At 44.4% G+C, this 121,896-nt stretch overlaps 1 protein-coding gene across 1 annotated transcript; it reads left to right on the forward strand.

Moving 5' to 3' along the window:
• The first annotated feature begins 6,418 nt into the window (after nucleotides 1-6,418).
• SLCO5A1 (solute carrier organic anion transporter family member 5A1) lies at nucleotides 6,419-114,972 on the forward strand. Its single transcript, XM_088471581.1, has 10 exons — nucleotides 6,419-6,619; nucleotides 21,401-22,842; nucleotides 60,612-60,744; nucleotides 63,382-63,608; nucleotides 70,863-71,027; nucleotides 89,219-89,417; nucleotides 92,216-92,375; nucleotides 96,178-96,419; nucleotides 109,061-109,125; nucleotides 113,643-114,972. The coding sequence occupies exons 2-10, from the start codon at nucleotides 21,849-21,851 to the stop codon at nucleotides 114,098-114,100; spliced, it is 2,643 nt and encodes an 880-aa protein (XP_088327707.1). The 5' UTR covers nucleotides 6,419-6,619; nucleotides 21,401-21,848; the 3' UTR covers nucleotides 114,101-114,972.
• The last annotated feature ends 6,924 nt before the right edge of the window (nucleotides 114,973-121,896 follow it).

The following is a 121,896-nucleotide window of genomic DNA, read 5'->3' on the forward strand; positions in this document are numbered from 1 at the left end:
CAGAGTGACTATACCTACTTTAGAGATTGATATAATTCTGGTTGCCAATCGCAACATATGCTGATTACCAACAAGGCTCTATATAGAGTTTAAAACATCTAGCTTTTTTCCTATGATATATTGGAAACAGTATGTGTTTAGATTATTAATGTAACATTTAATTTCCTTTTTCATTCAATGTGCAATGTTTATATATGTTTTTAGAGATGAACTGCAGTTCATTTTTTCATATGTTCAATAAAATAATAATATATTTATAATTTTCACAGCCTATGTTTTTTACATAGTGATTAGCGCAGACACATTATTTGTATTTTTTGTTCCCTTTTGAGGGTGATTTGCAGGTATCCCTCTGGTGTCAGCAGCAAGTCTCTATATTAGACAACACCTGGGTGATTAGCGCACCAGTTTTTCTTTCTCTTCTTAAGTACATTGTGAAGCAGGATACAGAGGATTGCAAATATTTTCAGGAATCCATCCTGTCTCCTTAAGAAAAGACAGTTATGAACAAAGAAACCATAGTAAAATTATTTGGAAGTCTCAGGTGGCCAGGCTTGTTAGCATTTCTGGTGATTAGGAGAGTTGATTTAATTGCATGTTTCAATGATTACGTGGCTGCATTAGACTTAGAATTTGGAATTCTGGAAAATGTAGAAGACCTCATATATGTTCCGCCACACTTACCAAGATCAAGGGGGAGGCTGACTGCATACATACACCACTTAAAAAAATTGGAACACAGGCCCTGATTTAGAGCCTGACGCTCTGACAGAGCGCTCGCTCTGAATCAGGGCCATCCCTCCTTCATTTTGGAGCGGCCTCCTGGCCGCTCGTATAGCTGTGGGTGACCACCCACAGCTATAGCGAGCAGCCAAAATGATGGTCGCGATGGTCAAGACCATCGCGACCATCGGGCTTGCGACGAGACCCTGCGGTAGGGTCTCACTGCCGCAAGCCCTGGAGTGCTTTTGGCTCTATCAGAGCCAAAAGCACTCCCACTGACATCACTAGTGATGTCAGTGAGGCCGGCCCCATGGTAACGCCTCCGTCTGGGCAGCCACGCCCCCAGCACGCCCACCAAAGGGGGCGTGCTGTCAATCACCATCGACAGCACGCCCCCTTTGGTGCGAGACCCATAATGACGGCTTGGCCGTCGTTATTCGGGTCTCGCGCATGCGCACGATGGAGCCGCCTCCGACATGCGCATGTGCACTTGGGCACCATCGACCCGCTTGCGAGCGCTCAGCGCTCGCGAGTGGGTCTAAATCAGGCCCACAGTACAGTGGCTAAAGGAGAATTCACTAAGGGAGAAGTAAATTAAAGAAGGATGCAACAGGTACTGGACAGCGCACTTACAACAGACCCCATCTCTCAAAGATTAAGGTACATTACCATCAGTAGGCACCCTCCGACGTTTATGCAACTAATCAGGGAAGTTAGACATGAAGAGGTGCTGGTGGAAGTAATTTCAATGTGCCTATCCCCATAGTAAGCAACTGTCAAGTCCAAATGAAAGAACTCAGCATGAAGGTAAAAACCTTATGAGAGGAAGTGTGACAACTGGCCTCACAATTAGCGCAGGCAAGGAAAAGAGACTTCCCCAAAAATTCTTCAAGGATCCGGGGTGAAGTTTGAAGAGAAGGAGAACTGAATCTTAGGCAACAAAAATGTTTTCACTGTGGAAAACCAGGGAATAGGTGTAACCCACCTTTGAATGTGGGTTATAATTGGCTGATAATGGCAAATACAACACCATGAGATTTGGTAGAGGTAGGGCATAAGACTGTCGGGAAACACAACCCCACATCGACTCCCTAGAAACCTCTCAAAGATTACTAAGGAGCTCCCGTGTATAAAACTCTGTACTTCATGGATCATGAGACGAGCCTCACTGATACCAGCTTTTGTTAACAACCATCCATATACTGTCTTATTGAATTGTGGATCCCAGGTATCCATCATTTTGAGGAGCAAAACCTGTCCAATGTCCCAATCTTGCCCGTCAGGTTTGATGATATGGGTCCTTAGTGACCAAAGCTATCCCTACGCAGGGTAATACCAACAACCTTAAAGTTCTCCTAAGATATAGGTGGAGAAAATGGTGAAATAACCAGCACGTTTCTCATTTGCCCTGAGTCAGACGAGGAGGATCGTGGGTTGTCAGTTATTATTAGTGCCAAAGCCAATTTGTTGTGACATTGGCACAATGGTGCTGTGTAGTCAGAAGTGGGGGGGGGGTGAAACATTCCTCATCTCCGAAAATTCATTCCAGTTCTTTGAGGTTATACCAGAAAATGTAAAAAGGGAAGTGACCTGAAGCTGCAGTTTGGAGCCCTGGCGGCTTCAAAATCTGTTCAACGGGAGTGACATACCGACTACAGGCAAAGACCAACTGAAGAAATTGGTTTCAAGTGGTCCAGTTTTTTCACAGTGTGAGTGGGACTTGGGGTTAGACACTGAAGTGAAAAGAGGATAGGCAGAAACGAACAGACAGTATAAGATAGACAGACATAGAGGTTCTCACCGCAGGTACTATTGTTCTTCGTCCCGCTTGATCCCACACACAGGTCCCTGTAGGGGAGAGAATAACACGCCGTGCAGGGCTCTAACCTAGTCTAGAAGTGTGTCACTTTTTTTTATCTAACCTTACAAAAGAAACAATGGCCCTAACTCACTGGCCCGACAAAGCTGTATGTGGTGTGACAGATCCTTTTAATTCAATAAGTAGCAACAGTGCTAAATTTACCCTGCACAACACAACACACAGAGCAGTACAAGGACAGTTAAATCATACAAAAGTGACTACAGATTAATAACCTAAGTACTGTCTCTTTAAACCTGCCTATCAAGAGCTGGCCAACTCCTCTCCTAGGTGACTAGGAAACACGTAATTTCCGTGGGAGCCTGACAGCTTTCCACGGGGTATCAATGAGCTGGGCCACGCCTTCACACAACATACACAACCACAGAGTGAGAGCCGCAGAACTTACAACACTCCTCTGACATATATACTTATGCAAGGGCCCACCTATACAACTATAAGTTCAGTGATCTGGGCCTACTGCTCAGCCACTCTCAAGGGCTCAGTGCCCTGGGCCTAATGCCCAGGGTCTTATTGGTGGCTCAGGCTTTTAAGTCTGCCTACTACAGGGCACAAAGGGACTTGGGCCTAACCCCCAGAGTCCCTTTCCATAATGTGGCCTCAGGCCTATGGCCTGCCTAATGGAGGAGCTCAGCTAGTGGCCTGGGCCTAATGCCCAAGGCCACTTTACACAGGGCTCAGGCTCATGGGCCTGCCTAACTGGGGCGCTTACTTAGTGGCCTGGGCCTAATACCCAGGCCACTTTATATATATTTAGAGTGGCCCGCCTATTTGTGGCACTTTTAGTGACCTGGCCTAATGCCGAGGTCACTCACACCTATTTGGGGTGGGCAAATACCTTTTATTGGGCCTAATGTCCCCTATGTAGCCCGGGCCTTATGCCCGCCTATATGCCCACAGGCCTATTGTCTGAATTTACCCCACGGGTCTAGTGCCCGACACTTGGTGGTCTAGGTAGGGTTAATGGTAGGCCTCACAGAAGGCCTACCTGTTATGATGGAAGAGGTTGCAGGCGGAGGAGCTTCGGTAGCTCTTTTACATTCGACCCCCGCAGTCCTCTCCGGTCCTCAGCCGCATTCTTCTGCCGCTGGCCCGTCCTGGCCAGCAGAGCTGCCTCTTCTTTGCTTCTTCCAGCCGGCGCCACCGATCTTCTTTCTTGATCATGGCATCTTCTGGCCTCTTCCGCGGCCGCCAGAACTGTTGCCGCGACACTCCTCTCTTCTTGTTCGGGAGGTCTTCTCAACTCCCCCTCCGGACTGACTTTTCCCACTCAGCAGCATCTAATCTAAGACGCTGCGAGTGGGCGGGGCTATGACGCGGCGAGCCGTGATTGGCTTGTCGCGTGTCTCCTATTGGCTGCTGGACCGCGTGCTATGCTTGACTCGCATCCAGAGCCAAACACCTGCCGTTGCATCAAGGCTACCGGGCGGCGGGCTGTAGTAAGCCCACACCCGGAGACAAATCCTGCCACCGCGTCTGACGCTGGGAACAGATACTCTGTCCCAGCACCGGCTTCCCGCTCTCTGCTCACCTGACGCTGGGAGCAGAAACAGCATCCCAGCGCCGGCCTCCGATGTGTCCAGCAGAGGACACATCTCTGCTTGCTGTGCTGGGATCAGACACTTGATCCCAGCACGGCTTTCCACAAATACACTCAGTATAACACATGCGCCGTGGGGGTTTTCAGAAATATTTGCAAATGCGCAATTACAAAGAATCTCTCAACCATGTAAACATCAGCATTGAGCGCGGATTGCGCGTGACACAGAATCAGGCCCCTAAGCCACATATCCACTAGTCGATAAAATGAACGAATGAACGATAACGTTCGGACGTTGTTGCTCATCGTCCGTACTTGCAGGGCAACCTGACGATATTGTCATGTTCTGCAAGTAAGGGGATGAGGGAGGATGCCAGCACTGAGCGATATATAGTTCAGTATAAGTGCTCAATGTCGTCACACCACCACTCATGGAGCGATATCGTGTAGTGGATATGCGGCTTAAGAGTAATGTGCCGAGCATTTGAAGGTTTGAGGGATGCCCAGTACGGTCCCTAAACTTTATCACTGTCTATCACTGCTTTGTAGCATCTCTCCTGCAAGATACAGCACCATTGTTATTACATTTCAAGCATGAAGTCATGAAGCGAGAAAATAATATGCAGGCATTATCTTAATAACTAAGGGCCTGATTCAGAGATGTACGCAATGCCGATATTTACGCAGACCGAGCGATTGTCTGCTATTGCGCATGCGTATAAGCCTCACTGCGCACGCACTGTGATTGTTTTGTGACTACGCTCGCACAGATGATTTGATCGCAAAGTGAGTGACTGGTAGTCAGCGTTTGGGGAAGGTAACGGGGGTGGCTAGGCAAACGCAGATATGTCTGACCGTTTAAATGACATTTCATGGGCGTCCATAAATTAACCATTACGTTCTCATTCGCAACATGAGAGCTCTCAGCAATGCATCCCTCCACTCATCACTAGCATAACAGCGTTTACTAATGCCGTATATTTGAAGAAAATCACAAAGGACAGCTCTCCCGGTAACAGCAGTCCATTGCAATAGAAGGGCTTCCGGGTCTAGGACCCAGGAGTCCTTCTGCGCATGCGTTGAGTGACGCACGCGCTGCGGGGGCTGCTGGGAGGGATCCGATTGGCTCCGTCTCAGTGGGAAAGGCAACTACAAGCCCATAGGTTTCTCATATCTTTAGATGGCGTTACCCACTGCATCAAAGCTCTGGAAGGTATTGCAGTGCGGTAAGCTGCCAAACCTCTGAAAATTTAATTCCCTGAGTTCTGACCATAAAATATGCTTTGCCGCCTGCTGTTTTTGGGACAAGTCTGACTTGCCGCATATGCTGCATGGCTGCCCGATCTGCATCGATGTTTACATACGTTACGCTGGTGCGCGATGTCAGACAGATATGAGAAGGCAGCAGTGGTTATCTATGCTCAGATAAGCTTTAGAAACATTAGCAGATTTTCACTATTGCGAACTGTGCGAAATGCTTATATGCACGCACCGCAGTTGCTAATATCAGCGGTGCTATGTAAATGTGTGCATTCACATTGCGTACACAGCCTGGCATAAGGACGCCCACTGCCCCTTACTCACATCCGTATACTAGGGCAACATAGCAAAACAATCGTTAACATCGAGTAACATCGGACCCATACGCACAATTAGGGAAGCCCAGACCTCACAAAGAAATTGCTAACTTCTGCGCACACTATGAGACCTCAGGAGGCGTCTGGTATCGCAATGGCTAAATTATGCACGCCCATGCAACGGCGTTGAAACGCACCCAGCATGCCTGCGTTCGCACGGCCACCCCCTGTCACCACCCACAAACGGTACTTCCTTTCAATCACTCTGCCATAAGTCTGCGTAGCCTCTCTGCGTACGCAGTTCTGACCACCGAATCTGGCTCGCGCACACGCACTGAGATGCATATGCATGCGCAGTGCGAATTAAGCGACCGATTGCGTGCATATACGCAACTGCGTTCCTTGCTGAATCAGGCACTAGGTTCTCTACTGCAACTTCAGTTGCCAGGGCTAGTGACTAATCCACAGGCAGAATAAAGCTTAGTGCCCAATTCTATTCGTTCCCAGTAAGGGATACACCCAGGGGACTTCAGTCCCTGTCACTCACTATCCTCAATCAGTCAGTGAGTGTGAGTGTGTAGCAGAGAGAGCAGCACAGAAGGCGAGCGGGAGGCGCTTCCAGCAGGTGGGGAGGGGGAGCGCGACGAGCAGACGGACAATGCAGATGCCGGCCGCTCATTGGGCACCGCCGGTCTTTGCTCTGCCCCTTGTATAGAGCACTGGACTAGGAGACTGGAGAGAGTGGATGCCCGGACAGGGAGATCCCACATGTCTAGTGGGATAACGGGACCAAGTAGAGGGCACAGCCCAGAGCAGCTGCTGCAGCAGGCTTCCTCCTCTATGCCCAGGGAAGCGCGCATGGTGACTGAGGAGGACACACAGGGAGACCTGGCAAACATTGTGAGTGCCCAATCTCTGATTTATACCTGCTATCCCTCATCCTCACTGCACTGTCCTGTTATGTCTGACATCTGCTGTACTGTAATGTTCCTGCCCCTGGCTTTGTATCCTCTGCTACCTCTCAGCACTGCAGGCAATAAGGGGAATGGAACAAAGGCAGAGGATGGGATTACAGACAGCATGGAACAAAGGGGAGCCAGGGAGGAATGCTGCCCTGACACTGGTGGGCTCTGTTGCCATCCATCCACTGACTGGGCACTTTACAATACAGTGCACCCAATGATACAGATATCTGCCGGTAACAAACTATTTACTCCTGATGTCCTGCCCTGAGCAGTGATACTATATATATTTCATGACATCACTTACAATAATGCATAGCAGGTTTCCTTAAAGTAACCTATCTGTGGCTCCCCAGAATTCATTCTGTGCATTGGCACATTATTAAATGACTCTCGCCTCCTTGGTATGTCCTCCTGAACCCTAGCATTAAATCTCATTTTCCAGCACCTGTCATAGCATTTAATATGGTCTCCTTTCATGTTGGAATAAAAATAAAACAGTCTGCTGTCTTTAAATACACAAATAACTTGCTGGTCAAAATGGTATACTGCTACTATTTTGGCTGTTCACAACATAGCAATCGCAAGATATGAGCTGGAAAGGCATTAGCAGGTGCGTAATGTATTGTGTAGGTATAATACTAGTGTCTTGCAAACTTTATGTTTATTTCCCATTTTTGGAATATTGCAGTCATGGTCCTGGTGCATCCACGCTGCTGTTCAGCCTTATATATCGCATATACTGAAGTGCCAGCCGAAGGTCTTAAAGTTGCTGTTGTATATACTGTAACTAAATCTTTTTTCCGTATGATGATTATAGTATGCCTGAAGAACTTTTAATTTCCATTGGATAATACAGAATGCACATACCTCAAAGGGGAATGTTGCATTCAGATTTCATTGCATTATCTTCCTGTCGGTTTTGTTATTATGACCTTTGGATATGACAGTTATAATCTCTGGTCTATATGCCGGATAAAATTGTATGTGCACAGCAGATAGCAGATATGTTATCTTGCTGGCAATGTAAACACGCAAGTCTGGGAAGTATTGCTATCTGAAGACATGATTCCCATATAATAACTACATAACAAATTTACTATATTGTACACTGACATGTAGCTATTATTATTATGACGTGACCATCATACTGTGCTGCCGTGCAGTTGGGAACAACAAAGTCACCAATAAGATGTAATAACTAAGTTGTATGTGTGCTTATGTTTAAGTGGGTTGGGTACGGGATCCCGGGGGTCAGAATGCCGACATGACCATCCCGACAGTCAGAATCCTCACCCAATTAGGTAAGTGTCCTAACCCTCCCCCTAAACCACCTTATCGTAAGGCCTAACCCTAACCCTTCCCGCCCACAGCCTAACTGTAACCCCCCCCTCTCTGCAGCCTATAGAGCCTATAGAGCCTAAACCTAACTCTCCTGCTAACCCTAATACCGTTGGGATGCCGGATTCTAGCGCCAGGATTCCGACTGCTGTCGGGATTCTGGTGCCGGTATTCTGAGTGCCGGCATCCTGACCGCCAGGATGGTAACTACATCCGGTTTAAGTTTCCCTTGTGTCAGTGGTGCATTTGGTAATCAGACCATAAGAAGAGGCTAGCTAGTTCTGGACAGGTGCTTTGACAGGTGGTTATGCATCTCTGTGCCAATCTGCATCTGTTTGCAGTCTCGCAAATATGCCCTTACTGTATTCAATCTATATTAATTTGCCTATTCCTTCCTCTGCCTCTCTAAACGCCTGCAGCATGTGTCAGATTCATGTAGATCTACATGGGTGCATTTTTATCGTATACTCCATGATTACTGCCAGGGGAGCAAATGTGTGCACCATCACAGCAAAGAGAAATGTGGCCAACAGTATTAGCAGGAAATGCTTACGTCGCATTATCCTAATTGTATACAATATAGTAATGTCTAGAAGTATCATATACACAAGGGAGAATATTTCTGGACAATGTTATTAATAAGAAAGTCACATTTATTAATAACATTGTCCAGATGTTAATTCTTCTCTAAAATCTACTTAAACACAAATACAAAGTAAATTTAAGTGAAATTAAACGAAATACAAACATGTTATTTTCCCCTTTTTAAATCATATCAGAATTGTCTTTCTTTCTTGCCGAAGTACAAATGGAAATATTAATTAAGTATTCTATATAGATGGCCAAGGCTTCATATAATATAGCTGCTGTAGGGGGAGATGTATTATACCTTGGATAGAGATAAAGTGGAGAGAGATAAAGTACGAACCAATCAGCTCCTAACTGACACTTTTCAAACACGGGGCCCCCATTCAACATCAAATCTAAATACCAGCGGCATATTTTGTTTAGTATCGCAGTGATGCTAATGAATATGAAAAGGCCACTGGTAATCAGCATTACTTACCTGGCCAGCGAGGTCCAGCGACGACCTCCTTGTCGGCGGGGTCCTCCTCTCACCTGTTGCCAGCGACGGGCTATTCTGCCATGTACATGCGTGATAATCAGTCTGCGCATGCGTATAACTTATTAACCCTGCGGGGACCCGGCAGTGCCTGGGAGGCTTCGCTGAAGCAAGAAAGGCTGCTGCTGGGTCTCCATTGCTGGCAAAGGGGACCGCATCTCTCTTGCCATGGCGTGAGCGATGCAGTGACAAACAGCCGTAATCTTTGAGAACCGCTGTTTGTTAAATAAGATGATATAACCCCTTAAGCGAGCGCTAAAGGGGTTATGCGTTGTTTTTAAACTTTCAATGTAAAGTGACAGGAGCTGATTGGTTGGTACTTTATCTCTCTACTCTTTATCTTTCTCCAAGCTTTGATTCAGCTTCCCCTGAGTTAAGTACTTTCAGCTACAGAGGTCAATCTGCAATCAGCCGACCAGAAGTGGCTAAATAGAGCGGCTGATTGTGTATGCTTATACCAGCCCTCCAGCACCCATGGTAGGTACAGCTCCTGACAGATGTATATGCGTCTACAACCACGTCTACCTCAGTCGCTATTGGCCTGTGCTCGCCCGTCCCTTCTGTCCCTCATTCGTCACTACAGTCAGTAGGAGTGGTAAGTGTACAAAACGAGCGACTGTGCATATGGATGACTGTGTACTTTTATCTCCATATTTCCAATATGGAAATGCGTATTTTCTTACTAGATATTTTTATTTTTAGTTTGAGATAACTGCTAGTTATGCTTATAGTACAATTATGTTATGTTCCATTACATTACAGTAGGATTACCGTAGATATGTATGTTACTTTCTCATATTGGACTAGCTGGTTGTCAGTTCTTCACATGAATTTTCTAAATACATATTTGTAATTACTTTACATTTCTACTCCAAGTGCGTACAATGCCATGGCTTCTTCCAGTAGGACTTAGGGTGTTCTGTTTGTTGGTGGCTTTCAGACAGTCAACATGCAACTTAAGAATCAGGGGTTCCTCAAGTTATCCAGGCCACTTTGGAGGACTACATCTGAGTTTTGTTAATTGTAATGACAAAACACAGCTTGGGGAATTATAAGTGCCCGAATGCAAGCGGGTGGCCGCTGAGTATGTATGTTATGGGTGGGATGTACTAAGCATCGCTTCCGCGATGCGATACATCCCGCCTCTGTTCGGGTACATACTGCAGTTGATTACCACGGTATGTACCTAGAATTGCGATTTACATAGCAAAGGACAGCTCTCCTGATAAGAGCTGTCCTTTGCAATGCCCCTGGACAGAGGGACTTCCTGTTTAACACCCAGAAGTCCCTCTGGCGTCCTTCTGTGCATGCGAAGGACTGCGGCTGCGGGGGGTGATGAGAGGGATCCGATCGGATCCCTCTCAGGGTAGTCGTCCTGGTAAGAAACCCATAGGCCTCTATTGGGTATGCCACCTGTAGGTGGTGTTACTTACCGGGACGAAGGTGCTTAGTACATATGTAAAATGGGATGCAGTCGGCTGCCGGTCACAATCCCGACGACAGAATGCCGGCAAGGGATTATTGATAGGCGTCGAAATACCAACGCCTATCATAATCCTGACGCCGGAATCTAGAACAACGCGGGACCGAACAAGGGGCCTGATTCAGAGCCGGACGCTATTTGCGCTCGCTCGTTCATTAAAAAGGGGTGGCTATTCAAATGAGCCGTTCGCTCTTTGCGGTCTGTTCACGCCTCTATGTTTGAACGAGCGAACAAAACTTGCGGTTGTTTTTTGGGAAACTACGCCCCCTGGCCGCTCGCATCCTACGTCATGTCCGCTATTTATTAGATTAATCGAGTACATCGACCAGCGTATGAACTGCTCGCTATTCTTGTGGTTGGTTTTTCCTACCGCAATCTTGCGAGCAGTTCTGACTATAAAATAACCCAGTGACGTGGTCAATGACGCTGCTGTATTAATTATGCACACCCATAAAACGCCTGTTTTGACCTTTAAGCACGCCTGCGTTCGGATCTCCACTCCCCGTTTTCAAGCACCTTCCCCTGTTACCACCCACATACGCCTCCTCCTGTCACTCAAAATAGCAGGCATTCGCTATTTAGCGAACAAACGATTTTCGGCCGCACTGACTGGTTCGCGCATGCGTATTACGATTAGTACACATGCGCAGTTGTGCAAACATCGCTCGGAACGAACGAACGAGTGCCCGATTACGAGCGGCTCTGAATCAGGCCCAAGGTCAGTACGGTCCACGCGTCCTCATAGCCGCGGGGGGGACAGGGTTAGGTTTAGGGCACCCTGGGCGGATTTAGGGTTATGCACCCCCCCCGGGAGGGTTAGGGTTAGGCTAGGGGAAGGGGGGTTAGGTTTAGGCACCCCAGGGGGGAGGTTAGGGTTAGGCACCAAGGGGGAGGTTAGGGTTAGGCATCCCTAAAGGAGGGTTAGGGTTAGGGGAGGAGGGGAGGGTTAGGTAGTTTACTCACCTCTATCAAGATCTCTGCTGTTCGGGCTACCGGCATTGGGATTTCGACCGCCGTGCTCTCGTCCAGCGGTCATTCATAGCGATCCCATTCAGAGATGTCTGTAACTCTTAACTAATAGGTGGAATGCCACCAAACTTAGTAAGCATTCTATGGGGTGAAGATTCCGTGAAATAAAAAAATGTAGTTCCAGGATCTGCTGACAGGGGAAAATATGGTGCAGTTCAAGGTAAAATGCATGAAAATGTGCAAACAAATAAATCACTAAGAGAAACCTAAAATTTTATTATTGTTATTATTTTTTTTTTTTTTTTCCTCTTTGTAAAAAATTAAGAAGCTGAACTAATGTGCCAGAAGAATTGTCCCTACAGCTTAAAGCTCACCCACAGTTCGCGCACGATGTTCGATGACATTGCTGATGAGGAAGTTATTCTGATTTTCTGCTCTCTTAACTACAGTGCGCACTTTTCTGATTTTGAAATAAAAATTTGTGGTCAGTTCTGTTTCTTTTTTCAGTTTTTACAAAGAGAAAAAAATAAAAATGTGAAATTTGATTTTAGGTTCCTCTTAGTTATTCATTTGTTGGTACGGTTTCATGCATTTTACTTTGTAAGGCACCATATTTTCCCGTTGGCTGAATTTATACATTTTTCTTTTCCCAAACAATTCTTATGCCCATGCTTTGAACAGTATACTTACTAAATATGGTGCCATTCCGCCTATTTGTATGAGCTACAAACAGATCTCAATAGGGAAACTTTAATTATGGGAATATTGTTTAAAGGGACAAAAAGCACCAGAGACATTTGCTGTATATTGTTCTCTGGAACATTAACAATTGCTACAAATGTGACAAAATAAATCCAGGCTCTTGGTTCAACAAATGAGTTCACATGAACAATTACATCCATAACAATTACATGCACTTAATTTCTGTGATTTATATTTGAAAAACTTACTGAGGAATTTCAAAAAACAAAAACAAATATAACAATGTGATTATGTTTAGACTGAATGCAAAGTTTTTTGCTGTTATAGATTTAGGTAATGCTAACAGCTACATATTTTAAGACTGCTAGTAGAATCTTGCTTATAGTTTTTATGTTTATGTTCAATATTAGTGCTGATATTGTATGTTTTCCATTCATCCACAACCAAATAATTAACTATTATTAACATAACTAAAGTCACCTTCTCTTCAACACCACAGTAGGGCCAGACAACCCTTCCACAGCACTTCTGAGCCTTAACCCCAATACCACAATATAATATGAGCAATGTTGATCTGCCCAGCCACTCATTGCAGCCACACATTGGGCCTGATTTCGATGTGCAAGGAAGAGGCTCTGCAATACCGGCCAACAAAAAAGCAAATGCAGCCGGAGGTGTCTGGGGTCACTTCCTGTATGCATGTGCGCTTCGAGTGCTGCCACTGATCACCATAACAACCATTGGTCGCAATGATTGCTGCCCTCGGCCAGGCTGTCTAAGCCGAAGCTTACTCAACCTGGCCATCAGAACCCCTCTACCAGGTCCAGGAAGTCTGCTTTCGACAATGCAAACCCTGGGCTTGGCACACCTACAAAACAAGGGTGACCTGCATTCGTACAAAGGTCCCGGTCACCGTCCCCCTTTAAGCGATAACGCAGGACCACTCTGCACATGCACAGAACATGTCCTGCGCATGCGCAGACTCCCAAACATTGGATATGTGCGTAAACCATCGGGTGTATGAACATATTAGAATCAGGCTCATTGCTGGGAATTGAATTGCTCCCCCCCAGAACGAAACACATTAATGAAACATAAAACACCACCTCACTAAAAATAAGAATATATCTAATTTTATTTGTTTTGTGAATTGAATTTATCCCAGCCTTGCAAAGGAAATGCTGCCAAATATTAACAATATATAAAAAAGGAGGACAATTAACTATGATGATAATGAATGATGGTGATGATAATGTCACAATCGAAACAGAATTAGATATACTGACCCGGAGCAAGTATTCTATCAAAATCTGTTCACATTAGGGGACTATGGAAATATTTTGAATGTCCTCCTTAGTGTAGTCCTGCCAGGTTCATTTACTCTCCACACACTATGCTGTGTATGGTTCATTTTTCCATTATTTTCCTGGTTTCCTGGTTTTATTCTGCTTTCCTGAACTTGTCACAGCCACTGCTATCACATTTACCTAACCTGTAGAGCAGTGCTTTACTGCCAGTAGTCTGTGCTAACATATTGCTGAATGTATTCAGTAATCTCCACTTAAACTAGGAACTATCAACATCACTTATGTACCTCTTGGGTTACTCATAGTGAGACATAGGGCCATATTCAATTAGAGGTGAAAAGGCCGTTATCGGTGATGATTTATTGCCGATGACGTAATTTTGGCCTATTTTAATTATCCCCGTATTCAATTACAAACATTTTTTGTTAAAAAATGGGGATAACTTTTCACCACATAATAGGTGGCGAAATAAAGTGCAGAATTGGGGTTTAGGGGTGCAGGCTTAAAAAAAATAGCCTGCACCCCTGGGAATGTCCCCTAAAATTAATGTGTGTTAAAAAAAGTTTGAAAAAAAATTCGGGACACCCCTAAAAAATATTTTACATTTCTACTTCAGGGTCCATAGGGGGTCCACAGGGTTGACCTTGGGGGTATAGGTTGGGAACCAAATCCGGGCACCACGCAGTTAAAGCTTTTAGCTCCCAGGATGCACTTGGGTCCACTCTCCCTATAACCCCACCCCCAAGCCAGAGGCACCTCAGTTTAAGTTGGTGCCCGGCCGGAGTCGGGTCACCGTTTAGTGCAGTGGGGAGCTGATTAGCAGTCCCTAAGCTTTATTTTTTCTAAAGGACAAAGTTTTTTTATTTTTACTTTGGATTCTTCAGTGCGGCAGCGTCGGACTGTCCATAGGACGTCTAAGCTGCCGCTCCGTCACCCCGCTGGCGCTGAGACGCCAGTACAGATCTGGGGATCTCAGCGGGACCCCAGAGTCTGTACTAGCCGGACTCTGCGGGCGCCCAGGACTGCTGCCGGATCCACGGGGAGCAGGTAAGGCGCGGGTCACCGCTTGCGGTGATCCGTGCATTTGAAATGCAGTCCTGTGCCTCCGGTCTCTGGGGACAGACCGGAGGCATCGGCAGTGGCGGCGGGCCCCCCATACCCCGTGTGTCCACTAGACCACCAGGGACTTAGTGTTCGGTGCAGGGAGCCGGCGTCCCGGGGGTTAATAGCCGGCCAGGGGAGGCAGCCTTCCCTGTTACAGCGGCTCCTCCCCTCAGCTCAGCGCGCCTTTCAGTATCTATAGTCTGGCGTCGCTGAGCTGCTTCCTCAGCGGGCCACGCTTCTTCTGAGGTCTCCAGCGGCCATTTTCTTGTGGTGCAGCAGAAATCTCTGGAGATGGCAGTGAGTCCAGTCCCCCTGCGTACCTCACCATCAGGTCAGTGTACACAGCGCTGTAGCCTTCCCAGACACTGAATCTGGGTAAGTTGCATGCAGTGTAATAGTGCAGTATATTATATGACATTGTTAATGTATATATGTGTATATCTGCATTGTATGTGACTTATGCTAGTGCTGACTGTCTGTACTTTATTCTCTCACCTGTCAGTGTATATCTATCCCTTTTCCTTATCTGCCCTAATACAGCTGTACTTGGGGTGGTTCTGAGACCTCACATTTATATACTTGTTAATATTTGTGAGGTTTGTCACATACGGTTGCGTGCTGCACGTTGCCATATTTTGAGTGGAACTGTGTGTTGCATACGCTGAAAATGGGTCCCTGCAGCTAATTTTTAGTATCAGTCAGGACCAGTATAGTGCTGCTTGATCGCAAGGCTTGGTCAGATATGTCTGACCAGGAGATAGAGCGTTATACTGCACCCATTTTTACTATCCTGCAAGCCATGTGCTGCAGGTGTTAGTGCGGAGGATTTAACTCTTAAAGGGTTCTGTATGTGGCGTCATCGGGTGCCGGTGTTTTCTCGGGATCCTCTTAATTGCGGATCGCCGGGCGGGCCCCATTGTTGTACCTCACTTGGGGTTACTTCACCATACTGCCCTTTTTCATCTCAGGGTATCTCGCAGTTTCTTGCACTCTTCCCCTGTGACACAGACTATCGCTCCCTGCAGGGGTTTTTCGAGTATATGAATTCTCCCTGGTGTCACAATAGTCTGTCATGCCCCTTGCAGGGATTACCACAACAGCCACCCTGGGTGGATGTCGTTTTTCTACGAAACGCAAATTGGCGTGGTTGACGCCCTGTGGTTACTTCCCAGTTGGCTCTGCCGTGAACTGGATGCTGTTTTGGGCTCTTTCCCTCTTACACGGGGGGAAGCCTATTTCAGGTATTATTATCCCTGCTTTAGGGCTGGTGGCAGGTCCATTCTGGTTAAAGTGAATGTTGACCTGCACCTGTATCATACACCCTCAGTATTACGTGCCATCTGGTTCCCTGTTGCTGACTAGTGGGGGGATCGCATGGCGGGACTCTGGCTGTTGCCAGTTATGAGGTATTACAACAGTGTTTGGCCTCCTGTCCCAAATTAGCTGAGGGTCATCACGAGCCCCTCCTGGGGTGGATGGGCGTGTTACTCGTCGGATTACAGACGTTACTACGCATCCCATTCCTGCGTGGTCGGATTCTTCTGATCCGTAGGTGGTAACTCTGCCTGAAATCAGTATACTCGCTTTCAGGGGTGTTACCCATCCTACCATGGCTATAGCATGGTTGGTTAATACTATTGCATACTGAGCTGATGCATTTGTAATGTTTTTTCCCCTCCAACACGTCTGGGGTTTAAATGTATTTGGTCGCTCACGTAATATATGCAGTTGTCATAGGTGGACATGCCTATATTGGATACCAGTCTCCTAACTTTCAGAGTTCCGGCTGCGACGGTATCCTCCGTAATACCCTATGGCTGCGCTCTGGGAATGCAGAGGTGCAGATACCATCTATAGGGTAGATTTTGTTGAGTCCTGACTTTGACAGTGGCAGTACAAATTTCCCGCCTTCAGCTATGCCCACTACAGGGTCTCAGACTAAGTCTATTAAGTCTTTTTGTCCTCTGGGTCAGCCTAAAGGTCTGTTTCTTCAACCGAGCAGGCCTGGACTGCCAGCCGATCCTGCTTCTGAACCTACGGATATATCGTCAGCATGACGAGACAGGCCTACCACTGGGAGATGGCGATTTTCTCAGTTCGCCTGATACTAGTGTCTGGTTGCCGCGGCTACGTGGGTAGGAGGGTACGCCCTCTCTTTGCTCAGGCGGCCTATTTCCATGTGATGGTACGCAGGCACTTATTCGGACCCGAACAGGGCCTTACGAATCCAGAAAGCTATACAGTTGTTGCGGTAAGCGGAGCTAATTGGGCCATCCCCACTTTCTCAGCGAGGGACTGTTTGTTCTGCTTTCTTTCTGGTGTGGTGGCTGAATGGTCCTCTTTGGCCTATTCTCTGTCTCAATTCCCTGAACCAGTTCCTAAAGCTACCTGGGCTCAGGAGGCAATCCCTATGCTCCATCATACTATGTTTGGAACCTGGGAACTTTATGGTATCACTGGATATACAGGACGCGTGCCTACGGGTACTTACAGAGACCTTGCCTCAGCATGGACTGAGGTTTGCTGTATCACAGCACTTATGGTTTTTCGGGCTCTGCCTGTTGGGACTGTTCTCAGCCCCACGGGGGTTTACCAGCGTTTTGGATTTTCTGACAGTTCTTCTGTTCAGTATATCCAAATGCTCCTGTACCTGGATGGCCTCCTGCTCTTAGCAGGATCACCGGGGTACTTTACAGCCGGGTCAGGTTGACTGTGGCTTCTTCAGGGTGCAGACGTTTAATCAATGGGGAAAAAGTCCTCCCTGCATCCCTCTCTGGGTATTCTTCACCTAGGAGCCCTGCTGGATTCTCAGAATCTGAGAATTCTTCTGGCGTAAGACGGAATCTCCACTCTTCCATTAGGAGTACATGGATGTCTGCGCAGTCGACATATGTCTTTACACTCTGGGATGCATGGTCCACTATTCAGTGTCTGCCTTTGGAAGGGTGGAATGGGCTTAGTTCCATTCCAGGCCTTTCCATAATTGGCTTATCTCCAGATGGAACAAGTTTTTTCTGTCTGATCACTGTTCAAACGATGATGCTCTCCCCGGAGGCAAGTCGGTCCCTTTTCGGGTGACTATGACCATCTCGTCCAGGGTATTCTTTGCTAAGGACAGTGTCTGGTTCGCATCCATTTCAGTGCAGTTGGATGTCTGTCGATTCCACCCTGTCAATTAACTTGTTGGAACTTTAGCCTGTCTTGGGCCTTCACTCTGGTATAGCCCTTGTTTCCCGGTGAACCTGAAAAAGTTCAGTCCGACAGGGTCAGAACAGTGGCTTCCTTTTTAGCAATACTGTTCGTTGGGTGGCAATGTCAGGTATGTCATACATTCGGACATTGTCTGAGGGTCTCCTCCCGACCATCTCGACAGTGTTCATTTCAGGTGCTCTCCATTGGGAAGCGGGAGTCCTCAGCCGTAACGACGTGCATCCCGGGGACTAGTCTCTTCCCCAAGAGAGGTTTCATCTCCTGGTGAGCAGGGGGGGGGGGCCCTCCTGAGGTGACACTCATGGCCTTCTGACTCTATCACACTATGGTGTTACAGTCCAACTCTGGGGATTCTGAAGCAACCTTCAGTGACTCTTTGTCGGTGAAGTGGTTCTTCCAATTTGCGTACCTGTGTTCTCCAGTCTCCATTCTTCCTCGAGGGAAGTGTTTCAATCGAGACGGAGATGCTTTCCTGCTGGTGGCTCCTGATTGCCCCAGATGTCAGGGGTACTTGGTTTTTCGGAGTCTCTCCATCGATACTCCATTCCTGATGCTTCACTGCCCAGACCTGTTGTCTCAGGGTCCTGGGGTTTGCCTTGGACCTGGGTCGTTTGTCTTTGACTGCATCCCTACAGTGGTCTTATGGCTTCCCTGGCTTTGTCATCGTTGGAATGATTAGAGCACATGGATCAGCTTTTGCTGGGACCTACCACAAACTGTGGCAGCCATAATTCTTATGGTATTATACCTGTCGATACGATCCTCTGGTGTCCAGGATTTCCAGATATTCTGGCATTCCTTCCGGCTGGCTTGGGTTTCACCCTCGGCCTGGCCTTCCTGACAGTGCAGATCTCTACACTGTCAGTATGATTAAGATATGGAATTGCTCCGCTCTGATATCCAGTTCATCCTTTGGAGTGTTTTCTGGATTATGCCTCCATTTGTCCTCCCTAGGGACTCCTTGGGAGTTAGTAGTAGTTCTTCGTTAACTCCGGGGAAAGTTAATGGAACCGCTGGTTGTGATAGCCATTACATGGTCTATTGCTTTGGCTTTCTCTCTTTCTCTCAGGGAGTTTATATCAACCAGGTGAGTGTCGGAATTGGGAGCGTTCTCATGTGGCTCCCTCTTCTGGAGGGCATCTTGTCAGGGTGTGAGTTGCTCTCACCCTGTGTTTCTTCTTAGTGATTTTTAGGTTCCATATTATTCTGGAACTTATGGTGCGGCCATTCAGTCCCCAGTCCTCTCGGCTGGTGTGGCCTCATTGACTGTGGTCCGGCCTCTGTGGATTTATGTGATCCGTTCAAGTTCCTGACGGAAATCGGACTCCTTATTGGTGGTCTGAGATTTCTGGTTTTAACAGGAAAGGATGGCCGGCCTATGGCCAAATGTTGGCTGGACGGCCTCGTATGTCTTCTTCAGGGGCCTACCCATGAGTAGGCCTTTCTGTTGTTGATGCTTGTTTTTTCTCGGGCCATGTAACCCTCGTGGGTGGCTCGCTGTGGCGCCTTGGCTGTTTTGCCTTGCTAGGTGGCCACGTGGTCTTCTGTCCACACCTTTTTAAGGTTCTAGGCATTGTTTTCCTTTGCCTCTCAGGATGCTTCCTTTTTGGCTGCGGATTCTCCTCTCAGCACAGGAGCGTCCCCTCCCTTGGTTGAACTGCTTTGGGACATCCCCAAGGTCAACCCTGTGGACCCCCTATGGACCCTGAAGTAGAAAACAAGAGATATGGTAAGAACTTACCTTTGTTATCTCTGTTTCTACGAGTCCATAGGGTCCACAGGGCGCCCGCCCTGACGCACCTGGCTTCAAATGGGCTGTGTGACTGGTCACCGGTTTTCCGTCTCCCATTTCTGTGAGTATGGTTATCGAGTGTTCCAGTTTTCTCTCTTTTTTTCTCTCCTCCTCCGGCCTTTGGCTACTTACAAACTGAGGTGCCTCTGGCTTGGGGGTGGGGTTATAGGGAGAGTGCATCCTGGGAGCTAAAAGCTTTAACTGCATGGTGCCCGGATTTGGTTCCCAACCTATACCACCAAGGTCAACCCTGTGGACCCTATGGACTTCGTAGAAACAGAGATAACAAAGGTAAGTTCTTACCATATCTCTTGTTTTTGGGGTTACAAAATAAATAAATAGGGAACACACTTCTAAAATAGCTAAATGAAATCCAGAGGGGTTTCAAAGTATGTGGCAGGTGTTTTCTTCAATGCGGGTGATAGCGGCAGGTGCATTTTTGAAGAATTTAAAAAAATCATTTTAGGGACTTAAAAATATGCTTGCACCCATTTTCAAGTACTCCAAATTTGATGGGCATAGTTATTTTTCCCCGAAAAAATTGCTAAATGCTATTCTTCATCACCTTCTTCAAAGCCGCATATATGCACCTGCCGCTGCTATTTAAAAACCCTGACTCCCTTCAGCAGGCAAAAGGGGGGTACCCATAGTGATCCCCCTTGTCTGGACATCTTTAGGGGGGTCCCAGGAACATGTCCTGAAAATTCCCGAATTTTTTCGATACTTACCTTTCCGCCAGCTTCCTAATTGAATACGGGGATAAAGCGGGCATGCGCCCGATACTTTATCCCCGTCAAAACCTCCGATGTGGAGCGGAAAGTCCAGCACGGACTTTTCGCTTCAAATTGAATACCCCCCCATAGGCTCCTAGCTAACTGATAGCTGAAGGTGGCGTTACCCAATAGAGGCCTATGGGTTTCTTATCGGGACGCTTGCCCTTGAGAGGGATCCGATCGGATCTCTCCCATAACCCCCTGCGACCCACACATACGCAGAAGGATGCCAGAGGGACTTCTGGGTGTTAAACCCAGAAGTCCCTCTGCCCGGAGTCATCGCAATGGCCAGCTCTTAATGAACCGCGGTATGTACCCAAAGACAGACGGGCTGTACCACATTGCGGATGCGTTGCTTAGTACATCCCGCCCTGATAGTTTAAATTACGTTTTTTTAGTCTAAAAACATGCCAGTTTGCATGTTCTCGGACTCTGTTACATTTGCCGAGTTTAAAAAGTGTGAGAGTTTACTGCTAAACTCTCACCCTATTACATTTGGGCCCTAGTTGCATATTTGTAGTTTAAGTGGTTTATTTACTAAGCCGCCGCTTCCAGAAGTGTTTAATTTCCAAATTTAAAATTGCAATGATCTTCTCTTAAAATAATTAGCGTTTTAATATTTGAGGCCTAAACATGCCGAGAATTGGTGACTTGCAAATGTAAAATAAGCCCCCGAATACCTTCATTGTATTGTATTTTGCACAGAATAATGTGAAATAAGTTCAAATAATATTATTTGATTTTGACAGCATACGGAGTAGTATGGATATATTGTGGAACATCAGAAAGGTGTAGGATGAGAGAGAAGAAAGTAGGAGAGTGTGCATAAGTAGCATTTAGGTTTGCCTTAAGCCACTGCCGTGCTCTGCTGACAGAAGCAGCGTGCTGACCTTCTTTTCCCTCTCTGCATTACAGATCAGCATAATTGCTGGTGGAGTCTTTACTGGAGACAATGGGGACGAAAGAACTGCTGTCTGTGGTGGAACCGGGCCTGTGAAAGATGATGGAGATTGCACAATGGCAGTGTACTATATCACATGCTGAGGCCTCTTCTTTCCTAATGCCTCTTCATTGTTGATCAACATCTTATCCGGATGGAACAGTTTACGGGGAATCAGTACAGGAACAGCTGCTCGGCTGTTTTTCTGTTAACACAGAAGACAGTTATTGTAAAGACTTTTACGTTAAGAGTAATACCTTTATGGATAGTAGCAGCTCGTTGTAGAATCTCTGATTTTCTATAGACAGAAAAAACCCTCCCAGCAAAATGGAAAGTAATTTGAAATGGACTCGATTATGACGTATGGTAGATTTTTATATAGTTTGATATTTTATTAATTTTAGCAAGGGATATTTTCTGGCCATGGCTTTAGAAGACCCCGATCTACAGTTGTTCAGTGTCACTTATCACTGTGAGAGCAGCCACCAGGAGGGGCAAAGAGAACTCATGGAGAAAAATGACAGTTTCAAGTCGCTAAGTTTGCCCGTCTTAAATGGCTGCTGTAGAGCTAACGCCCAAGAATTCAAGCCAGAAATGGTGGATACATCTAAAACAGCAGTCGTCGGAGCAAGAAGAAGTTTTTTGCACAGTTATCAAAGAGAATCGGGCTTGAAAATTGGCCATCACCGGAACCTATCTTCTCAAAGCTGTGCACCTTCTAGTAGGACTATCTTTCCTTTTGCAGCGTCCAGCTTTCAAGTTGCAGGAAACGCAGAGAGAGCAGAAAACAACAGCACCGCAGACAGCAAAAAAAGCATTTCTCAATCAGTGACACTTTCTACAATAAAAAGCAATCGATGTCTTGGCATTGCATTAACAGATTCCCGGTGTTTCCTTGTCTGCATGTGCTTTTTGACCTTTATCCAGTCATTAATGGTGTCTGGCTATTTAAGCAGTGTAATTACCACTATTGAAAGGAGGTTTAGTCTAAAGAGTTCAGAGTCTGGTCTTCTGGTGAGCTGTTTTGACATTGGTAGCCTCTTAGTGGTGGTTTTCATCAGTTACTTTGGTGGACGAGGACGTAGACCACGTTGGCTCGCAATAGGCGGTTTGTTTATTGCCGTGGGAGCGGCTCTGTTCTCATTACCTCATTTTATTTCTCCGCCATATCAAATTCAGGAGCTGAACTCTTCTGTTTCAAACGAAGGGTTGTGTATGAACGGAAACTCTACTGCCAAAGATCCCTTAGAGTCATCAATGTGCCCCCGAGACTCAGGTGGGAAAGACCATTCCCTCTATGTAGCTTTGTTCATCTGTGCTCAGATTCTCATTGGCATGGGATCCACACCAATATACACGCTGGGTCCAACTTACTTAGATGACAATGTCAAGAAGGACAATGCTTCCCTCTACTTAGGTAAGTGACTGGCAGTATAATGTTATTTGGTTTTGTGTTGATGTTTTGTGTTTTTCAAGATCAGGGGTCTTTGTACTAAGCCTTGGAAAGAGATAAAGTGGACGCATATAAGGTACCAACCAATCAGCTCCTACCTGTCATTTTTCAAACACAGCCTGTAAACTGACAGTTAGGAGCTGATTGGTTGGTACTTTATCTCCGTCCACTCTATCTCTCTCCAAGGCTTTGTACATAGAACTCTTAGAGTCTTTAACTGTTAGGTGGGCTATAGACCTGGGGAAAATGTATAATATCTGGTAACTCGAAAGGTCAGTCTACATCTAGAAAGTGTTAAACACGCTGGTGGTATCTTCAAATACATGACTAAACAGTGTATATTTTATTATGTGAATTGCAAATTCATGCATTAAATGCACATTATGTAATTATTCAGGTTATAATTTAATGCTCAGTGTTGCCTGGTACCTATTTGATTGTTAATTATCCTGTTTTTATTTCTAAGATGTCTTTTACATGTTACAGCATTTCAGAACGATAATGGTTGAATGATGTCTGTAGCAAATAATTGATGCATAAGTGCAGAGATAAATAAATTCCTACACAATGCACTATATGGGCTCAATCGAATTAACTCGCTCCGGCACGCGAGGGGGTGAGTTGCTGTTGCAACGGCATAGGAGCTTGCTCCCCTCACAGCCCAATCTGGCCTCAGATTTATGGATTTTTGTATGCAGCCCTATGGATTGAGCTCTATAGTTTACATCAGTTGTTTTTAAACATGTCTGCCCCAAAAAATTATATGCTTTCAGATCTGTCCTCAGTTTAGAGCTTATTATAAAAGATTTATATATGCAACAAAACATTTCACCTGTGATTCTGGGAGGAGATCTGGAGAATATATAAGGTGAGATTCAATTAAGTGCTAGATTACATAGGAGTTTTGATGTGATGTGTCTCCGTGAGATACTGGGCCTGATCAGATCCGCGCGCAAATGCCATCGCAGCTGTGATCTGTCACTGATCGCTTTTGCAAAAATATGATAATGACTCCGTCCAGGGCTTACAGACCTCCAATGAAAGTATTTTACATCCGCTGCTCACACACAACACCGGACACATGGAATGCAGACCTGGCTGCCATCAGCCTTCTGAGTAAGTCTACGATACCGCAGCCACAGAGGGTCTCCAGATACGCAGAGGGCTCTCCTGCTGCGAGCAAAGACGCAGCTAATTTATGCATGACTTGAAAACAGTGTTTAAACGGTCTGACGCATCTGCCTTTTTCTAGCCACCCCCCATTACCTCCCCCAAACACTGACTACCTTTGCAAGTGTATCCTCTGTGTTTGCATGATTGCAAAACAATAGATGCGCGTGCGCAGTGCGGCTTTCATGCAGGCGCAATGGCTAACAATCTTTCAAACTGCGTAAAAATCTGCATTGTGTGCAGATCTGATTTTACTTTTTACGAACATTTTATCTGATTTTGCAAGGAAACTTTTCTGCATAATAAAGGATAAAAACCTGAGAGGCTTACGCTTTTAAGGGGAGTGATTATGAAAATGAGAGGCAAAGTGGATTTTTGTATATTCAAGTTACAGTAAAAGGGTTAATATATGCACTGAACATTAACATAGCATATTACACCCTAGAGTATATATATATATATATATATACATATATATATATATATATATATATACTTAGCCCTGTTCAGTATACATTACTGATCAATTTACAGCAGTTACAAATGTTATTTCACTAACATCTATATCTATTATTCCTTATACCTTTTAGATTGTAAACTGGTTTGGGCAGGGTTGTCATACAGATTTGCCCAGCTATAGTGTTGCCGCTGTCACGGCGAATCGCGCCACGCATAGTGCGAGGCGTGTGCCCGCGAGCAGATAGGCGCACTGCGCACGCTGTCATGCCTCCATAGGAATGCATGGTGCGCCATAGTGTAGCTTATGGAGGAGTGGGGAATCGCATGGCGCACGTTTGTGGCATGGTCAGCCACAATGTACATACTCATTTTGCAGCTGTGAGGCTGATCTTTCTCACTAAACGTTCATCGTCTGCTGCTCCCCTCTGTCAGTCCCCTCCATTGGTTACCTATATTATGCCGTATTTAATATAATATACTTTTACTTACACCAGAGGTTCCCAAATACGGTCCTCATAGCTCCCCAACACTTCAGATTTTAGAGATATCCATGGTTGATTACAGGTGGTTAAATCAAATTGACTGAGGTACTAATTACGTTACCTGTAGTCAAGCATGGATATCCTTTAAAACCTGGACAGTTAGGGTGCCTTACGGACCGAGTCTGGGAACCTCTGACTTACACATACAGCTATTAACCAAACTACACCGACATACATCTCTTCACTTATCTCAAAATATCTCCCAACCCGACCTCTCCACTCTGCACAAGATCTGCATCTCTCATCCACACACATCTCTTGCTCCCATGCATGGTTACAGGACTTTGTTCGGGCTGCGACTTTATGGAATTCCTTCCCACGCACAATAAGACTTTCCTCTAGTCTCCAAGCCTTCATGCTTTCCCTGAAAAGTCACCTCTTCATACAAGCTTATCAATTTCCAGAACCACCCACATAACCTCCTACCCAATTACATCCCCTCTATACAGTCCACATATAACGTTTACATATTTTCTCTTTCTTCACCTTCACATTGTGCTAACCCTAGGCCAACATTCCTGTGTGACTGGGTCACACAGCCCATCAAGAACTTCTGCAATCTGGCTGGGCCAATATACAATAGGTAGCATCTATCCTTGTGTATCAATGCCTTTTTCCCTATAGATTGTAAGCTTATATCTTCTTTGTATTATTCTAACTATTTTTATAGTCAAAACTCTGGAGTATAAAGTGTATGGCAGGTGGTGAGGCACTGCCTCCCCTGTCTACCTTTTCCGCACATCCCTGATCAAAACTCACCAAATTTCCAGCACTATATACTGCTGCACCTTTGTATAATGCCCACATGAACCCTCGGGCTCATACAGTATATGTATCTGTAACTCTGTCTCCGATACTATCCAGTGCCTCCCCAGCCATTTACCTTACCGCACCTCACTGATATAGGGGCTGATTCTGAGTTGGACTCAGGCGCAACTACATCTTTTGCCACAGTCACGTCTGCATCATTTGGTCCTTCTTTGGTGTAAATCCGTGCATTTGAATGTGCAAGAACAGAGACGCCCCCTGTCGGCATCCATAGATGCTGAACTAACGCTTGATGCGTCTCCTATTGTAGGCCCTCTGTGTGAGCGTTCCAGTGTCTTTGGATGCAACCACTTTTGGCGACATGCTTGCAACCAGTGGCGTCCCTAAATTTTGATGCACCTGGTGTGGGTAGTTTAGCAGTGTGCACGGCGTGGCCTTGTGACAAGGGGGCGTGATCTCGTGGATGGGGGCGGGACCACGCGCCCGAACCCCGGTTTTAGTCTCTCCGGGGGGCCCGGAGGTGTGGGCTGCCCCCAGGAACCAGTGTACTTGTAGTGCCGGCTCCCTTACTGTGACAGGAGCCGAGTGCTGCACCTAGTTCTACAGTGCAGCACCCGGCTCCTGTCACTTAGGGGGAGTCTGCACTTTGGTGTCACCCCTCAGCGGATGACATCTGGGTGCAGCCCACAACCCCCCCCACCCCCTTGTGACGCCACTGCCTGCAACACTCCCATAAGTAGCAACATCTCTGCGTGCCTATTTAGCTAGCCTCCTTTTACCCTAGTGCATCCAAATCTGTACTGTGACTCTGGCCCTGATTCAGAGCCGGACGCTCTGACAGAGCGCTCGCTCTGAATCAGGGCCGTCCTTCTTAATTTTTAGAGCGGCCAGAAAGACAATCATGACCTTGTGGTAGGGTCTCGTTGCCGCAAGCCCTGGAGTGCTTTTGGCTGTATCAGAGCCAAAAGCACTACCACCGACATCACTTGTGATGTCAGTGGGGCCGGCCCCAGACGGTAGGCGTTCCCATGGGAACACCTCCGTCTCGGCAGCCACGCCCCCGGCACGCCCACCAAAGGGGGTGTGCTGTCACTCACCATCGACAGCACGCCCCCTTTGGTGCGAGACCTGGAGCTGGCTCCGTAGTGCGCATGCGCACTGGGTAAAACATCGACCCGCTTGCGAGCGCTCAGCGCTCGCAAGTGGGTCTGAATCAGGTCCTCTGTACGAACAAAAGCGGAACACATGTGCAGTGCGACTCAGATGTGTGTATACAAAAAACATTGCTCCAGTGCGTCCGACATTGCCGCTGCGCTGACTCAATATCAGCCCTATAGTATACAAAACAACCTTCATTTTCTGGCATACAGTTAATATCACTTCAGAGAGCCTAGTTAGCAAGATAGATATGCCTTATTTAATGGGATAATTTACTCCACCGACTAAGTTATAAGGATAGAACAGATCACCTAAGACTTCTGTCACCTTAGGAGGGAAGGGACAGCACAGTTTTCTGCCATCCACTCAACCCAAGAGGAATTAGCAGATTTATGATGTCATTGCATTACAATTATACAATTTCACATTATGGGAGGGGTGCATCAAAGCTAAAAATGTGTTCAAACCCCTGAAAATGAAATTTTTGGGGATTGACCAGTTTTCCATATGCACCAAGGAGCTTGGACCCGATAATCTATACTCTAGATAGCATTGCCTAATAGAAGACTATGGGCTTCTTATTGGGGAACTTCCCTGAGAGGGATTCAATAGGATCTCGCCGAGGGTCCCTGTGGCTCGTGCATGTGCTGGCCGACGGCCACGCATGCGCAGAGAGACTCCCGGGTCACAATCCTGGAAGTACCGACACCACAAATCTTATCGGATGAGCTGTCCTTTGCTTAAATGATCATGCATACAGCGTTACTAAATGCCAGCATGCATGCCATCAGTGGCACATTTAACAGTGCCATGCCAGAGATTGATATTTATAAATGTGATCGCACGCAGACCCCGCTATGCCTCTGCCTGATTGACATTTAAAGGGCGGTGTGGGGGCAGGGATGGCCGGCGTTTCGGAAACGGGGCGTGTCTGCACGGACGCAGTTTCCTGGCCTCACAAGCCGGCCAGCCTGAGTAAGATGAGGCTTATGTCACAGTGCTTAGGTTGCAGTGCTGTGATCGCAGATGCAGCAGGGGGAGGGGGGGGGGGTCATACACCTCCTGCTGCATTTACATATTAGCAAGGACGTAAGCTGAATCCCTCTCTGTTCTACAAAGGGTTAGGGGGCTGTCCATCCAAAGTCATTTACTATATATATCAAAGTGGTTGTCTAACCCCTAGATACAGCATATTGGAAGGTTTCCAGCACCTGCCCTGGTTAGCTGGATAACATAAAATTTTAGTTTTAAAATGATCACAACAAAGGTTAGTGTTGTCCCTTACAACACCAAAAATATTCTGATAAAGTATTTACATTATGTCAACTTAAATTTGTGATATAATAATAATTATAATAATAATAATAATAATAATAATATTTAGATTTTCTGCTATACATAATACATGACAATATTGAATGTGCAAGCACTCTTTCCAGTGGTATATCATGTACAACTAATATATCCTATGTCTGTTATTTTTATTTTTTGGCACTAGTCTTAGGATGTAAAATATCAGATTTCCTATGCTCTTCCTTGACATTCATTTGTTACAACACATTATCTCTCAATGTATTGATCACAAATTCTTTAGATCTTCGATAAAGGAAAACTGTAGGAAGGTCATGTCTTGAGATTGCAGGGATTATGGGCCCTATTTACAACAAACCGCATTTAAAATGCGGTTGTAGTGTGACATTTCCGAATAAATTCGCATCACGAATTTAGGAAATATCACATGGATGTACTAGCATCCATAAAGCTCTGTCCCTGCAAATCCTGCCCGCACACATCTGTGCATGCTCTGCCGCCGGATATCCCCCTTCACGACCCCCCCCTGCTCAACTTACACTTACCTTGGTGCTTCACTGATGTCGTCTGGGGCTGCAGTCAGCTGGTCTCCCGGCATCTGCACTGTGACCCCTGTCAGCTATTCTATGCTGCAGCTGACCAGGGTCACAGTGCAGGAGCCCGGAGACCAGCTGACCGCAGCCCCAGAGGACATCACTAGAGCACCGATCACCGTTCCTGGATGCAGGTAAGTGTTTTTTGGTTTGTTTTTTTTTTACTTTTTTTTTTTTGCAGTGATCAGCTTGTGGTCTATTTAGACCACACAGCTGATCACTGAGGCCCGACTCACGGCCGTGCTCTGCCTGTTAAAGCAGAGCAGGAGTCAGGGAACCGGGGGAACCCTGGATAACGCCACCTCCAGGTGACGTTATCACAGGGCTTCCCTCTGTATTTTTTCACAATATACTTTTAGTAAATCTGAGCAGATCACATTTCCCATTACAAGTATGGGATAAGCAATCTGCTTGCTAAAAATATGTTATAATTAGGGTTTGGAGTAGAATTTTGTGAGTTCTACTCCAATTGCCCTTTAGTAAATTCATGTGATACTAAAATAACCTATAGATTGTGAGCTTGCGAGCAAGGCCTTCCTACCTATATATCTTGTCTGTTATTACCCAGTTTTGTTCTATTAATGTTTACAATTGTAAAGCGCAACGGAATATGCTGCGCTATATAAGAAACTGTTAATAAATAAAATAAATGTGAAAAGGGTGTAAAAACACCCGGTTTCACATTATTTTAGTAAAAATAATGTCAATAAATAGGCCCCTATATCATAGGTAAAAATAAATACAAAAAAATATATATAATAAAAGTACCACATAAAAGCCCACTGGCAGGAGAAAATAATAATAATAATAATAATAATAATAAAGAAATAGAACAAATCGGAATACTCAAGGCTAGTACCATTGAATGTTTTTTAAACCATTACCAAACTCTGCTTCTACAGTACAGTAATTCATCATTTGTCTACCACACGAAAGAGTCGTGTTATTTATCACCCCACGGATAGTGATGTAGATGTTTATCACCCCAAGGGGTAGTGATACAGTTTTCTCTTTCTCACCCCACAAAGCAGTGATGCATCTTTCTGTTTATCACCCCACGGGGCAGTGATGCCGCTTTCTGTTTCTCACCCCATAAAACAGTGATGCAGCTTTCTGTTTCTCACCCCATAGAACAGCGATGCAGCTTTCTGTTTCTCACCCCATAGAAGAGTGATGCAGCTTTTTGTTTCTCACCCCACAGAGTAATTATGCAGCTTTCTGTTTATCACCCCACGGGACAGTGAAGCAGCTTTCTGTTTATTACCTCACAGAGGCCGGGATGTACTAAAGGAAAAATGCAGTAAAAAAACCCGTTTTCGGGGTTTTTACTACATTTTCATATGTACTAAGCCCCGGCCGCCTCGATGTGGGGTGTAACGGCAGGTTATGGGCTTCTTACCGCATCCCGCTCCCCGCCGATTCGCTGCCCCGCAGTCGCCTCCCCTCACCTCAGCCTCCTGCGTGCTTCTCCTGGGTCCCCCGCCTCCTTCTCCTCTTCAGGGTTCAGGGAGGAGGAGGAGGAGCCCAGGACTTCCTTCAGAGTCACCAGCAGGAAGCTTCCGGGGCTAGGAAGAGGAGACCAGCGGAGACCCGCTCACTTGGCGGTGGCAGCTTCGCAAAGGGCAGCTCTTATCATAAGAACATATGCGATTAGTACATATGCGATTAGTATCGGTGTTGTGATTGGCAGGATGTACACCACACGGTTAGTACATCCCACTCAGAGCAGTGATGCAGCTTTCTGTTTATCACCCCACAGAGCAGTGATGCAGCTTTCTGTTTATCACCCCACAGAGCAGTGATGCAGCTTTCTGTTTCTCACCCCACAGGGCAGTGATGCAGCTTTCTATTTCTCACCCCACAGGGCAGTGATGCAGCTTTCTGTTTCTCACCCCACAGGGCAGTGATGCAGCTTTCTGTTTCTCACCCCACAGGGCAGTGATGCAGCTTTGTGTTTCTCACCCCACAGGGCAGTGATGCAGCTTTCTGTTTCTCACCCCACAGGGCAGTGATGCAGCTTTCTGTTTCCCACCCCACAGGGCAGTGATTCTGCTTTCTGTTTCTCACCTCACAGAGCAGTGATGCAGCTCTCTGTTTCTCACCTCACAGAGCAGTGATGCAGCTTTCTGTTTATCACCCCACAGAGCAGTGATGCAGCTCTCTGTTTATCACCCCACAGAGCAGTGATGCAGCTTTCTGTTTATCACCCCACAGAGCAGTGATGCAGCTTTCTGTTTATAACCCCACAGAGCAGTGATGCAGCTCTCTGTTTATCACCCCACAGAGCAGTGATGCAGCTTTCTGTTTATCACCCCACAGAGCAGTGATGCAGCTTTCTGTTTCTCACCCCACAGAGCAGTGATGCAACTTTCTGTTTCTCACCCCACAGAGCAGTGATTCTGCTTTCTGTTTCTCACCCCACAGAGCAGTGATTCTGCTTTCTGTTTCTCACCTCACAGAGCAGTGATGCAGCTCTCTGTTTATCACCCCACAGAGCAGTGATGCAGCTTTCTGTTTATCACCCCACAGAGCAGTGATGCAGCTCTCTGTTTATCACCCCACAGAGCAGTGATGCAGCTCTCTGTTTCTCACCTCACAGAGCAGTGATGCAGTGTTCACTCTAGGTTCAGGGCCGGACCTATAAAGGGCACTTTAGCGCGCACCTGCTTCCGAAAATGGGGCATGGACATGAGAGAATGGGCTTGTCTTTAAGATGCGCCCCCATTTCATCTCTCTTGGGGGCGTACCCGGCACTTACGGACATGCCAGGCTGCCCCCAAGCCCACCTCTCTCTGTGAATAGATGCCGTGCGCATGCACACGGCATCTATTCAACGGCGGTGATCGCTGCACCGCTATTTTTCCAGCCCGTGGGTGGGGACAGCATCCACCATGTTGTTTTGCGGGGCGCCGCCAAGAGGGCAGGGCGCATTCTGCCCTTTTGAAATCGGGCAGGGCGCAGCGCTATACTAAAACAGCCTAGCGGGAACACTAGTAATGCCACTTGCTGTTTCTCACCACACAATTTACCCAGGGGATAGATCTGTATTATCTGTTTTTATACTGTTTCATCATCAAAAATATAAATCCAACTTTGTTTTTAAGTATATTATTTTTGTCATAGATAAGATAAGCTTACTAACATTATCTGGACATGCTTTAGAGGTACCTCATGCTGTCCTCTGATTACGGCTGACCCCTAACACTTTGTCTGTTGAAATCCCAAGCAGAGAAAGCTGCAGGTGGCAGATGATCCAGCGGTGAGACTAGGTGCATGCAGAGCACAGCTCACTATGCTTGTGATTACCCAACCAGCGAATGTGACACCAGATGGTACGACAGCACGATGTATCGGGTGGTCTGTACACACTTCATGATCCAGTGTCCCACCACCCGATATATCGTTCACTTGCACCATTCGCCCTCCATCTGTCCTGCATGTACAGCCGACAGAACGACCCTGATGTCGCTGCGCGGGAGTGAGCATAGTGCATACAGACTAGATGATTCGGACAATATATCGGTCCAATTCGCCATATCGTTCGAGAATCGTCTAGTGTGTACCCAGCATTAGATGTGATTGAGGAAAGAGCACAGTAAAACAAAAATCAATGTTATGGGAAGACATTTTGCATTTAATTATAGCGTACTCATTAAAAAAAGGTTTCTACAGATGTGTCCTCTACAGATGTGTATTTCTGCCGTTTGTGTGGAAAATTGCGCCACTCTGTGGCGAGAGTTGCGCGCCTGTGACTCCATAGGATTGCATGGTGCGAACGCAGTGTGCAGCGTAGCGTGGTGCACACTGTCACGGCTAATCGCATGACACAATGCATGCGCACGTTTGCAGCGCGATCGCCAAAGATGCAAGAGGACACATCTGTATACTTTCTTTTTTTGTGACTTTTATATATAAAAATTTTCATAATTATAACCACATTCTTCTTCTTATATTGTTATTATTTACACTGTCCTATTCTGGAGGAATTAGGAAACCCTCTTGGATCCTTCCCACTTCTCCAATGGGAGTACTGTCACAAGCTTGGGAGACTTTGTTTTTCTAAATATATAGTAAATGTTAATCTACTGAACTGTGCAGAGTTGCTCAGAGCATAGTATTTCTCCTGAGGTTATATAATGTGTGAGTCTAATGTGGCTTATAGTACTTAGTGATTGGAGCACAGGGTGTGGAAGTAAGGCCCATCTTTCCGGGACTTCTGTCCTCCTCAAAAGCGGGAGTCTTCCGGCAGTCCCGGACAGTGGGCGTGTAGACAGGACCAGTTACAAACATTGATTAAGGAGGGGAGGTCATTTTCACATGGAGATCAAGCGATTTAGTTAATAAGCAACACTTGACAGTATAGCTGAGGCATTTAAAGTGGCATTTTTTTTTTTAATCAATACTCCATGGCTAGAGATAATACTCCATGACTAGAGATAATACTCGTCTATAGATAATACTCCATGTCTAGAGATAATACTCCATGTCTAGAGATAATACTCGTCTATAGATAATACTCCATGTCTAGAGATAATACTCGTCTGTAGATAATACTCCATGGCTAGAGATAATACTCCGTGGCTAGAGATAATACTCCGTGGCTAGAGATAATACATGTCTACTGTATAGATAATACTCCGTGCCTAGCGATAATACTCCATGGCTAGAGATATGCTCCGGCCTAGAGATAATACTCCGTGGCTAGAGAGAATACTCCATGCCTAGCGATAATACTCTGTGGCTAGAGATAATAATCCATGGCTAGAGATAACACTACATGCCTAGAATAATACTCCATGGCTAGAAAAAGGACCTTTCCCCTCTTCATAAGTAGGCCCAGGATCACAAATGCCCCAAGACTGGCTGATGAAACTGTAAGTGTACAGCCAGTATCGCCATTTAGCTGAGTATCATTCTTATTAAATTGTGGTGATATTAGATTTTTGTTCGCTGCGATAAGTGCCAATAGAAAATCTTTGTTAACGCTGAACATTGATAAAGAGGCCCATTAAAGTCTTAAGTTGCGTTCAGCATCAGTATACACGGGCGTAACTCCCAGAGACAATGGAGGCGCCTCAACCGCTCGTCAGCTTAGAGCACAGGCAGGTTGTAAATTCGCCGTCCGATGAGGTATAAGCAGCCGGACTGTGCAGTGGGTAATAAGCTCCCGGCAGACCCACCGGCTTCTCCAGTGATCTAACACTAGGTCCACCGCTCAGAGTTTTCCTCCTGGCAGATTTCAGGTGCAATGGCAGGTGGATCTGTATACGGGGTGCTTAAAAAAGAGCTTGAGCAGATTGTTCTCTCCATCCATGACGCGTTTCTCCGAGTGTGACAACCCTGGATTCCTCAGAAGGTATGGATCTCACTGGACTGGTTGCAGCTTTTTAAAAGGCTGTAATTGCATTCCAATTAGTGCAAATCTCAGTCAGTTGGTCTAACTCGTTTCAGTGAGTTAATCAGCACTACTAGAAATTGTTGTACTTAAACATTACCCCTTTCAAAAAAGAAATCTATTTATACATAAAATTCAAATAGATGGTCTATGTGTTACTCAGATAATTCAACACAGAAAAATTGAATAACTATAATCATACAAAAGCAGTAATACAAATGACAATCTTACATTTGTATTAATCTTTAAAAATGTATGCTTTTTCGTATCAGTGATATTCATGAGGAGTATATTAATTCAGTTGACTTTGTAGAATTTCTTAAAGAGGTGGAACACTTTAAACTAGTAGAATAAAAAATAAAAATAAGAAATGACAAATAAAAGATAAAAATAAATAAAAAGGAGAGACATATCGTAAATATAATTATTGGTATAGATCGTTTTTCTCTGAATGTAGGAGGCTTTCAAAATATATCCATATTGATTCACTATAGGTATAATATATAATCTTTTTCTTTTAGAGTTAGTCTTTAAATGGATAAGGTTTTTCCATACATCCTAAAGTGTTTAAATATAGAATACAACCTCTGATCCATCCAAGAGATATAGGGCCATATTCAATTATTTCCGCACCCGCAATACCTTTTGCATGCCGGACTTTTCGCCGACATCGCCAGCTTTGCATGCAAAAAGTATCGCGCACGGTCCCGCTATTCGCCGTATTCAATTCCAAAGGACACAAAAACGCGTCCCGGCGAAACTCTTAACAGGCGAAAAGTGTTGGCAGAATTGGGGATATCAGCCTGACACTCCCCAAAAGATGCACTAACATTGGGGCTCAATCTAGATTTCCCCGATTAGCCCTACTGAAGCTATTTGGGGTACTTAAGTACTGTCAATTGCTCCAAAATAGCGTCTCTGCACAAGTGGGGAAGAATAGCATTAAGCAGCTTTTTTTGGTGAAAATAAGTAGTCCTGTCAAATTTGGGGTACTTGAAAATGGGTGCAAGCTTAGTTACACATCGCTAAAGTCAAGTGTTAAGTGCCGCAAAAAATGCACCTTTAGCAAACACCTGCAATAAAAAAAAAACCCTCCCCCATACTTGCAGACCCTCCAAATGTCTATTTCGCTAGTTTTTGCGTTTGTACCCCCACTTTTTCGCCCCCATTTTCAAAGTGCTTTTTAGGGTGTTCCTCGATTTTTCTTTGCGTTTTTTTTTTACGCAGGTATCCTTCGGGAGCCTGTCCAAAGGGTGCAGAGTGGATTCTGCACCTTTGCACCCCAAAACCGCAATTCTGCACTTTTTTCCGCCGGGTATTCATAGGCGAAACTTTTTTGCCTATTACATTGCATTGACTTTCTGCGTACGTGAAAAGTCATTGCAATTGAATACGGTGAATAGTTTCCGCCTGGCGAAAAGCCGCAATCGGCGATACTTTTTCGCTGATTGCGGCTTTTCACACCTAATTGAATACGGCCCATAATCTATTGAAAAGTTTTAAATTTACTTAATATAATACACGTATATCATTCATAGTGAACAATCCATATATTCCAGTTTCCAGAGGCTCAAAGAAATATATATTCCATATCGATTCAAAATGTGTGTATATTATAAGAAATGATTCAAGAGCACCAAATAAAATGTTTTTTTGTTGAAAGTGCTTAGATTTGTGCAGAAGAATACAATAGTTAGCAATTGTATTCTATAGATATAAGAGTATGTATACCCATATGTAATATACACACATACATTATATCTCCACATAGCACATTAGTACAAATCCAATATTATACAAAGATACAATTCAAAGACACAGGATAGTGTAATGTTCTGAATTTTAGTTCACAATATAATATGTTATGATACTCAAGGTTACAAAGCAAATTTATAACATTTGCACAATTTAGCTTTATAAATACAGATATACCATGTATTTTGCATTAATTTGTTTCTAGTGATACGATAGAACCTTGGCCCTCATTCAGAGCCGTACGCTCTGAGCAGAGCGCACGCTCTGAATGAGGGCCGGGCTCCATTTTCATGGAGCGTCCTCCTGGACGCTCGTATAGCTGTGGGTCACCACCCACAGGCTATACGAGCGTGCTTTTTGATGGCCGCGATGGTCGAGACCATCGCGACCATCGAATTTGCGAGCCGGAGCCTGCGGTTGAGGTTTTCCGGAGTGATTTTGGCTCTATCAGAGCCAAAATCACTCCCACTGACATCACTAGTGATGTCAGTGGGCCGGCTTCTGACGGGAGGCGTTCCCGTGGGAACGCCCCCGTCAGGGAGGCACGCCCCCGGCACGCCCACCAAAGGGGGCGTGCTGTCAATCAACATTGACAGCACGCCCCCTTTGATCGGACACAACGAGCGAAGGACTTTCCTTCGCTCGTCGCGTCTGGCGCATGCGCACGACGGAGCTCCCTCCGTCGTGCGCATGCTCAGTGCATAACATCGACCCACTTGCGAGCGGACAGCCGCTCGCGAGTGGGTCTGAATCAGGCCCCTTATTTTTAATCATTTAACATATTGCTTTCCTCATGTTCTCGACAAATGAGGAAATGTCATGTACCCAGTAGTGTGGACAAAACAGATGAGAAAAAAGCACCCATTTTTATATATTATTAAGACAACAATTCCTAAATGAACACTGTCTGCACAAATATACACATAAGCGACCTACATCAAAAATTGTTTTTCTATCTATATTAAATCACGATCTCAAACGTTGAGTTTATTGTGCTATGATGGATATTGCCGTAGGATAGTGTTAGTGCATTATCTGCTAGTTCAGTGGGAACACTACTCCTATCAAAAGATAATCCTAAATATACAAACACCAAGGGGTAAATTTACTAAAGGTCAATTTGCTGCTCGATTTGAGGAGAGATTTAGCACTTCTCAAATCGAATGCAGAGAAAACTGTTTTTTCACTGCATTTACTATGATTCAATTTGTATTGCGATTTGCAAAACAAATTCGATTTGAGTAGGTTTTGAAGAGTGATTTGCAGTTCGATTTGACATCTTCATGTCCAAATTAAATGGCAAATCACACTTCAAAACTAACTGCAACTCCCCGACACCATGAACTGCTTCATGCTTTCACTTTCAGCATGAGCAGTTAGTTCTCACACAGATACAGGCAGATATCAGTGAGATGCCTGCATGTATCTGACTGTAAAAAGTGACTAAAGAGTTAAAATAAAAAAAAAACGTGAGGTCCCCCCCAAAACACAACCAGCCCTGGACTGCTGAAACCCAGGTCTGGTTGACTCAGTACAGGGAAAAAATTACGTAGGGTCACCCTGTAATTCACAGAACCAGCCCTGGACCCTTTCTAATGGGGGACTGATGCCACAGCCAGGGGAGCCCTATCACCGGGCCCCCAGCCGCAGCATCAGCCCTGACTGCTAGACAGCCCAGGCCAGGGATCCTTGGGGAGTTGGAGACCCCTTCAAAAAAAGGGGTCTCCCTCTCCAGGGCACCCCTAGCCTGGGCTGATAGCCCGGAGCTATCCCCGCCACCCCTGGGCGGTGGGTGACGGGTTGATTGTGTGAGTGTTGTGTAAAAATAGATAAAAATAAACATTGTCTTTACAGTAGAACTGCAGGTCCCAGCAAGCCTCCCCCACATGCTGGTACTTGCAGAACCACAAGTACCAGCATGCGGGGCATTAAGGGCCCACTGGTACCTGTAGTTCACCTGTGAAGAAATGTTGAAAGAAACACACACACACCTTACAAAGTATAAGTTTAATACATACATACATACACACTCACAGGGCCGTAGCTAGGGTAGTGCGGCCGGTGCCATCGCACAGGGCACCACAGGTCAGGGGGTGCTGTTTGGGCCTGTCAGATTTCTGTCATCATTCTTGCTTGTAGCTTCCTCTTATTTCATCCCCAGCATCTCCTGGCCTCTCCTATCTCTTCCCTGGCCCTTCCCCATGAAGCCATGGCCCTTTTTTGGGTGCATTATGTCCCTTTGAAAAATGAGGGGGGCGCCAATGCTCTTTCTGGCACAGGGCACCAAAAAGTCTAGTTATGGCACTGCACACTCACACATACTCACCTATATTACCTTGAGTGGTCCCCTTGTCCAGTAGGTATCCATGAGTTAAAATATGAAAACAAAATCACTAATTTGCCTCCGTTCAACTGGGTTGAACTTACGCCTCTGTCAGTATACATACACTTAATACAATATTTAATACAGGGTTTCACAAATCCCAAGAGCTGGATGTCTATTATACCTGGAACGTTATTGCTGGCACCTGTATTTGAGAGTCATTTAAATGGACCTTGCCTGGATACTTAAAATCTCTTGCAGGTTCCTAGATTTCACGGAGTGGCTTATTGTTTCTACTTTATTTGGTCCACTCCTGATGTATTAGTCAGATTTTAAAGTGTGTTTTGTCTATTTCCATTGCAAATGTGGCTTTTATATAACTAAAGCTGGGTACACAATATAAAAATTTGTCAAGACTAGACTGATTCAGACCAACGGAAACGATCCCGAAAATGGCCAATATACACCATACATACGACTCAATAGTCGTTTGGTTCCAAACGATCCTTTCTGTATCTTGCTGGTAAAGTGTCTCCATATACTATACACAGGGCTGTAGTGAGCCTTGCTGGGCCCCGGTGATTTTGGGGTGTGTGGCCTAATGTAGGTAGGTGTGGCCACATCTCCTTAGAAATATAAAAAATAAATAGTAACACGCTCCACAGGTGGGCACCCTGAGCCCCTCTGCCGGGGGCAAATCCAAGGGGGGGGGGTCACTCCTCCTGCACAAGCAGGAGGGACTGCTGCTGATCAGCGGCCTCCCTGGTCCCACCGCAGCCCAGCACAGGAGACATAGGCTATTGCCGCTGACGGGTAAGAGGGGGCAGAACTGGCCCCTCCATCAATCCTGGGCCCAGGTAATTGGCGCCTGCTTCCTCCCCCCCTCTCTGCACCCCTGACTATACACTATGCTTCGGGTGAGGTCTGTACACACTACACTTTCTGAATGATACCAAAACGACAGGACCAACATAGCATGTGCCGCACATGCTATATCGGGAGCCGATCCAATGGGTTTGAAATTGACCGTCTGGCCCTGGTACAGTGGGCCTGATTCAGAGCCGCTCGTAAGCGGCCGCTCGTTCACTCCGAGTGATGTTCGCACATCTGCGCATGCGTATGGGTTACTGGTACGCATGCGCGAACCAGTCAGTGCGGTCGAAATTCGTGTGCTCGCAAAATAGCGAATGCCTGCTAATTTGAGTGACAGGATGAGGCGTTTGTGGGTGGTAACAGGGGAAGGTTCTTAAAAACGGGGAGTGGAGATCCAAACGCAGGCGTGCCAAAAGGTCAAAACGGGCGTTTTAAGGGTGTGCATAATTAACAAAGCAGCGTCATCGACCACGTCAGTTGGGTGTCTTTTAGCCAGAACTGCTCGCATGATTGCGGTAGGAAAATGCAACCACAAGAATAGCGAGTAGTTCATTCGCCTTTCAATGTACTCGATTAATCTAATAAATAGCGGAGATGACGTATGATGCGAGCTGCCAGGGGGCGTTTTTTACAAAAAAACGTCCGCATGTTTTGTTCGCTCGTTCAGACATAGAGGCGTCAACAGACCGCAAAGAGCGAACGGTCAATTTAAATAGCCAGCCCCTTTTTCTGGACGAGCGAGCGCAAATAGCGTCCGGCTCTGAATCAGGCCCAGTGTACACACAAAACAATCACCCAATATCTGACAGGTCGGCCCAAGAATTGTATAGTGTGTACCTAGTTTAAGACTATGGATGCTGCAGGTTTCCATTTGGAACTGTCAGAGGCTGGAACCCGACAATGGACACTCTGGAGTTGGACGAAGGGTGCATCGGATGACCATGAACAGACACAGTAGAATAGGGTGTGACACAGAGGGACAAATGTAATAGGGTGAGAGTTTAGAAAATGTGAGAGTTTAGCAGTAAACTCTCACATTGGTCGAGTTTTATTTTCAAAATGAGAAAACATCAGGATGAGAGTTTAAATCCTTAGAGTTTTTGAGTCTAAAAACATGGGAGTTTACATGTTCTCGAACACTATTACATTGGCCGAGTTTAAAAAGTGTGCTAAACTCTCACATTTTCTAAACTCTCACCCTATTACATTTGGCCCAGAATGTTTATTATTACTCCTTCATCCACAGGGGACACTGGAGTCAAGACTGTGGGGTAAAGACTGGTGCAGAGTGGAGCCGGCACTTTAAGAAATTTAGAAGTGTGACTGGCTCCTCCCCCTCTATGCCCCTCACCTCTTCAGTTTTTAGAAAAGTGAAGGGAGTCGGTCCCTGGGCACTCTCCTTAGAATTTTTTTATTTACATTACTACAGCAGTTCGCCTCTGTCTGCCTGCAACAGGGGAGCCGCCGGAAGGACCCGCCACTGCTTATTGAAGCGCACGCTTGGGTCCCTGATCTTTAATTACTCAGTCATACAGGCTGCTGTTATATTAGACAGGGGACCAGCCGCACGCAGCTGCGGTCCCCCATGGTCCACCACTCACCGGCGGCATGGCGGGTAAGTAGTTTCAGCCTTCCCCCGCTAGCAGGCTCTGTACTGCTGGGCGCAGTTTCTACATTTTCACTGGCAATCAGACACAGCGATGCAGCCTTCTGACAGCACAGCAGCTCCCGCAGAATCAGCCCTACCAACGCTGTTATAGGCTATTATCCTGTCCTACAGGAGACAGAAGACCTCACAGGGGACAGTGAGTTATAAAAGGGGACTGTTTTTTGTTTGGGAGCCTTATTGGGGAATTGTGTGACTCTCCTCCATTTATATTGCTGTGCCTCTCTCCTTATAACTTACCTCTCTCCTACACTGTATTTGAGTGTGAGTGGAATATTGCTGTTTTTTCTGTCACTCTGTGTCAGTATGACAAGCAGGGGTATTACCAGAAGCTGTATGCCTGTAAAATGTGTAACACTAAATTCACTCAGGCGAACTCTGAAGGGGCTCTACTTTGTGCATCATGTGACTCGGGGGAACCTGCTCCTGGGGGGACTTCCCAAGTCCAGAACCCCTCTCCCCCTTGGTCTGCACTTGCTGGGATCATGTCAAATCTCTCTGCTGAACTTGCAAAGTCCTGCAAAGAAAGAGAAGCATCTAGAGAATTATCTGAGCCGGACTTAGCTCGCTCTATGGAAAGTTTGGTTCAGGTGGTGGGTTCTGGTTCACAGGTCCAGATGACACAACCACATCCTCCGATCAGAAAGAGAGCCGTACCAGCGATTCTGCATTCGGATGAGTCGGAAGACGTGTCTCTGGTAGATGAGGAGCTTCTTCGGGATTCAGAGGAAGAGATATTACCAGAAGAGGACCCTCAGGAAATGGAGAGTCCTCAAGGACTAGAAGCTCTCATTTTAGCGGTACGCCAGGTACTTAAGGTTTCGGATGAGGAGTCTCCGATTCCGACATCCATTTTCGCTAAACAACAAACATCAGCTGTCACATTTCCTATTTCACAGGAATTTGATGATCAGATGGCGGTGGCATGGAAACATCCGGAAAAGAAGTTCCAGATTTTTAAAAGTTTTCTCTCATCCTATGCTTTTCCTACAGACAATAGGAGTCGATGGGAATCTAAGAAAGCTGATGGCGAATCTAAGAGGGAGGTGGAGGCTTTACCTTTCACCGGGGATATTCTTTTCGGACCCGAGTTGGATAAGTGGATCTCTCAGGCCACAGGAGGCAAATCCACTTTTCTGCCGTCCTCTTCCTCTTCGACTCCGTTACGATGAAGGTCTTATTCTGAGACTTTTTTCCACTCCTTTCGGGTTCCCACTAAGTTCCAAGGCCGTGCAAGAGGCTCCTCTGTGGCCTCACGAGGAACAAGAGGTAGAGGAGGTGCAGCTGCCCCTCCTCACTGTAGGGACACTAAACCTGCCAACAAGCCAGTGGCATGACGGGTTACCAGCCCACCTGGGGGCTCCCATGGTGAGAGCTCGACTTTTTCTGTTCAAAGAAATGTGGCTACAAACTTGTTCTGATGCCTGGGTCCGAAATCTAGTTTCACAGAGGTACCGTATAGATTTCTCGATCCATCCTCATCGTTTCTTCACGACCGGACTTCTGACCTCGGAAACGAAGAGAAGGGTGTTACAGCAGGCTATCACGAGGCTCCTAGAGACGGAGGTAGTGGTTCTGGTTCCAAGACACCAGAGGAATCACGACTTCTATTTAAATCTTTTCGTGGTCCGAAGCCGGATAGCTCGGTTCGACCTATTCTGAATCTGAAGTAATTGAATCCTCACTTAACGTTCTTCAGATTCAAGATGGAATCTCTGTGCTCTGTGATAGCAAGCCTGGAACCAGGGGAATTCCTGGTGTCTTTGGATATCAAAGACGCTTACTTACAAATTCCCATCTGGGAACCACATCAGGCATTTCTCAGATTTGCCAATCAAGATGCCCACTATCAGTTTTGGGCTCTTCCATTCGGACTATCCTCTGTCCCCAGGGTATTCATGAAGGCAATGGCCACCATGATGGCTCTTCTTTGTCTTCAGGGGGTCACGATAATCCTGTATCTGGACGATCTTCTGTTCAAGGCCCCATCACCAGAACGGGTTCTTGTGTATGTATCTATCACTTATCACCTTTTGCTTCAGCATGGCTGGATTATCAACTTTCCAAAGTCACAGTTAGTCCCTTCACAAGCATCTCTTATTACTGGGGATGATTCTGGACACCACTCTACAGAAGGTGTTTCTTCTGGAAGACAAAGCTGCAGCAATCAAGGAATTAGTCAGACGTCCTTCAACCTCGTAGAGTTTCCATGCATCTTTGTATCAGACTTCTTGGAAAGATGGTAACGGCTTTCGAGGCCTTAGAATTCGGTTGTTTTCATTCTTAGACCTTCCAACTGGATCTCTTGTCCCAATGGTCAGGATGTCATGTCCATATGCACCGCTTGGTGCAGCTGTCTCCAGAGACGCGGATTTCCCTTCCCTACAGTCCAACCATCTCCTGGCCGGGAAGCATTTCGGTCTGTGGGACTGGGTTATTCTGACGACGGATGCCAGTATCAGAGGCTGGGGAAAGGTGGTTAAGGATCATCATTACCAGGGCCGGTGGCCGGTCAGGAGGGCCTTCTTTCGATAAATGTTCTGAAACTCAGGGCAGTTTTGAATGCCCTTCGAGACTCTTTTCCTCTCCTGCGGGGGCTGGCCATAGGAGTCCAGTCAGATAATGCAACTGCGGTGGCTTACATAATTCGACAAGGAGGAACTCGAATGCGGGGAGCCATGAGGGAAGCATCCCAGATCCTCTGTTGGGCAGAAAATCACACCATGGCGCTGTCAGTGGTTTTCATTCCAGGTGTCTACAACTGGGTAGAGGACTATTTAAGTTGCCAGGATCTTCATCCAGGCGAATGGGCTCTTCATCCTCAGGTTTTCCAGGACCTATTTCAGCGCTGGGGCAAGCCACAGATCGGTCTCATGGCATCCAGACAAAACCAACTCCCTCTTTATTGCTCCCGCACCTAGGATCCGGAGGCATTGGCGGTGGACGCGTTGACAGCTCTGTGACTGTTCCAGTTTTTTTTATCTGTGTCCACCATTTCCCCTTCTACCTTGAGTGCGCAACGCACCAAGTGGGAGAAGGCCAAGGTCATTCTGTTGGCTCCAAACTGGCCTCACACGGCCTGGTTCTCAGACCTAAAAATGCTTCTAGAGGTGGATCCTTGGCCGCTGCTTCTTCGTCCAGACCTCCTTCAGCAGGGTCCTTTTCTTTACCCCATTTTACACAGACTGCGTTTGATGGGGTGGCTGTTGAAACCGCGATCTTGAAACGGATGGGTATTCCACGAGCGGTTATCCCTACTATGATCCAGGCTCAGAAACCTGTGACCTCGGCCCACTATTACCGAATTTGGAAGGCCTATGTGGCATGGTGTGAAAATCGAGGGTTTCATACCTCGTCTTTTCGTTTGGGTGGTCTTTTGGGTTCCCTTCAGTTAGGGCTGGATGCTGGCCTTCGCTTAGGATCATTGAAGGTTCAAGTTTCGTCTCTCTGCTTTTTTTCCAACACAAATTGGCGTTGTTTCCCGAGGTTCAGTCCTTCGTATTCAACCACCCTTTGTTCCTCCGACGGCACCTTGGGATCTTAACTTTGTTCTTTCTTTCCTTCAGTCTTCCGTATTCGAACCCTTGGAGACTGTTGATTTAAAATATCTTTCTTGGAAGATGGTTCTGTTGCTGGCCTTGGCATCAGCCAGGAGAGTCTCAGAGCTTGGAGTGCTGTCATGCCGCTCTCCTTATCTAATTTTTCATGCGGATCGGGCAGTCCTCCGTACTCGCCCTGCCTTCTTAACTAAGGTGTTTTCTTCTTTTGGATGTGGTGCTTGCCTTGCATATTTATGTTGACCCGGACTGCTTCATTGCGCAAGTCCAATTCCTTTTTGTTCTGTATGAAGCGGCTAAACGGGGTAGCCTGCTTCTAAACAGGTTCTGGCACGTTGGATACATCTGACTATTTGTCAGGCTTATTTAGCAGCATCTCGGTTCCCCTCCGGATACGCGCTCTGTTAGGTCATCTTGGGCGGCTGCCCAAGGAGTTTTTGTTGCTCAGCTCTGCCGAGCGGCTACTTGGTTGGGGATTCATACGTTTTTTAGGTTCTACCGGTTTGACACTTTTCCGGCTTCTGGTGCTCAGTTTGCTGTTCAGTTTTGAAGATGTCGCAGTGCTTTCCCTCCTGTCTGGGTGGCTTTTGGATGTCCCCACAGTCTTGACTCCAGTGTCCCCTGTGGATGAAGGGAAAAACAGGATTTTGGTACTCACCGTTAAATCTGTTTTTCTGATTCCACAGGGGACACTGGACGCCCTCCCTGCGCTGCTGTTATGTTATTTGGTTGTGGTGTGACTGCAGTGTTCTTGCAATTTCTTACTGTTATTACTTTTTATTCTGCTTGTTCACATTTTTCCTCCTTCTCTAGCGGTTCTTCTTCTCTGTCTCCTCTCGGCTCTTTTCTATAACTGAAGAGGTGAGGGGCATAGAGGGGGATGAGCCAGTCACACTTCTAAATTTCTTAAAAGTCCATACTGCACCCGTCTATACCCCACAGTCTTGACTCCAGTGTCCCCTGTGGAATCAGAGAAACAGATTTAACGGTGAGCTCCAAAATAATGTTTTTTGCCTTGTAGATTTTTTTTTCTGAACTTCACAAAACAATATTATATTCTCTCAGCAATGCACAGCATTAAGAGCAGACCGTTTCCTATTAAAGTTGGTGAGAGCCAGTACAAAACTCAACCACTGGTGGTATTTTGAAAATGTAATTGTGACTGATTCAGGGAATGCTAGAGATAATGATAAACCCTTCTGGAACAGATCACATTTCTTTCTCAGATGCCAAATCAAGTAGCTACACAAGTCATCTATAGGTATGGGAACTCTTTGGTTATCGGATCTGTGCATTAGTAAATGTGTCAAAATAGACTCTAAAAGTAAATTAGCTGATCTTAACTCTTATTGATGTGAAAACAGTTTTAATGGTATTCACAAGTATTTGTATGTGACTAAACTTGGATTTAAACTCTCTTCATTTTATCCACCTGGAACGTCATGGGCTTAATTGCCAGATGGTTTATTCCCATTTGGTGTTTTTTTGTACACTCACATTTTGAGATCATATTGGCTTTATGTAAAACAAATCTAACAACCAAGAACATATTGTATATGAAACTGCCCCTTTTGTTCATCAGTATATTTTTAAGCACTAATTTCCCATTGGTAAGTTGTCTACAATTTACCACAATGAGTTGGGGGCCTATTCATCATAACTAAAAAAATCGATGGAGGTAATTAGGTTTAAAACTCGCCTGGAGTTCTACCTAATTACCGGAGAAATGCATAATTCCTCCTCTCCATCAGTATCTATCCGAAAATCTGTAATTTTTGCGATGACAGCTTTTCAGGAAATTGATACTTCTCCCTATCTACTCTACCGCAGCTGTAATCAGTGCTACGCATGCGCCGTTACGTTCACAAAATCGGCGCATGCTCAGCACTGCCTACAGCTGCGGTAATTCTGTGTCCCCCCCAACACCCCTCCGCTCACCTCCCTGTCCCCCCACCTACCTGGCCGCTGCAGCCGCGGACCCCGACCTTCCGTCTGAAGAGGAGAAAACTGTAAAGTTTAAAAAAGAAAATATATATATATTTTTTTAAACTTAACTGTGTTCTGCTGGGAGAACACAGTTGGAGCAGCAGCCGGAGCCAGAGGAGGGACGACGGAGCAAGCCGGAGGAGGACCTGCCAAGCTGAAAGCGTGTAAGTGTAACCCGCTATACGCCACCTGAGAGTGGCGTATAGTAACACCATCAAATTTCCGAAAATACATAATTTTGGAATTTGATTAATAGCCTATTTTCTACATCAGGAAATTAACTCAGGCGGACTTAACCAGGAGATATCAGTGATATCTCCTGTGTTAAGTGTGTTAATGAATACTAAAATAACGGTAATTAAGGAAAATGTCCTTAAAACCGTTATTTTAGTGTTGATGAATAGGCCCCTTGGTTTCAAAGCAGACACACACACTAAAGGGATTATGCATCAGTGATAATTGGGGCCCCCAGTATCGCAACTCTCTTTTTTCTATAGATCTATAGACCTGTGCTCCTTTTGGGCCCGTATGGTTCTGTGCCTCCCTTTATTACTATAATCCTAATTCTGAGAAGCATTTTCCATAGAGCTGTATACATTCCTTACCTCGTAGTGATGACACTATTTTTACAACAAATATCACACATCTTTCCACAATAAAATAAAAGTTTTGTTACGTCAGCGTTTTGGTTCCAGATAAGTTGTCATCTGGATACGTAAAGGTACTAGATGAAAAAAATGTGAAACACCTATATACATTCAGGTCACCACGCCTGAGGGCTGTAAAGTCCTTTAGGTTGGTTCCACACATATACTTGTGCATTTGTTAAGGTTTTTCAAATAAAAATTATATAATAAAAAATGGTTTTAATGGGATATTCCCTTGACCACTTCTCTGAGATGACAAGCAGAACATATTGTCTGTGCTCGGCTCCAGATAGGGGAACCTCAGGCCCGCTGGCTATATAAGGCCTGCGGAATCATTTGGTCTGGCCCTCGGAGCTTTTTTTCTGCTAGCCTCATCTGGCTAGCAGAGTGCCTAGAATGGCACCCTACAGCCAGAATCTATGCAGCAGTGCTTTCATCATATTAAAGATGACTTATATGGTTTAGGACTTTGGGTTTACTGTATTTTATGAAGTTGGAGATTTTGAAATATACTATACTATGAGAATATTTTTTTCCTTTTTAATTATACACTTAACTGAATTCCGAGGGTTGCAAGAAAATCAACTACGAAAGATTGGAGAAAGTAGATCACCAGAACTACAATACAACCATATATATGGATAATATATTTTCTTGTGGTATTGTATACTGTCAGTGGAGCACGTAATTTCATCATTGTTTAAAAACTTCAGCGGACGGCCTCCCATAAGATGGATCATCTCTATGCCTAGAAAAGCCCAGGGCTTTTCCAAGACATTTATGAAACGGTGCTTCTCTATCGCAACAGCGAAATCAAAGTACTTAAAATCCAAGCAATGTCTTTTGCAGTAAATCTTAGTTCTGTCTAGTTCACAATTTTGTTTTGGGCTGCCACAAATTTACCCAACTAGTAATTATCTGGGCCTAGTGATTTCACAGCTCTCTGAGGACGTGATATGTTGACACAGTTTGTTGATGTGCCGCTGTAATAAAATATATTCTTAGAGAATTTTCCATCTGTAGTGTTCATAACATGGATTTCAAACAAGGCTTCATGCTAAGTTTTGTTAATGTCTTTGGCTTGTGAATTTATATCTGAAAGACTATACCATTGGGAAATACAGTATATAAATTCTAAGGAATATATGAGTTGTGGGTCTATATACGTTTAACAATTATTTTTATTTTGGTTTACAAGCAGGTAAAAGTAATGCATATACATTGATTTGACATGGAATTTATATGTTAAAATAAATATTTAAAAATGAAATTGATACCAGTAGGTAACCAAACACCAAGGGCTAGGTATGCCTTGACCAGATATGGAAAAACAGAGCACAAACAGCGCTGATTGACAATAGATAAAAAAGACTTTCATTGACTGAAAAAACTTAGAACACAGATAAATATGAAACCAACAAAGTCAGCATGGATGTTAAACCCTGGAGCACTATTGATATATATTGTCCTGAAGCACTAATGGTGAAAGGCAGTAAATATATTCCTGAAATACTGTATAGTCAAGGCAGTCCAATTCAGCAGCACACCGGTGCTGTATAATTACCCACTAGATGAAAAGGTCCACACTGTCCTGAATTAGCGATGGTCCCACACTGAGGTTGTCCAACGCAGATGACCGGACCAGATTGTTAAAAGTGGGTGATGTTGATAATATAATCCAAAGTCCCAGGTGGCAGCCACCAAGTGAATAGTGCCAATGATGCCAAAAATCCAGGTGATATTGATATCAAATCCATGTGTCCAGGGTCAGCTGATAGTCACCTATGCGTTTCACTGCTCTAGGCAGCTTTTTCAAGGTGTGTTGCCTTGACCAGACAACTGGCCATTTGATGCTCTGTCCCAATGGCAACCATAACCATAGTGCAGAGGTTCCCAAACTCAGCCCTCAAGGCACCCTAACTGTCCAGGTTTTAAGAATAACCATGCTTGGGCACATGTGACTTAATTAGTACCTCAGTCAATTTGCTTTAACCATCTGTGCTCAACCTTGGATATCTTTAAAACCTGGACCGTTAGGGTTCCTTCAGGACCGAGTTTGGGAACCTATCCTGTAGTGTTATAACCCAAACCATGAGTTGATAACCCTTTAGGAGTGCTACCCGGCCAGGTCCCAGAGTTCCTTTTGCAAGGGGCAACCAATAAGAATCCCCCACTTAACTGCAACTCAGAATGTGACATCAATTTGAACACATCACATGGATAGCTAAATTCTTTTATATATTAAATAGATAATTTTTTTTTTCCGAGTTCTATGAGCTATGCTGGGTCCTGCACCAGGCTCCGCTCTGCAGCCGTGACCCAGTGGCCACCTCCTATCGGGTGCTTCTTAGTAGCCTTCTGACATTTCAGTGCTCTGCACAGAACATAGTGGGAAAGACATTTAGGAATTAGGGATCTAGGGGGAGCATTATCAAACCTTCTAAAAAGGAAAAGTGGAGGTGTCGTCCGTAGCAACCAATCAAATTGTAGCTATTATTTTCTAGAATGTATGATAAATGAGAAAAAAGTGTCAAACCTATAAACTGATTTACTATATGAAAATAACCACCACTGGTCTAGATGATTAGTGTCAAAGATGATATCTGGTTAGTAAATTCAGTTATATCGCCCATCTCAAGGGCTGTTTATACCAAGATGAAAGAAAGAAAAACAAGAAGGTGTCGGAACATTGTATCAAACTAAAGGTATTTAAGAAAACCACAAATTGATAATTCGATAGTTGATACAGTGTTTAGAAAATTATTACACCCAATATCATTTCAGCATTTGGTTAAAACTTCACAGTATCCAGAAAAATTAATAATTAATCAGACACACATCCTGCTAAAAAGCGATATAAACCACAGAAAATTATTATTACAATTATGGCGTTTTGATTAAATCTTTATAATATAGTCCAGAAAAAATAATAAATTTTGACCAAAAAAAAGGGGGGGATATACCACAGAGAATTGATGTCACAATTGTGGTGTTTTGATTTAATTATTGTAATATTGTCCAGAAAAAATAGATAAATAATGAGCTCACTGGAACCTCATAGGTCTCCCATCCATTCTTCAGCCACCTTTATGTATGCTTAGCTATTTTGCTCTAACATTGCCCCTGCATATATGCTACTGCAAGAGGTTTCTTGGATGGTTCTATTTCTCTGCATACAAGGGAAGTATATCTGCTCCAATATAGATATTGATGATTCAAGTGTTTAGTTTATGTACATAACTGTTAAAACCGTATCACACAGAAAGGGAGTTTTATGCCCCGTTATTCTGGGAATATCAATTGGTGGAGAGTAGTGTTTTTTTCTCCTTCCACAGCAGCCCAGCCAGTGTTGATTTGAAGTCGCACACCCGCCCGCCCCGCAACCAGCAGTCCTTTCTTGAGAGCAACAAGCGCCCGTCGCCATCATTCTAATGTTCCGTTTGGCTTGCGACTGGCGCCACAAGCGGCCACATTATAATGACGACGGATGGCGGTGTGTCTCTAAAGGCTGCAGGCGGCAGGCTGCAGGGGTGTGGCTTCAAATCTACTCCTGCTTCCACCAGGCCCGCCTCAGCAGCACGTGCACCCCTTTAGAGTCTTTGCCCGGGGCACGTGCCCCCTTAGGGCCCCCCCCAATTGCGGCCCATATTCTGTATAACTATGCCCAAATTAAGCAGTTTAGATGCTGATTATACATAAGCTATTCTCCATAACTGAGCAGTATATTCCCATTGAAAACTGCAGCTTCATATGCAGTTGCTTGTATAGATTTCGTAAGCATAGCATTATATTGCCGCAGGTCCTCTCAACAACTTAAGTCAGCAAATTGCCATGACGACTAGAGCTAGTGTGTGTTCAATCAGTTTTGCATTATTAGTAGGTCAGGCAGCGTACCGAATTCATCTTTTAGTCTAATGGTCCCTGCTGCATTTATTTTCCTTTTGTGTAAAGGGACCTATTCATTATCGGGGACCGATAATTAAGTATTCAACTCGCTGCGAGTAGCAGCAGTGGATAATAAATCACAGTCGCAATTCAACATTGCTTCGGTGTGGGAACAGCTGATCAGGTGTCCCAGCAATCTGTATCACCGCTACTTCTGTAACATTGAAAACTAGCACTGCCGAACCTGACTCACAAAGAACCCGGCATCTGGTGGAAGTAGCCAAACGGGGGTGGAGGGATCCAATCAGATTAGATCAGTGTTGGCTAACCTTGACACTCCAGCTGTTATGGAACTACATAACCCAGCATGCACTGCTACAGTTTTGCTATTAGGGCATGCTAAAACTGTGGCAGGGCATGCTGGGATATATAGTTCCACAACAGCTAGAGTGTCAAGGTTAGCCAACACTGGATTAGATGGAACAATGTCGGACCAAAAGTGCAGTGTGTACACAATTACGACCGTCCTGGCCGACTGTTCTTCCGATGCTCCTCCAGCAGTGTGTAGGGTGTCACAATCTTTTTACTCAATATTTTAGACAGATGGATTGTATAGGTGTGTATGCTCGTATCGGCTCTGTGATGGGGATTTCCGAACACAAGTGAAATCTAAATTAAAATTGCATTGAAAGTGTGATTGTACAATTGTGTGCACAGCTTAATCCAGGATTTGACATTGGATTGTATAATGTGTATGCATGTAAAATTTCCTTTTAGCTCAGATAAATTGGTCTCATCGAATGATTGCATAAGATGAGATAAATCTGGTCATGGTATCGTAAAAAGTTTGCAGTGTGTATGTGCTGACGACCGATGTGCTGACAGGTCTTCGGATAGCTCTGGGCGTGCCTATGTTAATCTGTGGAGTGTGTACAGGGATACAATATTTCCTTCAGACCGGTAGCCGAGATAAATTGAAGGATCTGAAGAAAAAATTGTAGTGTGCATGCTTCACTATCAGGACTATAATTGTAGTGTGCATGCTTCACTATCAGGACTATAATTGTAGTGTGCATGCTTCACTATCAGGACTATAATTGTAGTGTGCATTCTTCACTATCAGGACTATAATTGTAGTGTGCATGCTTCACTATCAGGACTATAATTGTAGTGTGCATGCTTCACTATCAGGACTATAATTGTAGTGTGCATGCTTCACCATCAGGACTATAATTGTATTGTGCATGCTTCACCATCAGGACTATAATTGTAGTGTGCATGCTTCACTATCAGGACTATAATTGTAGTGTGCATGCTTCACCATCAGGACTATAATTGTACTGTGCATGCTTCACCATCAGGACTATAATTGTAGTGTGCATGCTTCACCATCAGGACTATAATTGTAGTGTGCATGCTTCACCATCAGGACTATAATTGTAGTGTGCATGCTTCACTATCAGGACTATAATTGTAGTGTGCATGCTTCACTATCAGGACTATAATTGTAGTGTGCATGCTTCACTATCAGGACTATAATTGTAGTGTGCATGCTTCACTATCAGTACTATAATTGTAGTGTGCATGCTTCACTATCAGGACTATAATTGTAGTGTGCATGCTTCACTCAGGACTATAATTGTAATGTGCATGCTTCACTATCAGGACTATAATTGTAGTGTGCATGCATCTCTATCAGGACTATTCCTCACAAGGACGAATCGAGAGTTTGTTGATCTAAAGAAAAATTTGCACAGTGTGTACCCAGTTTAAGAATAGAGAACCGGGTACAGTCCTCTAGCAGACATTGTACTGGCTGCCTAGTTACAGTTCCTGATCATACGTTATAAGATCACAGGGCCCCATTTAACAACGAAGCTAAACACCAGATGCATTTTTTGTTTAGTATCGCAGTGATACAAATGAAAATGCCACTGGTATACATCATTACTTACCTCTCAGCGTGGTCCTCCTCGTCGGCGAGATCCTCCACTCAGTTGCTGGCAGCCTAGCGCTGGCAGCAACGTGCTTCTGTGTAATGTGTATGTGCAACGGTCGGTCTGTGCATGTGCATGACACGTTCACCCGGCGGGGACCCAGCAGTGCCTGGAAGGCTTCGCTGAAGCCAGAAAGGCAGCACTGGGTCCACATTGCTGGCAAGGGGACAGCATCGCTTGCTAAAGATGGCGAGAGTGATGCAGCGACAAACTGGTAATCTTAGCTTACCGCTGTTTGTTGAATAAAGAAAGGATGGCATATCCCCATTAGTGAGCAATAAAGGGATTATGCATCAGTGATAATTGGGACACCCAGCGGAATTCTCTTTTTTCTATATATCTATAGACCTGTGCTCCTTATCTATAGACAAGCTACCTCTGCTCCTCATCTATAGAACATGCTGTTGTGTTCTTCCTCTGTAGATCAAGCTACATTTGCTACCTTTCTACAGAGAGACTACCTGTGCTCTGCCTCCTTAGCTCAAGCTACCTGTGTTCTGCCAAGGGTTTATCCCCTTAATTATCCTTTGTCATGTCTTCCCACTTGCAGAACTTCTCTGCTGTCCTATCAGACGTAAACCGTCTCCTGAAAACTCACCTATAATCAGATCCCTTAGCAACTGTTATCTGACATTCTTCTCTCACCTGTACACATTACCCAAACTACATTCTTAGTACTAGATTCATAATCTTCTATATATATCCTTCAGGGACATCCCTAAAGCACTTTATTTCTGTGCTCATACTGTTTTTACACCACTATCCTGTTATGTGAATGACGCTTGAAGGGAAAAGCAACATTGATACAAAAGTCACATGATCTTTTTATATATATATATATATATATATATATATATATATATATATATTATAACTTTTGCCTTTTCTATCCTAATTTACGTGGTGCATCCACTGCATGGACCATTATTTAGTGTAGTAGGCACCTACCAGTGTCCGCCCAGGAACACCCATCACTTTGCCACCACCTTTCTAATACCATCTGAATCAGTAGTAACAGCACCTTTGGGCCTGATTCAGAACTGCTGGATGTTTGGCCACTGCGCTGCGTCCGGCGTGCGCATGCGCGAGCCCCGCCAAGCGACTGAACTTCAGTCGCTACGGGGCTCGCTACAAGACGGGGCAGCTGTCGATGGGTGAGTGAAAGCTCGCCCCGTATTGTAGGCAGGTGGGGGAGGTGGCTGCACAAACGCAGGCATTCCGTTAGGAACGCCTGGCGTTGGTGGGAGGACCTACTGACATCACTACTGATGTTAGTAGTGGATTTCCTGCTCTATTAGCGCAGGAAGTCCACTCGGGCTTGCGGCAGCTGAGACCCTACCCCAGGGTCTCGTCGCAAGCCTGATGGTCGAGATAATACTAATAATAATTGGTCAATATTGGCGTTGTAGGCTGTATGCGTTGTATGCAGTAAGGTATTGCAAGAAGGGCCCTCATTCTCTGCTGTCTCGTGTTATGTCTTGTAGTCAGTGTTGTTTGTGTTGTGCCCACAGTGTACAGCGCTATGGAATATTCTGGCTGCTTATAGGTAAAACAAATAATACGGACAACTTACTTTGGCATATGGAGGACTGCCTTTGAGATGACATTATACAGCGTTGCTTCTGTTGGAACATCATAGGTTTCAGGTGCAGATATTTAGAATATGAAGGGACTCATGCTGATGGACACATATTGGACAGAAGGAGCCTGATTCAGAGTTGTATGCAAACCCAATGGTTTACGTACAACTGCGATGTTGTGAAGATCTACACATGTGTAGGATCTGTATTGTGCATGTGCAGATTAGGGGTGTGCACCGGCCACTTTTCGTGTTTTGTGTTTTGGTTTTGGATCTGGATCTTTCTTCGTGTTTTGGATCTGGATTGGTTTTGCCAAACCACCCTTCCGTGTTTTGGGTTCTGGGTTTTGTGTTTTGGATCTGTATTTTTTTGAAAAAAAGCATAAAAACAGCTAAAATCACATAATTTGTAGGTTTTTCTGCTCCTATGCTATTATTAACCTCAATAACCTTAATTTCCACTCATTTCCAGTCTATTCTGAACACCTCACACCTCACAATAGTGTTTTTATGTCCAAAAGGTTGCACCGAGGTAGCTGGATGACTATGCTAAGCGACACGAGTGGGCGGCACAAACACGTGACCCATCTAGGCGTGAAACTGCAGTGGCAGACAGGATGGCAGTTTGAAAAACTAGGCCCCAAACTGTACATAATGCAAAGAAAAAAAAGAGGTGCAAGATGGAATTGTCCTTGGGCCCTCCCACCCACCCTTATGTTGTATAAACAGGACATGCACACTTTAACAAACCAATCATTTCAGCGCCAGGGTCTGCCACACAACTGTGGCTGAAATGATTGGTTCGTTTGGGCCCCCACAAAACAAGCTGGCAATTAATCTGTCCCTGCACAAACTGGCTCTACGGAGGCAAGATGTCATCCTCATCCTCCTCATCCACCGATTCCTCACCCTCTTCAGTGTGTACATCCTCATCCTCACAGAGTATTAATTCGTCCCTGCTGGAACCACAGGTCCCTCTGTACGTTCTGGAGGCTGGTCTCCCTGGAAGAGTTGATAATTCATTTTATGAACATCATCTTCTCCACATTTTGTGGAAGCAACCTCCTACGCCTTTCGCTGACAAGGTTCCCGGCTGCACTAAACACTCTTTCGGAGTACACACTGGAGGGGGGGCAACTCAGGTAAAATAGAGCCAGTTTGTACAGGGACCTCCAAATTGCTTCTTTTTCCTGCCAGTACAGGTACGGACTGTCTGACATGCCTACTTGGATGCTGTCACCGATGTAATCCTTTAACAGACAGACGCACGCTTGTCGCTGCTTCTTTGAGGATGCAAGTGCGGCTACAGCCCACACAATTCACAAAGACAGAAAAAAAAAATAATATTTTTATTGTTTGTGGAGCGCACTTTGAGGGTTACACCACCCTTTAACAGACAAACGCACGCTTGTCGCTGCTGCTTTGAGGATGCAAGTGCAGCTACAGCCCACACAATTCACAAAGACAGAAAAAAGAAGAAGAATATTTTTATTATTTGTGTAGCACACTTTGAGGGTGTCACCACCCTTTAACAGACAGACGCACGCTTGTCGCTGCTGCTTTAAGGATGCAGGTGCGGCTACAGCCCACACATTTCACAAAGACCGAAAAAAAAAGAACAATATTTTAATTGTTTGTGTAGCACACTTTGAGGGTGTCACCACCCTTTAACAGACAGACGCACGCTTGTCACTGCTGCTTTAAGGATGCAGGTGCGGCTACAGCCCACACAATTCACAAAGACAGAAAAAGAAGAATATTTTTATTGTTTGTGTAGCACACTTTGAGGGTGTCACCACCCTTTAACAGACAGACGCACGCTTGTCGCTGCTGCTTTGAGGATGCAAGTGCGGCTACATCGCACACAAGTCACAAACACATAAAAAAAATAGTTTTTTATATTTTGGAGCACTTTGAGAGTTACACCACCCTTTAACAGACAGACGCACGCTTGTCGCTGCTGCTTTAAGGATGCAGGTGCGGCTACAGCCCACACATTTCACAAATACCGAAAAAAAAAGAACAATATTTTAATTGTTTGTGTAGCACACTTTGAGGGTGTCACCACCCTTTAAAAGACAGACGCACGCTTGTCGCTGCTGCTTTAAGGATGCAGGTGCGGCTACAGCCCACACAATTCACAAAGACAGAAAAAAGAAGAAGAATATTTTTATTGTTTGTGTAGCACACTTTGAGGGTGTCACCACCCTTTAACAGACAGACGCACGCTTGTCGCTGCTGCTTTGAGGATGCAAGTGCGGCTACATCGCACACAAGTCACAAACACATTAAAAAAATAGTTTTTTATTTTTTGGAGCACTTTGAGAGTTACACCACCCTTTAACAGACAGACGCACGCTTGTCGCTGCTGCTTTAAGGATGCAGGTGCGGCTACAGCCCACACATTTCACAAAGACCAAAAAAAAAGAACAATATTTTAATTGTTTGTGTAGCACACTTTGAGGGTGTCACCACCCTTTAACAGACAGACGCACGCTTCTTGCTGCTGCTTTAAGGATGCAGGTGCGGCTACAGCCCCCACAATTCACAAAGACAGAAAAAAGAAGAATATTTTTATTGTTTGTGTAGCACACTTTGAGGGTGTCACCACCCTTTAACAGACAGACGCACGCTTGTCGCTGCTGCTTTGAGGATGCTTGTGGAATCTAGACGGGATTTGGAACCGAGGACACACTACCTCCATCAATTGTCTAAATCCCACTGCACTAATGGCGGATACCGGACGCACGTCTAACACCAACATAGCAGTCAAGGCCTCAGTTATACGTTTTGCTTCAGGATGACTGCTGTCGTACTTCATCCTCATCGCTAGGGACTGTTGGAGGGTCAATTGTTTAGTAAAAGTAGTGATGTTCCTACTTCCTCTCTGGGATGATGAACAACTCCCAGCAGCAGCAACAGCACTAGGAGGAAGTGGTTCTTGATCTTTCCCTATTTTATTTTTATCGGAGAAAGTTTGGTCCTCCATTTATGTTATTTTGATATATACGTGCGGCTAAAGCGCACACAAACACAGAAAATATTTTTTTATTTTTGCTGGAGAGTAGTGCACTTTGTGGGTTACACCACCCTTTAAGAAATGAGCCAGCCGGCTCTTTACTTATGGGACACAGGCGCACGCTTGGCGCTGCTCCTTTGTTGATGCACGTGCAGCCACAGTGCACACAATTCACAAACACAGAAAATAATTTTTTTTTTGGTTTGGACTGGAGTGTACTTTCGGGGGTTACAGCACCCTTAACGGTCAAGCCAGCCGGCCCTTTACTTATGACACAGGCGCACGCTTGGCACTACTTTGTTGATGCACGTGCGGCTACTGCGCACACAATTCACAAACACAGAAAATAATTTTTTTTTGGTTTGGACTGGAGTGTACTTTCGGGGGTTACAGCACCCTTTAACGGTCAAGCCAGCCGGCCCTTTACTTATGACACAGGCGCACGCTTGGCACTACTTTGTTGATGCACGTGCGGCTACTGCGCACACAATTCACAAACACAGAAAATAATTTTTTTTTGGTTTGGACTGGAGTGTACTTTCGGGGGTTACAGCACCCTTTAACGGTCAAGCCAGCAGGCCCTTTACTTATAACACAGGCGCACACTTGGCACTACTTTGTTGATGCACGTGCGGCTACTGCGCACACAATTCATAAACACAGAAAATATATTATTTTTTTAGCACTTGGGGGGAGCACCCCTGATGGACAGAGCACCCCCTGGACAACACTACAGCACCCCTTTAGGACTGGGACACTGCACAGGACTTTGGAGTGGACACAGCCCCTATGGAGAACTGACTGCACAACACAGTCCAGCCAGCCCCTATGGACTTTGAAGTAGTGGACACAGCCCCTATTAACAACAGCAGCACAGCACAACACAGCCAGCCCCTATTGACTTTGAAGTAGTGGACAACAGCAGCACTACACTACACTACACTACACAGCCCTAACTCCCACCCTCCCTCTTCACTGTCCACAGCCGAGTGAGAAAATGGCGCCGACGCGGGTACCTTATATAGGATCCAAAACCCGCGAGACTCGGAAGGCGGGATGGATGACGTTTTGCCTCGATTTCAGATCCGAGTCAGGCGGGAAAAGTCGAGCCTGACTCGGATCGGACTCGGATCGGGGGGGCTCGGGGGGGTTCGGATTTCAGAAATCCGAACCCGCTCACCCCTAGTGCAGATCTCCCTCTACCCACTCGCTCACAGTGCCCAGATGCTGCAGCCTGATTGACAGGCTTCATCCGTTTAAGGGGGGGGAGGGGGCACTGGCACGCCGTCAGGCAGCAGAGGGGTCATTGGCATGCCGTCAGGCAGCATCCCAGTAAACGGAGAGTGTCGGCCAAGTTTTCTGGGTGTGCTGAAGTGAAACCGCCGGCCATCCTGAGTAACCTGAAGGTTACTCAGATGACCGATGGTCACGCAGAGTGATACGATGCTGCGTCAGACGCAGATCTGTTTACAAAAGACGTCTCCTGCGGCGTTAGCATATTGTTGCACAGTAGTTGCCTCCAAAGACACAGCTACTGTGCAATAGCGTACAATCTGAATGAGGCTAAATGTATGCTAAAATGGTGAAGGCAAAGAGGACAGCCCTGTTTCTGTCCCATCTGTACTGTCTCTACCTTTAGGGGTTCCTGCTCCCGGCCTCCTCTTCTGTGATGTCATGGCATGACGTGCTCTTAGGGTCAGCCCAGGCTGCAGAAGTGCCCTGGTACTGCACTAGATGTGTGTAAATCTGCATACCTACATGTGTGCAGCTCGCTATATTTGTATTGTACATAACCACAAAGCAATTTACCCTACGCAAACATGCTTACACCCAACTCGGCGTCAGACACTAATTGGCTGAACCTACTGTGTGTAAATGCTTGTACCACTTTAAATTCATCATGATTCATCATTATATTCATACACTGAAAAATATGTTCTTTAATCAGCTCTGACTATTTACTAACAAAATCCTCTGATGCTAATTCATCTAAGCATTTTGAATATGAAATGATTCTGTTTCACATGCACATAAAAGTGTAATTAATTGACTCACAGTTCTTCTAGGCGCGAGCCTGTAACATATTTACAGCTTTGTTCCTAGACTACTCAAAATAATTGTTTATAACAAATCTATTCTGGCATAGTACACAAGCCCCCCTTCTCACTAATAGTATATCCCCAGCTGTAAAGGCTCAGTATATGGTGACTATGCACTGCCAAGTCAGCGAAGGAAACTCAGTCCATCTCCCAGACCTGTATTCCCCCTTAGGTGTAAGAATGCACACCAGGGGCCTGATTCTGAATCACACGTAAAAATGAACGCAGCAGAGTCTATTGGCAGTCGCCCATCTCTTATACAAATGCGCTACAAATTTCTTCCCTATATTTTAGTGGCCGAATGTGCCAGAAGGACTGAGACAATCCACTTTTTTAGCGCTTGTGCAATCTGTAATACCGATTGGTGCTTCCTTACTGTATACGCCACCATCAGTCGCACCATCTAAACGTGCACCAGCCCTATGGCAGGTTGAGTTTCTCCATTTGACCATGACCATTATTTAATGTAGTAGGCCCTCCCAGTCTCCGCCCAGGAACACCCATCACTTTGCCGCCACCTCTCTAATACCATCTCAATCAGTAGTAACAGCGCCTTTGTGCGCGCACCCTGTGTAACGCATGCAAAATATTCACGCTTACATTGTTGCAAATAATTGCTCAATATTGGCCTTGTATGCGGCTAAGAATCAGGTCCAAGCTGTGACCTGACAGGTAAAGGGGGAGATGTACTAAGCTCTGAAAAGTGATAAATTAGAGAGTGATAAACTACCAGCCACTCAACTCCTAACTGTCTTACTACAGGCTGTGTTTGAAAAATGACAGTATGGAGCTGATTGGTTGGTAGTTTATCACTCTCCAATTTATCACTTTTCAAAGCTTAGTACATCTTCCCCAAAGTGACAGCACACTCAGATAGATCACACTTCTCATTGTTTCTTATTGTCTGTGTTGCATCTTCTTACACTGTGTGTATGACTTGCATTCCAACAGCAATCATGTACGTCATGGGAGCCCTGGGTCCAGCCGCAGGATATTTGTTAGGAGGAGTTCTTATTGGATTTTATGTTGATCCCCGAACCATTGTCAACATTGAGCAGAGTGACCCCCGTTTCATCGGCAACTGGTAAGCTCGCACACTGAACAATAAACTGACCACAGCAGCAGTGATGAGAATGTATACTACTTTACTAGTATTATAGTTACTATAACTACACTAGTAGCTAAGTAGCAGCACATACAGTGAATATATTTATTTTTAGATTATTTCTCATTAGTAAAATGCTGCGTGTTTGTATCACTGATATGCTTATAAACATGGCTGTCTGGTCAGATACCAGATTGGGAAATTATAAGTCTCAGAACAGCACCAACATGACAGTTGTTAATATTAGTTGAGAATGTGCACAATGCTTACATATGTTCTGTACTGCTATATTACAGATGTATCACAGTGCATTATCCCAAGCAGGAGATTACACAGACTCTATATAAAGGCTCCTTACACCCAGCCCCACATTATTCACAAGACACACCAGACTGTTATAATGCTCACAGTTGTCAATTTTATAATTTATCCTTCATTTTGCAGCAGGTAAGCAACCCACAATTTTTTTGATTGAGACGAGGAACGGGACGATTTTTTGGAAAATTACCTGCCCTAATATCTGTGCTACACATTATGCAATGTTTCCATAGAAGCTAGCGATATTATACCGCACCACACTGATTTTGCATTTGTCCTCCCACAAGAATGATGATAGTGACAGGAGAACATAGGAAGTATGGGCAGAGAATGGAGAATGTACACACTCGATATCGGGAATTTGAGGCCGAGATTTTAGTTCTTGACCGACAGATCAGATAATGGAAGGAATGCGTTTGTGGATATTTTCTAACAGTTTTATCGCTGAAACGATCTTTCATACACACTATACTATAAATCAGGCCGATTTATGGTAGGTAGCTTAATACATCCCCCCAATATCCAGCATTGCTTACATTTCCTCCCTCCCCATCCCAGATGCTGCCCCTTAGTTTCAGGAATTTAGCCACCTTACGGTACTTGTATTTAATGCTATGGTTACTTCTGGCTACTGGCGTTTACCGATGGAAAAGCAGCTCTAATAAGCAATCAATGTGGACACTGGTTGCTTATTAGTGCTATAATTACTATCACTGCACTGGTGGGTGGTCCTATTCATGTAACTTAAGAGCCGCAAAAGGGATTGGGAATATTTGGGTGAGTTGATATAAGGACTCTTCACAGTTACCTGTTGGAGAGTTCAGGCTCCTCTGGGGTACTGGGCATAGTCAGAAATAAAAATACTGCAACCCCTGCTGCTCTGCCACTAATTACAGTTCATATCGTGTTGCAGTTGAGCATCGTTATATAAATAGTGACGTACTACTGGCAAGTGCACTATTGAATAGCTGTAGCTAAGAATAAATATCAACTACTTAAAACCATCTCCTCTGGAACTTGTCATCTTATATTTGTGTAATGCCAGCATCTCTTCAGGCAAGTAGGAATGGCTTTATTATCTCTTTCGCTTGCAGTGAGTCAGCAACAAGCATCATTGGCAGCAACCAAGAATTTTAGGTCACATTAACCATTTAAATGGAGTCATCAAATGTAATTTGCAGTCCAAATTAATTTCACAGCGAGCCATAAAAAACGGGATATACTAAATAAAAAATACGGCCATAATCCGAAAACTGCATTTTCCTTATGTACCAAGCTCCGGAATGCAATACATTCCGGAGCTTCGACCCGGGGAGCAGCGACATCTTCATATCCAATCGGATCCCCGCGGTGCATACTTCAGTCTGTGCATGCACAGAAGGATGCCAGAGACACTTCTGGGTCATGAACCCGAAAGTCCCTCTAATCGGAAGAGCTGTCCTTTGTGCATTTCTAGGTACATTATAAGTGGTGGGATGTACCGCATCGGCAATGCAATGCTTAGTACATCAAGCTCTTTGTATTTAACAAAAGTTCCATACGTATCCACTGTGATTTTTTTTTAAGCATTTTTTAAATATGTGCAGCACGATTGGCAAAATGGGTAGCATTGCTGCCTCACAGCCATGAGGTCATGAGTTAAATTCCTCATCAAGGTACTATCTGTGAGTAGTTTGTATATTCTCCATGTTTTTGTGTGTGCTTCCAAAAGGTGCTCTGGATCTACACTCCAAAAACATACTACTGTAGTAGGTTAATTGTCTTTTTACAAATATTGAACCCTAATGTTCATATGTAGATTTCAAGCTCCACTGATGTGAATGACTAAACTACTCTCAGTAAAGCATTGGATAATATGTAGGGCTCGGATTAGTTCAGATTTTTCCTACCAAAAATCGGGTCTCAGAAAGAGGTAAAACGTCATCTTTCATGGACAAACATCATCTTTCATGGACTTTTGTTCAGGAATGATGATGTTTGTCCATGAAAGATGACTTATTGCCTCTTTCTGAGACCAGATTTTTGGCGGGAAAAATCAGAATTTGGCAGGAAAATCCGACCTAATCCGAGCCTGCACATCCCTAATAATATGTCTGTGCTATATAAATAACTATCGGCCTATGCTGATTGCCTTTTACTTTTATATGTTATTAATGTGTTATTAGCCTTTATGAAACTGGTCATCTTGTCTATCTCTGTGATGTTATGAGATGTTATGTGATTGGTCAGTGCTTGTATTTTGCGCAGTCTGATCCTTCAGTCTAACAAGCTCAGCTCTGCCCTGTTTCTTGCTTCCAGGTGGAGTGGGTTCCTACTCTGTGCACTGGCGATGCTACTTGTCATTTTCCCAATGTTTACTTTCCCAAAAAAGCTGCCCCCTCGACAGAAGAAGAAAAAGAAGAAAAAAAAGAGTAACTCGTATGACGTTTCCAGTGACGACGATGTGATGAAGGAGAAATCCAGCAACAAAGTAACAGTAGATTCTGGTGTCGGCCCATCTATAGGGTTTGGGAAGAATTTTAGAGGTAAAATAATATGTTCTGCTGTGCTTTGCTTATGACAAATAGCAAAAATGGTCAGGGACGTCTCCTAAACATTTATTATATTATAGTGGACTGCTCACTTAAAGCTGCACTACCACCTATGAAAATGCTCTCTTTAAAGGCCTGATTCAGAGGTGGGCGCAGTTCATGCGCGGCTGCGATTTCTCACGGATTCGCAGGTGAGAAAATATGCAAATGTCATTTTGAGCATTCATCTTGTGTACATCCCTGCACCGCACTGAGCAAACCCTGTGAAGCCCACTTTGCATATCTGAGCAATGCTCGACTGTGCTGGTGGATCCGATGACTCCACCATCGCCGCACCATTGGTCCCAACATCGAATCTTCGAGCAGCCACTGTCTGGCTCAGTGCCTCCCTTGTTACTGACTACAGCCGCATGCCGAAACACGCCCATGACCCTCCCATAACACACCCATGACACTCCCATAACACGCCCATGCCACCTCCTCTTTTTGCAATCACTTTAGATCACCTCCCAGTCCCCAGACTGAAACCCCCATGGATCGCAGATGAGATCTAAAGGCGCAGAGATTTCATATGCAAATGCCTACGCTAGCGCACACATTGGTTCGCGTATGCGCTGTAAGGTGTCTCTGGACTTTTTGCGCATGTGCAGTAGAAATTAATCGCTAAACTGCCTTGTTATTGGTCATTCTGCTCACACAGCCCCTCTGCTGCCACATATCTGTTACAATTTAAATAGGATGGGGTCTATGGACCTTATTCAGAGTCGGTCGCGAGCGCCAATGCGCTCGTAACCGACTCGATGGTAAGGCCTGCGCATGCGCAGCGGGCACACTGCGCGTGCGCAAGCCCCAGGGCTACAGATAAACTCTGTCGCTCCGGAGCTCGCTACCAAAGGGGCGGCTGTCGACATCTCTCCCCGTTTGGTAGGCGGGCCGGGGAGGGGGTGGTTTCCAAAACGCCTACCGTTTTGTGGGCGGCCGCACTGACTTCATCAGTGATGTCAGTGGGGAGCTTCCTGCTCCATCAGAGCAGGAAGCTCCCTGGGGCTTACGAGTGCCCAGACCCAACCTTAGGGTCTGGTCGTAAGCCCCGATGGTCGCGATGGTGATCACCATCGCGACCATCAACCTGGTCGGTCATTAAGCTGGAGCTCTTCCCGCGACATCTACTACCTCCTGACTTCTGCTCAGAGGCGTCTGATGCCTTGGGCGGAGCCATCCATGATGTGGCTCGCCGCGGGTGCTCTTTATTGGCTGCCTGTCCACAAGCCGTAACTGGCTCACGCCCAGCGCAAATTCAAATGGCCGCCGGTCCGCGAGCAGCACCCAGCTCGCAACCGATGCCAAATTTCACCCGCCAGCGCTGCTGGGAACAGTCCGGTGAGATGTGTCCCGCTGGGGACACATCTTACCGGACTGCAGGATTCCCAGCGCTGGACTTTGCAGAAGGGTTACGCCACTGATGGAGATACAGTAACCAAGTAGCTCCTAACTGTCATTTTTCAAACACATCCTGTAAAGTGACAGATAGGAGCTGGTTGGTAGGTACTTTATCTCCGTCCACTTTATCTCCATCCAAGGCTTAGAAAATAGAACCCACAGCCTGCAAAAGTGGCAGTCAGGAGCTGATTGGTTGGTACTTTATCTCCATCCACTTTATCTATCTCCAAGGCTTAGTACATAGACCCTTGTTCCTTTTCTAACGATCTATAACCGGCTCAATATGAAAACCCGTCATCACCTGTCACCTGCTGAATGCGGCAGTTGCGGAGCAGGATGTGGATGCAGTTCGGATGGGTTTGACCAAAGACTTCCTGTAAAAGAAGATGTCGGATATTACTGAGCCTGGACACCAGAGAGGCATTTTACACCTTATCATGGCAGCATTTTCAATTCACTTTTGAAGCTCAAACATATAGTTGAAAATTTTCCCTGTTTCTTCAGTTTATCTACAAGATTTCCTCAATGTAATTTTCCATTAATGGCGTTCATGACCCCTGCCTTGATGACTATGAGAACGAAATAGGGTTATTCACGATCTCCACGATTACTGCTCTTTTTTAATTTGGCGGTGTTGTCTTCCTCAATTTAGGGGTATAACAGATGGAAGGCCTGGGCCTGCAAATCAATAACTTTTCTGGGGATCTACACTTTGAACATAAGAAATAGGGCCAAGGCGGATGGTACATTGCCGTCTAGTCACAGTTTTGCAATACTTTAGACTTGCCACTACGTATATTAGGTAAAGTTTCCCAGCTTGATTATGTAATACCGTGTACTGGTGCAGATGTCAGACCCCCTGGGAGCAGGGGGAGCCGCAGGCGGTGTCCGTGTACTGGCTCTTCTGATGCAGCCATCTGACAGTCAGCCAGTGGCACATACAGGGAACTTAAAGGCTGCAACCGCTTACTCTCCTGGCAGTTGAACTGTGGACTGGTAGCAGCAGGGACCCGGTCAAAGTTTGTAGAACCCCAGGAGATTGCAGACTATCTGGCCACCGGTGATAAAGGAGAAGGGAAGCAGAGGAACACCACTGTCGAGGGAGGCACCCGAGGACAGGGGAAAGTGTGGAACCGCCTCCCGGCTTCCTTGATTCGGCTGCCCTGATGCCTATTTCTGCCTCTAAGCCTACATTGACAAGGCTGAAGGAGTGAGTGATCCAGGAGTTATACACAGGATTAGGTGCTGAATCTGCTATCCGTATTGATTCTTCCCTGCAGGCTGCACTATCTATGTGGCAAGGAAGCTGTAAATACACTGCGGGGCTGCATCAGAAAGACAGGTTTTGTGGTGTCATTAGCAAGACCTGTCAGCACACGGAGAAGAAGGTCTGGTTAAAAGGTCACCAGGGAGACGCAGCCTCACACAAACTCCTAAGGGGCAGCGTAGTGAGAGAGATTCTCTAGCAGTGTAATATGTCAGACATTATAGCTTGTGTTCAAAAACAGCCTAAAATAACTTGGAAATGACTTTCCCTAAAGTAATAGCTTGTCTTCAAGTCCTCCTTGGAATTTAGGTTTGATCCTATTAAATGGAGAAACTAAGTACCCTAGGAACACTGAATAGTGTAACAGGACTGCCTTCCGAGAGTCTCTCCTATTAAGCATCCATTCAGCAATTGTATGCTAGTTTTCTATTGGGTAACCCCTCGTCCTTTCATCAGCAAACATCCTCAGTGATAATCAAGAGGAAACATCTCCCAGGAAATGAAATGCCTGCAGTCCTCACCCAGGTCACTTTCCTAACGATGCGGATAGTCAGAGATATGGGTATAACTTTCAATATTTAAAAATGGTTTTAGTTGTTGTAAGGATATGTCAAATGTCTAAGGTTTAGTAGAAATGAACAGTGTTTTAAAGAAACGAATAGCTCAGCAGGGGATGTAGTCGCTATCTCGGCTGTCAGGATGTTGGTGCTCAGAATGCCGGTGCTGGAATCCTAACACTAGTCAGAATCCCAGCTCCGGCATCCCGGCCATAAGTAGTGGGCGTAGGGTGAGGGTTAGTGGTTAGGTTTAGGCACTGGGGGAGGGTTAGGGTTAGGCAGTGGGGGGGGCGGTTAGGTTTAGGCTGCAGTGGGGGAGGTTAGGTTTAGGCAGCGGGGAGGGAGCGAGGGTTAGGATTATGACCGACAGGATGCCGGCGTCGGGATTCTGACCACCGGGATCCCAAGCTCCGAAATCCCGTACCCAACCCGCTTAGCAGAGAGTGACTGTTTCAAAGTACATTTAGCTACTTAGGATATAATATTTTGTTATTTGTAGAGATTCGTGTTCACCAAATGTTTTACTAATCTGAGTATAGTTCCCCTGAGCCAAACTGAACTCTGGTTACTTCTGATGATCAGTTTGACCCGGAGAAACATAGGGGTTAGAAATGAATTCGGTTGTATTACTTTGTGCCTGAACTAAACTCTTGCTATTGATCCGGTGCTACGAATTTACATTCCTGAGGAGTATAATGAGATACCTTATTATCCAGAAAGATTGTTATCTGTTGTGTTGGCTGAGTTGGGGTCCTTGCCTCTCTATCTGTAAATCTAAGGGAAAAGAAGCAACAGAAGAGCAGGCGAGAAGAGACCATCCCAAAGCATCAAGCTCTACTTACCTTCACCTCTTGTAAGTAGCTACAAGCACCTGACCACCTTGGCGCGGTGTCACAATTGGTTCAGTAATTTGGACTTAATATTAGTTAGACCTCTTAATGGCCACAGTGCTATATCGCAGCAATATAAATGACTGTGCAGATCATTTGGTTGTGCAAGTTTAGGTCTTGCTTGTCCTATTGGCTAGACATTCGCACCCTTATAACACTGGACACCATATTTAAAGCATTTTTCTACTCCTTATCCGCATTAACATCCATATGTACAGCAAAATGTTTTACCATATCTTTCATCATGGTTACTTGTCTCTAAGCATTGGTATGTGACTGACTATGATGTTTGCCCTAAATGTCACATTGCTACAGCCTCCTTCTTCCATTGCATATGGGAATGCCCAGGGATCATTTTTAGAGGCAAGTCCATCAGTATACCTCTAACAGTTTACTGAATTATGTGCAACTAATTCCTGAGTAAGCTTTGCTGGGCATATCGCCTCCTTCACTTCACATGACAAGTGAAGCCAGGACAGTTCCTGTAAATGTTTATACAGGATAGCCCTCCTACCCTATCCTTTTATAATGCCACATTCTTTTTCATCTTTCAAATGGATTTAGTGCATTACACTTTGTTTAAAGAAATAATTCTCGAATACTTTTTCCAGTTCTGAGAAAGTTTCATAGACTCAATGCCCCACCTGATAAAATCCTATATACACCTTTGTTTGAAAAGTACTTCTTGGTACTCAGATAGACTCGTCATGGATCATGCGCTACTGGATTGAGCCCCAGTCTAGGGTCAATGGGATTTTCCTCTTTGCTTGAGACTTTATTGGGTTACTACTCATACTGTACTTGAATGATGCCCTATGTTATGCTTGTAGATATTCCAGTGTCATGCCTTCCACATTTCCCTTGGACCTTCCTCCTGATAATGGGATCATCTTGGTTGCCTGGGTTCCTGATAGTTCCTAATTGCAGCTGAATTGTTCTCATAGATCATACAGAATTTACTGACTGTTGTATGCACATTGTGCTTCATTGGTCCCTCTGTATTTTGTTGATTTTGTATATTCTGCTCAATTTCCTGTTGTCAAGTTCTTCATTAAAAATGGTTTAATTAAAAAAAATCCTGAACAGAACCCATCATTATGAGTTTTTATATTACAGAACCATCAGAATTCAGGGACAAAAGGATGCCTATTGCAGCCAATGGGGCTCTGGCTAGTTAAATACAATTCTAGGTGGAAGTACAGCTTTAAAGTAGATAATTAATTGTATGTATACATCTGAGCCTTCACCTGCGGCTCGCAGCTCTTTCCTCCTATATTGCCTGATATGTTTGTTACAGCTTGTGACCCTTGTTTATCTAACATTAAAATGCTTTGATAAGTTATTACAGATCGGTTTAATTCATTGTATTGTTTTAACGTATTAATGTGATTAAGGGCAATGCATGGCCCTTTTGATGGTTAGAGAGCCATTCATGAGGCCCCTGAAGGTAATATGTTGCCCATCACTGCCTCAAACAGACCCATCACAGCCCAAGCATTTCCAAATGCGTTAGAAGGAAACTCTGGGAAGTCAACGGCTGGTAGCGATATAATCGAATTCCACCATTTGCACAACCTTTCTTTTTTAATTTTTTTTATAAACTTTTTGTTGACACAATTTGAGTCCATTTAATTAATGTTCTTACATTTGAGCCATGAACATAAAATCTGCAGATTCTAGGGAAGTAATTTCATTTCTATGTTGTTTACATATCTTGGGCTATTTAATGGCTGGAACCTAGTTAGTGGTTAGATGTTCACTCAGCCAAGAATACAGCACATGTGTGGGTATGTTATCTGGTATGTAGAAAGCCATAATAGAAAAGAAAAGTAAATTATGTATTGCATTTAAAACATGATGATCAAGACTTTCTCCTACAGGTACTACGAGGAGCTCTTCTAAACAGTCTTAAGTGGAGTGAGATGTAAAAAGCAGTGTGGGGAAAGACTGGAATCATTTTTAATTGTGATTTAGGGGGTAGATGTCTTAAACCTTTGAGAGAGATAAAGTACCAACCAATCAGCTTCTGTCACTTTACAGGCTGTACGCTTTGCACGCAGGCAGTTTTGCGTTTCCGTAATTGTAAATATGCAAATGCAGCAGGAGGTGTATGACACCCCCTGCTGCATTTGCGATCCCAGCACTGCGATAAAGGCACGGGGCACAGAAGGGGCGGCATTCGATTACGCAGGACTCATTCTGCACACTCGCATGTGCATTCAGCATTGCACTTGGGCACCCAAATGGTGGTTTGGGCACCCAAATGGCTGTTTGGACACCCTAACCACTCCATTAGGCGGGTTTAGCCGATTTGCATGTCTAAACCCGGTGCTTTCAGGCGTGGTAAATACTAAACTTGAATTGCTCCGTTGGGCGCATATTCGCATAGATGACCGACAGGGGGTGCACACAACATTTGAATCGCCCCCAAATGGTCCTTTACTAGTGGTCATGTTTCGCTTTTTTGTTGTAGTTTATTTAATCATTTATGTCCTGTTGGGACATGCAGGATTTTTAAAAGTGTAATGGATGATGGATATGGGACCTTTTATACAGAATTATACAGCACTATATTCTATGTCCATACTATGTAGCTATCAGTTGAGCAGGTATAGTGGAAATATGACTTCATGGATAACATTTATTAGCATGCCTACAGTCAATGAATCTGCAGATGGATAGATAGATAGATAGATATATAGATAGATAGATAGATAGATAGATAGATAGATAGATAGATACGTAGATAGACAGGGAGATAGATAAATATTTGTGTACATGTTTACTTGCAACTTTTTTGCCAAGATAATTGTGCTTCTTGGATGCAGGATGGGTCGAAGCTCTTGTTCTTCTTAAGATCCATAATTTAAATGGTTTCTTTTATGGAAAACACAGAATACAATGGAGCCCTAGTGTTGCTTGTATTTGTATTCAGAGATGAAGAAAACAAACCAACATATACAGGATAATCGCTTCATGGGTTACATATCTCGAGTAGGAAATCCATTACATGCTGTTCATTTCAAGGACCCAGCATATATTGTTTTCTTTTTTCCATTCATTGTTTATAAAATTCATCTCTTGTCATTTTTAGACCTTCCAAGAGCAGCAATCAGAATTTTAAGCAACATGACATTCCTTTTTGTGAGTTTGTCATACACAGCTGAGAGTGCCATTGTCACCGCTTTTATAACCTTCATTCCCAAGTTCATCGAGTCACAGTTTGGCATCCCAGCTTCCAGTGCCAGCATCTACACTGGTAAGACCATCACGTGTAATGGTAGATTTGAGTTACTGCAGGAAAAGGGTATTGTTCTTATAATGACTGCTTGGGGCAGATTCCACTAAAAAGCTGTAAAGAACATTACATGAAAAAGGTAAGTAAAAGTGTAAGTGTATCTGAAGATAATTACTGAACGTTGAATTAAACATCAACATATGAATATGCTTATAAAGTGGAAGGTAAGATGAATGTTCCAGGCACTCTAGGTGATTAGGTGACCTTATTTGATCAAGAAATATTCAGCTTTATTTGTTTTTATTTTATTTTTTTAATGCGTGATAGGTAAACAAGAAGGAGGTAAAAGAATCTGCTTCCTAGGAACTTTTACTTACTGGTTTCTATCAGTGACCTAGTGGCATAGAGTAGCAGGGCTGTCCTGTAGAGGAGTCATTGGCATGTAGGAAGCTACATTTGAAGGAGGCAGCAAGAAACAGTACAGGAGTGTAGCGTAAGGTTTACTAGGCATGATTGTTTTGTTACTGTGGGTAAGATGTTCAATAGGATGTATATAGTGTGTATGCTCAGTAGGCATAAAACCTTCTTTACATTAAACATATCACATATTATAGCATGTGCCTATTAGGTGACAGCTGTCTCCTTGTAGATACCTTCATTAGGAAGTAGTACAACTACTGTTCTGAATGGGTTCTGGACTATAGACAGTAAAATGGTCGACAATGTCTAGACACCAGATGTTAGACAGTCGAAAGGTCGACAGGGACAAAATTTCGACACACTAAAGGTCGACAGGTACAAATGGTCGATGGGGTCAAAAAGTCGACACAAAAAAATGGTTGTCACATTTTTTTTTTTTTTTTTTAGGGTTAAGCACTTACCGGAGGGTTAGGTGTTTACCCCAATGGTTAGGCACTTACCCCGACGGTTAGGGTTAGGTACCAAGAGGGAGGGTTAGTATTAGGCACTTAACGGAGGATTAGGATTAGACACTAGAAGGGACGGTTAGGGTCAGGCACCTACCCACGACGGTTAGGGTTAGGCACCAGGAGGGTTGGTTAGGGTTAGGCACCTAGGGGAGGGTTAGGGCGAAGATTAGGGCTAAAAATAAATAAATTATGTGTCGACCTTTTGACACTGTCGACCATTTGTACCTGTCAACATTCTTACATGTTGACATTTAGTGTGTCGACCTTTTGTCCATGTCGACCTTTTGTCCCTGTCGACCTTTTGACTGTCTAACATCTGGTGTCTATCTAGACACTGTCAACCTTTTTACTGTCTATCTGTTAATCCATACTTGTTTTGAACACACTGCTGTTATACTGGCACCTATTGTCCAAGCTGTGCCAGGTAGAGCCGCTGTGCCAGGTAGAGCCCCAGTGCCGGAGTTTGAAACCTGTTCTTTCTTGGAGGTCTAGGGATTCTCCTCCTGCAGAGCCCATCCTGTGTATCTCCCTGTTGTGTAGTGTGCCCAGCCCTGCCTATTATAGCCTGGTGCTGGTTGCTGCTTTTGCAGGTGTACCCCACCTCACTTTGGGGTCTATTTACTAAGCAGTGTTAGGAGAGAGAGTGAAAAGTGATAAGGTACCAGCCAATCAGCTCCCAACTGTCATTTTTCAAACACAGCCTGTGAGATGGCAGTTAGGAGCTGATTGGCTGGTACCTTATCACTTTTCACTCTGTCTCCTAACACTGCTTAGTAAATAGACCCCTTTATCTCTAACTGATCCTGGCTATGGTATAATTCAGATGGTTTGCAAAAATGTAATAAATGAATTAATAACATGAGATACTAAAGTACAACATTTGGTTAAGGCTTCATCCATAACGCTTAACTTGACCCCTAATCTGGCAGCACTAGATGCAGATATAACATTTTGGCTTCTCACGTTTCACAAGGTTTCCAGGTTGGACCATCAGTGCACAGTGTTTTTCTTTATCTTAGGAGCGCACAAGCTCCTAATTACTATTATTTTTTGTTGTTGATCTGTAAGGTGACACAGTGGTCTACAGTGACTGAAGTTGGGAAAACAGAGCACGCATAAAACAGGGACATACAAAGTAGAGCAAACAGCTGCAGACCTGAAAACCAAGGGTAGGGAGGGCCCTGCTCATGAGAGAGTTTATAGTCTAGTGGGATAAAGGCAGAGTTTAGGCTTGAGGAGTGAGTAGTGATAGTGACAGTAGCAAGGCTGTACCATTGTTAGTATAGGCGGGTCTAAAAGGTAAGCTCTGATAATGAAATGGATATTCAGAGAGCTTTTAAAAATTGAATGCTGTGGGAGTATGGCAGGAAACAGGGATGCCAAATGGGGGTGGGGGGTTACAAAGTGTTCCAAGATAGTGCGGCAACTCCTCCTTTCTGTGGCATGACCACGCCCCCACATATTTGGCTACCCTTGCATTGTACCCTACAGTGACACACATGCATTCAGTCCTATAGTGACACGTGCATTCAGCCCTATAGTGATACGTGCACTCAACCCCACAGTGACACACATGCATTATTTCCACAGCGAGACACATGCATTATTTCCACAGTGAGACACTTGCATTCAGTCATTTATTTTATTTAGTACCAGTTATTTATATAGCGCACACATATTCCACAGCGTTTTACAGAGAATATTTGGCCAGTCACAGCAGTCCCTGCCCCAGTGAAGCTTACAATCTATATTCCCTACCACATGCTCACACACATACCCACTAGGGTTAATTTGTGTAACCTACCAGTATATTTATGGAGTGTGGGAGGAAACCGGAGTACCCGGAGGAAACCCACGCAAGCACAGGAAGAATATACAAACTCCACACAGTTAGGGCCATGGTGGGAATCAAACCCAGAACCTCAGCGCTGTGAGGCATTAATGCTAACCATTACACCGTCTGTGCTGCCTGTGCCCCAGTTACACATGTGCCCCACAGTGACATACGTGCTCTCAGCCCCACAGTGAGACATGTGCAATCAGCCCCACAGAGAGCACGCTTTTAAAAATTTCGTGCATCATTGCCACAGTGGGACACGTGCATTCAATCCCACAGTAACACACGAGCACTCAGCCCTCACAGTTACACATGCATTATGCTTCACAGTTACACATGTGCATTTAGCCCGACAATGACACGTGCATTATGCCCCACGATTACACACGTGCATTCAGCGCTGGATTAAGGTCTGTGGGGGCCCCTATTAAATGTGATGAACTGGGGGTATGCACAATGGGGACCCCAGTAGTGTCAGTGCCCACTGTGGTATTGCCCCGTATGCAGAGCCCACAGTAGTGGTGCCCTTTGTGCAGTGCATCCAGTAGTAGTGCCCCCAGGAGTCTTGTCCCTTATGCAATGCCCCCAGTAGTAGTGTCCCCAATAGTAATGCCCCCTGTATAAATGCCCTCAGTTGTAATACCCCTGTAGTTGTGCCCCCAGTAGTCATGCCCCCTGTGGTAGTGGCACCAGTAGTAATGCCCCCTGTAGTAGTATCCTCTGTATAAATGCCCCTGTATTAGTGCCCCTAATAGTAATGCTCCCTCTGTACTAGTGCCCCAGTAGTAATGCCCTACCTTCAAGTAGTCCCCAATAGTAATTCCCCCAGAAATCGTGCCGCCAATAGTAATGCCCCTAGTTGTAATGCCCCCTGTAGTACTGCCGAGTAATGCCCCCCCCCGAGTAATGCCCCCTGTAATAATGCCCCCTCGAGCAATGACCTCAGTGGAAAAGCTGCTTGCGCTAAAAAGAAAAAAAGTCATACTTACCTTACGCCCTGCTCCCGCTGCCTTCTGGTCCGCCCGGCTGCTCCTCTGCACTATGGGAGAGACGTCATGACGTCTCACCCATAGTGCACTGCCTGAGCCGGAAGCCGGAGCTCACGAGTGAGCTCCAGCCTCTGGCTCTGGCTGCCGCTGCGGGGAGGGAGCCGGGCGCCCGCTGGTTACAATCTCAGCGGGCGCCTGGCCAATGGTGCCTCCCTGCGGCGCTGGGGATAGGTGTCCGGAGGAGACCGAACTGGTTCCGTCTCCTCCGATTCACTTTAACCCCGATGGCTGGGTGTGGGGGCACTTCAGGTGTGGGGGCCCAGGGACAATCGCCCCTGTCGCCCCCCCTTTAATCCGGCCCTGCGTGCATTATGCCCTACGATTGCACACGTACCTTCAACCCCACAGTGAGACACTTGCATTCATCCCCATAGTGACATGTGTGCATTCGGACCCACTGTAATGCATATAATTCACAAGTTTGCTATATATCTTTTGTCAGAACAATTTAGTAAAAGTTAGATAATGATGGCAGCAGAGCAATAGACATGTGGCTGTTTGCGTCGGTTTATTCCTTTAGTAAACAGATTATCCAGCTTTGATTATCCTATAGATGCATATACTGGTCACTTCTCCCTGATGGAAAAATGCAAACACAGACAACTTCATTTGGAGCAGTAATCACAGATGAATGCAGTGCAGTAATCTCACACAGGGCTGTGGTTATACATTAGCTGATCTGTAGCACTGCCATAAGTGTTGTGATCGTACAACAGCATGTTATATTGTATTTCAGAATGTTAAATAGCAGGGACTTATGTTAGTATTTTTACATTTTCATAGAGCTTGAAAATAAAATATAGTGATCTATTATAGTAAGAAAGCTAAACCACACTAGCATGTTCATATGTGTCAATGCCTCTGCATTGCAGAACTAAATTATACCTGAAATGATTGGATAGTCTGCAGTCTCTCCATTCCCTTTCCTGGCAGATCTTTAAATAGCTGCTTAGGATGATGGGGCATCTATCTTGCATCGCTTTGGCATTTGTGAGGACTTTTGGGGCTGAGTGGCTGTTTTAGAGGCTGCTCAAGTGCCAATACAGGATTTCTGGAGGGTAGTATCCATCCACGCAACCAGAGTGGGCATGACCATAATGCAAATGATGTTGCTATAAGCCAGGCTACTCTATGACCTCTCCCCGTCCACATCAAATGTACAAGTTGTATCTCCCAGAAACTCTTGATGATTTGATCACCTAGTGTAATAAGATTGATCTGTGTTTCATATTGAGGAACTAAAGGCCACTTGACTTAGGGCACTAATAAACTTGCATGCCTAGCTAGAGTCTGTAATGATAGGTGTTTCTTTCTCTGCCTCTGCCTTCCTGGCTTTAGGAGTAGCAGGAAACTTTTTAATACACATTCAAAGGGGTATATTTACTAAAGTGTGGGTTTTTAGAAGTGGAGATGTTGCCCATAGCAACCAATCAGATTCTACTTAACATTTATTTAGCACCTTCTAGAAGATAATAGCTAGAATGTGATTGGTTGTTATGGGCAACAGCTCAACTTGGAATTCACAATGTGGAGAATCATTTAACTGTAAGTGCAATTTGATGGAAGACCAATTACCACAGGCTCTATTTATTTTGGAACTATTAGTGTTCATCATAATTAGTTAATGCCACAATCTGGCTTCTGATGTTCCCTCCTGTCTGGACACATACTTTTCTTGCTGTCTGTTTGCTTTGCATCCTGCTTGGAGTATATTCCCATTTTCTGGGTGTGATATGATATGTCGACAGTCATATGTCAACATGAGAATGCCGACATGTTCACAGTGTCAGCATTGACCATGTTGACATTCATCATGTAGACACTGATGAAATGTTGACATATTGACATATTGTGCCAGTTGGGCCAGCGTTCACTTACCTGCTCCTGGCGGCAGTGACGTCTCCTGCGGCCGGAGTTTGTCAGTTCCGGGGGAGTCATCTGATGCTCCAGCATTCCGTATAATCCTTACCCCTAACCCTCCCTGTAGTGACATTTCACTTGTCGACATTCCGTGAATATTGACTGCCAGCATTTTTTAACAATGTCGACATCATAGCATTGTGAATGTCGACCTAATGACTACATCCCCATTTTCTTTGCCTGTGGCATTTATGGAAATCCTTCCCACTCTACCCACTAAATGATGTGTCTTTCTAAGTACAGTCCTGAGACTCTGCCACCCTATTGCCTCTATAATGGTACCATCTTGTCTGGTACTCCCATCTGAAGGGCTAAGTATATGCTTTATCTATTCCTGAAACTAAAATTTAATATATTAAAAAAATCTTCAACATCAGAAAATCCACCTCTCCTACCTGCTTCTTTTTTATTAAGTATATAGATCACACCCTGCATAGATCCTAAAAATAATTACCATCAAAATCCATAATAATATTGTATTTTCTCTTCTGACAGTGATCTATATACAAAATAAGAAAAGTATCTTTCTTAAACAGTCCCAGATTTAATTTCTGAGATTTATTCAGTCCACCACTGGACATCAGATGCCTTCTGTATCCTTAGATAGTCTATAGGTCTGAAATTCACTCAGAGATTTCTCCCATAACTGCTGTCATCAAGAAAGGAGCTAACTCCAGCAAGTGGCCTACCAAAGGGCAGTTCTACGTTCCTCTTAATAAGGGATTTTTTATTTACTTCTACAGCATCCAAGTCCTTTGGAATCTTTCTTTATAAAGGTTAATGCATCCTTCTTTGGAGTAGAGAGATTATATTTGTGCAATAAAAATGGAAAGAGTCATCTTTGCAAATTCTGCAAGAATTTTTTGTCTATAAGATTAAAATGACTCCCATCGAAGATCGGGAACTTCTGTATGTACATTCCATAATGTACTAGAAGGAGCTCTCTTCCCTACAGTACACTTTATGGTGATCACAAGACGCAACAATACCTCCAAGGCATAACATCTGAACCAGCGATAAGCATGCTTAACTTGGTTTAGTTTCTTGCTGGCTTTCAACCTGGTTGCAAAAAATTAATAAGCAGATGGCCTTTCTCTCTTGTCAAATTGTAATGACTCTTCTACATCCAGATGTGTCCTCATACACTGTTGCTCAAGTCGTCCCTCTTGGCACGGTCAAGTCCCCTGTGACGATGCGTGCCCGAGCGTCTTTTTTGTGTCTTTTTCAGCTTCAATTGCATCTTAGTCGCAATTTGAAACAACTAGGACGCACCGGGAGACTACACTGATTAATGTGATATGCAACACTGTGTGCAACGAGTCTGAATCTGTATATGAAGTGCTACGATGCTGCGGCCGCAGCTTTTTTCCACACCAAGTTCCGTTGTGCATCATTAACAGACTAAGTTACACACAGATATACAAGTGTCTATATAGCCTAATGTACATTTTCAGCTTAAATACAAACTATCATGAACTTCTAATATTTTGAGTATAAGCAGAAATATTATGTAGATTCGTGGTAATGAAATGATGGGAGTGGTGGTGAGGAGAGAGGTTTTTCTCTTTTATAATTAGACAGATTAATGGTTTAGTACTACAAAAAGTATTCACGCCTTCAGCACTTTTCACATTTTATTTTCTTGCATCATGGAACCTGAGGAGATGTTTTCCGCTACTCAACCACTGATTATTCCTCCCTGTAGCGTTTTCCAATCACTCTTGTAGAACCCCTTTAGCAATTGACCTTCACAGTGGCATTACCCCGTTAAATCCCACAGGGCGGAAGCCTGGAAGGTCACCGGCCGCTACCTGCAGGGAGACCTCCTGGAGTGCTACGCGGCAGAGGAGAGCAACGCAAAAGAAGTCCCAGCCCTCCACCCGACGGTCTCACGATAAGGTATGCGCTTACGGGTCAGGAGGGGGGAGCGAGAGAGGCGGCAGTGCAGCACAGAGTGCACTGCCGTCCTGCTACGTTGCTGCCCACAGACATTAGCCCCCCCCGTTGCATTACCCCTCTCCTACCCCACGCCAGTGGGCATTAATACTTATGTGGCATCACCCCCTCCTTAGTGTCCGTAGATGCCCCTATTTGCCCCCCCTCCCCTTCCATATCAGTAGAGCGCATGGCATGCAGCTCAGGGAGGACCAATCAGTTTCCTCTGAGCAGGAAGTAGCACTCAGAGGGGCTGATGATCATCCATCAACCCGCTTTGAGTGCACTGCAGAGATCGGCAATTTCAGTGTATATGAACGACCATCATCTACAGATATATCTGCAGATCACTCAGTCTGCAGATACATCTGTTCATTGTGTACCCAGCATTACTCAACACTGCGACAATCAAATGATCTGTGACTTTTTACGCAGGTTCTTGGATTTGCAAAGCTGCAGGTGTGCATCTCATTACATCTCCCAGCGGCTGCAGCATTTGCATATTTTTGCATAGCAGCTGCGTAAACAGACGCAGCAGGGGCAGCATTAGCTTACAACTCTGAATCAGGCCATTTATTTGGTACAAGCCTAACACTGTGCATTATTCCAAGAATATTGCATATGGCCATAAAAAACTCATAAATCCATTGGAAATACAGTAGTATCACAGGGGTGAATGTAGATGTCAATTGATTGCAATTTAAAATCCCAACAACAATGATGGAATAGAGCCTTTGATGTCAATAACACACTGAGCTGGCAGCCTTGGACTTGTTGATAAAACATAGTTGTTACCTGCTCTCATACTGTTGTGAAGTTGCGTGGTGCAGCTGTGTGCGAGAAATACAGGGAGCCACAAAGAGAGGTCAGCGGTAGTAATGGGAAAGGTCCTTATTCCCTCATGGGGGAGGACAATAGCTGTAGGTCACAGACTGCTGGCACTAGATGGATGTCAGCAGTATCGCTCCATAGAAAGCAGTCTGATGGTATACATCCGTGCATCCGAATGTCAAGCACCGTGATGCCCACTTTCAGCGTCCGTAGATACTAAAATACAACTCGGTGCATCTTTAGATATTTGTCTGGATATGGCTTCCAATGTGAATGATTTTGTGTCGAATGCAAACACTCCATAAGACGCAACATCTCTATCTGTCTGTTTAGTAGTCACAGCCCAGGAACACCTCATAAATTTCTGCTGTCATGCATTTAACTTTGTCCTGCGACTGAATACGAAGAAAATCAGGATGCATGTGCTGTGCGACTCTGACGCATGCAGACAAAAAACATCACTGCGCTGCATCTGACATCTCCACTGCACCTGATTCTCAATCCCCTGTATATTTAATTTAGTAAATGTCCTTTTTCCTTTGTCTTCATGCTTATTAGACAGTGCTCTCAGGGCCTGATTCAGACCCGCTCGCGAGCGCTGAGCGCTCGCAAGCGGGTCGATGTTGGCCAAGTGCGCATGTGCACGACGGAGGCGGCTCCGTCGTGCGCATGCGCGAGACCCGAATAACGACGGCCTAGCCAAGCTTTTGGCTCTGATAGAGCCAAAAGCACTCCAGGGCTTGCGGCAGACGAGACCCTACCGCAAGGGTCTCGTCGCAAGCCCGATGGTCACGATGGTCTTGACCGTCGCGGCCAGGAGCCCGCTGTTAAATTCAAAGGGACGGCCCTGATTCAGAGCGAGCGCTCTGTCAGAGCGTCCGGCTCTGAATCAGGGCCTCAGTTTACAGTGTACAGTATATTTCATTCTGCATTTTAATTGAATTGGTTCTTACACACTCACATACAGTACCTCCTGCGCTGCTGGTGTGGTTGTTCTCTTTTCCAGGTGTTTTACAGGCAGCTTTGCTGTATTTGCTAATGGCATTGTTGTGTGTATGCTTCATCATTAATTTAAATCCTTTTTCATTTTCCATTTACTCATATCAGCGGCTATCGAGTTTCTCTGGTTTTGTGGTTCCAGAAGAACATTGCCCCTACTGTGAAGAAAGGTGGATGGCCTAAGTTGCAGTGAGATGCTTTTCTGCTATAGGGACTGGAACACTAGTCCAAATAGGGAAACATAGCACTTGGCATAAGTTTAAGATCCAGCAGTACAGTGGCCCACAGTACACAGTAAAAACCACACTGGTAGTGGCTCAAAACTGTAAAATATAAGTGTGTTGGAGCAGGGCCTTAGTGAGGGGTATGTGACTGGTGTGGCTATCCAGGGTTTGAGCCCAAGAAAATGGCACAGTTGCCACCCTGTTCTACCTTGCAGGATGTCTGGAGAAGCACACCACTGCCCAATTGCATCCTTCCTGTCCTCTACTGTTCCTCCAGCGCCCTGCTACGGCACTGTCCTGAAGTGGCCTGGACATCAATCCCATTGAGAATCTGTGGAATGATTCCAAAAATGAATGTTCACCGAATGTCCCATCCAAGAGGTGAAAATTACAATTTCCAGATTTGTAAAGTTGGTAGAGACTTCACTAAATCATACCTCACAACATTGACTTAATTCAGTATTGGGTGCACACAGGGGGGGTTGTAGATGGCATCCAGACGGTCAAGAAGTCAGCGGTCAGTATCCCCACATCCTAACAGCAGTCTGACTGCCGGCTCCAGAATCCCGACGGTGAGTAATATAAGCTGCGGGTGGGGAGGGTTTGGGTTAGGCTGCTGGGGCTGGTGGGGGGGGAGGGTTGGGCTGGGGAGTGTTGTGCTGTGGAAGGGGAGGGTTAGGGTTTGGCTGTGGAAGGGGAGAGTTAGGGTTAGGCTGTGGAAGGGGAGGGTTAGGGTTAGGCTGCTGGGGCAGGGGTGGGCAGGGTTAGGCTGTGGAAGGGGGGGGTTAGGCTGCGAGGCTGGAGGGTTAGGGTTAGGCTGCAGGTAGGGAGGGTGAAGGTTAGGCTGGAGGGTTAGGCTGCAGGACAAGAGGGTTAGGGTTAGGCTGTGGGATGGGAGGGTTAGGGTTAGGCTATGGGATGGGAGGGTTAGGGTTAGGCTGCAGGACGGGAGGGTTAGGCTGGAGGACTGGAGGGTTAGGGTTGGGCTGCGGGACGAGACAGTTAGGGTTAGACTGTGGGACGGGTTAGGGTTAGGCTGTGGGATGGGAGGGTTAAGGTTAGGCTGTGGGATGGGTTAGGGTTAGGCTGTGGGAGGGGAGCATTAGGGTTAGGCTGTGGGATGGGAGGGTTAGGGGGAGGGTAAGGGTTACTTACAAAATTTTGTCGGGATTCTGCTATCGGTATTCTGACCACCGACATCTTGACAGTCGGGATTCCGTGCCCAACCCCAAAGGGGGTACGTGGTTACCTATATGTGCATTTAAAAGCAGATGTGTAAGAACCAGATGGAATTTTGCATTATTTCATCTTTGCTCTGGATTGAGAGTGTGATAAAGTTAATAACTGGGACATGACACCAATATCCTTGCACCTCTATTTTATTTTGGCTGCCACTGACCTCTGAGTGACTGCATGCAGTCTATGATAAATCACTTAATGCATTACATATAATATGCAATCTGGGATAACTGCTGTAGCTGCATATGCTATGGCCATACTTTTATCTGCTCCAATATCCTAATCATTAATATTTTACGTATGACAAAAGTAGGATAGTGCACTAGAAGTGTAAATTATTAAATAACGGAGCTTGTTATTTGTTTGCTGTTGGTAATAATGTAACAATAGTTTTATTGTTCCGTACAAGTCAGAGAGTTATGGTAAATCAATGATTTTTATTTTACTTTGTGGTTTCTGTGCCAAGGAAGACTGTAAGCTCCTTAATGCAGTGCTTTAAAAGACTAATGCACAATGAAAGCTTTTAGCTGATTTAATATTAAAGCTATAAATAAACTGAGACATTTCTAGAAAGTAGATATTGAGTAGAATGAAGCACTAAATAATCTATAGTTTGTTAACGTGTATTGTTTTTGGCAAAATGTGACTTTTATGAGTTCATGTAATTATATTAACAGAAGCAAAGACTGGGCTGCCCAGTGATTTTGTCTCCTTTAGATGAGAAAGATTTGTCCTTGAAAAATATCTCTGCATAATCCAAGTGTATTATCATGTCCTAGTGTAGTGGGTGTTCTATTTATAAATGAAGTATGTCTGGGAGACCGGTAGTTACATAACTTGTGTACTCTATCAGGAGCTCGTTGTTGCACAGCATTGCCATGAGAGGGTCATATACAGCTGACCTCAGTTTGTCAGATATTGCTTCAGATTGAAAATTATACTGAAAAATTACTTATTCTAAAGTAGATATATGAACGTCAAGCTAGCCACACATGGATTGGCCCTAAGCACTGAACGACACAGTCATTTTCAAATTTATACACAGATGTGGCTTGCAAAGTTGGACAGATATGGCTATTTGTTAATGGTATTGATAGGTGACTGCATAGACAAGTTAAATGCAATCATCTGCTCACCACATTTTTGGGGGGTATTCCTAAAAGCTACCTGCTACATTTCATTTGCAGCATTATCAGGCATAGTGATCATTTTGGGGAGCCATAATGCTATTGCTCCAACTTGGCGATATCTGCACATGTATTATCATTCTTTTGGCCAGTGTTTGTCTATTAAAGACTAATATGTTCTCTGTTCATTTGTTTCTATGCCTAAATTACCTTGTGCACCATACTCATGCTGATAGAAGTAAATCAACAAGCAATGTAAGTCCTCAGGCTGTACTGTACAGAATGACTTCTACCTAAGTTTTTGCAGACAACTCCAGAAAAATAACATAACATAAAAACAAATCCTTATTACCTATTAATAGTACCATGTTGTTAATATGAAGCAATGTTTTTAATCACATTACATTTTTAGCAATTCTGATTGTTGAAAAGAAATAATTTTAACAGTCTTTAATCCTCATAAACTGTTTTCCACCTTTTTAATTCTAGTCCAGAGGTTCCCAAACGCAGTCGTCAAAGCCCCCCAACAATTCAGGTTGACTGAGGTACTAATTAAGTCACGTGTGGTCAAGCATGGATATCCTTAAAACCGGAACAGTTAGGATGTCTTGAGGACCGAGTTTGGGAACCTATGTCCTAGGCCTAACAGAATCTGAAAGTGGATCTGAAACAATGTCCTTTTTTACTTTTTTTTGTGTTACAACATACAGATGTGTCCTTACACTTCTTTGTTGCAGTAGTGTCAGAAAGTCCCTCTCAGTGCACTATGTCCCTTGAGACTCTGCTCGTGCTAGGTATCTTTTTGCATCTTTTTCTGCCAAAAATGCATCTAAGTTGCTAGCTCCAATGATAGACTACCTGTGTACCAATTCTGGCCAAACATTCCCTGATTACTCTATCTGACAGCTCCAAACATTCTCTGCCTGCTTTGTGTCCCAAACCCCTAGAACTATCCATGATCTTACCTGACCCTCTTGACTCAGTTTTGCCGCTTTGTGCAACAGACCTCTAGAACTGGTCTTTACTGGTCTTTGAGCACATTTTGAGCCTGACCCTTTTACTACTGTAGCCATTCACCTATACGTGTATTGTAACTAGGAACTGTTTTTTTTACTATGCATATTGTCTGCTCCACAACCAACCCTAGTATTCTAATCCCCTTGCTCTGCTGCATTTCTGTTGTCTGGGCTGCTTACTTCCTACTATAACATAAGTTCTAAGCTCCTGCCATTCGGGTCCTTCATGGAACTAACTAAGGTAATGAAACTACCATACTAAAATTACAATACAGCATTAGTTCTGTGGAGTATTGGCTTATCTATAATGGGTGCAGGTTGTGCGGAGGACACGGGCCCCTGGGTTCAGGGGGGGCCCACATCGCACACCCTGTACCAATTTCCACCTGGATATTGGCACTGCAGCCATTTGAGAGAGATGTCTCTGGGAACAGGGAGCAGGCACCATGTTCCTGGAGACCTGCGAATGTGCAGTAGACACTGGCACAAAGCCAGAGTCTACTGCGCTGCTGGAGACAAGGGGGCCTGCACGGAGGCTGCACATGGGCCGCCTCCTCTCTTTAACCGCTCCTGCTCTGGAGAACAGATAAAGTTGGGTTGACAGTGAGCTCTCTACTCTGGCAGTCAGACTCACTTTCGGTTTTGAGCTGGCAGTCTATTCTATGGTTATGCTTCTTCTGTCCATATCTCTCCAGAACAGCTCTACTGGAAAGCAGACATAGAGAGAGCATAGAACATAAACTGAAGGCTCGTTTAAAAGGTCACTCCTAAGCAAACAGGGTCATGGGAGAACCCACATTTTTCACTAGCTACATAGTAATAGTCCCCCATCAATTCTTAACCAAAGCCCTATGCATAAACTACTAAACAAAAGTTTGGAGACATTAAAACTAGAGATGAGCCATTCGGTTTTGCTGAAAACTGAAAACACCGGAACTTTGGGGTTCCGAGTCCCGGCTCAAATCACTTTTGGGATTCTAATAGACCCAAACCATGACTCGGTTCCTATCCGTAAGTTCAGATCTCTGATCTAAAAAACGGATCTCTGGTTTTGGATTGCATGTAAACAGGTCAAAATTACATACAGTCAGGTGCATAAATAATGGGACATTGACAGAATTTTCATATTTTGGCCTCTATTCACCACTACAATGGCTTTGAAATGAAACAAACAAGATGTGCTTTAACTACAGACTTTCAGATTTAATTTGAGGGTAATTTCATCCAAATCAGGTGAATGGTGTAGGAATTACAACGGTTTCTATATGTGCCTCCCACTTTTTAAGAGGCCAAAAGTAATGGGACACACTAAACAATCCTAAATCTAACTTTCACTTTTTAATACTTTGTTGCAAATCCTTTGCAGGCAATTACAGCCTGAAGTCTGGAACGCATAGACATCACCAGACGCTGGGTTTCATCCCTGGTGATGCTCTGCCAGGCCTCTACTGCAAATGTCAGTTTGTCTTCATCAAGTGAAATGCATGCTCAATCGGATTCAGGTCAGGGGATTGACTTGGCCAATGCATAACATTCCACTTTTTAGCCTTAAAAAACTCTTTGGTTGCTTTTGCAGTATGCTTCGGGTCATTGTCCATCTACACTGTGAAGCGCCGTCCAATGAGTTCTGAAGCATTTGACTGAATATGAGCATATAACATTGCCCGAAACACTTCAGAATTCATTCTGCTGCTTTTGTCAGCAGTCACTTCATCAATAAATACAAGGGAACCAGTTCCATTGGCAGCCATACATGCCAACGCCATGACACTACCACCACCATGCTTCACTGATGAGGTAGTATGTTTTGGATCATGAGCAGTTTCTTTCCTCCTCCATAGTCTTCTCTTCCCATCACTCTGGTACAAGTTGATCTTTGTCTCATCTGTCCATAGGATGTTGTTCCAGAACTGTAATGGCTTTTTTATATGTTTGGCAAATTCTAATCTGGTCTTCCTGTTTTTGAGGCTCACCAATGGTTTACATCTTGTGGTGAACCCTCTATATTCACTCTTGTGAAGTCTTCTCTTGATTGTTGACTTTGACACATATACACCTACCTCCTGGAGAGTGTTCTTGATTTGGCCAACTGTTGTGAAGGTGTTTTTCTTCACCAGGGAAATAATTCTTCTGTCATCCACCACAGTTGTTTTCCATGGTCTTCCGGGTCTTTTGGTGTTGCTGATAGTGACAGCTCTTTGGATCTCATATTGAGAGTCGACAGCAACTGATTCCAAATGCAAATGTCACACCTAGAATCAACACCAGACCTTTTACCTGCTTAATTGATAATGAAATAATGAGGGAATAGCCCACACCTGTCCATGAAATAGCTTTTGAGTTGATAGTCCCATTACTTTTGGCCCCTTAAAAAGTGGGAGGCACATATAGAAACCGTTGTAATTCCTACACCGTTCACCTGATTTGGTTGTGATTACCCTCAAATTAAATCTGAAAGTCTGCAGTTAAAGCACATCTTGTTTGTTTCATTTCAAAGCCATTGTGGTGGTGAATAGAGGCCAAAATATGAAAATTCTGTCAATGTCCCAATATTTATGCACCTGACTGTAATTTTAGTTGTTTTTATAAATTTTAAAGAAATCCAAAACTGTGCCAAAACACGTGAGGGTGATTTTTCCAAAACCATAACATTTGTGGGTGGTTTTGGCAAAACCAAAACACAGAGGTCCATGACATCTCTATTTAAAACATGATCTATGAGATCTTTACACTGGTCACTACTTGCAGTAGTACTCTTGCAGTAGTAGTCCTCTTGTAGTGGTAGTCTTCTTGCAGAAGTAGTCTTGCAGTAGTAGTCTTCTTGCAATAGTAGTCCTCTTGCAGAAGTAGTCTTCTTGCAGAAGAAGTCTTTGTGCAGTAGTAATTTACTTGCAGACTGCAGTAGTAGTCCTCTTGCAGTAGTGGTCCTCTTGCAGTAGTAGTCTTCTTGCAGAAGTAGTCCTCTTGCAGTAGTAGTCTTTTTGCAGAAGTAGTCTTCTTGCAGTAGTAGTCCTCTTGCAGTAGTAATCTTCCTGCAGTAGTAGTCCTCTTGCAGTAGTAGTCTTCTTGCAGAAGTAGTCTTCTTGCAGTAGTAGTCTTCTTGCAGAAGTAGTCCTCTTGCAGTAGTAGTCTTTTTGCAGAAGTAGTCTTCTTGCAGTAGTAGTCCTCTTGCAGTAGTAATCTTCCTGCAGTAGTAGTCCTCTTGCAGAAGTAGTCTTCTTGCAGTAGTAGTCCTCTTGCAGTAGTAGCCTTGCATAGAACTTTTCATCTGAGGCATAAGTGAAGATGAGCGAAGTTATCAAAATTTTTCCATGAAATATTTGCCCTATTTAGCATTCATTTAGAAGCCTAATATTATTATTATAATGTTAATAACTGTCTATAAAGCCTATATAAGGCCTTTTTGTGTATGATTTAAAAAAAACAGCCCTTGTAAAGATGTCATACCTGGGAGGTTAGTGCATTTGATTTTAATGGCAATTTAATTGAGTTTGAAGCATAGCTGTCAGTGTAATCTTGAAAAAATGAGAACACTTGACACTGGCTTGTAAGTGTAAATGTTTTTATCAAGAGATGAACTTTCATTTTGCACAGCACTGGCAACAGCTGTGTTTTATTTGTTTCCATAAAATTCTTGCCTCATCCAGTTTTGCAGTGGAACGGGTCATTTCATAAAAAGAGTTCTGCTTTGCAAAACATAGAAGCATAGAGGCCCTAAGAAAAGCTGACAGACATGCACAGTAAGTTATTCCTAGAAATGGATGTTCTTATGCTCTAGAAATCTGCTGAAGAGCTTGTGCACACAAGTATTGTTTTAATTCCATCTTTCCTTTCTTCTTCTGTTTTTGACAGCTGAATGTAGGAGAAATGGAAGCTCACACAATCCCCTGACCTGTCATCTGCTTCCATCTCTCTTCTGTTCTCCTGTCTAAAACAGAATGGAGAAGAGACAGATTTGTCTAAGTACACCTGCCCGTATCCAGAGCTCTGGGTGCTGCTATATATAGCCATTTTTCCTGTGCCAGTCCTGTAATGCAGAATCTACAAATCTTTTTAATTTGCCACTTAGAGGCAAAGAGGGAGAGAGCGAGCAAGAGGACAAATCACAATTTGTTTGGTTTTCTGTGGCTGTAAGAGGAACAGACGATCCCTGTGGAAACGACAGGACACAGCAGCCCATAGCCTTACATCGGCAGACCTGGGGTAAATTTACTAAGATGGGAGTTCTATTTAAAAAGTGATGTTGCCCATAGCAACCAATCAGATTCTACTTCTCATTTAAGTAGCACCTTCGAGAAGATAATACCTGGAATCTGATTGGTTACTATGGGCAACATCACTTCAGAACTCCCATCTTAGTAAATTTACCCCCGGATCCCTTAAGTTTCAGACTCACCTGGGCAAATTCTTTATCACTAGCATCATTGAGTGACACAGACTTTAGCAGCAATGATTTATATTAGGCCCCCTATACCTCTAGGGACCACAGTCGTTTTGTGGGTAATTATGTTTATTACAAAGCTTCGTTGTTTTCAGTCATTTAAAATACAAATAAGTATTTGTGCATATTTTGGAAGTTACTTTAGCTCTAAACTGAATATAGGACGTCTTTATTTTGCAAAAAATTATTTATGTTTTACAATGGGCCAAATTCAATTCAGTGTGATGTAGAATAGCCGCGGGAGGGAGCTCCCGAAGCTATTCAATACACCGAGGTGTTTGGGCAGTCTAAAGAATTTCTTCTCGCACCCCCCTGGGGATGCGAGGAGAAATCCGACAAAAGTGCTGGGCGTGCCGCTGTTCGTCGGCTTAGTGCGGCGGTAACAGCCGTGTGCCCGGCACTTTAATTGGAGAATGCCGGTAACCGCGCCTTAACACCCAGGTTAAGTCGCGAGAACCGGCATTCTCAGACTTACCTGCTTCCCGACCAGGCAAACAGCACATTGAATTGAATAGCTGCGGGAGCTCCCTCCCGCGGCTATTCAACATCGCACTGAATCAAATTCGACCCAATGTGACTGCGCATCGACTTATCTGAACATGTTGTAATGTTACTGTATAAAATCATTAACAATATTAAATGATTATATTTATTATATTTTTTAGGGCTGATTATTGTGCCAAGTGCCGGTGTTGGTATTGTGTTGGGTGGTTACATCATCAAGAAACTGAAGCTGAGTGCCAGGGAATCGGCCAAGTTGGCAATGATCTGTTGCGGGGTGTCCTTGCTTTGCTTTTCCACTCTATTCATTGTGGGATGTGATAGTATTAATCTTGGTGGGATTAATATACCATACACTACTGGGTAGGTATACACCATATTTATATTAAACAAAAATACACTTATTCCCCTCCAACTCTGCTGATTGGCAATCCCATATTCCCTCCAGGGGCTTCGAGACAGGCCTTTACACTTTGGTCTCCAAGAATTGGGCTGTTATATGACTCCTCTGGTGTATTGCCATGTTCTGACATCCAGGCTAAGTGGTCTCTCCAAAAAAATTAGATATGGCGTTATCTCCAGATTAAACATTTTCTTATGACAAAAGATCTCCGTTCAGCAGGGACTAGGGATTTGACACCTTTTGAGTCGTTGGTGGTGTCTCCTACTTTTTCTTCCCATATATTATCATTAATTTACAATTTTTTAATTTAGAATTGTTTTTTTTCATTACCAAAGTTTACTAATAACTGGGAGAGGGATCTAGGCATGGATATCAGCCTTCCCTAGTGGAAGTCTATATTTAAGAAATCTTGGCGTTTTTCCACCAATATCCTTACCATTGAGACTCATCTTAAGGTTGTTTCCCAATGGTATCCATGCCCATTCACCCTGGGGTGTCGGCTTGTTGCTGGAGGTGTGGGGCGGATTTGGGAACCCCCCTCCTGTCCTGTTTTGAAGGGTTTTTGGGACAAGGTGATTTTGGTTGCATGTGAAATATTGGGTTAAGATGTACAGGATGGACCAGAATTCTGGCTTTTAAACTTACATAATTCACCATTATTTGTGTATAAAAAAAAAAATCACTATTGAAGTATCTTAATAGTGCAGCTAAGGCTGTTACTCCCGTGCACTGGAAATCTACCTCACCCCCAACCCTTGTTGACTGGTTTCAAAGAATTGAAATGTATAGGTCCATGGACGAATCCGAAAAGTATAAATCCTGACCCGTGTAACTTAAGTCCTATTCTCTGTTACGCTACTTGGTTTCAGTTTCCTATGTCCTAGATACCACTCCCCCTCCTGTCCTCCCTACCCACACCCCTCCTTTTTGCCTTGGCTGGTCTTTCTCTCTGTTTTTTTATTCTGTTTTTTCTCTTTAATAATTATATTTTCTATTATATTTTTCTATCTGTGCATTATGTTTTTTATATTGATCTGAATATTGTGCCATTGTTGTTCTTATGTCTTACACTCATTTAGGTATCTTATTTTCTATTGTTGTACTTGATTGCATAGTTTTCACTTTATATTTAATATTTTGGTTATGGTGTACTGTTGTTTCATATTTCCCGGTGCAATTGTCTAATAAATTTTACTTGCATAAAACATAATAAAAATACTCTTGAGCTACAGACCCTGAATCAAGTCCTTGGGCCAACTATAATAGGGTGAGAGTTTAGGAAATGTCACACTTTTGAAACTCTGCCAATGTAACTGAGCCTGAGCAAACTCACATGTTTTTAAACTCAAAAAACCTCTTACGATTTAAACTCTTATTCAGATGTTTTCCCATTTTGAAGATAAAACTGGACCAATGTGAGAGTTTACTGCTAAACTCTCACATTTTCTGCTCTCACCCTATTACATTTGGCCCCTTGTGTCTGCTTACTTAAAATACTTTTACATTTTGCTGGGAGTAATTTAACCATTTTGCTGTGTAAGCACCTATAATATATACTGCCCTAATCTCTTGTACAAAAAAACATATATATCATCATTTATTTGCAAGGTGGCACAAAACTGCAGTGCCGGAGAGTCATAGGGCAAAATTTATTAAGCGGCGGTTTGAGGGCGGTTTCTATTCTATTCTAAACCCCAGCGGTTTGGTGGCGTGTTCTATTCTGTTCTAAACCCCGGGGGTTTGGTGGCGGTTTTGCAGCGGTTTCTAAATGACTGTGGTTTGGCGGTAGTTTTGCTATCTGCAGATTTACTAAGGCCAAAACCGCTGCAAACTGCCATCAATTCAAAACACATTTTAGAATAGAATAGAACAGGGCTGTTATTTAGAAACCGCTGCAAAACCGCCACCAAACCCAGGGGTTTAGAACAGAATAGAACCCACCACCAAACCGCTGGGGTTTACAATAGAATAGAAACCACCGTTAAACCGCTGCTTAGTAAATTTTGCCCATAGTGAGAAATCGTACAATATACATAAAAACCACAAGTACTTGCAAGCCTGATGAAGTAGACAGGGCTGCCATGAAAAATTTCAGGCCTTTCTATACTTAAGGGGAGCGGCCAAGGTTTTGGGGGCAAGGCCACATCTCGTTGTGCATATTAAAACTCCTATTAGATATTCTGCTGTTTTTCCCGCTGGAGGGAGTGTGATCACGGAACTTGGGGTGTGGATCTACAAATCTTTTTCATTCACCATTTAAAATGTCAGTGGATGGAGAGTGAGTGCAGGAGAACCAATCATAAATCACAATTTGGATTTGTCTGTGGCGGCTGTTAGAGGAATGGAGGTTCCCTGTGGGAAAAGACATCACATAGCAGCCCTGGACAGGACACACCTGTGTTGTGCGCTCCATTTTGTTTTCACTCACAAGGATTCTGATACTGTAACAGTGGACAAAGAGGTCATAGAATGACTTAGATGACCGGTCATCCGTTGTGACAAAAAGAGCATCTTTAGGAAGGATCTGTGACCCCTTTATCAACTTTGTTTTCCGTACTTTCAGCTAATCATACAGGATGAGAGCACCAGAGCTTGGAGAAGTGCTCAGTGTAAATGCACCACATGAACATTACTTTATACATATATTTATTTTATCGTTATAGAGCAAAGAAGTTAATAGGCCAAGCATGATCAATGTTTTGTTTGTTTTTGGTACTGAGTTTTTTTTTAAACTGTTCTGTTTCCCCTTCCTTCCCAGTCCCACACTGACGATGGCGCACAGGAATCTAACAGGTGGCTGTAATGTTAATTGTGGTTGTAAAATTCATGAATACGAGCCAGTGTGTGGATCAGATGGAATTACCTACTTCAATCCTTGTCTGGCTGGATGCATCAATGTGGGAAATCAGAGCGTTGCAGTAAGTACAGCGTTGGTCTCTTTCTGATTGTAGACGAAGACACATATTTATGTCAGTGTAGCCAATGCTCTTACATTGATCGTACATCTGCAAGAAGATTCAGCAAATGGTATTTGACACGCACTTCTTAGTAAATTGTTCATTTTATCTGATCATTGCAAATTTGTGCAATCTCCAGACATGGAACTATTATCATTAATGGATGAAAACCCTATTCCACTAATAGGAGTAAAATCATTAATTAATGTATGGTGTAAATGCTAATACTGTATAACATGTAAAATAACTATGTCCAAATAAATACAAACATCTTTTTTCTTCCCCTTTATAAAATCGAATAGGAATACCATGAACAGAATACAGATCTCAGACATATAATACGGATAGATTGCGGAAGCCACAATAATATTAGTATCAGTGATAGAGATTATGATGCACTCAGCCAATCAGAAGTTGTGGCTGATCGTCATATCAGTATTTTGTGCCAGGTGTCAATCACCCACAAGATATGCACTTCCCAACAGGCACATATGCACCTGTCTTCTAATCTTGCTGTAAATTGCTTTTACATGAACACGCCGCACTGTTCCTGCCCTACACTTGCATGTCCCCTCCCTCCCCCATTCTGTCATTCTAAGTGTAAGGAGTCGTAAGTACCCAATGTGACCAAGCCAACATACAGAAGGAAGCGTAATAATTTTTTGTGTTCATGTGCAATCCAAAAATGTGTATTTATTTGCAAACAAATGACACATATGTCCATCAGGCCCAGAGTGTTGCAAGTGCTCACTCTAATGCTGGCCATACACTAGTACGATATAGTACTATGCGATTCATCGTACGTTTTCCCTTGAACTTCCCTGCAGTCTCTTGACGTCACGATTTGCTGCTTTTTAACACACACGATCTGCATACGATTACGATAGATAATATGGGCTGCACATCTGATCATACGATACGTTTTAAGAGCGGCGGGAACGCGCATTGGATCATATCCTATCTAAATGCTACACGATTTCAACACGATTCATTGTACGAGGCGTCAAAAATCTGGCAATCGGCCCGAAATCGCGCTAGTGTATGGCCAGCATTAATTGTGAGATGTAAAGGTAGTGTCACAGAGGGGCTAACGCTTTCATAGCGCTCTGATTGCAGGGACTGTTCATACACACAGTAATACGTTATTACTTACACTTGGGAAATGTTACATTCACTACAGTGTGTCAGCACTAAGCAATCTTAGCTTTATGAAGGCTGATGTGGTTGAGCTGGGAAAGTGCTGACTTGCAAAGTGCCCATGTAATCGTAGTCTTAAAATTGCTGCACTTTTCCAAATGCAGTGAAAATACAGCAGAAATTAGGCTTTAGCCCTTCAGAAGCTGTAAAAGCTCGAGACGAAAGAGCATCTCCGTGACAACAGCCAATAGCGGAACTTCCACAGTTGCAGGCGGTGCAGCGACTATGGGGCGAAGAGAAGAGCAGGAGACAGTGCTTGTCCCCACTCTCATGTCAGCCAAAACAGGTCTTCACCCCCTTCAATTTTACTAGGGGGTTATGTAGTGTTCCATCCCTGACACCACCCCTAAATTACTGTTAAAAGAAGCAGAATATTGATGCACATAATGTAGGCATTCCAAAGCAAAAAGGGTTAAAACAGCTGTCCCCAACCTAGTGCTTTTCTGATGGACAGTGATAGAGGTTATGCTATTACTGTGTTAATTGCTAGAAGCAGGAAGCGACAGATTAACTGAGTGGGAATCCTGTTGCCGAGCCTGCGCAATTGTTAGTTAAATAGAGGACCAGTAGCCTTCTTCCATCGGTAGTGGCAGTATAATAAGCAAGGTATTCTAATTACAGCATTCTGCACCCCCTCAGTCAGGGATACTTGTTGAGGTCCTTGATAATAGCTATAGTTATCAATCAGGTACTACGTCAATTATAGTTAACTGCTGACTGACTGCAGCAATTCTGCATATTTCTAGTTTAGCAATAATCCTTATAGGGGCATAACTTACATGAAATCACTCTGCACATGATCATAAAGCCAATGCATGCATATGCGTGATTGCAGACCTGTGCATGTTTGGCACATGTAACTCCTTACAGCTGGAGACGCAGAACGAGGGAGGGAAGGGGCGTTCTGAAGAAGACGGAGTGGAGCAAGAATGTGGTCATTCATATGCGGTTCATGCAAACCCGCAGGAACATGCATGATTACATGGAGTAAACCAGATGCACATACAGATCTGTCCTTATACATCTATGCTGCAGTCGTTCTAAAAAGCCCCTCGCGGCTTGCCAAGTCCCGTGAGACTCTGCTAGCGCTGGGCATCTATTTTGCGTCTTTTTTTGCCGAAATTGCGTCTAAGTCGCAATGAGGATGCACCATCAGACAGTGCTGATTAATTTGATGTGACACTTGTATATCTGTGTGTGACCGAGTCCCTGAATCTGTACACGAAGTGCTACAATGTAGCGGCCACAGCTTTTTTCATTCCAAGTTCCGTTGTGGTTCATATACAGACTGTGGTTCACACAGATATACAAGTGTCACATATCAAATGAATCTGCACAGTCTGCGGGTGCGTCCTAATCGCATCGAATTGCGACTTAGATGCCATTTAGGCGAAAAAAAGACGCCCAGCGCTAGCAGAGTAGCACGGGACCTGGCGGCTCACTCACTCCAGGCAAGTCGCACTGCGTGGCGTATTGAAGATGGATGTTTGAGGACACGTCTGTACTGTTTTTACAGAGTGCATCCGTCTCTGCATATGGGCAGAAATACGCTATTAAGTCAATTATTGTTACTCTGTGTCTTCCTTGATAATGTTGCTTTTATCTGCACAATAACTGCCCATAATACATATGAAAGCACTGTGGAATTACAATATATAGTTATTTTAGAATTATATGCAAATTGAAAGCGGGCCAGGGATAAGAAGCTGCTCAGACGTGCTCTCAGTTTTTGGATTGGAAAGTGATCTCAGATTGCAAGATGCAAATACATGGCATGTTGGCATTCCAGCTTTTCAAAGCTGAGCCAATGCAACGTGAGAACCCTGTGTGCCACCACAGTATTGTGTCTTCCTGCGTCTGAAGGTCACTGGGAAGACTCATGAGAACTGTGCTCGTTGCTCGACTTGATTTAATTTTTTTTTTCATGTTTGTGATTATTAAATTATGCTCTCTGTCATAATACAATATGTCAGTTACGCTTATCTAAATGAGGTACCCCTTAGCATGTGTGGACCTGATTTGCTGTTGGGAGGAGAATTTTTAAATTGGTTAATTTGCTATCCTAAAATCTACTGTTCCGTTTACTTTATAGTAATTCAGTTCAGCTGGCGCGGCTTTAATCTTGAACATTGGAACGGGGATCTTGTTTCCAATTAGTTACTGGCATTTATTTATATAGATGGAACTCATCAGGGCTATAGGCTGCATGACAAATTGAAACCAAAGATACATAACCTCTCATCAACTCGTATAACCTTGGACACATTGACTACCGGTTGGACTGCTTATTTCTGTGGGGAATGTGTGAAGGCCGCTCTTAGGATCTGTTATAGAACATATTTAAGTTATTGTAATTTAACCACAACTGTCACACTTTTACAGGCTAAGGCTTCACCGTAAACACACATCAACTCTATAGCCACCTTAGTTCCAAGTAATTCCAGTGTAGCCGTTGGATTCCCCTTTATATAGTTATTAGTGGGTAACTTATCGGAGTGGTCTTGTTGTGTGTTAGAAAACAGCTAATCCCTTCAAATATAACCGCAGGTCTTTGTTTCTGTTGTAGGTGAGAAATTATACTGAATGTGCCTGTGTCCAAAGTCGACAGGTTATCACTCCACCCACGGTCGGTCAGCGCAGTCAACTCCGAGTGGTCATTGTTAAGACATATCTGCATGAAAATGGCTATGCTGTGTCAGGGAAGTGCGATCGGACCTGCAACACGCTCATCCCATTCCTGATCTTTCTTTTCATTGTTACTCTCATCACGGCATGCGCACAACCCTCAGCCATCATAGTGACTCTCAGGTGAGGAGATGCGGGTATTTACATACACAGCATACACAATCGTGGCTCATAGGGACCAGTATCTAAGACCAGTGATCGCACAATATTCAGATTCTCCTTGATGTATTTAGATTACAGTCTACATCCTTCATTGCTCTCATTTTTGTTATTTAAATATATATGTTTAAACACATTTGTGTATTAAATACATGTGACAAGAATAAATATACAATATCCTTAAAAATATGTATAATTAATAGGTGCTTATATTTGGAGAGTTGTTAAAACACTCTTGTTCAGTATAAAGGATATATGAACAATAGTGAAGTCACTTCTGACACAAGACTTACTTTGAAACTGATTAGTGATGGAATGCAAAATGTACTTGGGTCTGAGGATCACCTTTTACAAGCACCTGTCTTTGTTTTAAATCTAAAACTGTGTATTATTACCCACATATGTAAAATAATAATATTATCAGTACCAAAATGTTAAGCTGCACTTTACAATATGGTGAACTTGCAGTACAAACCCTAAACAAATACAAAAAGTATAGCACCCCCTGCGTCTATTAGCTTACAAACTAAAGCAGAAGGGCAAGGAGAGGGGGTGAGATTGGGGTTCACTGGGTTAAGGAAAAATACAGATCAGGTGCAGGCAAATCTTTAGGAAAAACCCCAGTTGGAGCCAATTGCAGAAGAAAGGTTTATTTTCTTTGCCAAATTTATTAAAGGCTTAACGCTGGAGAAAACACTGATTTCTACGATGCTAACCTGGTTTCCGCTGAGTATCACTATCCACATAGAGCTCTATGGACAACCTTTTCCAAGTGCCGAAAGGCTTAACTTTTCACTGCTTAGATTTAAATCTCTTGACATGTTAACGTTGTCTGTGGATGATGTTGACTAAAGCTGGGTACACACTGATAGATATATCCGCCATTCGAATGGCCGATATATCTATTGTACATCGGTGGGTGTTTACAACCGGTTTGTTTGTGAAAGACGTTGTTCGACCCTGCAGCACAGCAGATGGCTGATATATATCGGTCATCTGCTGGTGTGTACGGGTGACCCGCCAATCGCCCGTACACATGCTGCAGGCAGCCGCCAATGAGTGACAGCTTAACTTGGCGTGCAAAATTAAATTACCGTCCAGCAGTGACGTCAAGCCCAGCACTTCGGGCAAATGATTGGTAAGTGTGTATGCACTTACCATAAGTGCCTGAATGCATTTCAGCTCCACCAGACAGGAGAATTTAGCGGCTGCTGAACACTTTCCTGATTCCTTCCTGCCGGGCTGCCTGCGCTTCTCCTCCTAGTTGGCAGGCATAGCAGTACTAGCAGAGACAGCTGTGTAAGGTAAGTATAGATTGGGCTACATTAGTGACATCAATAATATACACTTGCATTATATATTATTTGGCAGAGTTTAGAGCATTGAGTATGTGCATGTTTGATTAATACAATCAGGAGAGAACATTAAGGACAATACTTTTGCCGCAGTGGTAGACTAACGGTGAAAGGTATATGTAGTATATAGACTATAGTACAAAAATGGAGACCAAAATTAAAATGCAGAGTTTATACAGTGGGAAACCTATTTACAGTGTATTTTTTTCCAGGCCCCCCACCCAAGACTCCCTTTCACTCACCTCATCTTGTGGTTTCAGGCCCATGGCTGGGGTAATAAACATTTTAGCTATACTAATCATGTCATAAAACAGGCGAGTTTACTTAAGAATAACAATTAATATAAAAAATGTCATCACAGTGTCATAGTTCTGCAGTAGAAAAGAAATCCAATTCTGTCAAATAAGTAAAACAAATCAGAACTCACAATGCTACAGACCTTTCTGCAAAGAGAATAAAGGAACAAAAGAAATACAGGAGATTACACATGACAAGTTATTATTAGTACTTTTCTTCTAGCTGTCAGGAGAAAGAGGTCCAGGAACATGAGCCCCTTAGTTCACAGTAGGAAGCATTGATAACTGATTAAAAACCGAAAATTAAACTCATGCAATTACATTTAATACAACAAAAACCTCCCTTTGACAAGGAAAACTTCTGCAAAACATGCAAAATAAATAGAATGGACACGGTAATCAGATACATAAATAACCTCTTTCACTTGAGAACCCAACTAGTCTATTAAATCTATTGGGTAATGTTGTTGATTAATAGATATATGACAGAAATCACTAAGCATCCAAAAATAAAACAAAATAAAACCAAACATTTTTCTTTACTGAAGTCCAATATAAAGATTTATTTATAACTGATCTCAAATACAGAAGTCACCACGCTGCTCCTGTGCTACACCCTAGAGTTTCTATGTTACCCCAAAGTTTACATCCAGAAAAGATTCCCCACAAGTATAGAGCATGCAAATCAGGAACTGAAAATTCATCATCCCTAATAGGTTCCAAACATGTAACAAGTCAATCTATCAGGAAATACATCATGCAAAGCCAGTGCACCACAATATACCACCAACCAAAATCATACACATTTCCAGACATGAAATAATTATTCACAAGTCAGTGAAAATAAACAGCTACAAATCTCAATAATACTAAATACCCCTGAAGTAACAAAACAAAAAACAACCAAATTAACATCAAACAATTACATCAGCCATTGGCCGTATAATTGTGAAAATGAATGTCAGGTAGTAACCTCAAACAATCTTCAATCACTCTTTGGATATAATTTGTACCGTTAATAATATCCAAGCAACCGATATTTACCTTTCTGCTTCAAATACTAAACTCTTTCAAAACTCTGGAAAATACAACCTACAGTAATTTAGAGTCTCCTAAACCACATTTTCTTTGTTATGTTTCTATCCCAGAGGTTCCCAAACTCGGTGCTCAAGGCACTCTAACAGTCCAGGTTTTAAGGATATCCATGCTTGACCACAGGTGACTTAAGTAATACCTCAATGTGATAAAAACACCTGTGCACAGCCACGGCTATCTCTAAACCTGAACTGTTGGGGTTCCTTGAGAACCGCGTTTGGGAACCTCTGTTCTAACCAGTATTAAGTGCTTGTAAATTGTTAAAAAGTTCCTAATCTGTCTAAATACCTTACACAACTTTTATCACTGCTCGGTTTTACAAAGTGAAGTTCCTGTTCATTTTCTAAGAGATATGTTTCTTAAATGAGTATGACTTGCGTGTCATTTGTACCATACATAATATACAGTCAGGTCCATAAATATTGGGACATTGACAGAATCTTTAGATTTTGGCCTCTATTCACCACCACAATGGCTTTGAAATGAAACAAACAAGATGTGCTTTAACTGCAGACTTTCAGATTTAATTTGAGGGTAATTACATCCAATCGGGTGAACGGTGTAGGAATTACAACGGTTTCAATATGTGCCTCCCACTTTTTAAGGGACCAAAAGTAATGGGACTATCAACTCAAAAGCAATTCATGGACAGGTGTGGGGGCTATTCCCTCGTTATTTCATTATCAATTAAGCAGGTAAAAGGTCTGGAGTTGATTCTAGGTGTGACATTTGCATTTGGAATCAGTTGATGTCGACTCTAAATATGAGATCCAAAGAGCTGTCACTATCAGTGAAGCAAGCCATCATTAGGCTGAAAAATCAAAACAATCCCATCAGAGAGATAGCAAAAACATTAGGTATGGCCAAATCAACTGTTTGGAACATTCTTAAAAAGAAAGAACGCACCGGAGAGCTCAGCAACACCAAAAGACCCGGAAAACCACGGAAAACAACTGTGGTGGATGACAGAAGAATTATTTCCCTGGTGAAGAAAAACCCATTCACAACAGTTGGCCAAATCAAGAACACTCTCCAGGAGGTAGATATATATGTTTCAAAGTCAACAATCAAGAGAAGACTTCACAAGAGTGAATATAAAGGGTTCACCACAAGATGCAAACCATTGGTGAGCCACAAAAACACTAAGACCAGATTAGAGTTTGCCAAACAACATCTAAAAAAGCCATTACAGTTCTGGAACAACATCCTATGGACAGATGAGACAAAGATCAACTTGTACCAGAGTGATGGGAAGAGAAGAGTACGGAGAAGGAAAGGAATTGCTCATGATCCAAAACATACCACCTCATCAGTGAAGCATGGTGGTGGTAGTGTCATGGCGTGGGCATGTATGGCTGCCAATGGAACTGGTTCCCTTGTATTTATTGATGATGTGACTGCTGACAAAAGCAGCAAAATGAATTCTGAAGTGTTTCGGGCAATATTATATGCTCATATTCAGTCAAGTGCTTCAGAACTCATTGGATGGTGCTTCACAGTGCAGATGGACAATGACCCGAAGCATACTGCAAAAGCAACCAAAGAGTTATTTAAGGCTAAAAAGTGGAATGTTATGCAATGGCCAAGTCAATCCCCTGACCTGAATCCGATTGAGCATGCATTTCACTTGATGAAGACAAAACTGAAGGGAAAATGCCCCAAGAACAAGCAGGAACTGAAGACATTTGCAGTAGAGGCCTGGCAGAGCATCACCATGGATGAAACCCAGCGTCTGGTGATGTCTATGCGTTCCAGACTTCAGGCTGTAATTGCCTGCTAAGGATTTGCAACAAAGTATTAAAAAGTGAAAGTTAGATTTAGGATTGTTTAGTTTGTCCCATTACTTTTGGCCTCTTAAAAAGTGGGAGGCACATATAGAAACTGTTGTAATTCGTACACCGTTCACTTGATTTGGATGTAATTACCCTCAAATTAAAACTGAAAGTCTGCAGTTAAAGCACATCTTGTTTGTTTCATTTCAAAGCCATTGTGGTGGTGAATAGAGGCCAAAATATGAAAATTCTGTCAATGTCCCAATATTTATGGACCTGACTGTAGTTAAACAGAACTCTTTAGAAGTGCCTGCCCTGGACATTTCAGCACCCCCACTCCTCTATCTGACACATCTAGAACCCCACCCTCCAGGATCCCACTGGCACTTCTACAACCCGTCCAGTATCCCCCTTTCCCATTTCCTGTCTCACAGTGGCACTTCTACTACTCCCACCGATACCATCCCTACAAAGCTCTCCCTCATGTTTTCTGGCACTTCCCCCAAGTTGTTCTTTCTGTATAGATCCAACAGCATCTTCAGGAACCGGTGCTGTTGGGGCAACTTACAGGCATCTATGCTGCCCCCTGTTCGAACTTGCTCTTTAGGTTGATTTATACTGGTACCGGTTCCAAAGCAGTTGATACCACTCCAAACAGTGTTGATAGAGAGTGAACCATTACTCACACTATAATGAATTCAGTTTGATTTTAATCTAATGTTTCTGGATACTTAAGGGTTCATTTAGAGGTGGACGTATTTCTGTTTTTTGTAAGCATGTGTGCCAAAAAATTAATCCATTATTAATTTAAAAGTGAAGCTTCTCCCTTCTACACAAATCATTACCCTAGGGCAGGGGTCTTCAATCTTGGCCCTCCAGCTGCTGTGGAACTACACATCCCAGCATGCACTGCCATAGTTTTAGCATGCTGTTATATCAAAAAGGTTGGCAGTGCATGCTGGGATGTGTAGTTCCACAGCAGCTGGAGGGCCAAGGTTGAAGACCCCTGCCCTAGGGGTTTCAAACTCAGTCCTCAGGACCCCAAACTGCTCATGTTTTCCAGGTCACCTGTGGATCTTACAAATGTGACAGTTGACGGTACACCTGTGCACCTGCTGGGCGGTCTGGAAAATGTGATCTGTTATGCGTCCTGAGGACACAGTTTAAGAACCGCTGCATTACCCCAATATTATAACTGGGCCATTGAAACATAGGCCCTGATTCAGAGCCGGACGCTCTGACAGAGCGCTCGCTCTGAATCAGGGCCGTCTTTGACCACCCACAGCTATAGCGAGTGGCCAGGAAGATGGTCGCGATGGTCAAGACCATCGCGATCATCGGGCTTGCGACGAGACCCTTGTGGTAGGGTCTCGTTGCCGCAAGCCCTAGAGTGCTTTCGGCTCAAATAGAGCCGAAAGCACTCCCACTGACATCACTTGTGATGTCAGTGGGGCCGGCCCCAGACGGTAGGCGTTCCCATGGGAACGCCTCCGTCTGGGCAGCCACGCCCCCGGCACGCCCACCAAAGGGGGCGTGCTGTCACTCAACATCGACAGCACGCCCCCTTTGGTACGAGACCCGGAGCGACGATTTGCCCGTCGCTATCCGGGTCTCGCGCATGCGCACGACGGAGCCGGCTCCGTCGTGCGCATGTGCACTGGGCCACCATCGACCCGCTTGCGAGCGCTCGGCGCTCGCTAGGGGTCTGAATCAGGCCCATAATGCACAATATACAATAACAGGCAACAGGATTGCACAATGCAGGTTTAGTAGGATTGCACAGAGCAAGATATTAGGATTTCACAGTGCAGATATAGTAGAAATGCCTAGCAGGATATCAGAATTGCACAGTGCAGGTTTGCAGTATTACTCAGAGCAGGATATCAGGATTACACAATGCAGGTTTAGCAGAATTGCCCAGCAAGATATCAGAATTGCAAAGTGCAAGTATCCATCATTTTCATTTTACTGCTTACACACAAGACAGATACAAAAAATGCCTTAAACATCCCAGATATTAAAGCTGAACAGGATTTAAGCTAGGTACACACTAGACGATTGTTTTAATGATTTGTCGTTTTCCGACGAATCGAAGCGACAAATCGTTCAGTGTGTACGCACTATGGCCCTCATTCAGAGCCGTACGCTCTGAGCAGAGCGCACGCTCTGAATGAGGGCCGGGCTCCATTTTCATGGAGCGTCCTCCTGGACGCTCGTATAGCTGTGGGTCACCACCCACAGGCTATACGAGCGTGCATTGTGATGGTCGCGATGGTCGTAGACCGTACGGCCGCCTCTGAATGAAGCCCTTTCTTCCTTGAAAAAATGAACTAAAATCGTTTACTAAAGTTGTTCATTTACTATGTTCATTTAAATGTAATGAACGATTTTTATGAACTACAAACGATTTTTGCATATTAACTTAATGAAAATCGTTGAGTTGACAAGTCTGACTGAACTACAAACTACAAACGTGAACGCGCATGAACAATAATCGTTCATCGTTTGACTCAGAAAGTGAACGATTTTTTCAAATGATTATCGTTAAACGATATAGTTTAACGATAATCGTTCAAAAAAATCGTTGTGTGTGTATGCACCTTTAATATTTAGATTTGTCATTTGTTACTTTAAAAGCATTGTTATATTTGTTGATTATTATCTGATTATTAACTGGACAGTCTAAGCAATTGCTTACAGCATTGGAAAATGCCTGAAAACTGACATTTGGATGGTCAGAGGCACACACCGAACCTTGCTTTCAGCTACATAAAATACAAGTTACATAGCCTGCATAGACAGTACATTACCATCCTGCGTCATGTGTTTCGTCACCAGTGTCCTGGGATGAACTTTGCTAAATATCACAGACTTTTTGGTTTGTGTACAGTAAGTGTAGCCTGAGGTTCTTTATGCACTGATCTCTTCACTGTAAAAAAACAAATAAAACCGCTGGACATTTCTGTATATATCAAAGCCTTGTACTTCTGAGCTGAATAACAGACAGTGCTAAAGAAGTATTTATATTTATACGATTACAAAATCCATAAATGCCCATTTTCATACAAGACGTTTGAAGGCAAAGTACAAATTCAATTAGCCCTGATCATTTTTCGGGGGCGAAAAAACTGCACTTTTTCTTATTTATTAAGCTTCGGGCAATTCAACTAGAGTCCTTTTTGCGCTCAAAAAATTTTCTATTTTTGGGCGAAAACACATAGAAACAGTGATTAATTCACGGACCTATGTGTTTTCGCTGCCGGCTTCCTGAAAACAGGGTAAATGTCGGGGATTTTTTTTCGGAGCCCGCTGAGGTTCCGAAACAAATCCTGGATAGGTGCTGCTGGAGGCCGCGCTTCAGGGCTAATTGTATAGCCCCAGGGGGTCAATTAGTCCACTGTAATTTACCACGGCTAATTAAATTCCCTCGTTAGTGTTATTTGGACTTTACATTAAAGCTTTATTTTAAACTGAAGTTTAATAGAGAATTATGGGCCTGATTCAGACCCACTCGCGAGCGGCTGTCCGCTCGCAAGTGGGTCGATGGTGCGCATGCGCGAGACGCGACGAGCGAAGGACTTTCCTTCGCTCGTTGTGTCTGATCAAAGGGGGCGTGCTGTCCATGTTGATTGACAGCACGCCCCCTTTGGTGGGCGTGCCGGGGGCGTGCCTCCCAGACGGGGGCGTTCCCAAGGGAACGCCTACCGTCAGAAGTTTAATAGAGAATTATGGGCCTGATTCAGACCCACTCGCGAGCGGCTGTCCGCTCGCAAGTGGGTCGATGGTGCGCATGCGCGAGACGCGACGAGCGAAGGACTTTCCTTCGCTCGTTGTGTCTGATCAAAGGGGGCGTGCTGTCCATGTTGATTGACAGCACGCCCCCTTTGGTGGGCGTGCCGGGGGCGTGCCTCCCAGACGGGGGCGTTCCCAAGGGAACGCCTACCGTCAGAAGCCGGCCCCACTGACATCACTAGTGATGTCAGTGGGAGTGATTTTGGCTCTGATAGAGCCAAAATCACTCCGGGCCTTGCGGTTGAGAAACTCAACCGCAGGCTTCGGCTCGCAGTGGCGATGGTCGCGATGGCCAAGACCATCGCGACCATCAACCTGCACGCTCGTATATGCTGTGGGTGGTGACCCACAGCTATACGAGCGTCCAGGAGGACGCTCCATAATTATGGAGGTGGGCCCTGATTCAGAGCGAGCGCTCTGGTCAGAGCGTCCGGCTCTGAATCAGGGCCTATATTCCCACTTCATTATGGACTGGTCAAAAGGGTATAAAATACCCCAGGATATTAATAAAAAAAGACGTCTTCTGTAAAATGTTTAGCTTTTATTATATATTTCTACAATTTGAAATGTGTTTTCTAATTGGTTTGGGTCCTTTTCAATATTTTAGAAATAATTTTGTCAATAATACAAATCAGACTTCCTCACTCTCCTGAAATGACCGTGAGATTGTAGTATTTAGGATGCTCTTACAGACTACAATGAAAGTAGACCAGCTGCCCAAATCATGTCCACTTTCCTAGGGAAGTGGGCTGTCCTAGAGACTGATGATGCAATGTGAATTGCATCATCATGGCACATGGGGGGAGATGTATTATAGCTGCACTTTAACGAGGCGAAGCAGGAAGCACTAACGATGAGATGTATAAACATCTCATCGGCCAGAGCGGGAGAGTGATAACTACCCCCTCCGGCGATCACTGCTAGAGACCACAGCTCATCAGCCTAGTGCGGATGCGCTGTGTCTCAAGTCCCGGTCAGCTCCACTGAGCATGCGCGGGATCTCACAAGTACCACAAGATCCCGCATGCAACCCTGGAGCCGGCAGCCCTTGCAGCAGGGACAGCGCTGTTCCTACTGTGGGGATAGGGCAGCACCAGGCTGTAGCTGTCGGTAGCGACAGCTACAGCGGTCGGAACGGTCAGGCGATCTGACCGTTCATACATGGCCCAGGCTATCGGCGCTGCTATCTTGTAGACATCAGCGCCGTTAATGACAGGGCAGATGCGATATGTCTGTGAACTATGTCATTAATATACAGTATATCGATGATACACACCCGCCAATGCTGTACAGATATATCGCCCATTCAGTTGAACCGGCGATATATCTGTCAGTGTGTACCTTGCTTTAGTGTTACTGTTAGGGTCAGTGTTACCTTTAGGGATAGAATTTCATTAAAAACACAGTGTTGCCGTTCTGACCATGTCAACATTACATGGTTAATGTCAACATTATGAAAGCCAACCTAATATACCGAACCTGACTGGATTACTGGATTATGAAACTGGTGTCTCACAGACAGATATACATGTGCTGTAGATGCGGCCCTATAGATATTTTAGATGTGACCCTGCAGATACAATGTGGTCCCGAGCTGCCTGAAGAGTGTCATAGACTCTTATGGTAATATCATTGTTTTAACAATATTTGGACTGTGAACGGGTTGTAGACGGCATCCGAACAGTCAGGATGCAAACGGTAACAATACTGACATCAGCATCCCGACTGTTAGAATACCGACAGATTGCTGAGGTAAGTATTAGGGTTAGGGGAGGGTTAGGCACTCGGGGGAGGGTTAGAGTTAGGCTGTGGGACGAGAAGGTTAGGGCTAGGCTGCGGGAGGGGAGTGTTAGGGTTAAGCTGCGGGAGGGGAGGGTTAGGGTTCGGCTGCGGGAAGGGAGGGTTAGGCTGCGGGAGGGGAGGGTTAGGGTTAGGCTGCGGGACGAGTGGGTTAGGCTGTGGGACGGGAGGGTTAGGGTTACTCCATGGGACGGGAGGGTTAGGGTTAGGCTGCGGCACGGGAGGGTTAGGGTAAAGTGCGGGACGGGAGGGTTAGGGTTAGGCTGCGGGAGGGGAGGGAGGGTTAGGCTGCGGGAGGGGAGGGTTAGGGTTAGGCTGCGGGAGGGGAGGGTTAGGTTTAGGCTGCGGGACGGAAGGATTAGGGTTAGGCTGCGGGAGGGGAGGGTTAGGGTTAGGCTGCTGGACGGGAGGGTTAGGGTTAGGCTGCGGGAGGGGAGGGTTAGGGTTAGGCTGCGGGACGGAAGGGTTAGGGTTAGGCTGCGGGAGGGGAAGGTTAGGGTTAGGCTGCTGGACGGGAGGGTTAGAGTTAGGCTGCGGTACGAGAAGGTTAGGGCTAGGCTGCGGGAGGGGAGGGTTAGGGTTAAGCTGCGGGAGGGGAGGGTTAGGGTTAGGCTGCGGGAGGGGAGGGTTAGGGTTAGGCTGCGGGAGGGGAGGGTTAGGCTGCGGGAGGGGAGGATTAGGGTTAGGCTGCGGGACGAGTGGGTTAAGCTGCGGGACGGGAGGGTTAGGGTTACTATACGCGGGACGGGAGGGTTAGGGTTAGGCTGCGGCACGGGAGGGTTAGGGTAAAGTGCGGGACGGGAGGGTTAGGGTTAGGCTGCGGGAGGGGAGGGTTAGGTTTAGGCTGCGGGAGGGGAGGGTTAGGGTTAGGCTGCGGGAGGGGAGGGTTAGGTTTAGGCTGCGGGACGGAAGGGTTAGGGTTAGGCTGCGGGAGGGGAGGGTTAGGGTTAGGCTGCTGGACGGGAGGGTTAGGTTTAGGCTGAGGGAGGGGAGGGTTAGGGTTAGGCTGCGGGACGGAAGGGTTAGGGTTAGGCTGCGGGAGGGGAGGGTTAGGGTTAGGCTGCTAGACGGGAGGGTTAGAGTTAGGCTGCGGCAGGGGAGGGTTAGGGTTAGGCTGCGGGAGGGGAGGGTTAGGTTTAGGCTGCGGGACGGAAGGGTTTAGGGTTAGGCTACGGGAGGGGAGGGTTAGGTTGCGGGAGGGGAGGGTTATGGTTAAGCTGCGGGAGGGGAGGATTAGGGTTAGGCTGCGGGACGAGAGGGTTAGGCTGCGGGAGGGGAGGGTTAGGCTGCAGGAGGGTTTGTGTTAAGGGGAGGGTTAGGGTAAGGTTTATAATACTTACATTAGTCTATTGGGATTCTGACTGTCTGGATGCCAATATGGTGACGTGTGTATCTCAAGATGTGTACAGGTGCGGGTGGAAAATTTTTTATTTTTTAGGGTTACTCTGCGGGACGGGAGGGTTAGGGTTAGGCTGCAGGAGGGGAGGGTTAGGGTTAAGCTGCGGGACGGGAGGGTTAGGGTTAGGCTGCGGGAGGGGAGGGAGGGTTAGGCTGCAGGAGGTTTAGGCTGCGGGACGAGAGAGTTAGGCTGCTGGACGGGAGGGTTAGGCTGCGGGAGGGGAGGGTAAGGTTTAGGCTGCGGGACGGGAGGGTTAGGTCGAGGGAGGGGAGGGTTAGGGTTAGGCTGCGGGAGGGAAGGGTTAGGGTTAGGCTGCGGGACGAGAGGGTTAGGCTGCTGGACGAAAGGGTTAGGCTGCGGGAGGGGAGGGTTAGGGTTAGGCTGCGGGACGGGAGGGTTAGGTCGCGGGAGGGGAGGGTTAGGCTGCGGGAGGGGAGGGTTAGGCTGTGGGAGGGGAGGGTTAGGGTTAGGCTGCAGGAGGGTTTGTGTTAAGGGGAGGGTTAGGGTAAGGTTTATAATACTTACATTAATCTATTGGGATTCTGACTGTCTGGATGCCGTTGCCGGAATTCTGACCGTCGGCATTATGACTCTCGGGATCCCGTACACAACCCCTGTGAAGCATATACACCTTTTAGTAGGCACATCTGTTGCCATATACCTGGTGCATATTCTGCCAATATGGTGGCGTGTGCATCTCAAGATGTGTACAGGTGCGGGTGGAAAAATATATATATTTTTTTTAATAAAGTAATTTACTCTGCGTCGGCTTCCTAGTTATAACAGAAGTCCTGCCCCCTTTGTGGAAATAATTGGAAAGCACTGACATGACACTTCAGCAAGCTGTTATATCATATTGTGTAACTCACTAATGTTTCTAAACACAACCCTTTTCATTATAGATATAGTCATTGAACGGATACCTGATCCAGCCAAGTCTATGTATTCTGGTTGTGCGCCTTCAGGTGCTTGTTCTTCCAGCAAGTATTACAAGGGTTAAAATAAAGAGCAATCATTATAAAGCAACCACTATGCCATACAAATAACTAGACTTACTATTGATTGCCTGTGACCTGGCTTTTACCATGTTTTCCAGGTCAGTGGAGGAAGGAGAGAGGCCTTTTGCATTAGGAATGCAGTTTGTTTTACTGAGGACTCTTGGTAAGTAGTATGTGCTCCATAATATCTTTTTATGTTCAGATAACTAATCCAAATCAACTCAGGTAGTAGACAATTGATGTACGTGGCAGGCCGTTTGCAGAGGTACGATGTTCTGGTGATACAATCAAACTCTACTTTTGCTTCACCACCCCGCTAAGTATTTGTAATTTAGCATTTTACTGTATTTATAGTCTATAATTAAGCTAAAATCGGTCAATTCATTCTGCTGTGTGGTGTGGCTGTGGCAGGCCTGAGGATTCTGAAGTCCAAAGACCACCAATTAAAAATGTAACATTTTATGGGCAATACTGCAATAACACAAATATTTAGCAAAACAGTATCCGAATTTTTGCTCATCTGTATCTAATAAGATATAATTTCACCCAGGCCAAGGTTTATGCTCTGTGTCAGCAGCTTATCCCATCACTCATCCAACAAGTCAAGATCATGTTTTGACTTATAAGTTATGTGTTAGGACGCTTTATTTTGTATGTGTGTGCGCACTTGTAATAAAATGATTGTTATATACTTGATTTAATTAATTAAACTCATCTCTCAAGGAGGTGGGCCTAGGAATAAAATATCTGATGTCGTTCTATCACAGTTTGTCCCGACAGACAGCACTTACAGTATGCTGAAAGAGATACATTTCTTGTCCTGTAAGAGTGTAATACAAAAGACAGGGGCGTATTTATAATGGGTGTAGGGTGTGCGGTGCACACGGGCCCCTGGGGGGCCCGCACTGCACACCTTGCACCCATATTATACTTACCACTCCGGAGTCCCACATCGGAGCCGGTGTCATCGCGGTAAAAATGTCGCCGTGGCCATTTTCCTGGTGACCTGCACGTGCGCTATAGACTCTGGGCACACTCTAGTGCCCAGAGTCTATCAGTGCGGCATTGGCTGCTCTGCGCTCAGTGCACTGCCGGCCGGTGGACTGAGAGGAGGGGGCCCGTGACAGAGACTGCATACGGGGCCCCTCCTCTCTAGAAATGCCCCTGACACAAGAGCTTCACTAACGCACAGAGGGCCTGACTTAGAGGTGCGCTACCACGATAATATGCAAATGCTCCTTTTCGCCTTCCCCTCGTGTACTAGCATGCACCTGAATGTGCAAGCACTGACACGCCCACTTTCAGCATTGCTGCACAGTGATTCAAGACACTTCATCATTGGTGCACCATTGAGCAAGGAGCAGAGAGCGGAGGGATGGGTCAGCCCAGGGGAGGAAGTTGAGCCCTCATGAAGCCTACAAGCTGTCCAATCATGCCGGTGATTGTGCGCACACACTGACATTGCGTAAACACCGATATTCAAAACCTGTACTACAGTAGCACACAACAGACCACTTCAAGGCACATATAGGGATTTTATATTCTATGGTATTTTTATTTTTTATGTTCAACAGTAATATGATGAAATAAATGTGATATAAATTGCACACTTGTCTGTGAACAGCAACTTAATTCAGCGCCGGTATACACTTCTGTACACTTCAAGGCACAGTATGTGGCCTACCCGCCAACCTCGCACAAACCTGCAAGGTTTGCGTAACCTGGAATACACTCCAGGGATTCACTGTGGAAAAGTGTAAAAATAACATCAGACTCCTGCAATTTAATAAAAAATAAAATGTTCCTGTTATGAACGCAAGGGGTCAAGCAAAATGGATGCAATCGAGAAATATTATCTATAATATGATTGTTTGCTATGGGTAACAACACCACTTTTTTATTTTCTCATTTGTCTGGGCTGGGGGACACTGGACCATGGGGTTGTAGGTGGGAAAGAGTGAATTTGGCACTAACACTGAAATCTATAACTCCTCCCCTCTGCAACCCCTGACTTCAGTACAACTTCAAAAGTGCCTTGTAAGGAGAAACAATAGTCAGTGACACTGTCACTCCGAAAAATAAAAATGAAATTGACGGTCAATACGACCCAAAATCATAACTCATACTCAATACTGCTGAGCGTGAGGGAGGGAACGCAGTGTAAAAAATAAACATAACATTACAAATAAAGGAAAATCCCTAAGCTAAACCAGGGCTGCAGAGCGGCCCCAAAAAAACGTGCCTCTCTCCACAGGCACTAAACTTACACTGGTCCTCTGTCCACACGTTTGTGAGGTTCTACAGGTTTCATGTTTTTGCCTTCGGGGATGCTCATTTTGGGCGTACAGTTCTCCGATCGGGCAATCTGAGCGTTCCCTCCCATGGGGGCGGCTTTTGAACATCCCATGGTCCAGTGTCCACCAGCCCAGACGAGAGAGAAAATATTATTTTTGGGTACTTACCGTTGAATCCTTTTCTCTGAGTCAGGCTGGAGGACACTGCGTTCCCTCCCTCACGCTCAGCGGTATTGAGTATGAGTTATGATTTTGGGTCGTACTGACCGTCAATTTCATTTTTATTTTTTTCGGAGTGACAGTGTCACTGAGTATTGCTTCTCCTTACCAGGCACTATTGAAGTTGTCCTGAAGTCAGGGGTTGCAGATGCAAGGAGTTATAGATTTCAGTGTTAGTGCCAAATCCACGCCTACCCACCTACAACCCATGGTCCAGTGTCCCCCAGCCTGACTCAGAGAAAAGGATTCAACGGTAAGTACCCAAAAATCCTATTTTTGGAAGCTTTTTTAAATCTACCCAATAGTGTGCAAAGAAAAGCATTAGGAATGAATTAGAATAATTATTTTATTTCAAGTTCCACTCCCATCTAATAAAAGGTGTAATTGTAGGGCCACCCCCTCACCTCCATGCCAGGAGCCTGGGGGTGGTTGCAGGTAGCCATTTTTGCTGGGCCTCTGCCGGTTCTGCAATACGGAACACTTGTTCTAGTCTGGGTACCAATGTAAAAGATAAGAGCTGATTGCTTTCTGTGCATCACAGTACTTGTGCAGCAGGTTATATAAATACCCCAATGAGTAAAGTTGGAGCCTTTCTTTCTGTATAGAAAGAGTGTAACATACATGCTTTATTCACTTGTTATTGCCATGGAAATATACTGTACTTCTGTGTGGCATCACAATGCGACTAGAATTTGGTACTTGTCCTTCGAAAGAGAGAGAAAAAGAGAGGGAACCATTAGATAGAGCAAGTGTTGTGACCATGAGTGTAAGGGGCTCGGCAGCTGAGGCGGCTTGTGCTGCTGCCACACATATTCCAGGCCTTGCTTTGCTTGGTCATCTCCAACACTGCATTAGGGTCCCTATTAGTAGGGACCCTAATGATGCCTCTGACACCACAAGGCATATGAAGCCCTAGAATGTTGAATGCCCAATCCGGCACCCTGAGGCTTCACCATTAAACTCTGGTCACAAGGGAGGGAACTCAGAGCAGGATGTGCACGGCTGTGTGAAGAGGATAAGCAGACTGCAATAGGATGTTGCCATGAGCCCCACAAATTTCTAGTTAGGCCCAGGTTTGTGATGGTTCCAAAGTGAGTCCTTTTTAAACTTTCTTATGACATGAATCATACAATGAATTATTATTGTGAAAAATAATGTAAAAATATGTCATTATTAGAGATGAGCGGTTCAGTTTTACTCGGATTTACTCGGATATGTTCGGATCTCAAAAACGGCATTGTATTTGCTATCCAGCTGTCGTGTTTTGGATAGCCAATACTAGAAATCCAAACTAATCCGAACTTGCGATAATTTGGTGATAAGAACCGAATAAAACCACACCAGCACATCTCTAGTAATTATGAATAATAATATTATTAAAGCACAGTCTGCAATTAGCTTATTATGCTTTAGTTTGTGACCCATAGGTTAAAAAAATCAAGTCAATATCTAAACTGAAATGAATCAGTATACAGATGTGTCCTTATACATTTTTGCTGCAGTCGCGCTAAAAAGCCCCTCTCGGCGTGCCAGGTCCTGTGAGACTCTGCTAGCGCCAGGTGTTTTTTTTCGAAATGTATCTGTCGCAATGTGCTGAGAATAGGACGCACCAGCAGACTATGCTGATTAATTTGATATTGACACTTGTATATCCGAGTGCAACTGACTCTATGAATCTGTACACAAAGTGCTACACCTGTCAAACCGTAATACAGGTGTCCTATGGCGAGCTCAGGGAGGACAGAAATCTCCCGTGGAGCAGAAGGGCGCAGCCGCAGCTTGTTTCATTCTAAGTTCCGTTGTGGTTCATATACAGACTCAGGTGCACACAGTTGTAAAAGTGTCACATATCAAATTAATCAGCACAGTCTGCTGGTGCGTCCTAGTCTCATTGCATTGCGACTTAGAAGTATTTTCGACAAAAAAAGAGGCCCAACGCTACAAAAGTGCGTTGGGCATGCCAGGCAAGTCATACTGCATGGTGTATTGAGGGTAGATGCATGACGACACATCTGTATGTCTTTTGTAATAAAGAACCTTGCAAATTGCTACACTGTTTCCCTTTAAGACTCTGTAATCACACTGGCAACCTACAGTTTAAGTAAGTTATTTATTGTGTGAAAAGATGTAGATTTCTAAAGTATCCAATGTTTCTTTGTTTTTGCAGCTTACATTCCTACACCAATCTACTTTGGGGCTGTTATTGATACAACTTGCATGCTTTGGCAACAGGACTGTGGAGTACAAGGGTCTTGCTGGGAATACAACGTGACATCATTTCGTTTCGTTTATTTTGGACTGGCAGCTGGTCTGAAATTCTTAGGATTCATTTTTATATTTTTGGCTTGGTATTCCATAAAACACAAAGAAGATCAGTTGCAGAAGAGAAGGTGGCAGGCATCGCCAATAAGCACAGTGAGCGAGATGATCGGCAGCACTAGAGCTGACCCAAATTATGCACGAACCAGATCCTGCCCAGCCTTTGGTGCCAAGGAAGAGCCAAATGAAGACAGCAATATGGATAAAAGAATCCAACACTTAGCACAAACCTACCCTGGGCCTATCCTGGAAGCAATAAATTCGTCCTTTGAGAATGCTAATGAAGAGACCACAGCTGACTCGTAGATCTGTTAATCACAGCCATTTTGTTGGCTGAGTTCAAAATGGCGCCTTTTTCAACACGTGCCTTTTTATTTGAGCTACGTACATATGGAAAACATGACAGCACATTTTAATCAATAGCTACAGGGTTATTGAGGGCTGGTTACCTCAAAATTATTTTACCCTCCATCATAAGTGGATTTTTTTTAATTGTTAGTGATACAACTGTGCTCCAAACCCATATACAACAATATATAGCAACATTGGATGGCTTCTTAAAGGAACATTGAAGCCAAAATATATAATAAGTCACTTGGTGCTGCTCGACCTTTGTCCTGTGAATACTAGCCCTACCCTTAGGAAGTTAAGTGATCCTAGTTGCTCTCTGCTTGCTCATCCATATAGCTCCACAATGTGTCTGTTAACCTGCCTCTGCATTGCACTAGTGGCTTAAGTTGACAGTGAATGTCTACAGGAAGGAAATGTCAGCTGCTCTGTGCGAGAAGCTTCATTGTGTAAAGAATGGTAATAAAAAACAAGTGAGCAGCTGGTTACTGGAGAGGAGATGGAGAGAGTTAGGAATGGCTACAATATCTTCCCTATGCACACTCACTGTCAACCAATCAGTGGTGCAATCCTTGAGCATAACATCATACACAATATGGAGCTCTACAGTGGGCTGTGAGAAGGCAGTGCAGTGTATGTAATAATGTAAAGAGCTAGCATTAACAGGGAAAGGGCAGCGAGCGCCTCTAGGTGTGTAATGTCAAATATGATATTTTTATTTTTCTGCATTAGTCTTTACTTCCTTTAAGTTCAAGGAGCATTCAGGTAATTGTAACCAGGTAATAGTCCATCTATTTTGGAGTTTGGCAATCTGCATCTTACCAGCTGTTCGTAAACTACACATCCCTGTACCTGTATGGCCACAAGTTGGCATGGTACCCCAGGTTTTGTATTTCCACAATACCTGAAGAGCAGCAGGTTGCTTAAACCTGATCAAAGTGTGCTTTTGATTTGCGATGAACTATCCGTAATTAGAGGATACAATGTACACTTTAAGCTTTACTGTGAGGTACATGTTTAAGCACAACTAAATTAGACTAAACTATGCAACTGAACTGTGGAGAATTGCATTGGAAGCATGGTAGAAAACTTAGCAAAGCAAGAGAATCCATAATTATGCAAGCCATACTAAATGTTCCTATCAGGCAATGCTATATAAATCAGCAAATGTTTTGCTATAGGCATTGATACATTAACCATATAGACAGTGTTCATCTTGTACATAATATCAGCTAGGTAATTAATAATCATCTAAAATCTACACAGTATAGGAAACAGAATTATTTTTTAAAACAAATCTATTCGGGCAATTGTACTGGTCACAGAAATAACTTTTAGTTTAGTTTGGTCAGTTTTGTGTCTACATATAGGGGCAAATTGGTTTCCTCAACTTACCAGTACAAATTTGTCTTTTTGATGAGTTTTATATGTTAGTCCTTAAAAAACACGTAAAAATCATAGTATCATCTGTTAAATATTAAATATTTACCAAAGGGTAGTACATGGACAGACACTATACAAACCATCTATAAACCTTCAACCAATGTGATTAAAACATCCTTATAACACAAATAATCATCTAAAATGCAAATCAGAGCACAGCTCTCAGGGATGATGTTTAATATTTTTCTGTAGTTAAAGTTTTGACTCATGGAGCTTGTTTAATAAAATTATTGCAAGTAGAGCACACGAAGCAAGCACTCAGTGACTAAGCCGGTTACACTAGAGAGCAAAAGCTGATGTCTGATTGGTTACTACAAGTTAGGTTACAGCAAGCACCATGTTATTAATGGGTTGTATATCTTAACTGTCATATATGGTGTTAGAAGTGGGAAGAATGTTCATTGCCATATAAAAACAACAGCCCTGTCCACAGACTATAAGTAGACAAATGATATTAATAATATTAAACTATGATCCCATGTCATAAGAGTCTATAACATTCAGAACTCTACTGTAAAATAAGTAACTGTTTTATTCCACATTTAGGACCTCATTCAGAGTCGGTCTTTGCAGCCGCACGGTCGTACGCCACCGATGTTCGCTATACTGGGCATGCGTAAAGTTCGCAATGCGCGTGCGCAACTAGCCGCTACAATCAGAAATTTCTCTCCTTGAACACACCCAGGTCGGTAGTTTGAGTGACAGATGGAGGCGTTTGTGGGTGGTAACAGGGGAAGGTGCTTGAAAACGGGGGAGTGGAGATCCGAACGCAGGCGTGCCTCATTATGCGAACGGCGTTTTATGGGAGTGCATATGGATTATGGGAGTGCATAATTAACAAAGTAGCGTCATGGCACATGTGACATGGGAGGTTTTTACACTGACATGATCGTAGAGCTTAAGAGAGGGTATGGTCAACCTTAAGCTCTACGACCAGTGCCGATGGTTCCCGATGGTCTCGATTAATCCTTATATGCCCGGAGATGACGTGCAATGTGTACGAGAAGGGGGCGTATTTTTTTGTCTTCCGACCGCTTCCTCCCCTTGGTCGGCCAACTACCGATCCGAACTTAGGGACGCAACTTGCGAGGGAATCATTTGAATATCCGGACCCTTTTTCCGTACGACCGTGCGGCCTCTTCGACCGACTCTGAATGAGGTCCTTAATGCTGAGAAATTGTAGGGGATTTTTGTACCCTCAAAAAATTAAGTTTAGCCAATATATCATTTTTAAATAGGGAATAAAGGTGAGATGTGGGGCTATATTTCCGAAGTGGCGGCTTTTGTAATCCGCCGCTTCTCGGCGGGTTGGAGCTGAGAATTTAAAGCGGCACTAACATTCAGTGTAAAGCCCGGCATGCTTTACACTGAACGTGAGCGCTGCTTTAAATTTCCAGCTCCAACCCGCCAAGAAGCGGTGGATCACAAAAACCGCCGCTGCATTATTATAGCCTGTGGTGTGAATGTAAATCCATTACTAAATTAATTACTGTTTTTCATTCATGTAAATAGCGTGCAGCTTTTGTGAAAATTGTAAATCATTTACCTCTTGGTAGATTAAGTGGTTTCACCATTTCCTAGCCGAAAAATAATTTCCCTGACCTCTACCTCGTGGTATATCACTGCCCTATATAATATTGTTACTCATCGCGCCAAACTAAACATGAACTGGTTCCACTGTACTGCGCTGGGATTGTGCTATACAAGAGCTTTTTGTTAATTATAAAGGTAACGTGTGTTTGTGTGTGTGTGGATATCCTTCAGAATGAGTATTGATTTACCACTCATCAAGCTATACGTAATTCACTTACTACAGAGTGTCATAACCTCATGATGTCATATTATGTATTTTACTTGTGAATTATTTTAACAAATCTGAATAATATAATGGAATAATTTATTTAACTGGTTAATAGTAATGTTGCAACCTTACCTAGTGTTTGTTTAGGTGGGTACACACTAGGACGATGGATCGGCCATCCGGCCGATCCGCCGTCCTATCTGACGATTGGTAAGTGCATACACACTTACCAATCATCGGCCCGATGTGTTGTGCCTGACACCACAACTAGGTGGGCATTTACATGCAGCAAGTGTATGGGCGACTGGCTGACAGCCCGTACACACAGCACAATGTGCCGGTATATCTGCAGATATATCGGCCATCGGCTGTGCTGCACAGTCGACACGATACGGTACATATCTTCTGTACACACTGGCCGATATGTCGGCCAGGGTGTACCCAGCATTAGACTAACCGGTCTAGTAGGTTTGCTTTTGAGTGAATGACCTGGTCTAAAGTAAATATCGAACTTTAATACCAAAATATCATCTGACATGTCCCTGCACAGGTAATGTTCAACTCTTTGTGGGTCAAAGGGCCACTAGTGTGGTCAGTGAAAAAGATTCATGTTGCCCATCAGTGTGTCAGGTCATTATTTTTTGTTTTCATTTTAACTACTGCAGTTTATCATATACATGTTACAGGGAAGTACTGACGGCAGTGTGACAAATACTGAAGACCAGAGCACAGAACAGCGGGGCTGACATGGTTGGTGCCACTTGTCTCCAGCTTGTGAAATGCCTGGAGGGGAGCTCCAGGCCTCGTAATGTCATCATTACTGCACAGGGCTGGAGGGGGACACAGTGCTGGAGGGGGACACAGTGCAGAACTCCCCGGGTACGGCACTGTTCTAGTGTATGTCTGAATGACTGAGTACATCTGCTATCCACTGGACAGTTGTATATATTTCTAATAAAAGATTGGTTTTCAGAATATATGGACAGTGTAGAGAATGTTTCCATTTGCAGCTATTCAGTTTATGTATATTATGTCTTCACTTAGAGGGGAATTTACGTACTGGACATAATGCAGACTCTCAGATCTTTAGGCAGTAATGCAGCTATTGTGGTGTGGTGCCTATCATTAAATTATAGTATGCTGTGCTGGATCATCTTACACAATCCCTTACTGGCTTTTAAAATGATATCTTGCCACTTATGCATAGTGCCAGCTTCTGTTACTTCTTCATAACATCCATATCTACAAAGGTAAAATTATCACCTAAGCTAAAGGTCCACAATATGTTTGCTGGGTTCTGAGACTATTTTTTGGGTTATCTTTCAGATATTTAAAACATTCCATTGGGAACGACCTTTTTTTGGAGTCCTGGAATATATTTTTTTTTAAATGTATGAAATGCCTCTATGTACATTGCACAAGAGATGTCTCCTGAAAAGTCACGTAGTGTGCTTGTCGACAAACATGGGGACCCTGTCAGGCAGGCACCGTGCTGTTGGCAAGTGTAACATGCTACTTGCAACATTTGACACACAACGGCAGTACATCTGTATACAGGATGAGTTACCACCATGTTTACAACTGTACTGCTGGGGCGCGTAATGTTCTTAAAGTAGCCTTTACACTTGCCGACATTGCTGCCATAACGCTTGTGGGATTTTGATTGTCAACATGCCGTATGTATCCCCCTGAAAACAGTGGCTAAGGTTGAATTATCATCACACCATCTTAAACTGAAAGATTTACTATTCTTCATTATACCTCAACATTAAAATATCTCATTCTATAGAGGACTCAGATATGCAGACTCCCAATTATCTGTGCATGTGCTGTACGAGTCCTGTGAGAGCGCACGCAGGCCTCCCATGCCTCTGCCTGATTGACAGGCAGAGGTGTTTGGGGTACGGGGAATAGCCGGCCTTACCGGGAACGATGGCGTCAACCCCGGTTTCGAGGAAGGACAAGGCCAGTATTTGAATTTCAGCAGGACGGAATTGCAAAGCCTCTTGTGTGCGGCTTTGCAATTCCGTCCACTGCTGAATCAGGCCCTCAGTCTGCTAAAGTCAAATATCATTTGTGCACTTGTTCATAGAAGCAGAGTCATTACTGTGGCTAGCCCACATTATCAATACGTAACACTTATCTACCTATGCCTGACAATATCCTTCAATCATGAGGAGCCAAAATTGACTTCTCTCACAGTTGGTACTATCCATGTATGTAATAGTTCCACTGAGTCGCCACTGGTTCCATATATAAACAATGGTTCCATATATAAGCACTAGTTCCATACAGTATATATCCACTGAGTAGCCACTGGTTCCATATACACTAGTTCCATACAGTATATATCCACTGAGTAGCCACTGGTTCCATATATAAACACTGATTTCCCCGAGAAGCCACTGGTTCCACTATATCAAGTTGGAAGTGTACTGTACTGTACAAGAGCATTGTGTTTGTTACATAGGTACTGTGCATAACACGAGAATGACATGATCTTGCCTAGAGATTTGTGTATTATCCAGTTTGTAAACTGTCCCCAAGAATCTGAACAACGCATAGAACGACAGCATTCATTAGGTAAACACTGAGCATAGGAATTACACAATAGAAGAGATCTATTGTTGTCATATGAGCAGATGTTTGTAATTAGCTTTATATATTGTGAGAATGAGACTGGTTACCCACTAGTGTTTAAACTCTGTGTCTTATTTGCATTTTTTTATGCAAGTACAGAGCATGCAAACACATGTAAAAATAAAATCCATTTCATGTCTATACCAATTTGCATTAATATGTATGGTTGTTGTGGCACAGCCATACATATTTTTTATAGAAGCTGCTTATTCCATGTCATGTCACTGCTCTTAAAAAAGTTGATATCAATGGAAAAACTATACACAGCAAAGTGTCAGAGTGCACCTTAAGTACTTAGAGCAATGATATGTAGCCTGATACAAGGGGTGCATGAGTGGTCATCTGACCTTTTAAACCACCCTTAATGAGTAATAAATTGAAACTATAAATTTAATGAAAGAAATAGACACCCATCTGTAATTACATATGAGAAAGAATCTTAAACTGGTGTTACATTCTATAATAAATCTGACAATATAGCAGGAAGCAGCCGGGGATTGTAGGTGAAGGTTGGGAGGTCAGTCTGCGGCCCGGCACTGACCTACTAAGCACTATAGAAAATATGTGTATGATAAACTCTGCAACATTGCTGTGTAATGTAAAGTCTGCAATAGTGATGTCATTGAGATATGTACCTACGCTAACAGTTTATTTCTGGAACAGGAATGTTACATATCTCAATGGCATTTGCCTACAGGCTACAGATAATACTGGTAGTTACCAGGCTATATGCTGCTCTCATTAAACAGATCTTTGGATATTTGAGTCTGGAGATTGGACTGAACTGAATTCTAGATTTAGATTTGAATAAAATTTTAGGTTTACTGGTCCTGTAAACTGCTGTATGCCTACATTTGAGACAAATATAGACCAACCTAGATTTGGGTATTAACTTTTAGGGACAGCGATATTTGCACTTCTCCTCCAAACTGTTAACAGTAACATGTTTGCAGAACAAATACAGGCCTCTGTTCACAATCAGTACACTGCAGAGCTTTGTCTGTCCCAAGCAGCACTGCCTGGAGCATATTGCAGCCTATTAAGTTCTGACTTATTAAACCTTTTATCCGATTAGCACTGCAGAGAAAATGCAGAGTTTGGTCTGTAGCAGGGGTGACCAAAACGTTGGGAAAGGAACCATATATACTGCAGTCACTCTCTACCCTCTGTGAAGTATGGATGGGAAAACTTGGAGCAGGTGCTCTGTGAGCCGCTGGCAGTATTGGGTACCGCCAGGCACAGCACAGGCCACACAAATTACCATGCATTGCTTCTTCAAGTTCAGTCACGGGTAGGTAGGGTTAACAGGTTAACTCCTCCCTTCACGATGATGTGATGTCCGACACCAAACCGCACACAAGAAGTTAGGAGCGAGCTTCAAATTCAAAATTAATTTCCAGGAGCTTGTCAAAGTTTATGATCTAGCAACTGCTGGCGATGGGGTGTAGATCGCCAATGTTGTTTTAAGCAGCAAGAAGCCCTCACAGCCCAACATTTTGGCCACCACTGATCTATAGGACAGCATGACACACCCTAAATAGGGGAAAATCACTCTACATGCAAAATAACATTTACACTTTTTCTCCCTTGCTTACGGGAAATGCAAAGACGAGGTAGAAAAAGATGTAAATTCACGTCATTAGGCTGTGGCCACTCGGTGCTTACTGAGATACATCCGTGTCCACCTTGTGGTAGGTAAGCTCTCTCCAGGAGAATTGGCTGCTCTCTCTTAATTTTGGAGTCTCCCAGACATCTTGGGGGCTAGGCAACTATGATCCATTTATAAACTAATTCATGCAGGATTTGACTCAGAGTTCAGAGCAAATAAAAAAGGAGCAATTTGCACTTTGACAAACCTATGTTGCACAGT

Source organism: Taudactylus pleione, unplaced genomic scaffold, assembly GCF_031769625.1.
Source record: "Taudactylus pleione unplaced genomic scaffold, aTauple2 ptg000114l, whole genome shotgun sequence".
Taxonomy (NCBI): Eukaryota; Metazoa; Chordata; class Amphibia; order Anura; family Myobatrachidae; genus Taudactylus; species Taudactylus pleione.

Coding starts and splice junctions, on each gene's coding strand:
- SLCO5A1 (XM_088471581.1), top strand. CDS start 21,849: ATGGCTTTAGAAGACCCCGATCTACAGTTGTTCAGTGTCACTTATCAC. Junction 63,609..70,862: donor GTTTGGGAAGAATTTTAGAG/GTAAAATAATAT, acceptor TGTCATTTTTAG/ACCTTCCAAGAGCAGCAATC. Junction 89,418..92,215: donor AATATACCATACACTACTGG/GTAGGTATACAC, acceptor CTTCCTTCCCAG/TCCCACACTGACGATGGCGC.